Source organism: Oncorhynchus nerka, linkage group LG17 (assembly GCF_034236695.1).
Source record: "Oncorhynchus nerka isolate Pitt River linkage group LG17, Oner_Uvic_2.0, whole genome shotgun sequence".
Classification (NCBI taxonomy): Eukaryota; Metazoa; Chordata; class Actinopteri; order Salmoniformes; family Salmonidae; genus Oncorhynchus; species Oncorhynchus nerka.
In genome coordinates, this window is record NC_088412.1 from 25,712,753 (window position 1) to 25,835,998 (window position 123,246).

General features: G+C 42.2%; 8 protein-coding genes and 1 long non-coding RNA gene across 12 annotated transcripts in view; 2 read left to right on the top strand and 7 right to left on the bottom strand.

Annotated features, from left to right (window-relative positions):
- Window positions 1-9,659, bottom strand: part of LOC115145467 (oxysterol-binding protein-related protein 1-like) — a 12,565-nt gene extending 2,906 nt beyond the window's left edge. Inside the window, exons 1-15 of one of the 2 annotated variants that reach the window (XM_029687000.2) lie at window positions 9,573-9,659; window positions 9,299-9,382; window positions 8,719-8,899; window positions 6,614-6,689; window positions 3,236-3,370; window positions 2,959-3,056; window positions 2,676-2,858; window positions 2,427-2,534; window positions 2,216-2,305; window positions 1,997-2,120; window positions 1,223-1,336; window positions 949-1,072; window positions 752-842; window positions 490-510; window positions 1-159 (exon numbers count right to left, since the gene is read on the bottom strand). The exon at window positions 1-159 is cut by the window's left edge and continues 2,906 nt beyond it. In XM_029687000.2, coding sequence (XP_029542860.1) covers window positions 57-159; window positions 490-510; window positions 752-842; window positions 949-1,072; window positions 1,223-1,336; window positions 1,997-2,120; window positions 2,216-2,305; window positions 2,427-2,534; window positions 2,676-2,858; window positions 2,959-3,056; window positions 3,236-3,370; window positions 6,614-6,689; window positions 8,719-8,783 — 1,332 coding nt within the window. In that variant the 5' untranslated portion in view covers window positions 8,784-8,899; window positions 9,299-9,382; window positions 9,573-9,659 and the 3' untranslated portion in view covers window positions 1-56. The remainder of the gene's footprint in view (window positions 160-489; window positions 511-751; window positions 843-948; window positions 1,073-1,222; window positions 1,337-1,996; window positions 2,121-2,215; window positions 2,306-2,426; window positions 2,535-2,675; window positions 2,859-2,958; window positions 3,057-3,235; window positions 3,371-6,613; window positions 6,690-8,718; window positions 8,900-9,298; window positions 9,383-9,572) is intronic. The other variant, XM_029687002.2, reaches the window with a different exon arrangement.
- Window positions 9,660-32,667: 23,008 nt separating this feature from the next.
- On the bottom strand, window positions 32,668-33,169 carry LOC135561323 (uncharacterized). Its single transcript, XR_010459371.1, has 2 exons — window positions 32,942-33,169; window positions 32,668-32,838 (listed from the first exon to the last, which is right to left on the bottom strand). It is a non-coding gene; the product is annotated as an uncharacterized LOC135561323 (long non-coding RNA).
- Window positions 33,170-36,459: 3,290 nt separating this feature from the next.
- On the bottom strand, window positions 36,460-39,375 carry LOC115145038 (uncharacterized). Its single transcript, XM_029686262.2, has 3 exons — window positions 39,225-39,375; window positions 37,282-38,895; window positions 36,460-37,094 (listed from the first exon to the last, which is right to left on the bottom strand). Exons 1-3 carry the CDS (start codon window positions 39,373-39,375, stop codon window positions 36,460-36,462), a joined length of 2,400 nt encoding a protein of 799 aa, XP_029542122.2.
- An 845-nt stretch (window positions 39,376-40,220) lies between these two features.
- On the bottom strand, window positions 40,221-61,225 carry LOC115144969 (tetratricopeptide repeat protein 39C). Its single transcript, XM_029686153.2, has 14 exons — window positions 60,328-61,225; window positions 58,090-58,138; window positions 56,887-57,015; window positions 56,291-56,405; window positions 55,706-56,066; window positions 45,073-45,241; window positions 44,197-44,290; window positions 43,975-44,082; window positions 43,753-43,862; window positions 43,512-43,635; window positions 43,130-43,227; window positions 42,890-42,994; window positions 42,730-42,768; window positions 40,221-42,607 (listed from the first exon to the last, which is right to left on the bottom strand). Exons 1-14 carry the CDS (start codon window positions 60,468-60,470, stop codon window positions 42,518-42,520), a joined length of 1,734 nt encoding a protein of 577 aa, XP_029542013.1. The 5' UTR covers window positions 60,471-61,225; the 3' UTR covers window positions 40,221-42,517.
- A 249-nt stretch (window positions 61,226-61,474) lies between these two features.
- Window positions 61,475-79,854, bottom strand: lama3 (laminin, alpha 3). Of its 2 annotated transcripts, XM_029686154.2 has the most exons (38): window positions 79,496-79,854; window positions 74,456-74,569; window positions 73,753-73,865; window positions 73,526-73,609; window positions 73,313-73,410; window positions 73,074-73,118; window positions 72,781-72,929; window positions 72,562-72,672; window positions 72,351-72,462; window positions 72,089-72,262; window positions 71,715-71,911; window positions 71,425-71,541; window positions 71,176-71,330; window positions 70,891-71,032; window positions 70,664-70,763; window positions 70,237-70,353; window positions 69,930-70,094; window positions 69,568-69,719; window positions 69,163-69,369; window positions 68,868-69,016; window positions 68,591-68,750; window positions 68,178-68,302; window positions 67,830-67,992; window positions 67,432-67,536; window positions 67,208-67,350; window positions 66,983-67,100; window positions 66,745-66,885; window positions 66,416-66,546; window positions 66,145-66,276; window positions 65,612-65,756; window positions 65,040-65,161; window positions 64,707-64,887; window positions 64,361-64,516; window positions 64,006-64,168; window positions 63,750-63,880; window positions 63,539-63,632; window positions 63,292-63,411; window positions 61,475-63,129 (listed from the first exon to the last, which is right to left on the bottom strand). In XM_029686154.2, the coding sequence occupies exons 1-38, from the start codon at window positions 79,739-79,741 to the stop codon at window positions 62,984-62,986; spliced, it is 5,223 nt and encodes a 1,740-aa protein (XP_029542014.2). In that variant the 5' UTR covers window positions 79,742-79,854; the 3' UTR covers window positions 61,475-62,983. The 2 variants fall into 2 exon arrangements, with proteins under 2 accessions (XP_029542014.2, XP_029542015.2); XM_029686155.2 differs by lacking the exons at window positions 73,753-73,865; window positions 74,456-74,569; window positions 79,496-79,854 and having other exon boundaries at window positions 73,313-73,445.
- A 602-nt stretch (window positions 79,855-80,456) lies between these two features.
- cts12 (cathepsin 12) lies at window positions 80,457-82,984 on the bottom strand. The gene is made up of 8 exons (XM_029686156.2): window positions 82,876-82,984; window positions 82,518-82,669; window positions 82,196-82,318; window positions 81,761-81,925; window positions 81,449-81,670; window positions 81,164-81,332; window positions 80,889-80,994; window positions 80,457-80,755 (listed from the first exon to the last, which is right to left on the bottom strand). The coding sequence occupies exons 1-8, from the start codon at window positions 82,904-82,906 to the stop codon at window positions 80,656-80,658; spliced, it is 1,068 nt and encodes a 355-aa protein (XP_029542016.1). The 5' UTR covers window positions 82,907-82,984; the 3' UTR covers window positions 80,457-80,655.
- A 2,008-nt stretch (window positions 82,985-84,992) lies between these two features.
- Window positions 84,993-90,101, top strand: LOC115144973 (ankyrin repeat domain-containing protein 29-like). Of its 2 annotated transcripts, XM_029686157.2 has the most exons (10): window positions 84,993-85,211; window positions 86,717-86,827; window positions 87,388-87,486; window positions 87,747-87,845; window positions 88,010-88,108; window positions 88,582-88,680; window positions 88,823-88,921; window positions 89,115-89,210; window positions 89,388-89,486; window positions 89,601-90,101. In XM_029686157.2, the coding sequence occupies exons 1-10, from the start codon at window positions 85,200-85,202 to the stop codon at window positions 89,682-89,684; spliced, it is 897 nt and encodes a 298-aa protein (XP_029542017.1). In that variant the 5' UTR covers window positions 84,993-85,199; the 3' UTR covers window positions 89,685-90,101. The 2 variants fall into 2 exon arrangements, with proteins under 2 accessions (XP_029542017.1, XP_029542018.1); XM_029686158.2 differs by lacking the exon at window positions 84,993-85,211 and having other exon boundaries at window positions 86,736-86,886.
- Window positions 90,102-90,819: 718 nt separating this feature from the next.
- LOC115144974 (vacuolar protein sorting-associated protein 4B-like) lies at window positions 90,820-98,349 on the top strand. The gene is made up of 11 exons (XM_029686159.2): window positions 90,820-91,027; window positions 91,409-91,520; window positions 91,876-92,026; window positions 92,193-92,254; window positions 93,527-93,646; window positions 93,781-93,937; window positions 94,106-94,254; window positions 94,496-94,577; window positions 94,777-94,996; window positions 95,179-95,319; window positions 95,416-98,349. The coding sequence occupies exons 1-11, from the start codon at window positions 91,007-91,009 to the stop codon at window positions 95,515-95,517; spliced, it is 1,317 nt and encodes a 438-aa protein (XP_029542019.1). The 5' UTR covers window positions 90,820-91,006; the 3' UTR covers window positions 95,518-98,349.
- A 2,131-nt stretch (window positions 98,350-100,480) lies between these two features.
- Window positions 100,481-107,701, bottom strand: plekhb2 (pleckstrin homology domain containing, family B (evectins) member 2). Its single transcript, XM_029686160.2, has 8 exons — window positions 107,597-107,701; window positions 107,248-107,296; window positions 106,758-106,910; window positions 106,449-106,551; window positions 106,301-106,340; window positions 104,564-104,650; window positions 102,190-102,307; window positions 100,481-101,996 (listed from the first exon to the last, which is right to left on the bottom strand). Exons 2-8 carry the CDS (start codon window positions 107,282-107,284, stop codon window positions 101,851-101,853), a joined length of 684 nt encoding a protein of 227 aa, XP_029542020.1. The 5' UTR covers window positions 107,285-107,296; window positions 107,597-107,701; the 3' UTR covers window positions 100,481-101,850.
- Window positions 107,702-123,246: the final 15,545 nt, after the last annotated feature.

Below are 123,246 nucleotides of genomic sequence, written 5' to 3' on the forward strand. Positions count from 1 at the left end.
ATAAGGAAGTTGACGTGGATAAGAATCAATCTCACTATTCAAGGAATGAATGTCCATCAGTAAATATCAGGTAACAGGGGATAGTTGCGGTTCCAGTACCCAGTGGAGAACAACCAGTCCTGGGAGCCATTGTGGGGATTCTGACCCTGTTGAAACCACCTGGAGACACAGGATGGATAACGTGAGCATGGGCGGGGTTCAGGCTTTCATCCTGTCATTCTATGGATGAGAGTTAGTATCTACATTACATAAAGTACTGCATGCATGAATAAACATTAAGTCTAAAAAGACAATTATGCGTTGGTTATGTGCAATAAATGGACTGTGGGTATGTATGCAATTATTTTTATTTGGGCCACTAACTGAATTTCAGAGATCAGAACTGATCCATGCACAGTATGTATTAGCACCAGTAGATGGCGCTACCACACAACAGTGTGACAGTGGAGAGCACATAAGGCACGCAATAGAAGAGCAAGCAACTAATACCTGGGGCCGAGGGCAGGGTTTCTTCACATCAAAGCAAAGGTGCAAAACAGAGAACAAGACAATGGAAGAGAAAAGTGGGACTTTGCATTATTATAAAGCAGTAAACTAAATAATGACATGGATTAAATGAAGGGATACCTTTTCTTTTTTTTAATATGCTCGCTTTATTTCAAAATATATGGGTGTATTGATATACAATACATAGAGAGTATAACATAACTGAAATTGTCAAAACATAACTGTATTTCTCTCATTGTCTTACTTTGTTTTCAACTCGTCATCAGATTTGGAATGGGTTTTACATGCAGCTCTCTGTTTCTCTTCTAGTCTCTTCTTCTCCTCACTTGCAAGATCTACAGCAAGGAGAAAGCACACAGGGTTTTCACTGATCTATCTTAGATCAACTGTGTGTTCAAGGAAAGTGTTTGCAGATAGGGCACAAGCACTTATGATTCGTACCAATATCTCCGTTCTCCATGGCTCGTATGTCTGGCCTAAGCCTGCAGTCTGTCTTTGGGATGAGCCCATCCATATCTTTATCCAGCTCGTTCAGTTGCATGGCAAACGACGTGAAGCTGTACATCTACAAATACAGGACTGAATATTTAAACACAAAGCTATGAAGAAGATTATGCAAATGATGCTTTATGACCTTGAAGTTTCCGAGCCTCTGCATTTCTATGTGCTTGAGTAAACCATACATCTAAATAGGAGGGTTTCCGATGCGACTAACCTCTGTAGAGTTGACTGGTCTGGGGGCTATCCTCCAAAGGAGATAGCTGCCTGGGATGACCTCGACTGTGTCAGCCTCTGGTAGGGAGATCTCCTCCACTTCCTCACGAGAGCCCTGGACAACAGGACACACAACAAGATCACATGAGAAGTTTCCACAGCCTCAAAGTCAAAATTGGCTACATGGAAAAAATGTAAGGTTAGGGTTAGAAATAAAGTTAGCAATGTGGTTAATGTTAAGGATAGGTTTCAAATCACATTTGGAGAGAGATGGTAGAAATAGGCAGGGTTTATGGTTTTGTGGCTCTGGCGACCCACATGAGGGGAGCACTGCACTGAAGCTCTTCTATCTACAACCGTAAGAGCTGTCATCACAGCAACGGGAACACCCGCAGCCAAAATCAACTGACAATCCCAAAGTCGAGAACTGAAGACAGTATAGAAAAGGTCACCCATCCCACACCTCTGCTAATCAATGAATGAGTCACTATAAATAAGATTGACCTTTTTTGATGTATTATATATATATATATATATATAAATAAATTGTCGTCCTCTTAACCATCCATATATTGTATGCTCGTGGATTTCAATTTGTATTGACTGCTATATGAGTGTAATAAAACACTTGAAATTGAAAATACCACAGGGAAAGTGGCTGGAATTAACACCAGCACATGACATTCTTTGCAGTATAAAACAAGCCTCAGGGATGGAGAACTCAAAGCATGTGTTCACCATGTAAAGGGACTACATGATTTGATGGGGTACATACCGGTTTGCTGCTTTTCTTTTCCACTGTCCCCTTCCCACTTTTCTTATGTGCCTCCAATGCGGCATAATCCACAATGTACATACACTCTGTCCACTTTCCGTAGAGAGAACAGACCTTCTTTTTGCTGTGCCAAACACACACATACTATCAGTTAAAGCACTGCAGACATCACTGACTTCCGTCAATATGGCAATATATTGCTAAATCAAAGCTGCCTACCTTTTGTCCAGAATGTAGCCTTCAACTTTGTGCAATTCCTTGCCAAAAAGGCCACATGGTTTGAAATTCAAACAGCATCTTTCTCCAGTTCTGTGACAAAAACAGAAATACCATCAAATCATTTTCCTTTTCATTTCTTTTAGTCATGCTTCCCCATTCACATATTGCACTTCCTTCTTAGTCAGAGCATGTGACAGTATTTTTGACATACTTGTGGTTGAGCACCTCCACGTTGCCATACTGCTCAATCCACAGCTGCCCCACGATGATGTTGTGGACGCAACATGTAGGGTTTGTCCATGTGTAGGCCTCATTGTACCTGGAAGTACAAATAATAACTCTATAACAACATGTCGTGGGATGTTGGTTTCACACAGGCGACATGAGAAAACATCACACATAACTGTTGTGTTGATTGAATGTGGTATGAAAGTGACAGTGCATGAATGAGTATGCTTACTTGGGAAGCTCCAGTGTGATGATGCCTTTGGGTTCAGCCTCCACGCTCTTGCCCCAGAACTTGAGTTTGGGGTAGATGGAGCCATGGAACACAAAGTCTTTCTTCAGGCCTTCGGCGTGGAACGCACTGACTGGTGGATGGTGGCTCACCTGCTCTGAGATCAACCTGAACCCCAGGTCCTCTCTGTCAGAGAAAAGGGGTGAGCTCAACACTTGTCTTTTACCACATCCAAATCCATCACCAGTGTTAGAGATGATCTCCTCCCTCCCTCCCTCCCTCTTACCTGACCAGTTCGTAGGTCTCTCCCAGTAGCGGGTTGAAGGGTTTCCCAGTTCTCTCCCACTGGGAAGCCACAGCAGAAACAGCAAAAGCTGCCACACACTGCCCATGCAAAACAGAAAAATGACTTGATGTGGAGATTTCTTAGCTCTTTTTTTTCTAAATACAGTATTTGTTATACGTTTCTATGTTTGTCTCTCTCAATTCAAGTGGACAACAAAAAAGAAAAAAAATCAATAATCAAACCCATTTTCCAGATTATTTCTCAAATGTGTGTGTACCTTCATCCTCTCTATGGAGTCAGAGGAGGCGTTGGCCTGGTGGATGAGGTATGTGTGCTCCATGTACTCTGTCAGACGCTGAAGGAAGCTCAGGGGCTCATTAAAAATAACTGGCATGGTAATTTTAGACAGCTCCTAAAATAAAGAGAGAACAAGAGAAGTAATGAATGAGAGAGAAAAGGAGAGAGCACAAGTCAGCTCACAAGTAGTTGTACTATGTGATTCCCATCTATCAACCATTAAATAATCAAGTCTCTAGATTTTACAGGAATGAGCAGTTATTGCATGAGCAGTTCTCATAGGCCCATCATGACAAGCTATAGATTTTTTAAAATGTACATACTATGTATCACATTCACTGTCTTCAAACTCCCTGTCATAGATGAGCCAAGGCGCAGCGTGCATGAAATTCCACATCTTTAATAAAGTGAAACCGTCATAAAAAAACAGGTAAACAGAAACCGAGCGTGACGCAACCGTGGCGCACACAAACACACACAGAAAATAAACAATTACCCACAACATTAGGTGGGAAAAAGGCTGCCTAAGTATGATTCCCAATCAGAGACAACTGCTTCTGATTGGGAACCACACTCGGCCAAAAACAAAAAAATAGAAAACATAGAATGCCCACCCAAATCACACCCTGACCTAACCAAATAGAGAAATAAAACGGCTCTCTAAGGTCAGGGCGTGACACTATGTGTGTGTATGTGTGTGTGTGTGTTAGAATTCACACACAAATCCATCAAGCATCAATTAGTCCATCACTGACATTTAATCGCTTTACAGTACTGGGCCATGGCTAAACATGGAACAGGATTAGTTTGCATACTAGGGCCTTTAGAATGTATTCACGCCCCTTGACTTTTTCCATATTTTGTCACTGGCCTATACACAATACCTCATAATGTCTAAGTAGAATTATGTTTTTAGACATTTTAACAAATGTATTAAAAAAAAGAAAAGTCAATAGGTATTCAACCCCTTTGTTGTGGCAAGCCTAAATTCAGGATTTCAGGAGTAAAAATGTGCTAAACAGGCCTCCCGAGTGGCGCAGTGGTCTAAGGCACTGCATCACAGTGCTTGAGGCGTCACTACAGACCCGGGTTCCATCCCAGGCTGTGTCGCAGCCAGCAAAAACTGGGAGAACCATGAGGTGGCGCACAATTGGCCCAGCGTTGTCCGGGTTAGGGGAGAGTTTGGCCGGCCGGGATGTCCTTGTCCCATCGCGCATAAGCGATTCATTGTGGCGGGTCAACTTCGGTCGCCAGTTGTACGGTGTTTCCGCCGACATGTTGGTGTGGCTGGCGTCTGGGTTAAGCAAGCAGTGTGTCAAGAAGCAGTGCGGCTTGGCAGGGTCGTGTTTCGGAGGACGCATGGCTCTCGACTTTCACCTCTCCCAAGTCCATACAGGAGTTGTGGTGATGGGTCAAGACTGTAACTACCAATTGAATATCACATGAAAGGGGTAAAAAGTTTTAAAAATGGTAAAAACAAGTCACATAGTAAGTTGCATAGACTCACTCTGTGTGCAATAATAGTGTTTAATATGCTAATTGAATGACTACCCCATCTCTGTACCACACACATATTATCTGTAAAATCCCCAGATTCAACCACAAAGTCCAGGGAGTTTTTCCAATGACTCGCAAAGAAGGGCACCTATTGGTAGATTAGTAAAAATAAAATAAAAAGCAAACATTGAATATCCCTTTGAGCATGGTGAAGTTATTAACTACACTTTGGATGGTGTCTCAATACACCCAGTCACTACAAAGATAAAGGCGTCCTTCCTAACTCAGTTGCCAGAGAGGAAGGAAACCACTCAGGGATTTCACCATGAGGCCAATGGTGACTTTAAAACAGTTACAGAGTTTAATGGCTGTGATAGGAGAAAACTGAGGATGGATCAACAACATTGTTGTTACTACACAATACTAACCTAGTTGACAGAGTCAAAAGAAGGAAGCCCTTACAGAATAAAAATATTTAAAAAAAATGCATCCTGTTAGCAACAAGGCACTAAAATAGTACTGCAAAAAAAGTGGCAAAGCAATTCACTTTTAGCCCTGAATACAAAGTAGTATGTTTGGGTATAATCCAAATACAACACATTCCTGAGTACCATTCTCCATATCTTCAAGCATAGTAGCGGCTGCATCGTGTTATGGGTATGCTTGAAATCGTTAAGGACTGGGGAGTTTTTCAGGATAGAAAAAAAACCTGAATGGCACCTAAGCACAGGCAAAATCTACCAAATACTGGGGGATGAATTCGCCTTTCACCAGGACAATAAACTAAAACACAAGGCCAAATCTACACTGGAGTTGCTCACCAAGAAGACAGTAAATGTTCCTGAGAGGCTGAGTCACAGTTTTGACTATGGCAAGACCTGAACATTTTTGTCTAGCAATGATTAACAACCAAAAGCAAATTATGCACAATCCAGGTGTGGAAACCTCTTAGAGACATACCCAGAAAGAGAAACAGCTGTGATTGCTACCAAAGTTGATGCTAACATGCATTGATGGAGAGATGAATACTTGTCTAATCAAGCTATATTAAAAAATACATATATATATTGTTTTTACAAGTATTCAAATTTTTCTTCTACTTTGATATTACAAAGTATTTTGTGTAGATCATTGACATAAACATTTTATGAAATCCATTTGAATCCCACTTTGTAACACCACAAAATGAGGATAAAGTCAAGGGATTTGTCACGTTCTGACCTTAGTTCCTTTGTTTTGTCTTTTGTTTTAGTATGGTCAGGGCGTGAGTTGGGTGGGTTGTCTGTTAGTTTTTCTATGATTTTCTATTTCTGTGTTTGGCCTGGTATGGTTCTCAATCAGAGGCAGCTGTCAATCGTTGTCCCTGATTGAGAACCATATTTAGGTAGCCTGTTTTCGATTGTGTTTTGTGGGTGGTTGTTTTCAGTCTGTGTGTCTACACCAGACATAACTGTTCCGGTTGTTTCTTTGTTGTTTTGTTATTCAGTGTTCAGTTTACTTCATTAAAAAGATGAACACTTACCACGCTGTGCATTGGTCCTCACCTTCTTCCACCACAGACGATCGTTACAGGATGTGAATAATTTGTATAGGCATTGTATATTACCACTCCCTGGCTACTGAACCACATTCTACATCAGGATTATGACATGCTAGATCCTTTATATACATGCTCTAAGCTGTTGCTAAAGAAAAGCTCCAGAGAATTGTATAGATATAGGTTACTTACTGCACAGTACATCAGTATAGGATTGACTGATCTACAGTACAGGCACTATGGCCAGGAAGGTTCCCATTACTCATCATGTTACGGGGTTTGGAGAAGAACAATAGAGCTGAGTGCTTCTGGTTGATAGCTCACCATGCCAATGCATTTCCTCAGGATACTCCAGATGCTGAAGTCATTTCTGGAGAACATGGATGCTGGTAAACTTGTTCTGGAGTGAGGGATATACAGACGCACAAACAGAATCTGGTAAATGCACAAATGACACAAGTATTACGTTGTGCTCTGTGGACTTTGACACTAACATTACCGTACAGTGATCTGCATTTCTTTCGATGAGATGTGCCAGGCATGTAACACATACTTTATATCTAATGCAGGAGTCATATCATATTCAGGCGAATATAGTCTGCTGAGTGCAACAAAAGCCTTCAGTTTAGTTTCAGGCATGTGTAGAGCTGACATATAGTGAAGGCCCAGGTCTACAATCAACACCTCTACACCACTACTGTCCAGGAGCCATCCATGGAACTAGTTGCTCCCTGAGGCCTTCACTTCTTTAAGACAAGAGTAATCTTACCAACAAATGTACGTTGGCACCATGAACACCTACGTATATTTAACACAAATGCTTTGCTCACACAAAGATATGTGAAGAAGATAAAAACCTGTGGGTATACTAGTTTGCACATCCCATTAATCAAATATGCCATTTGATTCCCTTCCTAACTATGCCATTTGATTCCCTGCCTAAATATGCCATTTGATTCCCTTCCTAACTATGCCATTTGATTCCCTTCCTAAATATGCCATTTGATTCCCTTCCTAAATATGCCATTTGATTCCCTTCCTAAATATGCCATTTGATTCCCTTCCTAAATATGCCATTTGATTCCCTTCCTAAATATGCCATTTGATTCCCTTCCTAAATATCCCATTTGATTCCCTTCCTAAATATGACATTTGATTCCCTTCCAAACTATGACATTTGATTCCCTTCCTAACTACCACTGTCAGTCAGTCAGTCAGGTTGGGCTTGACCATTTGGACCACCACAGGTTTTAATGTTTTTAATGTTTTTTCTTTAAGACAGTGAATGAGACAGATTGGAAAAAGCACTAAAATGCATGGCCTTCCCAAAAGCCTGGCCTCCACTTCTACGCCCTGATCAGTGTTCAGCATTCAGATCAGTCAACATAGGGTCCTACTGAGTTCCAGTTATTGCATGACACTGTGACCTCATCAATGTTTAACTGGTTTTACACAGCGCTCAGCCTTCTCAATGAGAGCCTTTCTCCTGCCTGGACCAGCCTAGCTGCCTTGCTAAATTATTCACACACAGACTCTGAAAACACACAACAAATACACCATATGTAGTCTAGGAACACAACAAGAAAACAAACAGTGGGGTAAACAACAAGATCCTGATAGTTAGGAGCTGGAAGATACTCCACCTCTGTATTAAGTTGGTCCTAAGAACCACTCATTTCCAACCCTGGTTTGCCTTTTCCACTGCTCTACTATAGGCTTTTTGTTTACAGAAAGGGTTCTCTCAAACAGAAAGGGGGAGACCAACGTTTATTTGACAAACAACAACAAAAATATGACTTTAAAAGGTACAGGTTACTACCAAAATAAAGAAAAAGTGACAAAGTGTCTTAACAGGGTGTTGCGCCACCATGACCCGCCAGAACAGCTTCAATGCGCCTTGGCATAGATTCTACAAGTATCTGGAACTCTATTAGAGGGATGCAACACCATTCTTCCACAGGAAATTCCATATTTTGGTGCCTTAATTTAAGTGTTCAATTGGGTTGAGATCTGGTGACTGAGACACACACCCTTTAAACCCCCTATGCTCCTTTGAGACCCCTCTTTCAAAGTCCCTGAGATCTCTTCCAGCCATGCTAGCCAAAATACTTTTTATACATGACCCTAAGCATGATGGGATATTTTCATTGCGTAATTAAATCAGTGGAAGTACCTGCTTTCAATGTACTTTGTATACCTCCTTTCTCGTGCTTCCTTTATTTTTTGCAGTCACCTGTAAACTTATTGTGCAAAGAGGCAAAGTGGCTTTTCTTTCCAGGTTTAATCCAAATCTGAAGCTTCTACCTTCTAAAACAGCTGTGTACTGTAAACAGGACCGTTCCCTGTGTGTGCTTGGATGTAGGGTGGATGGGAGAGACACTGGGTGGGTAGGAAGGGGTGTGTCGGGGGGGGCACTTGGCTCAGCTCACCTGTGCCTCACAATCCCATTGGGTCGGGACTCCTCCTCATTGCCATGGTGATTCTCCTGAGACATGCTGGTTGGGCTGCTGCGCTTGCTGCTGAACAGGACAGAGCCTTTCTCCTCGTCCTTGTCAAATGAATGACTGGCCACCGCCTCAAAGAAGCTCAGAGAGTGCTCCGAGTCCGAATCTTGAGATGAAAGGGAGTAAGCAGTCATGTTGTAAAGGCAGGGACTGGATACATGAGTGACAGTGCTATGAATGACTGTGTCGCTATCAACAACTGACACCTTTGCCTGAGCCTCACGAAAGCCCTGATGGGAGAAACCAGATCTGTGGATAGGGTTGTATTTAAAGAGCCCTGAACCAACCTCTGAAGGCTGAAGGAATCAGTCAATCGATCATTGCAAAAATCATCATAACCATTATCATAGGCCATCTTGTGACTAAAAAAGCGTTTTCAAAGTGAAATAGTACTTTGTAGGTATTGCTCAACTCCGACTAAATTGGTGCACACAGTACATTCAAGCAAGCAAGTCATCTTAGCATAACATTGTAAACACCTAGACCAGGGGTAGTCAACTCTTACCCTATGTGGTTTGGAGCCTGCTGGTTGTCTGTTCTACCCGATAATTAATTGCTCACACCTGGTGTGCCAGGTCTAAATCAGTCCCTGATTAGAGGGGAACAATTAAAACAAGCTGTGGGACTGGCTTAGAATTCCAGAGTTGAGTTTATAAAATGCATGAACAGCTATAGGCATCAATAAAATAATCATACTGTCAAACAAGACACCAGTTTTCATCTCAAGCTCTCTCACTTCAATTCCAATCTGATCGTAAATAAAAACAAGCCATACTCACCAGACACAGCATCGTAGAAATCATCATCACTGAGCGCGCTCCGTGGAGAGGAGCCCTTGACAACGGACTGCTCGAGTTCGTGCTGCTCTGTAGCCAGAGTCTGAAGCTCTTCAGACAGGATATTCTTCTTCTCAACCTCCTGCTCCAATTTCAGACTGCGCACCTGAGCCCCAAACACACACACACACGCCACAAAACAACCACACACGTACAGACACACACAAACACAAGTGGGCACACACATGCACACACGCAGTATAATTAATAATCATACAGTATACGTTTGATGGCACTTCATGGCCTACATAGATGATCTATTTATGCTAAATATCAACACTGAAAAGCAAGTTACAGCATACAGTGAGTATAGATATCAGCAGAGATCTCTGTACAGCTGTGAGGATCTGTGTTGTGTCGGTCTGTAGACTATAAGAGCAGCATACTGACTGATCCCCTCTTGTTACTGTGCTCAGATCAGCAGACAGACATCACAGGAACAATACACGTTTAGCTGTAGTGGAGGACAGGTGCCTTAAACCTGCCGTCTCAAATGGCCATCCAGAGACCGATCCTCATGGCGGAGAGGAGATCAGATAACTACAATAGGCAAGGAAATTTCCAAATAGACTACTTGATCTTCTGTAGAAATATAAAAAGATATACAGTACCAGTCAAAAGTTTGGACACCACTACTCATTCAAGGGTTTTTCTTTATTTGGATAATTTTCTAGATTGTAGAATAATAGCAAGACATCAACACTATGAAATAACACATATGGAATCATCTAGTAACCAAAAAAGTGTTAAACAAATCAAAATATATTTTATATTTGAGATTCTTCAAAATAGCTACCCTTTGCCTTGATGACAACTTTGCACACTCCTGGCATTCTCTCAACCAGCTTCACCTGGAATGCTTTTCCAACAGTCTTGAAGGATTTCCCACATGCTGAGCATATCTTGGCTGCTTTTCCTTCATTCTGCGCCCCAAATCATCTCAATTGGGTTGAGGTCGGGTGATTGTGGAGACCAGGTCATCTAATGCAGCACTGCACGAGGCACTCACTCTCCTTCTTGGTCAAATAGCCCTTACACAGCCTGGAGGTGTGTTGGGTAATTGTCCTGTTGAAAAACAAATGATAGTCCCACTAAGCGCAAAGTAGATGGGATAGCGTGTTGTGCAGAATGCTGTGGTAGCCATGATGGTTAAGCGTACCTTGAATTCTAAATAAGTCACTGACAGTGTCACCAGTAAAGCACCCCCACACCATCACACCTCTTCCTCCATGCTTCACGGTGGGAACCACACATTGCGGAAATAATCCGTTCACCTACTCTGCATCTCACAATTTGGACTCATCAGACCAAAGGACAGATTTCCACCGGCCTAATGTCCATTGCTCGTCTTTCTTGGCCCAAGCAAGTCTCTTCTTCTTATTGGTGTCCTTTAGTAGTGGTTTCTTTGCAGCAATTCAACCATGAAGGCCTGATTCACACAGTCTCCTCTGAACAGTTGATGATGAGATGTGTCTGTTACTTGAACTCTGTGAAGCATTTATTTGGGCTGCAATTTCTGAGGCTGGTTACTCTAATGAACTTATCCTCTGCAGCAGAGGTAACTCTGGGTCTTCCTTTCCTGTGGTGGTCCTCATGAGAGCCAGTTTCATCATAGCATTTTATGGTTTTTGCGACTACACTTGAAGAAGCTTTCAAAGTTAGAACTTTTCCGAATTGACTGACCTTCATGACTGTTGTTTCTCTTTGCTTATTTGAGTGGTTCTTGCCATAATATGGACTTGGTCTTTTACCAAATAGGGATATCTTCTATATACCACCCCTACCTTGCCACAACACAACTGATTTGCTCAAACACATTTAGAAGGAAAGAAATTCCACAAATGAACTTTTATCAAGGCACACCTGTTAAGTGGAATTCATTCCAGGTGACTACCTCATGTAGCTGGTTGAGAGAATGCCAAAAGTGTGCAAAGCTGTTTGAATGCCAAAAGTGTGCAAATGGTGGCTACTTTGAAAAATATCAAATATAAAATACATTTTGATTTGTTTAACACGTTTTTGGTTACTACATGATTCCATACATGTTATTTCATAGTTTGATGTCTTCACTATTATTCTGCAATGTAGAAAATAATAAAAATGAAGATAAATCCTGGAATGAGTAGGTGTGTCCAAACATTTGACTGGTACTGTACCTCATAACCACACGCCTTCTCCTTTGCAAAAGCTGCATTTCTTTCATCCATTGAAACACTGTGGCATAGCTAGTACTTCTCTGCATAAAGCCAGATATTTGAACCCAAAAAGTGTATTCATTTTCAACAGACAGGGTTTCTGGTGAGGGCAGCTCATTCACCTTTCTTAAAGATGACGTAAGGTATCATATAGACACACACCCAGATGTCTCTGAGGACTTTGTAGAAAACAAGCGTACATTTCTAGATCTCCACTGAGATCCACTGAAACATTCAGCGTCAATAACTAAAAGCCTGAATGTAATGGAATGTAACTGCTGAACAGTTTTATAACGGGAGATTGAGCCACATCCTATGCAATCTTAGAATATTTATAAATAGCATATTCAACATCATATGATAACCAGGGATCTTATGTTATTATGATCCCTCACTTTGGTGAGGGTTGGTGAGGGTTCACCAGTAAATGGAGACAAAATTCAAGCTGAAGTAATGAAACTACAGATTCATCCAGGAAATCATACTAAATGTCTGTCCAACAGCTATTGTCATCATTAGTCCCTGTAGCACTGTAATAGCATCACCAATTCCCAATCACATGTGAAGTTATACTGAAATGGTAGTATCACCCTTGTCATCGTACTACAACATCTACAACCATAAGATGCAGTAGCAGTAAGACACAGTGAAACAGTCACACTTCGAATCAGGAACCAACTACAATAACACACTCACTTCACAATCACAGAAAAGCTCATTGCACCAGAGCTGCAAATAAACTCACAATAAATCCAGCCTCTTCCATTTGCTTTGCTGGTAAAGAGTTTCTCCCACAGCATAGGCCTGCACAGTGGGACACTGGCATTCGTCTGTGAGCTCACAAAACAGAGCACTAATTGAGGAGCCGGCAGCAACGGCAGCAGTAGTAGAATGGTCCCTCAGGAGACGCTGTGTTATAAACAGCATATGATGGTACTGTAGTAGCACTTATCAATAGTAGTAACATTTGCCTTTCCAGTAGTTTGAATTGGAGTATGACTCTGAGTAATGGCAGATGTAGTTCTACAGAGAATTACTATCAGGCAGTCACTATTGTCACATTGACAAAGTTGTTGTGAAGATGGGGAGAGGTATGTCTGTTATAAAAATATGTCCTGCATTTTTGGCACAAAGATCAACTGTACTAGTTCAGGCTTTGATCTTGTCTTGATGTCCGGTAATATGGTCAGGTGCAGCAAAGGAAGACCAAGCAAAGCTGCAGTTGGCTCAAAACAAAGCACCACACCTTGCCCTTAACTGCACACAGAGAACTAACATCAACAATATGCATGACAGTCTTTCATGGTTGAGGGTTGAGGAGAAATTGACCACTACTCTTGTAGTCTTTTGAAGAAGCATTTGTGTGTTGAAATTGCCTAACCCCTTGTAAAATCTATTTGCATACAGTGTCATACAGACATACATACCCCACCGGACACGCCACCTCACACAAACACAAACAGTTTGCGAATCAAAACATCAGATATAATCTACAGTATGATGTAAATGCATTTGGACACATTAGTATATCAAACTGTGCCTCATTAATAGTTCACGCTCAGGTCCATGTACACTATTGTATGAGAGAGCAGCATCTACCAAGGTCATGACTGCTGGTCAGTTTCATGCTGTACAGTGGCTCAACAACCTCCTCCACTCAAGGGGCAGTTAGCTAACGCTGCTAGGTTGTAGAACCCATCTCAAGTGGAAGAAAGCTAATGCTGCAAGGCTGTAGAGCCCCTCTCAAGGGGAAGCTAGCTAGCACTGCTAGGCTAGAGCCCATCTCAAAGGGAAGCTAGTGTCATGACGATGCCCTGTTGTAATGAGCCCCCATAAATATCTTTCCCCCTTTTCTCTCCACCCTACAGAATCGACTCTTAGAAAGCCTTTTGTTAACATAGAGAGAGAGAGTATGTTAACATCAAAAGGTTGGGGAAAGGTACAACATTTCTGTAATCCAACCAGTTGAAAGTGTCCGTTGGTACTTAAAGAATATGATGTCAGATCAGTTGGTGTCTGGGACATTACATCTGATGATAGGACAACATAAATTGCATCTTGGAAAGTCTGCACATTGTACTTATCAGATTCCCATGGAATTGTTGTGCAATTGAAATGTTTAAATATGAAACTATTTGTGAAAAGAGTAAATGTAATTTTAGCTTCTAACTCAGAGAATTGTTTTCAAATAGTAAACTATGCTCACTCAGTGGACACGTGGCCAAATGAACAGACATTGGTTGAGAACTATGAAACAAGCCCTTCTCTCCCCCACTACAAAAGCCTGTTGACGCAAGTCACCTTTAGTTCCGACGACATGAGGACTGGTGTTAGATATTAACAACCTAACGAAATTAACTTTAATTCCCAACGACATGAGGACTGGTGTCCATACGTTTAAAAAGGCTAATATCAACTACAACCTAACGAAATTAACTTTAATTCCCAACGACATGAGGACTAGTGTCCATACGTTTAAAAAGACTAATATCAACTACAACCTAACGAAATTAACTTTAATTCCCAACAACATGAGGACTGGTGTCGATACATTTAAAAGGGCTTATATCAACTACAACCTAAATGAAATTAACTTTAATTCCCAACAACATGAGGACTGGTGTCCATATGTTTAAAAAGGCTAATTTCAACGCGTAGATGACTATCACCATGCTGGAAGGATGAATTTCTACCAGACCAGACAGAATTCAGTGCGAGCTGATTATGGCAAAATGGTATGAACTTTGAACTCTTATTCACTAAAGAAGAAGTGATACATCCTAGAAGTCGAGTTATCAGCTGCAGCTGTAAACGTACGTGGTCTAGGAAAGGACAGACCATCACCTAATCAGAACGACAGGGTACAACGTATCCGCTCTACAACACTACAACCAGACAGATTCTACAAAGGACAAGGGCAATCTCTGCTGGGCAAACCAGTCTTCCATCTTCGACCCATCTATCGAAGCGCAGCTCAGTGTGAATATATATTTTGCATTTTTCTTTTCCAAATGGGCAGTTATTAGAATGCATAAGATTCTGTATTTACATTAGCATAGCTTTTCAAGGTCCGATAGAGACCCAATCTCCTTTGTACCTCAGTCTTCCCGCTCTTTCATTCAAACCCAACCCCCTTTCTTTGTGTAACCAGCCGTGATATCGGTTTCACCTGCTAGGGACTTTTTCTTTCATGACATGATTAGTAATCGATGTATGATCCATCCTGTGAATATGTAATTCTGCGTGATAATTTAGGTATTTAGTAAATAATTAATTAACCCAATTTTTTATTGCTGATTCAACTTGTTAGCCAGGGTTCATGAAGATAACCAAGAATTTTACAATGTTCAGATAAGACTGATATTAGGTAAAGAATAATTAATGATCGACTGCTATTGATATAAAAGATCTTCAGGTCGTTAAGAGTGGATTCGGGAGATAGCAGCTCTAAATAAACTAATACTTCCATGGTGCCCCGGATTCCTAATGAGTAGTTACTGCCAAATTAATTTAATCAAATAATTAACGTTAGGTCATTGATTTGAAAATAGCATGTCATCTCATTTAACCAATACTAGAGACACAACACTAGCTAGCTTTGTTAGCAAAGATACTGGTAACTAACCCAAGAGATCTCTTCGACGTAATTTCCTTTGGGAGCAAATTAAGCATAGTGGGTAGAACAAGCAAGGAGGAGGGCAGAGCCAAGCACGAGCTAGTGAAATCCTAGTGGCACATTTAAAAAAATGCTATATATATATTTCTGTGTGCAATAACTTAATTCGGCCTTGTACTCCTTCTAAACAGCAGCATTTTTTGAAAGGGTCTAGTCTACAAAACTTAGTGCACTCTTTCCTTAACCGATTCTACAAGAACACAGTGGCCTCCATCATTCTTAAATGGAAGAAGTTTGGAACCACTAAGACTCTTCCTAGAGCTGTCCGCCCGGCAAAACTGAGCAATCGGGGAGAAGGGACTTGGTCAGGGAGGTGACCAAGAACCCGATGGTCATTCTGACAGAGCTCCAGAGTTCCACTGTGGACATGGGAGAACCTTCCAGAACAACAACCCTCTCTGCAGCACTCCACCAATCAGGCCTTTATGGAAAAGTGTCTGAATAGAAGCCCCTCCTCAGTAAAAGGCACGACAACCTGCTTGGAGTTTGCCAAAAGGCACCTAAAGGACTCTCAGACCATGAGTAAAAGATTCTCTGGTCTGATGAAACCAAGATTTTTGGCCTGAATGTCAAGCGTCACGTCTGGAGGAAACTTGGCACCATCCCTACGGTGAAGCATGGTGGTCGCAGCATCATGCTATGGGGATGTTTTTCAACGGCAGGGACTGGGAGACTAGTCAAAATCGAGGGAAGATGAACGGAGCAAAGTACTGAGAGATAAAAACCTGCTCCAGAGCGCTCAGAACCTCAGACTGGGGCGAAGGTTCACCATCCAACATGACAACGACCCTAAGTACACAGCCAAGACAATGCAGGATTGGCTTCGGGACAAGTCTCTGAATATCCTTGAGTGGCCCAGCCAGATTTCAACCTGATCGAACATCTCTGGAAAGACCTGAAAATAGCTGTGTAGCAATGCTCTCCGCCCAACCTGAGAGAGCTTGAAGGGATCTGCAGAGAAGAATGGGAGAAACTCTCCAAATACAGGTGTGCCAAGCTTGTAGAGTCATACCCAATGAGACTCGAGGCTGTAATCGCTGACAAAGGTGCTTCAACAAAGTACTGAGTAAAGGGTCTGAATAGTTCTGTAAATGTAGTATTTCCGTTTTTTATTTTTAATACATTTGCAAAAATGTCCCAAAAACAGTTTTTGCCTCGTCATTATGGGTTATTGTGTGTCGACTGAGGAGGGAAAAACTGTTTAATCCATTTTAGAATAAGGCTGTAATGTAACAAAATGTGGAAAAGGTCGAGGTGTCCGAATACTTTCTGAGTGCACTGTTTTTCTCTTCACTGTATCCTCTTTAATCAGGTGACTTTGTGAATATATGAGTTACTGTTTGTTCGTCTTTACATGCTTGTGTGTTGGAGAGATTTCCCAGCTGATTGTAAACATCACCATAAAAAACACTTCTCACGGCTCCATCCCTGTTCCGTCCCCTTTGTCTCCCATAAACCCTCTGCATTAGGCACAGCCTTGCTCACTATGTGTGTTTGTGTATATCGGTAGTAAAGACTAAGTCTATGGCGAATTTCCACTGAGGATTTTCCCTGGGTTTTAACAAAAAGCCTCAGGCTTCTGTGTTTCCACCGCCACGGCCCGGCTCACTGGGCCATGAACTCGATGGACCTGCTCTGATTTGGGGCCAAGGCAAAGCCGCTGGGACTTTCAGGGTTGCATTTGCATAACACTGGCTAACTGTAAACATGGGTTAATACCTTCTCACTAAGCATCTCTTTTGATTATGCAGAGATTGCTGGTTCTGCTCTTCACAAGTCATCAGTATCAGCCATTGCAATGAAAACTCAATGACCAAAAAATAACACTCGAGCAACATTAACATAATCACTGGAGACAGTCGTGTTGCTGTGGAAAAAAAGGCATCAGTAGACACAGAAGAGAAGTGACAAACCCCATCCTGTCTGGAGAAGAGGCTGAGGCAGTGGTTGAGATTCGAGCAAGTTTCACTGGACAGCTCACACACCTCCCTCATCTTCTGCAGCATCATGAGCGGTAGCTCTGAGGGTACAAACAAGCCCACGGGATATTTTAGCTTTGTTCTGAGAGAACAGTTAAATAGTGTTTGTAACGGTAACATCAAATTTACCACTAAAGCCTTGTGGTCTGAATTCAGACTAAATTCAAGCCACTGTCACACCATCCTAGTCTTCCCCTGGAGATACACTGAGTGTACAAAACATTAGGAACACCTTCCTAATATTGAGTTGTGCACCCCCTTTTCCCCTCGGAACAGCCTCAATTTGTCAGGGCATGGACTCTACAAGGTGTCCAAAGCATTCCACAGGGATGCTGGACCATGTTGACTCCAATGCTTCCCCCATTCAAAGGTGCTTAAATCTTTTGTCTTGCCCATTCGCCCTCTGAATGGCACACAATCCATGTCTCAATTGTCTCAAGGCTTAAACATCCTTCATTAACCTGTTTCCTCCCCTTCTTCTACACTGATTGAAGTGTATTAAACAAGTGACATCAATAAGGGATCATAGCTTTCACCTGTATTAACCTGGTCAGTCTGTCATGGAAAGAGCAGGTATTCCTAATGTTTTGTACACTCAGTGTAGGTCAATCGGGTTTAGGCATGAGCTTCTGTTGTAAGTGCAATATTTTAAAAAGCACAATTACATTTAACATTTATGCTATGAATGAGGGTATTGTACTACACATCTGTAGAAATGGAGTTCCTATGAAAGAAAAGGCTTTACTCTCTGGAAGTCCATCTTCCTTCACCAAGGAGAGGAATGCTCTAACCTCCTGCTCCAGCTTCTGGTGACAAGCTTCAGCTGACTGCCAGGGAGGAGGAGGGAGAGGGAGAAAACATGACCTCCATACATACACTACGGTTCAAAAGTTTGGGGTCACTTAGAAATGTCCTTGTTTTTGAAAGAAAAGCACATTTTTTGTCCATTAAAATAATATCGGGGCCTCCCACTCCTCTTTCTGTTCTGGTTAGGGCCAGTTTGCGCTGTTCTGTGAAGGGATTAGTACACAGCATTGTACGAGATCTTCAGTTTCTTTGCAATTTCTCTCATAGAATAGCCTTAATTTCTCAGAACAAGAATAAACTGACGAGTTTCAGAAGTAAGTTCTTTGTTTCTGGACATTTTGAGCCTGTAATCAAACCCACAAATGCTGATGCTCCAGATACTCAGCTAGTCTGAAGAAGGACAGTTTATTGCTTCTTTAATCAGGACAACAGTTTTCAGCTGTGCTAACATAAATTGCTTTTCTTTCAAAAACAAGGACATTTCTAAGTGACCCCAAACTTTTGAACAGTAGTGTAAGTGAACCATACATTTTAAGGATCTTAAAATTCCCTGTTACATGTAAAAGAATAAGAGAGAATACACAGATCTATTGCAGAAGGAGGACATTCAGGGGGATGGGGAAGGTTGAGTAGAACATTCAGGGGGATGGGGAAGGTTGAGTAGAACATTCAGGGGGATGGGGAAGGTTGAGGAGAACATTCATGGGGATGGGGAAGGTTGAGATGAACATTCAGGGGGATGGGGAAGGTTGAGTAGAACATTCAGGGGGATGGGGAAGGTTGAGGAGAACATTCAGGGGGATGGGGAAGGTTGAGGAGAACATTCATGGGGATGGGGAAGGTTGAGGAGAACATTCAGGGGATGGGGAAGGTTGAGGAGAACATTCAGGGGGATGGGGAAGGTTGAGGAGAACATTCATGGGGATGGGGAAGGTTGAGTAAAACATTCAGGGGGATGGGGAAAGTTGATATTAACATTCAGGGGGATGGGGAAGGTTGAGTAGAACATTCAGGGGGATGGGGAAGGTTGAGGAGAACATTCAGGGGGATGGGGAAGGTTGAGGAGAACATTCAGGTGGATGGGGAAGGTTGAGGAGAGATACCAGATGAAGGTAAAGAGGTTGTCGACTGGTATGTCACCTGTAGTGATTCTGTCAGCTCTCCCACACTCATGACTTCTTCCTCGTCCTCCTCGCTGCCCTGCAACTGAGAGCAGTAGTGTGTGCTGTAGGCAGAGTATTCCTCCATAGCGTCCAGCCACACTCATCTGAGCTGCATGATGTACTGCACTGTACTGTGCTGCTTCATGTTCTGCTCTTAGGCTAATAACTGGGCTCTCACATGACTCATGACAGGAAGCAAATGAGAAGTTATGAGAATAGCGTTGTGTGTGTGTGTGTGTGTGTGTGTGTGTGTGTGTGTGTGTGTGTGTGTGTGTGTGTGTGTGTGTGTGTGTGTGTGTGTGTGTGTGTGTGTGTGTGTGTGTGTGTTTAGAAAGAGAGTGTGTGTAGGTTTGTTCAAATGTAGGCTATGTTTATCAACTGGTTGGTGTTTTTTTAACAGAAAACAGTATGTTTTTGTTTGAACAAAAAAGGATGTTCCTTAGCTTTTGTAAGTATGACAGCCATAAAAAAAACAGAAGCAATGAAAAATATACAACAATACTTCTGAAAAACAAACCACATCTCTAATTTTATTGTTGTCATTCACGGGGTACTCTTTGAAATGATGCACTTGAGGGTGAAAAAGCAGCTGTCTCTGACTTTGATCTGAAAAATAAATAGTAAAACACAATGTGTCCAGTAGAGGCTGCTGAGGGGAGGATGGCTTATAATAATGGCTGGAATTGAGTCAATGGATTGGTATCAACCACACGGAAACCACGTCTTTGATATGTAGGATGGCATTCCATTGACTCCACTCCAGCTATTATTATGAGCCGTCCTCCCCAGCAGCCTCTACTGAATTTGTCGTAATCTACACTACTATTCCAGTAAATACAGCCCCAATGTTCAATCTGATGAGAGAAAAATCATGGCCTACCAAACAGTGGGCTTGGGTTAGAGGCTTACAGCCTTGTCTTTGGACATTGGCAGCTCCAACCTTAGGAGGCAGAGAGAAAGAAACACACTAGGTATAATAATCTAGTGTGGGTCTAGGGCAGGGCTTCTCAAATTATGTTTGTCAATAGGGTTTTGAGAAGGTCCGGTCATACACATTTCCAAGGTGGCAAAGGTCTGGATGGATATTGTCATTTATCGGCGTAGTAAAGAATCCCGACCTCGCAAACCATGTGACCCCAAACTATTCACACCCCTTTCGTTGGCGGAGAGAACATTTAGCAGTTTTACTTTTTCTGCAATTCCACATGTGTTGCCATGTCTTATGTGTGTTTATAGGATACCAGGGTTCTAGGCCCGACTGAGCCCCACCACCCCAAAAAATATAATGCAACATTTATTCAATTTATTCGACTGTATTGACCGCATTCTGGGTCTAGATCTGGCCTGCAGTCGGCCTATTGAGTATGGTGGATCTAGGGTGTCCTTCATTTTAATTTTTTATTTATTTAACCTTTATTTAACAAGACAAGTCAGTTAAGAACAAATTATTCTTTACGATGATGGCCTACCAAAAGGCAAAAGACCTCCTGCGGGGATGGGGGCTGGGATTAAAAATGTCAAAAATTAAATTAAAATAACATAAATATAGGGCTAAACACACATCACGACAAGAGAGACAACACAACACTACATAAAGAGAGACCTAAGACAACAACATAGCAAAGCAGCAACACAAGGCAACACTGCATGGTAGCAACACAACATGACAACAACATTGTAGCAACACAACATGGTAGCAGCACAAAACATGGTACAAACATTGTTGGGCACAGACAACAGCACAAAGGGCAAGAAGGTAGCGACAACAATACATCACGGAAAGCAGCCACAGCTATCAGTAAGAGTGTCCATGATTGAGTCTTTGAATGAAGAGATTGAGATTAAACTGTCCAGTTTGAGTGTTTGTTGCAGCTCGTTCCAGTCGCTAGCTGCAGCGAACTGAAAAGACGAGCGACCCAGGGATGTGTGTGCTTTGGGGACCTTTATCACAATGTGACTGACAGAACAGGTGTTGTATGTGGAGGATGAGGGCTGCAGTAGATATCTCAGAGGCCTAAGAGGGTTTAATAAATAAGCATTAACCTGTGGGTCTTGCGACAGGTATACAGAGATGACCAGTTTACAGAGGAGTATAGTGCAGTGATGTGTCCTATAAGAAGCATTGGTGGCAAATCTGATGGCCGAATGGTGAAGAACATCTAGCTCATGGGTGTCAAACTCTGGCCCGTCGGCCAAATTTGGCCCGCGGGGTAATTATATTTGGCCCGCGAGACAATACCAAATTACTACTAGAGCTGGCCCGCCGGTATTATACAGCGCATTCACCACTAATACTACGAATCCCATAATGCTCTGCTGTTTTCGCGCGCCAATCAGGACAGGACCCAGAGGCTCTCTCCTCTGTGACAGTAGTCATAGCAACATAGACGCTACAACTGTCAGCGAGCTAACCCTTCCCAAAAATGGCGAAAAGAAAGGCAGAAAACAGGAGCTTTCTGGACAAGTGGGAGGCAGAATATCTGTTTACATATGTAAAAGACAAACCTGTTTGTCTTGTTTGTGGAGTCAACGTGGCTGTAAGTAAGGAGTACAACATTAGACGACACTATGAAACGAAACACCATGACAAATACAAGGACCTGGACATGACTCAAAGGAGCCAGAAAGTAGAGGAGATGAAAAGAAGTTTGGTTTCACAACAGAATATGTTTAAAAAAGCCACATCACAAAGCGAGGCTGCTGTAAAGGCTAGTTATATAGTGGCAGCAGAGATCGCAAAATCAGCCCGGCCCTTTAATGAGGGAGAGTTCATGAAAAAGTGCATGATGAAGGTTTGTGACCTCGTATGCCCAAAGAAAAAAACAAGCATTTTCAAACGTGAGCCTGAGCAGGAACACAGTAGCTGATCGCACATGTGATCTTGCCACCAATCTGTATGACCAGCTGATGGAAAAGGGAAAAGATTTTGTTGCGTTCTCCCTCACTGTGGATGAGAGCTGCGACGCATCTGATACTGCTCAGCTGTCAGTCTTCATCCGTGGAGTGGACTCAAATCTGTGTGTTACGGAGGAGCTATTAGGATTCAAATCAATGCATGGCACAACCACAGGAAAGGAAATCTTTGAGGAGGTTTCCAAATGTGTAACTGAAATAAAGCTGCCGTGGGATAAACTCGTTGGATTAACGACAGATGGTGCGCCAGCGATGTGCGGTAAAAAGAGTGGACTGGTGGGCATGGTTCGGGAGAAGATGCGGGAAGAGAACTGTGCAGGTGAGCTAACTGTTTACCACTGCATCATACATCAGGAAGCACTGTGTGCCAAAGCCCTAAAGATGGAACATGTTATGACCACAGTAACACAGGTAGTTAACTTTATAAGAGCCAAAGGTCTAAATCACCGCCAGTTTAAATCTTTTCTGGAGGAGTGTGGTTCGGAATACGCAGACGTGCGGTATCACACAGAGGTGAGATGGCTAAGCAGAGGAAAAGTACTGAACAGATGTTTCGAGCTGCGTGAGGAAATATGTCAATTCCTGGAAACCAAAGGGAAGGATACAGCAGAGCTCCGGGAGCAAAAGTTCCTGTGTGAGCTGGCCTTTCTCTGTGACATCTTGAGCCATCTCGATGCGCTGAACCTGCAGCTTCAGGGGCGGGGGCGCATCATCACAGACATGTACGCTGCAGTGAGGGCCTTCAAAACTAAACTGTGCCTGTGGGAGAATCAGATGCTGCAAGGAAACCCTTGCCATTTTCCCTGCTGCCAATCCATAAAAGCGCAGATCTCTACCGCCGTGTTCCCATGCGCACAGTTTGCTGAAAAACTCAGTGTTCTCGCCACTGAGTTTAGCCGGCGATTTGCCGACTTCGATGCCCAGAAATGCAAGTTTGAACTGCTTAGTAATCCCTTCGCAGTTGATGTGGAAAATGCACCAACCAACATCCAAATGGAGCTGATTGAACTCCAGTGCAACGACACGCTGAAGTCAAAGTATGATGCTGTGGGCGCCGCACAGTTTCCACGGTTCATCCCTGACACAATGCCTCAGCTCCGCACCCAAGCTGCTCAGATGCTCTCCATGTTCGGCAGCACTTATCTATGCGAGCAACTTATCTATGCGAGCAACTGAAGATGACCAAAACAACTCACAGGAGACGTCTGACTGATGAACATCTTCGCTCGATACTGAGGATTTCTTCAGCTTAGAGCTTGAGCCCAGACATCGATGAACTAGCATCCAAGAAGAGATGCCAGGTATCTGGCTTGGGCACATCAGATTAGACCAGTGTGCAATAATTAACGTTTTCTTTATGCACTTTTTCTTGCTACAAGGCATGGGCTTGAATGGTTGATTGATTTATTATCATTTTATTTGTAAAATTATTAGCCAGTGGAAAAAGTTTATTTTGGTATTTAAATCAGAAGGCTGCAAATAGAAAAGAGGCATACAATTTTTATTTAAATTTTATTTATTTAATAAATGAATGCCATTGATGTGTTTTTTCATTTGAAATTCGATTTTGCATGTCTCCACTATTAAATTATATATTGTATGGTAATAAGCGATGCTTGTTCCATATTCAATGTTAAAGCAAAACTTGTTTGGGTCCATATTAAAAGGTTAATTTGTTCAATGTTGGCCCGTGACTTTGTTCAGGTTTTACATTTTGGCCCACTGGGTATTTGAGTTTGACACCCCTGATCTAGCTGCTCGAGAGCACCCTTACCTGCCGATCTATAAATGATATCTCTACTAGGCTAGCCTAGTGGTTAGAGTGTTGGACTAGTAACTGAAAGGTTGCAAGTTCAAATCCCTGAGCTGACAAGGTACAAATCTGTTGTTCTGCCCCCGAACAGGCAGTTAACACACTGTTCCTAGGCTGTCATTGAAAATAATAATTTGCTCTTTACTGACTTGCCTAGTTAAATAAAGGTAAAATAAATACAAATACAAATCTAGCATGAGTAGGATGATGCTCATCTGAATCAGGGTTAGTTTGGCAGCTGGGGTGAAAGAGGAGCGATTACGATAGAGGAAACCAAGTCTAGAGTTAACTTTAGCCTGCAGCTTTTATGTGTGCTGAGGGAAGAACAGTGTACCGTCTAGCCACCCTCCCAAGTACTTGTATGAGGTGACTACCTCAAGCTCTAAACCCTCAGAGGTAGTAATCACACCTGTGGGGAGAGGGGCATTCTTCTTACCAAACCACATGACCTTTGTTTTGGAGGTATTCAGAACAAGGTTAAGGTTAAAGAAAGCTTTTGGACACTAAGAAAGCTTTGTTGTAGAGCATTTAACACAAAATCCAGGGAGGGGCCAGCTGAGTGTAAGACTGTATCATCTGCATATAAATGGATGAGAGAGCTTCCTACTGACTGAGCTATGTTGTTTATGTAAATTGAGAAGAGCGTGGGGCCCAGGATTGAGCCTTGGAGTACTCCCTTGGTGACAGATAGTGGCTGAGACAGCAGACTTTCTGACTTTATACAATGCACTCTTTGAGAGAGGTAGTTAGCAAACCAGGCAAAAGACCCTTCAGAGACACCAATATTCCTTAACCGGCCCACAAGAATTGAATGGTCTACCGTATCAAAAGCTTTGGCCAAGTCAATAAAAATAGCAGCACAACATTGCTTAGAATCAAGGACCATGGTGACATCATTGAGGACCTTTAAGGTTGCAGTGACACATCCATAACCTGAACGTAAACCAGATTGCATACCAGAGAGAATACTATAGACATCAAGAAAGCCAGTCAGTTGATTATTGACAAGTTTTTCCAACACTTTTGATAAGCAGGGCAAAATAGAAATAAGCCTAAAACTGATAGGATCAGCTTGACCTCCACCTTTAAATAAAGGACAAACCATAGCTGCCTTCCAAGCAATGGGAACCCACTTTCTGAAAATTGCCTTCCAGGATCGGCTTAATCTCTGTGTCGTTGGTGCACAAATCAGAGAAAAGGAGTCATCATACAGAACACTACACTAGAACATGGATGTTAAAACAAACAGCATGTAGCTTCTAAGCAACCCGTCTCATACACACCCTGTCATTCATTGATTCTGAGCCGATCTTTACCATTCTTGTTCTTGGTGTTGGATCTAGCACAATTGTTTAGCAGTTTCAGGGCACATAGCTTTTGATCACGTTAGGCAGAACAGTGCAGTAGGGTAATACCCAAGAGATCACAGCAGTCAATGTCTGGAGGCTTTTTCCTGTTAAGTTAAGCTAAAACAAAAGTGACAAATAGAGCATGTTGGGTAAAAATAAAAAATCATGAAGGATAAATGTTTGTAATCATACACTGAGAGAAAAGTTATTCTTTCCAAGTAGGTAAAGTAACAGATATTGTGTGAAACTAAACTTTGCTCACCAGCTGTGACAGGGTCTCCTTCTCTCACTGCCTCCAAAAGCTCTTCTTGTAGTTCTTCTCCATCCTCTCCATCGCTGAATGGATTTATTGGGAAACCTTTCATCTTCACTTTTCAATGCCTAATTAGCTTTGAATTGTAATTGTTTATACATATTCAGATGGGGTTATCTTTCTAAAATGTGTATAGTATGCCAAGTTATTTAGCTACATGTATTTCCCACCATAGCATGGAGAAAGTCAAGAGGAAGCCGTGTGAGTTGGACATGCGTGATGGAGATGACAGGCTACAAAGGCATTATGACGACCAACCAATGTTTAAGGGTACATCAAGCACGATCCAAAACAAACTTTTGGATTGTTTTTATGAAGTGTACAGAGAAGCTATAGCTAAGGAAGTGTCTGAGACTCCTTTTGCGTCTATACAGGCAGACGAGACAACTGACGTCTCCTGTAAATCACAGATGGTAATAGTGCTGTGCTACATGTTACCAGACAACAGTGTGTGTGAGAGGTTTTTGGAGTTTGTAGAGGTGAAGGACAAAACTGGTGTTGGCCTCTCCAACACCATCAAACAAGTCCTAGCGCCACTGAATGTCAAGGAGAAACTGGTTGCACAAACCTATGACGGGGCAGCGGTGATGAGTGGTAATGTACGTGGTGTCCAAAAGCAGAGCCGTCATTGCTGTGTGGGCGGACCATGAGGCACTGGCCCAGTGCATGGAGTACATCTGCACACAGCCTGGATGGGATGAGATCACCATCAGCGAGGCTTGTGACCTTGTCCATGAAACTCAAGGGTCTCACATTTCTATAACTGCCAGAGTTATTTTCCTTTGTCATACCAGAGGTGGATGTTTTGTACAACATAATGCAGAAACAAACCATTTATGCAGCAGGAATCTCCAGAGCAATCAACAACTTCAAGGTGAAAATTCACGAGCAAACTAATGCACTGGCCAAAGGACATTGATGCCACTGAACCAAGTCGGAGAAAACCTAACGCTGCACCCGTAATGAAGGAGGCATGCGACACAATCGCTGCTCATGTGCAAGAAAGGTTTTCTGAAAGTGAACACTTAATTGCAGCAAAGTTGGTGGACAGCTCATTTTCCCCCCATTATGTACATTCCTTTCCGACCCCAGAACTCCAGTGTGCTACCAAGCTAGGGCCTGTGGGCAACCAGGAAAAGGTTGGAGTCATTTAAACTTGTTTTTCAACCACTCTACAAATTTCTTGTTAACAAACTATAGTTTTGGCAAGTCGGTTAGGACATCTACTTTGTGCATGACACCAGTTATTTTAACAACAATTGTTTATAGACAGATTATTTCACTTATAATTCACTGTATCACAATTCCAGTGGGTCAGAAGTTTACATACACTAAGTTGACTGTGCCTTTAAACAGCTTGGAAAATTCCAGAAAATTACGTCATGGCTTTAGAAGCTTCTGATAGGCTTATTGATATCATTTGAGTCAATTGGAGGTGTACCTGTGGATGTATTTCAAGACCTACCTTCCAACTCAGTGCCTATTTGCTTGACATCATGGGAAAATCTAAAGAAATCATCCAAGACCTCAGAAAACAAATTGTAGACCTCCACAAGTCTGGTTCATCCTTGGGAGCAATTTCCAAATGCCTGAAGGTACCATGTTCATCTGTACAAACAATTGTATGCAAGAATAAACACATTGGGACAACGCAGCAACATACCACCCTGCATACCACTGCTGGATTGCTTCTGAAGCTAAGCAGGGTTGGTCCTGGTCAGTTCCTGGATGGGAGACCAGAAGCTGCTGGAAGTGGTGTTGGAGGGCCAGTAGGAGGCACTCTTTCCTCCGGTCTAAAAAAAATATCCTAATACCCCAGGACACTGCCCTGTGTAGGGTGCTGTCTTTCGGATGGGACATTAAATGGGTGTCCTGATTCACTGAGGTCATTAAAGATAGGGGTGTTAACCCTGATGTCCTGGCTAAATTCCCAATCTGGCCCTCAAACCATCATGGTCACCTAATAATCCCCAGTTTACAATTGGCTCATTAATCCCTGTAACTATTCCCAGGTTGTTGCTGCAAATGAGAACGTGTTCTCAGTCAACTTACCTGGTAAAATAATGGATAAATAAAATAAATAAATAAAAATACTGCTCAGGAAGAAGATGTGTTCTGTCTCCTAGAGATGAATGTACTTTGGTGTGAAAAGTGCAAATCAATCCCAGAACAACAGCAAAGGACCTTGTGAAGATGGTGGAGGAAACAGGTACAAAAGTATCTATATCCACAGTAAAACAAGTCCTATATTGACAAAACCTGAAATGCCGCTAAGCAAGGAAGAAGCCACTGCTCAAAAAAGCCAGACTACTGTTTGTAACTGCACATGGGGACAAAGGTTGTACTTTTTGGAGAAATGTCCTCTGGTCTGATGAATCAAAAATAGAACTGTTTGGCCATAATGACCATTGTTGTGTTTGGAGGAAAAAGGGGATTGCTTGCAAGCTGAAGAACACCATCCCAACCGTGAAGCACAGGGGTGGCAGCATCATGTTGTGGGGGTGCTTTGCTGCAGGAGGGACTGCTGGGACTTCTACACCTGCATTGCTTGCTGTTTGGGGTTTTAGGCTGGGTTTCTGTACAGCACTTTGAGATATCAGCTGATGTACGAAGGGCTATATAAATAAATTTGATTTGATTTGATTTGGTGCACTTCACAAAATAGATGGCATTATGAGGAAGGAATATTATATGGATATATTGAAGCAACATCTCAAGACCTCAGTCAGGAAGTTGAAGCTTGGTCGCAAATGGGTCTTCCAAATGGACAATGACCCCAAGCATACTTCCAAAGTTGTGGCAAAATGGCTGTAGGACAACAAAGTCAAGGTATTGGAGTGCCCATCGCAAAGTCCTGACCCCAATCCCATAGAAAATATGTGGGCAGAACTGAAAAAGCGTGTGCGAGCAAGGAAGCCTACGAACCTGACTCAGTTACACCAGCTCTGTCAGGAGAAATGGGCCAAAATTCACCCAACTAATTGTGGGAAGCTTGTGGAAGGCTACCCGAAACGTTTGACCCAAGTTAAACCATTTAAAGGCAATGCTACCAAATACTAATTGAGTGTATGTAAACTTCTGACCCACTGGGAATGTGATGAAATAAATAATAGCTGAAATTAATCATTCTCTCTACTATTATTCTGACATTTCACATTCTTAAAATGAAGTGGGGATCCGTACTGACCTAAGACAGGGAATTTTTACTAGGATCTAGGATTAAATGTCAGGAATTGTGAAAAACTGAGTTTAAATGTATTTGGCTAAGGTGTATGTAAACTTCCGACTTCAACTGTTGGTCTATCTCATTAGTATCTTATACATATTTTTATGATCCAATTAATTGACTTTTATACTTTGTATGTTATAATTAGGTAGGGCGCTTTTCTCCACAAGGAAGGTGGTACGTTACAGACCCAACTACATGATATTATGGTATCCCATCCTCATAACCATGTTTGCCAGTGACAGTCTCTTCCCATTCAAATATTTTTGTTCAACAAAAAGTTCAGTAATAGACCCATGTAAACCCATTTCATATTGCGAGGATTGTTTTGTTTGTGCAATGTTTGTGCGTCTGTATATTGTATATAAAAGTGGATCCTCGTGATTGTATTGTCCTTCCTTTTTAGACCCCATAGGCCTAATTTTTAAATTTTACCTTTATTTTACTAGGCAAGTCAGTTAAGAACAAATTCTTATTTTCAATGACGGCCTAGGAACAGTGCCTGTTCAGGGGCAGAGCGACAGATTTGTACCTTGTCAGCTCGTGGATTTGAACTTGCAACCTTTCGGTTACTAGTCCAACGCTCTAACCCTGCCGCCCCATAATAAAATACTTTGAATGGTAGGCTAACCACTGAATCTGGGTCTCTCTCTCTCTCTCTCTCGGTGGTGACTTAAAGAAGAATAAAGTTAAGGCCTTAACATCTTGCTGAATTTATCTGAATTTCTGTCGCTGTCCATTACGAAATTGCTAAACGAATTGGCCTACCTCATCGCAGCTCGTTTGCTTGCACTTGCTTATACTTGTAAGTGTTAATTATATAAGAACAAATATTGTGAATTTACTGAACACAAATGTAATAATGTTGGTGTATGGTTCAAAAGTCAAAACTCATGTTGACATTATTATTGAAGGAGAATGTGGTTCTTATCCAGTTACACAAATCAACAAGGAGTCAATAGAAACCATATTTATTTAAGCAAGTCAGCCATAAGCTCCACTCTCGGGACTGCTTTATGTAGACCCTAAACACCTTATGTCACAGTTGTAGTGCATTTAATTTAATTGACTGTTCTCAATGTGTGTGATGTGAATGTATATATGAATGGTGATGTCAAAATAACTATTTTCATCCTGGATGGACAATTTATATTATATTCTAGGTTTCGGCACCCAGGGGAGACAATCCTACCACTGAGGAAGAGGTCGTGGGAAATGTTCAGGAGGAGGGACAAGAACCTGAGCATGAGGAGGCTGGACACCCTGGACAGAGGGAGAGCTGAGTGTGCCACCTGTCCGACGATGGACACCTTCTTCGCTTCTTATGAGAAGCACTTGGAGGAGGGAGAAATGCAGACAAATCTATGAATGTGATGAGTCTGGGTTTCGTAGCGATCAGAGCAGGCACAAAGTGCTGGCTCCCCAGTGCGCAAAACACGTGTACCATCAGGCTCCGGGGACCAAGGTGCATATCACAATGCTGGCCTGGTTCAACGCAGCTGGGGAGGACGTCCTCCTTTTTATCATCTACCCCAAGTGTTTCCTTGTGGCCTTGTATGGAAGGTCAAACAGTGGCTACATCGACGGGGACCTGTTCAGGTAGTGGTTTCAGGACTTTATCAAACATGCAGTGAAAGAGCGCCCTCTCCTCCTCTTCGATGGGCACAAGAGCCACATGGACCCAGAAGTGCTCACGGTGGCACTAAGGGAAGGGGTTATACTTATTTGCCTTCCACCACACTGCACCCATGTCCTGGAGCCACTGGACATGGCATACTTTGGCCCTCTAAAGGCTGAGTTCTCCAAGGTAGCTGGACACCTCAGCCATTACAACCATTCCTACATGGTGAACAAATCAGAATTTTCCACTACCTGTACCAGCGCTGCAAGGACATGCTCTATATGGTGGAAGGGTTGTGTGACTTCTTCCCTTTTGAACCTTCAGCCATTGAAGGGTTCCACTAATGCCGTCTCAATCCCTACCGGGTCCCAGCACCGCCTCTCCTGGAACCAGCAGCACTGTGCTGTCCACCTGCCTCTCCTCCCCAGCGACCACATGGGGACCCTCTGCCCCTACTTGTTCCAGCTCCAGCCCTAGAAGAGGACCACATAATATAGGGGGTGGGGGGAGGCTATAGCAAAGGACCTGGGGCCCATCCTTACCGTACTGAAGTTTCGGCCTAGTGTTCCTGCCTCTTGCAACTCAAATACAGCCACCTCCACAAGTAAACACATGTTAAATTATAAAAAAATACTTGTGTTTTATATATATATTTGTTGTGTTTTATATGTTTAACACGTTCTTTTTTCCTCTCTCTTTATATATGTACAGTCCATATCACCAGCCCACAGGTCATGTTTACCTCCTCCAGAATTTCTGCAGCTTCCTCCAGAGGTACTGATGTAAAAAAAAAGTTGAAAGGGGTTTTCATGAAACATGCTCTGTCTAACACTACTTTTTCTCTCAACTGCAGCACAGAAAAGGAAGAGAAAAGCTCCACCGGCCACCTCTGTCACCGCACACATGGCACCACCCTCAGGTACTTCATCATCTGTTTTTTTCTCACTCTTTCAGTTGTATCAATTACTATTGTTGCTGTAGTACTTTAACATTTGCAAACCATCTTAATCAATTACATTTTTTCAAAAGCTGTGCTCGCTGCGGGGAGCTTGATCCATCTGCAAGCTCCCCGCAGGAGTGTGAGTCCGATGTGCCACGGGTGTGCTGTGAATTCTGCCAGCTCCGGTTCCCCTGCAGGTGTGTGCAGTGGGATCCAGAGGTGGTAGTGGAGCCAGATTTTTATTGAGATTTCTGTAGGGGTGGAGGTCGAGATTGAATTGTTTGTTTTCATATTAAATTATTTATTTGTAAAAAAATGTAAAAGTCTAAAATATCATATTTTTATTCAACCCATCTTGTGTGTTTCTAGCTTACTTAACTATTTGTAATTTATGTTTGACAGCATATCACAGTTTTTAAAGCTGCTGATGACTTAATGATTTTATCCCAGTGCCAGAAGTGACAATTGTATAATTTCCCCTTCTGCCAGCCCTCCATGATCAAGCCCAGAGATTATGCCAATGTGTGGGCACACATTGAGTCTCACATATTGAAGGCTGTGCCGCACAGAGGTAAGCACATGTAGCTACAGTAATTGTGTCAACATAAAACAAATAAAATGTGAAAACTGACTTCCCAGTAAGGGGGGAATAATGATGTTACAGATAGTTAGCTACACATAGGCCTACTAGCCAGATAAAGTCCAGCCTACCATTAATGAGACTAGGTCAGCAACTGTCACATGATACCATGATTAATATATGCTAGCCAGGCTATTTGCATCCCTTTCCATGAATTGACAGATTTGGGGTCAAAAACCACTTCCTCAGTTTGACATTTAGGATGACATTTAGGATGTGTTGGTCATCACAACAAACCTCTGTATCTCTGTCCTATACACAGTAATGTCAGTGTATATATATTAGACCCAGAATGGCTTTTTGCCCACGCTGGTGCTGCAGACGGCTATATGGTCAGCTATTACAGGACTATTTGTCACGTTCTTTCAAAATCGAAACCAGAAGCAGACCAGGACAAGGAGAGTAGGAAGAAGGTGAGTATTTATTTACAAGTGAATGTGAATGGGTAGATATATCCAGGTGGCGTAGCGGGCAGCGGTGGTGAGTTGATGGGAGTAAATAGGTGGATCCAATGGGGTAGCGGAATCCTCCGACGACCAGGCGGGAATGGGGTATAAATGATCCGGGTGAGTAACTGAAGACAGAACAAACGGAGGTAAGTTTAACGCAAGCAATACGTAAAAAAACAACTAACCTAATTCTATCCAACTTGAGGCTGACACTATGGCACAACATACTGTTAATGGCTAACGATCAGGCAGGGAATGGATGTCAGGTCCGGGCTTATGAAGAGGAGAGATGATGATCAGGACCAGGTGAGCAGATAGCTGATGGGATACAGGTGCGGGTAATCAGAACTCCCAACTGGCTACATTGCCCGGCAACCAGACAGGGTGCGTTCCAGGACGCCGGAAAAAACACTCCAGGACAGAACACAGGCAAAAACAGACTCAGGAAACGGGATTCGTGACACTATTAAAGGCCCAGTGCACTACTTTTGTGCATTTTTTAAAGTGTATTCTGACTTTTCAGAGGGTGATGCAGCATCCTCAGCACCCCTACTTCCCATGTCTATGGGTAGATCTGTTCTATGTGTGCTATTTCTATGGTTCCCGTTCATTTTTCCTTTACTTTCAGTTTTGAACATCAGCTTCAAACAGCTGAAAATGCCATTATTGTTGGTTACGAAATAAGTATTTCACAGCTCATACAATGATTCTCTACACTATACTTTATTGTTTTGTCAAGTAAACTGTGTCACATATACTCCCTCTCTGGCCTCTAGGTTACCAGGCTACTGATTATTACGCACACCTGTCACCATCATTTACATTTACATTTACATTTAAGTCATTTAGCAGACGCTCTTATCCAGAGCGACTTACAAATTGGTGCGTTCACCTTAAGACATCCAGTGGAACAGCCACTTTACAATAGTGCATCTAAATCTTTTAATGGGGGGGGTGAGAAGGATTACTTTATCCTATCCTAGGTATTCCTGAAAGAGGTGGGGTTTCAGGTGTCTCCGGAAGGTGGTGATTGACTCCGCTGTCCTGGCGTCGTGAGGGAGTTTGTTCCACCATTGGGGGGCCAGAGCAGCGAACAGTTTTGACTGGGCTGCGCGGGAACTGTACTTCCTCAGTGGTAGGGAGGCGAGCAGGCCAGAGGTGGATGAACGCAGTGCCCTTGTTTGGGTGTAGGGCCTGATCAGAGCCTGGAGGTACTGAGGTGCCGTTCCCCTCACAGCTCCGTAGGCAAGCACCATGGTCTTGTAGCGGATGCGAGCTTCAACTGGAAGCCAGTGGAGACTTCACTGAGTTTCACTGAAGTCATCACACGCACCAGCGCTTCATGACACTCACCTGGACTCCATCACCTCCTTGATTACCTTCCCTATACCTGTCACTCCCCTTGGGTCTTTCCTTTGGTGTTATTGACTCTGTTCCATGTCAGTGGGTTGTTCTTGTTCTGTTTATTTATTAACCACTTGCATCCTGACTCAGTGCACATCGTTACAGAAAAACACCTCACCAAAGGGAAGCATCAGGGAGTTTTTTTGTATTGGTGACGTTCTGCTGCCGGCGCAACTGAAGATATCTCAGACGGCTCATCAGGCTACCCGGTACCTCTGTGTCAAGACTTGGTTGGCGGGTCAATCATCTGTTGCCAACTCTACCGAGGATACTGTTAGGGTTCGTTCCTTTTGTCCTTGTCTATCATTGGTGAAATTAGCATTATGACAATATATTTAATTAAATCATTCAAAAACCTCTAATGCAATTGCAGACAGAAGTAGACAATCAGGGTCATAGCACGCATGTTTCTGAGTAAGTTCTGCATCAAACAAAAAGTCTCCAGTTTTGTTACACCCTTAGTCTATCCTGGTGATGTCACTACCTACCCTACGTCATTACCTTTTTACTCCTGAGACCAAAACCCTGTATAAACAATGGCTTTTAGTGTTATCTTAAACTTAGCAGTAAACATCCACTCCCCAAAGCTGATTTATTGTGGAATGTTTTTACTAGTCTTATCTCTACTCTCCTACAGAGTTCCTTCACAGTCACATTCTCAGAGGGGCCTTTTATAAGAAAGAGAGAGATCCCAGGGATTGTCTCTTTTGTAGGCATCCTGTGGCTGGAGCATCGCATCGGGGAGAGGTTACTGTGTCATGTATACTCCCTCTCCGGCCTCTAGGTTACCAGGCTGCTGACTATTATGCACACCTGTCACACGCACCAGCGCTGCATGACACTCACCTGGACTCCATCACCTTCTTGATTACCTTCCCTATATCGGTCACTCCACTTGGTTCTTTCCTCAGGTGTTATTGACTCTGTTCCATGTCAGTGTGGTGTTCTTGGTTTATGTTCTGTTGATTTATTAAACACTCACTCCCTTTACTTAATTCCCGACTCAGCGCATTCGTTACAAACTGAAATTAAGCTAACTATTGGAACTTTAGCAACCAGGAAATGGCAGAGCAATTTCTGCATAGTGCATCTTTAAGTAGATGTAAACCAATGCATGATGCCAAAGATTATGAATATACTGACAAGATACATCTCTCTGCCCTAACAATGGGAGTCATTGTCCACAAAGCAGCACAGCGGGCTGTCTTGCTCCTGCCTATCCATTCTTTGTATTGGTGGAAACATCTATTGTAATCATCTTTTGAATATTCGATGAGGGTTGTTGACGTCAACCGACTGTATTCAATGGAGAGACGCTATGCTAGTCTCACAACATGAATACGCTTAGCGATCTCAACAACTCAGATATAGTGTTTTTTAAATCAAAGTTGCAGGGATGTCACGTGTCCTGCTTATATCAGTACACCCGTAAGAACTTAAGCATTACAAAACGTCTATTAGATCAAATAAACCTCACATAGCAAATAAGCCATACATTTTTTGGGTTACCAAATTCAACACTCATTGACCTCCATGCAAAAACTCCTTGCTTGGAGGGCGAAACAACGCCACCTGCTGGAGGGAGACAGATTCTCCGCCAAATTGGATCTCCCTTTTTCTTCCTCTCTGATAATGCTCACCCCACGCAGCGTTGCAGTCACACTTGCAGCTCATTTTGGGTTTCAGTTACGAGGTGAAAACACCTGCTGCCACTAAAATCCAGAGTCCAATTCCTGAAGGGGAGATATGAAAAACGGCCTTCACCCAGATATTTAACTTCTACTGTTTGTCTCATCATAGATTTAGTGAACAAAATCAAACTACCTAGCTAAATGATCTAGCTGGGCTTTCATTACCCTTGTTTTAGTAAATAAAATCCAAAGGGATTGCCAAGGGAATCTTTTTCAGTTGGCTACAATAATTCTTAACATTGTAGCTTGGTAAAGGTAGTTTATATTTTATCTATTTTACCAGGAACATTGAGGTTTATTTCAAAATTGCATTTAAATGAATAGGCCTACAGAAAATATATTTGAATTCTAGTTCTGGTGATTCAATTCTAGTTCTTCTCATTCTACTAGTTCAATGGGTGCAACTGTAGATCATGACATCACAACTCAGAATATTTCATAAGATAGCTATGTTTATTGCAGAATGTTGAAGGTGTTCAGTATGTTTTCAGGAACAAATTAAATAAGTTGTTCATTCCTGGCGATGTGCTGTCATTAACCTGGAATTTAGAGAAGAATGAGCAGAATAAATGAGAGAGAAAATGAAAATCTGAACAAAATGTCACACTTATTCCAAGACACATTCTAACAAATGACAGAGAAATCAAAATTTTATATACCAGAATAATTCTGCTCATTTGGATGTTCACCCATTGGCATATTACTGGGCTCTCTGCAGTGTTCTGTTGTCCCTTGCTGGTGGCCTGCATGGGCCCTCACATTGAAGGTGGATGACATTGCATTTCCAGTTTCACTGTGGGGACCATACATGTGGACAGAATCATAGGCAAAACCCTGGGGCTGCATGGATGATGGAGTAGGGCAAAGATAAGAGGCAACACCGTGAGTTGGGCTGTTGATCAGTGCATAGTGTGGAAGGACCACATCAGGGGCAGCCTGGCAGCAGCGATGGTCTGAGGGTTTAACTGGCATGTAGGCACCACTCATGGGGCAGAGGGTTTGAAACAAGTTGGCACCACACATACGTATGTGATGGGAGCTGAACCGGGGCCCAAAGTCCTGGTGCATTGGCAAGTTGGCCTGGTCAGGGAGGTAGCCTTGCTCTTGCCCACAGCCAATCACAGTCCTAGATCCTCCTGGGCAAGCCACAGCTGTTGGCATCCCGGCCATAAACTCAGGGCGTGCCAGGTGGCAAGGTCTCCAGCTGCTACCACATGCTCCAGGTCTAACATACTGGCACTCTGGCATGGCCGCAGTAGGCGCTGTGTTACATGGCCTTTGTGAATCTACAGGGATGATAATAAGAGGAGATGTGTTAGGAGGGTTAATGTCACACAATATTAATTTTAACTTAAAGAAAATAAATAACAACATGAAGTGATGAACTACAATTGATACATTAGGGTCGGTATGATATAAAAAAAAAAGAGCATTCTATATTATCCTTTCACAGCTATCTGCTAATCAACTGACCTGCTTCTCTGGACCAGCTGTGAATGAACTGGGGTTGTTGTTGTTGAACATACATCTGTGTCACTCCCATAATGCTTTGGGAGACCAATGGAATCATATATGGTGTTCTTCTGCTCTCCTCATTCACATGAAACGCTAGTGCATTCTGACCAGTGCACTGATGCATGTGGGCAACTGGGGCCTGGGTGAGTGGCAATGAAGGGGGTCTCGTTTCCTCCTGGGCCAAAAATGGGGGATTAAGCAGAGTGGCTGTTGTTTCCTGTGGAGCTGGTACAGATGGGTTTGGTAAACTGGGTGGCACAATAGGAGGGTACATTGATCGGAGGGTCTCTATTTCCTCTGCCTTGGAGGTCTTTGTTTCCTCTGGTTGTGAGATGGCTGGGCACATCACACTGGGGACTGTAATGGCTTGTGACTTTGAGATAGATGGTGGGCTAAGCAATGGGAGTGCTCCACTTTCTTGAGCAATGGAAATCGTCGGGAGCACCAAACAGAGTGCATTAGCCTCCTGTCCAGCTGAAATCGGAGGATACACTAAACTAGAAGCACTTATTTCTTCTGCTGCTGAAACACCTGGTGGCATGAAGGTGGGTGGGCCCATAACATTGAAGCCTGTCATCTCATCTGACACCTTGGGTAAAATACCAAATTTCAACCCATTCATTTGATCCACTATCATTTCATTCATGTAGGGGTTGTAGGCATTTGCATCAGGTAATGCTTTATTTACGTCCATGTGCTTGTAGAAAGAATTGTCTCCAGGTAAAAGTGGATTCCAACCAAGTTGGGTTAAGACAGCCTTATTTCCACCACCAAAAAGCGGAGGGTCCTCAGTTACCACTAAGGGCGTGACCAATTTGGTGGCTGGCTGATCTTTGACCATTTGTGATGGGGCTATAGGCGGGGTCAAACAGGGTGTGCAGTCAGACTGGGCGTTGCCCGGTGCACCAGTGGCAGCACCACCAGCTGCTGCTCGAGCATTCCTCATTTTCTTACTGACTGATGAGTCTCTCTGAAACACTATGGTCTCTGGGACATTGTCTGACTGCACCACAATCATGTACTCACAGGGCACAGAAGGTGTCCTGATCAGAACAGCATTGGATATGAGATCGATCTCACTCAGTGGGACCCTCTCGAAGAGAGCTGACTCGGTTCGCCGGGTCCGGTCTGAAGCAGCAGAGTTGATGTCACAGTCAGCCGTCATGCAGTCGGTGCTGGATTTCCTGCGGAAGACGACTACATCATCGGTCTGCTCTGCTGAGATGGGGTGAGGGGACACGTTAGAGATACCTGTCTGCAGAAGGCTCTGAAGGCCATTGTCATTGAGGTATTGGCTTGCTAGGGAAGTTACTTCTGAAGCTTCAATTGAGTCTGATAGAACAGGCCATGTTGAGACGGTGTACAGAATGTCCTGGCTGTGGATCCAGGGCTGCTCAGCACCCTGCTCCTCCACTCCTGGAATACTGGGAAGGGTTGGGAAAATCCCGACTGGAGGGTGAACTCCACATGGTTGGACATATGGACCACCAGAAGAGGCTGCTGTGGCACTTTCATTCTGAACTGCCAGTGGAGCAATCACAGTTCCAATGCCATGACTTGGTAACTTAGGCACTATAAAATTAAAACAAATATGATTGACTTGTCAGGTGTTCAATTGTAATTTCTTAAAAAGCCTGATTTGTAACAGAAACATGAATGAATGTATTTATTACAGTACTCTTCAGGTAAATGTTTTGGTGCCTGGGCATGGCCTTATCATTATGGACTATTATCTAGTTAAGCCTACCTTTAGTTGTATTGAATTCTCTCACGAGGGCTTTGATAGCAAGAGTTGGATTTTCTGTACACAGCATAGCAAGAAAAGATGTTACTTCAGTTTTCGCAACAGATTTCATCCTATGTTGAAAAAAACGAATGCTATTCTCCACAAACATGTATACCTGTCCTGAAGCGCAAGAGCTCAGCAAAGTACAACTGAGCAAACTGTGAGATGTAATCTGGCCGCCTTTTCACTACCGCCCGACTGAGGCCTTCCAAAAGCGTCCTCAAACCCGGAGGCACGTTGACTTTGGCGGGATAGCTGTAGGACATCTCGGCTTCAATGGAGCATCACCTCATAGAGAGAATTCTCCTGATGGGAAATACTATATCAATTAAATCAATCAAATGCATCTGCCTATATTAACGTATATAAAGAACCCGTCAGCTTCAGATACTTTTTATGTAGGTTGACTGTGTTTAAACTTTTGTCTGAAAAGTAAATGAACTTACTCTGCGAAGAAACTGTCCTCTTTTCAATTCCCGTATTACAAACGCAAAACAATATGATGTCAAATTACTTTACCAATAGAGGTAACAATGTAATAAAACGGCAAAACGAATTTCGAAATAAGCAGTTCGTCATAATAACGGGCGTGGTCCACATTGGAAAGGCATTATTATGCGTCAGCTTTAGATCACAATGCATGGCATCTGAACGTGCCTCCCGCCTCCTCCATATGGTGGCCAACTAATCAAAGAAAGTACTTTTTTCTTCATATGGGCATAAATTAAACCACAAGACCGATGTTATCGGCATTACAATATACTGAACTAAAATATAAACGCAATATGCAACAATTTCAAACATTTTACTGAGTTACAGTTCATAATATAATAAATTCATTAGGCCCTAATCTATGGATTCCACATGGCTGGACAGGCAGGGGTGCAGCCATGGGTAGGTCTGGGAGGGCATAGGCCCACCCACTGGAGAGCCAGGCCCAGCCAATCAGAAATGTTTTTTTTACCCACAAAAAGGCTTTATTACAGACAGAAATACTCCTCCGAAAATATCTGGGATTTTTTATTTCAGCTCATGAAACCTGGGACCAACACTTTACATGTTGCATTCATATTTTTGTTCAGTGTAGAAACAGCTAATTTGAAATGCTGGATTAATTGACAGTCCTTTATTGAACAGTTTGTAGATCTCTTTAGACACCACACAGGACCACCCTGTTACAATTGAACTATCTCCACGTCATCCTCTACAACCCCACAACAAAGTGGATAGAGCACATTTCTAAGACAGAAATGTCCCATTTTTTTTGTTGGTATACATATAATGACATTTAACTCATATCATTACATGTCATTATAAGATACTTTGCTCTTACAGCTGTGGACTTACTTTATACCAGCACTTTATGGCCACTCAGTAGTCAACACTTTTACATCACACCAAATCTTACACCCCTTTACACAATCACAGGAGAAGATGGGAGGTCACTGACGGACTTCAGTGTAGATGTAAAAAAAAAGTGTTCATACCCATCCTTGAACATGAAAAAAAAGAGTCCCACTTTAAATGAAACACAGCATATTGAAGCTTTCACAAGCCATTTTACCCTAAGGCCTATCTATGTAGATTCTTCAGAACTCTTTCATGAGAATATGCCATTTTATATGAAGGGTGGAATAGAGTTATTCTTAATTTAGCACGCACAAGATGTAAAGACTGTTTATATCATCCTTCATGTAGTATGAATTAAATACCGTTTAAATCACCCTTCACATGATTGGGGAGTCCCATTGGGCGGCACACAATTGGCCCGGGGATTGGCCGTCATTGTAAATAAGAATTTGTTCTTAACTTACTTGCCTAGTTAAATAAAGGTAAAATAACTAAATGAATGTAATGTGAATTAAATACCGTTTTAAATCAAACTTCATGTAGTATGAATTAAAAACCATTTATATCACCCTTCATGTAGTATGAATTTGCTAATGAAAGATTTGTGCTATGTAGTGCTTGCACAAGTAGTTAAGCATTTGTTATTCATTTGAAGTGGGACAGCTAATCACACTTCCATTGTAAAATGAGCACTCTTCTTGCTTGCTTTTTATTGCTTAGAGACCATACCTCAGAGTGATTATAAAAACAGTGATACAATACCCTGCACTTTCAATTTAGTTTGTGACTGTCTTGAATGTTTCACTCATCATCAGTGTGGCCTGATAGAAAAGCCCGATCAAACTAAAATGACAGAATATTAAGCTTTAATGTCCAGTTTGTACAGTAACCTAAAACCTACCATGATTATTACAATGCCTGTAGTTAATAAGGACCTTGTTGGATTTTTGTTAAAAACCAGAGTAAATATTAATATAAATGTGTTCTGTTGTCATCCAAAGTATCTCAGGAAGAAAATGTTCCGATTCATAGTACACAGCTGTAGAAAAGGATCTTTCAGGTCCTTGGGTCACTAATAATACCCCTGCCATTGCATGCATAGTGTGCAGATCAATGCCCACTGCTTGTAAACTAAAATAAATCATCTATAACATTGTTTGGATATTGCATTGTGCAAAAATGTTACAAAACAAGTATGCTAAAATGTGAATGTCAGAATGTAAAAGCAATTTCATAATATTCAGAATTCAAAGTACCTGACACTAATATTACAAGGTTTCACTGCATGGCATAGTACACTCTTTATGGCACGCTGCGTAATACAATACTACAAGGTAGCAGGCCACTAAGTACTTGTCCCATCATTTAGGGGGTTGTTGTCACCATAAAACTTCACTAATACTTTCTCATTGCAGAAAAAATGATCTATGTTTGTTGGCATCATGACAAGCAAAGTAGGGCCATTTAATCTAGGACACATTTCTGAAAAACCAGAGGCGATAATGGTATGGATATTGGTCAATAAGAGGGTACTACAACAGCGACAACTAATACAATCAAGAACCTTTGTCTTGCCTTGTCACATGAGGCAAACACAAACAATTGGCAAATAACCATTTGATCACGATTATGGGTTGTAATCGAACATCTCTTGTACATGTCTTCCCAAGAACATGACAAGAACACAAAAGACAAGTTTACTTACTGTTTAACTGTACTGTTACTACCTGTAGTCAAGAAAACCTGACAATGAGAATAAGGTGTGCCTCTTCAAGAAGTATCCTATGTACCATTACGTATGGTCCAAAGAATGGAAGGAAGGTTTGCAGGGCTAAAACCCTCCACTAGATTAAGAAGAAAATGCTATTGACTATGAAATTGTTGGTTTATTGTATTTGGATGTGTAAAACATCGAACAGAAAAAGGGGGGGAAACTATTTTGTCTGATGAGTCATACTGTGGTTTTGAATAGAAAATAGCCATGCTTCCTATATCATCAAGTGCACAGCTGGAGACGGAGTCGTTGCCTCATCATTATTCGTCCAGTGGTGGGCGGGGTCATTGGGGTACCACTTCCTTCAGCGTGGCCATGGCTGAGTGGATGCGCACGTGAAGTCTGTTCTCAAAGTCATAGCCTGCATAATCCTCCTGAGAGGCAGAGCACAGAACAAATGATGACTTCACAATCAGAATGGACTGTGTTACGTAGTCATTTCAAACCCAAGCGGAAAACCCTAACCATTCATATACATGTCATCTGATAACTGTACCTTTGCCTGAAGCAGAAATGCTCTCCCTTTTCCCACCGTCTGGATAGAAACACAATGCACAAAAAAATCTCATTAGTCCATCGAGATAAATCCTTTAATACAATTTTGGACACAGACACCCAGATACACACACAGATTGTCTGAGTTGAGATATTCTCACCTCTGGCTGGGCAAGCAGGACACATCCGAGCTCATAGCAGGAGTATGGCTGCACATAAGAGTTGGTTTGTCGACCAAACTCATCTCTGGCAGCCAGCTGGAACGACTAGATGGGAGGAGAAAGACCAAAGGAAAATCTAATGATATAATTGACCACAAATACATAGTGAGTTACATAATTAATTGTACCTGCATAAGATAATGTAATCACAGTACAATAATGTGCTCGGGAACAAATGACCTGGATGGCATCTTTATTATTTCCATGACATTTGTGGATGGAACCGAGAAGGAGGTTTTTCAGACCTCTGCACGATGCGTCATCCACACTCTGTAACACTGAAAAGAGAGGAGACAACGGACTCTATTTGACCTGTATTGTGGAAGTTCAGCACAATCGGAAATCCCCTTTACATTTCTATCGCTCAATCTGAAAGCGATATTCAGCGATACAGACTGAACAAAGCCCAATTTCTCAAAGACAGAAATTGTGAAATACTTCACAACATTGGTCAGAAATGTTCAAATACTTCACAACATTTAGTACAGTGGTTTGCACCCCATTGTGTCAAAGGAAACTCCTTGACTTGGAGATCCCCCTCTGATAAAGGTCCAGCCCTTACACTGATTCATGAGCTGCAGTTTGGAGGAGGAGCAGTTGGGCAGAGCCTTCCACAGGTACAGCACCTCTATGACCCCCAGAATGCATAGCTCTCTGGTGGGAGACATCTTCCTCAGTCTCTCTGCCTGCAGTAGGACGGGGGCAGAGAGGCCATGGTAGAGAAAGGGAGAGGGTTCATGGTTATTAGTTTCACAAAGAGTAGATAAAGATATGGTAAACACATCTGGGTGAAAATGACCCACCCGCTTGAGGGCAAACTGCTCAATCTGGTTGTTCTTCCTCTTGAACAGTTTCTGGACATCTTTGAAGACATCCTTGGCACCATCTAAGTCCCCTGCAGCTCCCTGACATACTTTACAGGGAGTGGGGGGGGGGGGGGGTTAGAGTGTGAGATCATTTTGGGAAGATGATGAAGACGATGAGAATCAATGGTCCACACGTTCCTGGGGCAGTGGCTCTCTCACCTCCAGTCAGGTAGGCATAGTAACACTGTGACCATCGGGACTCATTCTTCAGCCTCTCAAATGACCTAAACGCATCCTCAAAGTTCATCTCGATCATACTGCACCAGCCTGAAGTCAAGACAAGACAAATGGATACATTCTGAATGAACTGAATGTACATGATGAGTGTCTGCATGTGTGGGTGCTCATTTGAAAGTAAGCATGAATGTCAGGGAAACATACCAATTTCATAGAGACACACGTGCTGGATCTCTCTTTGGTCTGATGCCAGCTCTAGTGCATCATGGAAGGACACCAGAGCACTGTTAATTTGGCACTGGAGATAGATGGGATAGAGATAGCATATCACTTTACACAATTACGAGCTACTAGGGTCCTATAAAATCCGCATCGAGGAGAATGCGGATGGAATCACGGAATCCAGACAATCCAGACATGCATTGAACTTAGTAGGGAATCAACTAAATGTATTGAACATTTATTAAATTTGCCCAGGTTTATCATAACAAAGAGAATGCAACTTTCTAAATAGGCAAAGAGAATTCCCCGTCTGTGTATGTGCAGTGCGCGCCACTTTGTGCAGCCATTAGCGATGATGCTAATGAAAAGTATTTTGGTAGATGGAAAGGCTTTCCTGAAATCTACAAAGTACCTGTCAGAATTATATCATGATTATCTGTATAAATCCAGTGGATACTTGTTTTGAAAACTCTACCAAACAACATTCTCTTGCAAGGTGAGTGCTGGAATTAAAGGGGCAACTATCTACATATCTATAAAAAAATATTTAAAAAAATTCAAGACCTCAAAAGTAGTCTCCTGATGTGGTTGCATTGTTGTGGACTTAGAAAATCAAATGTAGCTGTTTTCTGTTTAAAAAAAGTGTGATATTGAGAGTGAAAACCAGGGGAAAATTGAAATCCGGAAAAACAAAACAGAGAAATTAAATTTGGGAAAAAGCTAAATGTAATTAGGCAAATAATCTAATGGATTTTATAGAGCCCTAAGCTACTAAGACCTACAACAACTTACTGTATTGTACAACGCTAAGCGGCAACAGACTGTTATTTCACAGTCAGATGACCCCATCATGCTCACCTCTAATCTCTGAACCCGTCCTTTAAAGAACATGAAGAGGGAGGAATTGGGGTAGACCACAGCCTTCCTCTGGAGAATGGCCTTGGCCTCCTCCAGGCCTGCCTGAGTGTCAGAACCATCCAGAGCAAAGAAAGGCAGCACTACTGTGTGGTACCACAGGAGGGCCAATCTGGGCAGAGGAAAGAGGAAGCAATCAGGTTTATTTGTGAGACAATTCTAGATGTTTTTATTAAATATCGATTACTGTACATTCAAGTTTGCTAGATAGTTAATGTGAAACATTGACTTTCTTGACAAAAAAAAGCGTTGTAAAGATGGCATATAGAACAAAATTGCACCCCACTCCAGTAATTTGGTAAAACACCATCTCAATTTCATAAATAGCCAATGGTAGTTTCTGTCTCCGTTTCTGTTATGTCTTTTGTCTAATGCAGCTGTTTTACTAGGATCATTTATTCTAAGTCCACAGGGCCTTTTTTCACCACTCTAATAAGCACGTGATTACCGCTATTCTTAGGTCTACCTACTTCTTACGTCACGAGTATTCACCATTCAACTGCCACTGACAGCATGTAATTGTACTTAATGTTTCCTCAATTCTCTATGACATCAAATATTCCCATTTGACATATTTTACTAACTAACACCTGTCCCTGGTTGCATGTATTATACAATGAATAAATACCCTATGATTATAATATGTCATTATGATACTACAGATATTACAGAACAGATGGCCATGTATGAGACAACAGGAACAAGCACTGTGCCAAGAGCTGGGGAAGAGATGAGCTGGAACACGTCAGCAGAAGCTGATCATGCAGAATAACACAACACGTCACCCCCAATCAAATCAACATCAAGACCTGTGCTCTGCTTTTCTATCAAACGATGACATCATATCTACGTATAGCAGCTCACTCAAGCAGTAAAAAGAACTGACAGTGACCTGAACATTATGAACTGTTGGGAACTGACTTTTAAACTTGAAATATCCTTATGCATGGCACCGATGCAGAGAGGGGAACTCTCTCTGAGGAGACTCAGTATTGGAGAAAGAGTTAAGTATCAGTGCTTGTGTGAATGTCTTTTGTCTTATACAGTTGGGTGAATAAACTTGGTTTAAACTTGACTAATCGTCTGTGAGTTTTACTAGGTTCATTTAGAACCTAACAGAACATAATCCCTTTCCTTCTCTCATTACTTGAAAGTCATTCCCTTCAGTTATGAGTAAGGCCTCGATTCAATCCGTAGCACTTCAGTTCAGCAACAGAGGTGTATTGGCTGTTCAGACGTGTAGGAGGAGACTCAGTATAGGAGAAAGGGTTAAATATCAGTGCTTGTGTGAATATGTCTTTTGTCTAATGCAGCTGTTTTACTAGGTTCATTTCGAACCTAACAGTTGGCACTGCGAGTTCAGCACGATTTATAGTCAAAGCAGAGAATCCAGATCAGTGGAGCAGGAGCTGGCAACAAGGTCGGCACAGTTCCTACACCTTGGGGAGATGACAATTGTGGGCTGAAAAATGATAGGATACGGACCTAGAAAGTCTGAGTTTATTCAGTCGGCCCATTGTGTAACGACCAGTTATAAATATATGTTGTAGGGTAGGTTCCGTTAAACTTATAAAAAACAATCAATCTTCATATAATCACTAGTTAAGTACACATGGTTGATGGTATTACTAGGTTCACTAGCTTGTCCTGCGTTGCATATAATCAATGCGGTGCCTGTTAATTTATCATCGAATCACAGCCTACTTCGCCAAACAGGGGATGATTTAACAAAAGTGCACTCGCGAAAAAAACACAATCGTTGCACGAATGTACCTAACCATAAACATCAATGCCTTTCATAAAATCATAACACTGAAGTATATTTTTTAAACCTGCATATTTTGTTAAAAGAAATTCATGTTAGCAGGCAATATTAACCAGGGAAATCGTGTCACTTCTCTTGCGTTCATTGCACGCAGAGTCAGGGTATATGCAACAGTTTGGTCTGCCTGGCTCGTTACGAACTAATTTGCCAGAATTTTACATAATTATGACATAACATTGAACGTTGTGCAATGTAACAGCAATATTTAGACTTAGGGTTGCCACCCGTTCGATGAAATACGGAACGGTTCCGTATTTCACTGAAAGAATAAACGTTTTTGTTTTCGAAATTATAGTTTCTGGATTTGACCATATTAATGACCAAAGGCTCGTATTTCTGTGTTTATTATATTATACTTAAGTCTATGATTTGATAGAGCAGTCTGACTGAGTGGTGGGAGGCAGCAGCAGGCTCGTAAGCATTCATTCAAACTTTACTGCGTTTGCCAGCAGCTCTTAGCAATGCTTGAATCACAGCGCTGTTTATGACTTCAACCCTATCAATTCCTGAGATTAGGCTGGCAATACTAAAGTGCCTATTAGAACATCCAATAGTCAAAGGTATATGAAATACAAATGGTATAGAGAGAAATAGTTGATGCATCATAATTCCTATAATAACTACAACCTAAAACTTCTTAACTGGGAATATTGAAAAACCAGGAATATTGAACCACCAGCTTTCATATGTTCTGAGCAAGGAACTTAAATGTTAGCTTTTTTACATGACACATATTGCACTTTTACTTTCTTCTCCAACACTGTGTTTTTTGATTTTTTAAACCAAATTGAGCATGTTTCATTATTTATTTGAGACTAAATATATTTTATTTATGTATTATATTAAGTTAAAGGAAGTGTTCATTGTTCATTCAGTATTGTTGTAATTGTCATTATTACAAATATATATTTATATACAAAAATGGGCCGATTAATCGGTATCGCCTTTTTTTGGTCCTCCAATAATCGGTATCGGCGTTGAAAAATCATAGTCGGTCGACCTCTAATTGAGATACCAATCTGTCATTACCATGCCACTCGCGACAGTTATTACCGGTAATATGTGGTCCCGGTTATAAATGTACATTCTAACCGTGATGATGTGTGCCAGGTTGAGAAGCTTGAATTCAAGTGATAGACTCAAAGTACAGCACTAAGGACTGTCATTTAACATTTTGGTTGGATAATTTATCAAATGTTTTAACTATGAATCGGATAAAGCGAGAGAGCGCTACTCTCAAACTGTGAGGGGTGGGTGCACTGCTCGAATGTATAGGGTCTAGGGAAGGTTTTCTCTCTAGAAACCGTATCTTTAAGTGTCCTCAGAGAGGGAGGTTATTAGAGAACTCACTGGATAACAGCTTGACTCAACCATGAAAGAGTTTTTGTTTAACAATGTCATCATAATCCTAATGTTAAAGCATATCAATACATGTGGATTGCTGGATGATACGGTACAATTAAATGCATACAAGGCTCATAGTCTGTGTCTTGCGTTAACACCCAAGGATGAAAATGAAGGAGACGGGCATGGAGACCAGCATCACATGGGCATAGACGGGCATGGAGACTAGCATCACATGGGCATAGACGGGCATGGAGACCAGCATCACATGGGCATAGACGGGCATGGAGACTAGCATCACATGGGCATAGACGGGCATGGAGACCAGCATCACATGGGCATAGACGGGCATGGAGACCAGCATCACATGGGCATACATGGGCATAGACGGGCATGGAGACTAGCATCACATGGGCATAGACGGGCATGGAGACTAGCATCACATGGGCATAGACGGGCATGGAGACTAGCATCACATGGGCATAGACGGGCATGGAGACTAGCATCACATGGGCATAGACGGGCATGGAGACTAGCATCCCATGTGCATAGACGGGCATAGACGGGCATGGAGACTAGCTCCCATGTGCATAGACGGGCATAGACGGGCATGGAGACTAGCATCCCATGTGCATAGACGGGCATAGACGGGCATGGAGACTAGCATCCCATGGGCATAGAACGGAAAGGATGGACTGTTCTTTCCCCAGTCTTAGTCACATCAAGGGTGGTGTGAAATTATTAAACATGTATTTTCTCTCTTCCCTGTTCAAGTCAATATGTTTTTAGGTGTCGTGGGATATAAGAGTGATCATTGTTCCAGATGAGGAATTGGTGGAAATGGAAAATTGATTTGAAAATGTTTTAGTATGGTTATAAATATAGTAGTGACTAATGTGTTATGGGCTAGATGGAATGATTTATGTTCAAATGTATTTGTAGCAGGAGGCAAGGTACATATGAGGCCTGTGTTTGAGACAGAATGTTTACATAAATGTGTGAGCAGAAGGCAATGTGACTGGGGGAGATCTGTGGGGGCTCATAAATTAAGGTCGGGGTGATAGTCTCTGGGGATGACACCACTCTATGTATATTGCTACAGGAGATAGCTCGTAGGAGAGGGAAACAGCTAACTGTGCACAATATAAAGACTATTATGATGTTAAATTGAACATTACACATACCCAGATCATGGTGAGAGTAGCAGAGATGGTGTTGGCATTTCAGACATTATTGTCAACTTTCAAGAAACCTGTGACTCAGAGTTTTGTTAGGTTGGATACTCTTTTAAAGTCATTAATCTCTTCCCCATTTCTAAACGCCAGCAAACACTTGACATATCTCCCAGAAGATTGTGACCAATCTAACCTGAGCACAAGAGAGTATTATCCACAGGTACAGACTGTAGCAGAATACAGAAGGTCATTGGGGATGTTGGTGGCTAGGGGACCGGATATGAGTTGGGAAACAGGTAGAAAGTATCTGAAAGGGTCTGTCCTAGATCTATCAGTGAACCACGACAATAGAAGAGCAGGATACAGATTCCAGGCAGTAGCTATTCTCACAGCAATCGCTGTAGGGACAGTAAGTGAAGGAGGCTATATTAACAGCATGGAATTGGGAATATGGAGCAAATTGGGGATTTTGTCATGGGCAGTGTTAGTAGTAGCAGGGGTTACTTTAGTAGCATTGTTGGGACATCGTTTTCTGAGGGCCTTGATGTTGCTGAATTACCTCAAGAAGAGGTAAAGTCGGCCTCCCGGGTGGCGCAGTGGTTAAGGGCGCTGTACTGCAGCGCCAGCTGTGCCATCAGAGTCCCTGGGTTCGCGCCCAGGCTCTGTCGTAACCGACCGGGAGGTCCGTGGGGCGACACACAATTGGCCTAGCGTCGCCTGGGTTAGGAAGGGCTTGGTCGGTAGGGGTGTCCTTGTCTCATCGCGCACCAGCGACTCCTGTGGCGGGCTGGGCGCAGTGTGCGCTAGCCAAGGTGGCCAGGTGCACGGTGTTTCCTCCGGCGCATAGGTGCGGCTGGCTTCCGGGTTGGATGCGCACTGTGTTAAGAAGCAGTGCGGCTTGGCTTGGTTGGGTTGTGTATCGGAGGACACATGACTTTCAACCTTCGTCTCTCCCGAGCCTGTACGGGAGTTGTAGCGATGAGACAAGATAGTAGCTACTACAACAATTGGATACCATGAAATTGAAAAAAAAAAAAAAAAGAAGAGGTAAAGTTGATTAAGGCCACTGCACGTATATATCGGGTGGCTATGGAGGAAGAAGAAGGGGAGCAAAGTGAGAATGACATGGCTTGGGAACACCTCTTGAGAGCCCGTGGTCTGAGGGGGAAGACTGGGTGAAAGCATGAAGAGTTTTTTTTAGGGCTTTCATTTTTGTGGAACCCAGCAGAAAAGTATCCTGAAGGCAAATTCAGGCAAAGAGAGAGTGGGAATTGTCATGTTCTCAAACGTTGCTATATATAATTATGCATAGTTTCACACATGATTAATACTGTTATGTTTTGTGTTTGTTTTTGCTTTTCAAGTCTTGTGCTATCACTCTCTTAGGAACCAGAAGTTGAAATGGAGAAAGTCAAAATCTACAGCTAAAATGGAAGAAGCCAAAAGCTCCAGCTGTCATTCGGTTGTCTGACAAGAAATGGGAATAGGAGTGTGCAGAGTGTGATTATAGAAGAGAGGCCATAAGTCTTGAATTTGTAAACATAATAATCAACTGTGAATGTTAATCATGTTTTATTTTTTTGTTAATGTTTTATTATCATTGTTTGTAAGTAAGTAATTTCCTAGTTGACATAATGAGGCGGCAGCGTAGCCTAGTGGTTAGAGCGTTGGACTAGTAACTGGAAGGTTGCAAGTTCAAACCCCCGAGCTGACAAGGTACAAATCTGTCGTTCTGCCCCTGAACAGGCAGTTAACCCACTGTTCCTAGGCCGTCATTGAAAATAAGAATTTGTTCTTAACTGACTTGCCTAGTTAAATAATTTAAAAATGATGAACTGTGTGGAGTTAATGTTCAACAGGGGGAACTAACTTGAAAATATGAAATATCCTTATTCATGGCACCGATGATGTTTACATTCTACCAGTTATTGTCAGACATTAGGGATCCTATGGGAGGAGAAGTGACACAGGCTGGTACGGTACGAGTCAACATGACAGACGTGAGTTGGGGAGGAGTGAATAATTTGGGGCCGAAGTGAGGTCAGATGAAGTGAGGAAGAACTAATCTTCTGGTTAGCAACAGAGGTGTATTGGCTGTTCAGATGTGTAGGAGGAGACTCAGTATAGGAGAAAGAGTTAAGTATCAGTGCTTGTGTGAATATGTCTTTTGTCTAATGCAGCTGGGTGAATAAACTTGGTTTAAACTTTACTAATCGTCTGTGAGTTTTACTAGGTTCATTTTGAACCTAACAGAACATAATCCCTTTCCTTCTCTCATTACTTGAAAGTCATTCCCTTCAGTTATGAGTAAGGGCTCGATTCAAACCGTAGCACTTCAGTTCAGCGTTATAACGTGATTGAAATGTAAAGGTAATTTCCGATTGAGCTGAAGCATACAGTGCCTTGCGAAAGTATTCGGCCCCCTTGAACTTTGCGACCTTTTGCCACATTTCAGGCTTCAAACATAAAGATATAAAACTGTATTTTTTTGTGAAGAATCAACAACAAGTGGAACACAATCATGAAGTGGAACGACATTTATTGGATATTTCAAACTTTTTTAACAAATCAAAAACTGAAAAATTGGGCGTGCAAAATTATTCAGCCCCTTTACTTTCAGTGCAGCAAACTCTCTCCAGAAGTTCAGTGAGGATCTCTGAATGATCCAATGTTGACCTAAATGACTAATGATGATAAATACAATCCACCTGTGTGTAATCAAGTCTCCGTATAAATGCACCTGCACTGTGATAGTCTCAGAGGTCCGTTAAAAGAGCAGAGAGCATCATGAAGAACAAGGAACACACCAGGCAGGTCCGAGATACTGTTGTGAAGAAGTTTAAAGCCGGATTTGGATACAAAAAGATTTCCCAAGCTTTAAACATCCCAAGGAGCACTGTGCAAGCGATAATATTGAAATGGAAGGAGTATCAGACCACTGCAAATCTACCAAGACCTGGCCGTCCCTCTAAACTTTCAGCTCATACAAGGAGAAGACTGATCAGAGATGCAGCCAAGAGGCCCATGATCACTCTGGATGAACTGCAGAGATCTACAGCTGAGGTGGGAGACTCTGTCCATAGGACAACAATCAGTTGTATATTGCACAAATCTGGCCTTTATGGAAGAGTGGCAAGAAGAAAGCCATTTCTTAAAGATATCCATAAAAAGTGTTGTTTAAAGTTTGCCACAAGCCACCTGGGAGACACACCAAACATGTGGAAGAAGGTGCTCTGGTCAGATGAAACCAAAATTGAAGTTTTTGGCAACAATGCAAAACGTTATGTTTGGCGTAAAAGCAACACAGCTCATCACCCTGAACACCCTATCCCCACTGTCAAACATGGTGGTGGCAGCATCATGGTTTGGGCCTGCTTTTCTTCAGCAGGGACAGGGAAGATGGTTAAAATTGATGGGAAGATGGATGGAGCCAAATACAGGACCATTCTGGAAGAAAACCTGATGGAGTCTGCAAAAGACCTGAGACTGGGACGGAGATTTGTCTTCCAACAAGACAATGATCCAAAACATAAAGCAAAATCTACAATGGAATGGTTCAAAAATAAACATATCCAGGTGTTAGAATGGCCAAGTCAAAGTCCAGACCTGAATCCAATCGAGAATCTGTGGAAAGAACTGAAAACTGCTGTTCACAAATGCTCTCCATCCAACCTCACTGAGCTCGAGCTGTTTTGCAAGGAGGAATGGGAAAACATTTCAGTTTCTCGATGTGCAAAACTGATAGAGACATACCCCAAGCGACTTACAGCTGTAATCGCAGCAAAAGGTGGCGCTACAAAGTATTAATTTAAGGGGGCTGAATCATTTGGCACGCCCAATTTTTCAGTTTTTGATTTGTTTAAAAAGTTTGAAATATCCAATAAATGTTGTTCCACTTCATGATTGTGTCCCACTTGTTGTTGATTCTTCACAAAAAAATACAGTTTTATATCTTTATGTTTGAAGCCTGAAATGTGGCAAAAGGTCGCAAAGTTCAAGGGGGCCGAATACTTTCTCAAGGCACTGTATATGAGAGTACCAGCTGTTCTGGATGACTGTGTGATAACACTTTCGATAGCCGATGTGAGTAAGACCTTACAACAGGTCAACATTCACAAATCCGCAGGGCCAGACAGATTACCAGGATGTGTACTCAAAGCATGGGCGGACCAACTGGCGAGTGTCTTCATTGACATTTTCAACCTCTTTCTGATGAGTCTGTAATACCTACATGTTTCAAGCGAACCATCATAGTCCCTTTGCCCAAGGAACCAAAGGTAACCTGCATAAATGATTACTGCCCGTAGCAGTCACGTCGGTAGCCATGAAGTGCTTTGAAAGGCTGGTCATGACTCACATCAACAGTATCAACAGTATCATCCTGGATACCCTAGCCCCACTCCAATTAGTTTACCACCCCAACAGATCCACAGATGACACAATCTCAAATCGCACTCCACACGTCCCTTTCCCACCTGGACAAAAGGAACACCTATGTGAGAATGCTGTTCATTGACTACAGCTCAGCGTTCAACACCATAGTGCCCACAAAGCTCATCACTAAGCTAAGGACCCTGGGACTAAACACCTCACTCTGCAACTGGATCCTGACTGGCCATCCCCTGGTGGTAAGGGTAGGCAACAACACGTCTGCCACGCTGGTACTCAACAAGGGGGCCCCTCAGGGGTGCGTGCTCAGTCCCCTCCTGTACTCCCTGTTCACCCATGACTGTGTGGCCAAATATTACTCCAACGCCATCATTAAGTTTGTTGATGACACAACAATGGTAGGCCTGATTACCGACAACAATGAGACAGCCTATAGGGAGGAGGTCAGAAACCTGGCTGTGTGTTGCCAGAACAACTACCTCTCCTTCAATGTGAGCAAGACAAAGGAGCTGATTGTGGACTACAGGAAAAGGTGGGCCGAACAGGCCCACATCAACATCAACAGGGCTGTAATGGAGCAGTTCGAGAGTTTCAAGTTCCTTGGTGTCCACATCACCAACGAACTATCATGGTCCAAACACACCAAGACAGTCGTGAAGAGGGCACGACAAAACTTTTCCCCCTCAGGAGACTGAAAAGATTTGGCACATGCCCCCAGATCCTCAAATAGTTCTACAGCTGCACCATCGAGAGCATCCTGACCGGTTGCATCACCGCCCGGTATGGCAACTGCTCGGAATCTGACCATAATGCGCTACAGAGGGTAGTGCGTACGGCCCAGTACATCACTGGGGCCAAACTTCCTGCCATCCAGGACCTATATAATAGTAGGTGTCAGAGGAAAGCCCCCCAAAATTGTCAGAGACTCCAGTCACCCAGGTCATAGACGCACGGCAAGCGGTACCGGAGTGCCAAGTCTAATACCAAAATGCTCCTTAACAGCTTCTACCCCCAATCCATAAGTCTGCTGAACAATTAATCAAATGGCCAGAGGACTATTTACATTGACACTCCCCCTCCATTTGTTTTGTACATTGCTTCTACTCACTGTTTAATTATCTATGCATAGTCACTTCACCCCTACCTACCCCCACCTCTATGTGCAAATGACCTCAACTAACCTGTAGCCCTGCACACTGACTCGGTACCGGTACCCCCTGTATATAGCCTCCACACTGACTCGGTACCGGTACCCCCTGTATATAGACTCACTCCACACTGACTCGGTACTGGTACCCCCTGTATATAGACTCACTCCACACTGACTCGGTACCGGTACCCCCTGTATATAGCCTCCACACTGACTCGGTACCGGTACCCCCTGTATATAGACTCCACACTGACTCGGTACCGGTACCCCCTGTATATAGCCTCCACACTGACTCGGTACCGGTACCCCCTGTATATAGCCTCCACACTGACTCGGTACCGGTACCCCCTGTATATAGCCTCCACACTGACTCATTATTGTTATGTTATTCTGTTACTTTTTATTATTTCTTACTTTAGTTTATTTGGTAAATATTTTCTTAACTCTTCTTGAACTGCACTGTTGGTAAAGGGCTTGTAAGTATGCATTTCACGGTAAGGTCTACACTCGTTGTATTCGGCGCATGTGACAAATAAAGTTTGATTTGGGAATATTGCCTTTAAATGTCAATCGCACTACAAAGCAGATCTTCAGCGCTACGGATTGAATCGAACCCTAAGTCTCTCTCTAGCTCTCCCTCTGTCTTTCCTTGTACTTCAGCCCTCTAAGAAGTGATTTAATACTCATACTCACGTAGCTAGCGGGGCCTTCATGTCCTTACTCTCACTGGCATACATGAGGGAGGACAGACCCTGGAGACGGTCGCCAGGGAAACCCAGCAGGTTGATGATCTTGAGCAGGTGTGGTGGTACCATGGAGATGCAGAGATGGAAGAGGCCGTAGCCGAAGCTGACGGAGCCCTTGAGTCGGTCCAGGGCCTCTGCAGTCACAGCACCCTCCACTGGGGTGTTGTGGTTGGCCTGGTCTGAGGATAGATCCTCCTCATGGGAGGAACAGCGCCTCACGCAGGTCTCCTGCAGCTGACTGATGTCACTGTGGCACTTATTGTACATCTTCCAGGCCTTACGGAGGATCCAGCCTCCTTTGATGTATGCTGTTGAGGAGAAGATACTGTAAGAGTCAATCCAGTCAAATCCAGTTAACTCTCATGATTCCTATTTTACTTGCAAAACTTCCCAAAATTAGTAGACTGGAAATAATCATATTACATATAATTAAATAGAAAATGTATGAAAACAATACATACTGCATTGCCATCAAGCAAGCTACAGTACATCAGTAAGTGAATGATTGTGGATTCAACAAATGATACATTACATGAGAGCTCCTGCTTGATGAAGGAGAGCACAGCGAGGTAGACCTGGCAGTCGGCCACAATGATCTGTCGCTGCAGGCGGTCCACAACCACGACCCCTGACCTCTGGGACTCCAACTGACAGACAGAAACACACAGTAGTCTGGTAATTCTCTGATCAACACTCAGCTAAACCATCAGCCATTCCAGCTATGTAATGAAGAATCCCCGTGTTGATCATAAACAGGTCTCCATTCTATTGCTTCGTTACTAATTACATTGAGTGTGGGATTGACGTGATCTCATAGTTGCCAATATCATTAAGCTCAATATAGAAGATCTTGACTTTGATTATTGATACTGATACAGCTGGAAACAATGTGATGGTGTATAACCAGCAGAAATCAAGACAGAATTATGCATGTTACATGACCAATCCCACTGGGCACGTCCCAATGTCTATTTCACATTGGTTCAATGTATTTTCCTTGAAATAACGTGGAAACAGCGTTGATTCAACCAGTGTGTGCCCAGTGGAATGTCGGGATATCCTAAACATAAATGCTCCATGTAAACAAAAGCTCTCTGCCTGTCTGTCTGTAATCAGTCACCCACTCACACTCTTCTTGATCTTGTTCCTGATTGTCTCTATGACGCCAACGTTGTCACTCTCACACAGCTTCTCTGTGGTCCTCAGGTCGTCACACGCCGTCTGCATCTTCTCCTCCTCAAAGGTCATCATGGCATTCTGCAACATCACACACACACACAACAACAACAACAAACCCATTGGAGCTTTTCAGCTAACGCTGGCACAAAGAAAACACTCATGCAAGTAATTAAAGAAATAAGTACCTGATTTTAATTTTGATTTCATTGGGGTGTATTGTGAACAAATGTGCGGTAATCGGATTGAAGGAGGGTTATAACACAGGGGTTACGCAATGGTATCACAAAGCAGGCTCAGGACAAAGAGCTCTTTCTAGGCCATAGCACACGTTGAAACACTGTGACAACCAGAATATATTGTGTGTATCTGTGTGTTACGTTTGAGACCCACACTCTGGCTTGGTCAAGAATCTCTTTGTTCAGTTGCCTTTTATCAAACTGTCAGTCAAAGACATGCAATGTATGCCCTCATCCTTATATAAATATGTAAGTTTTAATTTCAGATGAATTGAATGCTTTTTCAGTGTGAGGCCCTCTATGCATCAGTGGCCTGTTTGTGTTGTCATTGACCCATCCCCACACACTATCCTTCCAAGCGTTTTTTATTGCATGGGAGAGCAGAGGAGGATGACATTATCTCTCGCTTCATGGTGCTCCAACTCTGACATGAGGGGCAGTGACGGGGTCTGTTTCGTGACCATGCTGCAGAAAATCTCTGCCCCCCCCCCCAGGGAGACAAACACATCACTGCAGCAGAGAGATAGCGAGAATATCCACAGCAAAATGCGTTTGATAAGCTGAAGATGCATCCATTATGGTAATGTATAAATGAGGGGAAATGGACAATAGTGGTCACGACGATGTAATCCATTACACAAATTGGGTCACGTCAAGTCCTGACACCTCATCTAACTTACGCAGTGCATTGTATGGTTTATGATGGTGTAACGTTGCACACTAATATTGTTAGGATGAGTAATTACATTTGCCCTGTCTCTCATAGCTTGCATGCTTGTAGTGATGTCATGAGAGAGAATGTCAGTAGAGGCAGGATGTGAACCACCACCAGGGAAGTAAGCTAGAGGTTATTGCAACCAAGGGGTCATGACAAAACACCTGTCCTGCAGTCAAGATGCAGTCTCAGGAAACTCACCAGGAAGCTGACAAAACTGGCCCCAAAGCTCATCAGTGGACTGTGAGTCCTGAAGAGAAAGGACAACATATAGTTATTTTATTTAACCTTTATTTAACCAGGTAGGCTAATTTACAACTGCGACCTGGCCAAGATAAACCAAAGCAGTGCAACACAAACAACAACACATAGTTACACATGGAATAAACATACATACAGTCAATAATACAATAGAAAAAGTCTATATACAGTGTGTGCAAATGAGGTAGGATAACAGAGGTAAGGCAATAAATAGGCCATAGTGGCAAAATAATTACAATATAACAATTAAACACTGGAGTGATAGATGTGCAGAAGATGAGTGTACAAGTAGAGATACTTGGGTGCAAAGGAGCAAAATAAATAAAATAGATAACAGTATGGGGATGAGGTAGTTGGATGGGCTAATTACAGATGGGCTATGTACAGGTGCAGTGATCTGTGAGCTGCTCTGACAGCTGGTGCTTAAAGTGAGGGAGATATGAGTCTCCAGCTTCAGTGATTTTTACAGTACGTTCCAGTCATTGGCAGCAGAGAATTGGAAGGCGGTCGAAGGAGGAATTGGCTTTGGGGGTGACCAGTGAAATATACCTGCTGGAGTGCGTGCTATGGGTGGGTACTGCTATGGAAGGGAGCGATAGACACAGAAGCTGCATTTAGACAGGCAGCCCAATTCTGAAAATTATTTGATGTGAAAAGATCTGTTGAACAATTAGTGTGTGGGGGGGGGGGGGAATCTGAATTTGGCTGTGTAAACGCAGCCAGAGAGACACTTACTTCTGCCTCATACCGAACATAATTCAAGAAAGCAGAGAAAAGATAACCAGTGCACTTGAGTATCGACTAGGTAAAGGTTATGTTACTAATGATAACTAACTAAAGGTAACGATATCATAACTGATTATCAATAATCATTACTGAAATTGTTATAACAATAACCATGCACATCTTCCCCAATACTAAGAACCAGATCTGTTTCACACAGTGCTATACTGAGGGACATTCAGTCCGTTCCTCTGTCTCAGCATCATCAGCGACTCATGGAGGGAGAAAGGCTTGATTAACCAGAAAGCTAAAATTAGCACAGTAAATGTCAGTTTCTCCCGTTGGCACAAACAGAGCTGGATTGCAGTGAGTGCAGTGTACTACCCTTCCATTTCTCAGTCACCATTACCCATTCAACTGTTGTTTGGAATGTCAGGGCCAGGCTGGAGTGCAGAGATGACTATTTCATTTCCTGTTTGGGGTTAGGCTATGAATGGGGATAGTTTCAAGAGACAAGGATAGATTTACATTTAGACACAAATGTAGACTTTCATTATGTTAAACCAAGTCAGTAGCATTCATCTGCAGATTTAAGATGAAATAGCGGGTAAAGCAAATCATACATAATCACAGCCACAGGTGCAAACATCATTTAAAGGACAATTATGCCTAACCATGGTCATACCCTGTTTTGGTACCAGTGAGTTCTGCCAAAGAGAACAATAATGGCTTTGTGTTGGACTTGGACAGTGTGTTTGGGGAATTACTGATGGCCACTCAGACTATAATGCTGTAATGGTACCAAAGCCTTGTATAGGCCTAGAATATAAATCGCCTGTAAGGCTCTGAAGGATACCGTCTCTAAGGAAATATGCTGAGCTCTGATGTTTTATCAATATGTCTGTCCAACCTTCAATTTGCCAGGGGTTAAATTTGTAGAAACAACCATGCAAATCCGTAATAATGCCTCAGGGTGATCGTGCATCTGTCATGATTGCATAGGTAAAGAAATGTGATGCAGCTATACCTACATGCTGTAGGATCAGTGATCACCTCAAGTTGGGAGGGTTAATACAAGTATTTGAACAGGGCCTTGAAAACAGGTTGGTGCAGTTAGTCTGATGTTTGAGCACACAAAGGCACACCCTTCAAATTAATCACCTGTGTAATTCAAATAATTATGTAGCCTAATACAGGGTTTCCCAAACTCGGTCCTGGGTGCAAGTTTAGTTTTTTTCCCTAGGACTACTCAGCTGATTCAGATAACTAAAGCTTGATGGTGAGTTGGTTATTTGAATGAGCGTTGTAGCTAGCGCTAGAGCAAAAAACAAAACGGGGGGGCGAGTTTGGAAAAGTCTGGCCTAATAGGCCTGCTGTGGGCAATGAGATCTGATGACCAAATATTACTATAGGCTACATTTTATGAAATTATGAAAAGCAGGAAAAGTATCTCACCTGTATTTTCTGAAAAGCTCGTCGCTCTCCTTGAATCCGTTGTTGAGAAGCATGTTGATACCTTGAAGAGCGAGCTCAGCGTCGTCTATGTGCTCAGCTTTCTCCTCTACCTGCTGCTGCTTGGACTGCTCTGGGCCCGCCATTGTTTATGCCTATCGTCTGCTGAATATAATGAATCAATTCAACACAGGCCAAAATGTGGTGTCAAAAGTATTATTCCCCGTAGACTATCCCACATTGGTTATTGATGATGGGACTGCGCCGACATATCCTTGCAAATGAGGTAAGAGACGCGTCTTTTCGGGCAAAATTCTGAAGCTGTAACACCGGTAAATGACTAATCGGCGCGCATCCAAGGTTCGTCCAAATGCAGCAAAGGCACTATTTACATGCCATTTCTGTGAATAAAATTAGGTGTACATTCATCCAGACGTTGTGCTGTCTTGTCTGCCGCACGCGAAGGTCGTCGTCAGTCGAAAAAATGGTTGTCGTCATAACGTAGGCTATTGCTTTGGGCTAGGTATGTATAGGCTCTGGGAGGTTCCAAAGATGAAACCTGCTGTGGCAAATCAGCATCCTGCCATTGCACCGTCTGCTAGCCCCTGCCTGCGACTGCTTCCCATTTCCTCTCATCAGTACCTTTCCCAAATATGTCCTGCTCTGCCTCCAGAGTCCAGTCCTCAGAGCAGATTTGACGACAGCAACAACCTTTCACCTCACAGCCAGCCAATAAGCGGGCACTTGACTGCGAGCTTCAGAACAACAGCAGTGCACTGTCACATTAGAGCAGACGCCTACAAACCTCATCGCTGAAAGGAAAAAAATAATATTTAGCAAGAAGGCATGCAGCTTGCAAAAACTAGGAAAGATATCCCCAGCATAATGTGCAAACGTGCATTACTTCAGTTTATTTCAACTCCCAGATTTGAGTTTAGAATAAGTTTAGAAGAAATATATATATATATATATGGGAAAGGTGGGAAAGGTGGATATATATATATATATATATATATATATATTATGTATCCACCTTTCCCACAAGAATTGCAAGCACAGGCTGGTGCCGGTGTGATGTGCAGTGAGGTATGTGACAAGGGTGTATACCCAACTAGGAGAATAATAAACAAACTGAAAGGGATCCAGTATATTGAAGCATTTCGTCATGTTTTATATGATGTGCAAGATGTAGATACAGACAGAGTGGAGAGAGAGAGTGTGCGTAAGAGAGAGAGAGAGAGAGAGAGAGTGCGTAAGAGAGAGAGAGAGAGAGAGAGAGAGAGTGTGCGTAAGAGAGAGAGAGAGACATGGCTCTCAAGAGAAGACAGGCTATGTGCTCACTGCCCACAAAATGAGGTGGAAACTGAGCTGCACTTCCTAACCTCCTGCCCAATGTATGACCATATTAGAGAGACATATTTCCCCCAGATTACACAGATCCACAAAGAATTCGAAAACAAATCCAATTTTGAAAAACTCCCATATATTTTGGGTGAAATTCCACAGTGTGCCATCACAGCAGCAATATTTGTGACCTGTTGCCACGAGAAAAGGGCAACCAGTGAAGAACAAACACCATTGTAAATACAACCCATATTTATGCTTATTCATTTTATCTTGTGTCCTTTAACTATTTGTACATTGTATATATATATATAATATGACATTTGTAATGTCTTTACTGTTTTGAAACTTCTGTATGTGTAATGTTTACTGTTAATTTTTGTTGTTTTTCACTTTATATATTCACTTTGTATGTTGTCTACCTCACTTGCTTTGGCAATGTTAACACATGTTTCCCATGCCAATAAAGCCCTTGAATTGAATTGAATTGAGAGAGAGGGGATGTTGTATGGACTCTGCAGTCCATGGTTACAGTATGAGCTATAAGCCCATACATGCATTAGACACACATTTTTGCACCCTGCATGAATAAAGGATGTGTGCCAGTAGACTGTAGCAGTCAGCCTGGGAGGAGAGCCTAGAACCCCATAATAACACCTTCTCACTCCTAGTCTTAATGATGACTACATGGCATGCCAATGGGAGTTTAGTCCAATCATAATATTGGGAAAATTGTTCAGGCGTTAAGTTTGGTATTCCTTTTATTGGATTTGACAAGCATTTGGTTAAACCTGAACTTTTAGTGTATTGAAACGGATTGTGCAATTGCAATTTAATATTTACAGCACAGCCCACTGGACACAAAAATACATTCATGTCTATTCCACATTGGTAATTTAATTGAAATGAAAACTGTAGACTGATCAACGTGAGACATGTTTTTTGAAATAATATCAATTATATTTTAGCCTCACTGGGGGTAACATTTGTGTGCCAGCTCATCTTGAGAGGTATTTCTTCCTGTTAATTCATAGAATACATCAAAGTCACTGTCACTGTCATTTAAAAGGTGTGAATGTTCAATTCATGAAACACTTTGAAAACATTTCCTTAAACCCCAAGTGTGAATTACCTTGCAAAGCCAACACAGTAATAAGAGCACTGCAGTGCCCTCCAGTGGTATAATTTGCACATGAAGAGGTGAGTGTCTATCTATTAAACATATTTGCAGCCATTTACCACCGAGTCATAGACAGATAACTCAGTGGTTCAGCGAATTAGGTAATCTGGGGCAACACTCATTGATTTCATCCCCTTAGTCTGCTGGGCATTCATTGACGTTCACAGGGCCGACCACACTGGAGGCTGTCTTAAAAACAACAGGCTTTTTATTGACCTTTATGTTCCGCAAGCAGCCAACAAATGAAGAAGAGACTGGCACTCCTTTATGCTTTGAGGTGCCTGTATAGGGGGGAAAGCATAAAAGTCATATTGATGTGTTTATAGAACTGTCAGAAGCTGTTCATTAAGGTTTGACATGCTCTACCAATTTTAGGAAAGTGTTTTAATTCAGAGAGGATATTTTAATGCGATGCAATGGGTAGTGTTGCTGAATGAATTTACCGGACATGCCACCAATGTAGAGGGAATCCTTAGTCATTGTGTAGGAGGAGTGGGAAGGCCCGACCGTACGCTGAGACTCTGAGTCCACGTTCAGTTGGACTACATTGTTCTGTTTGGACACTGAGGAATACAGTAGATGGACTGGCTATTAGAAGATCCTTCCAAGTCCTTGTAAAAAATATGCTGGTTTAAATGTATCTCTACTGTATGAGGATGAATCAATGGTTGATGTGAGAGGGATATGTACCTGCAATAACATGGAATGTGCCATCACACAGGTTTTGTTGAGGTGTCACAGATGCACTGTAGTCACCTAACCCATCATTCACATGGACCTCCACCTGAGATTCAGAGCAAAAATTATATTCCAAACTTTTCCACACATTTCAATATACTTCAGGCTTACACAGTATCCAACTCCACAGTCCCATATACATGTTGATGAGGTTTAAAAGAACCTTGTTTTTCCTCATGAAGACACTTAGGCTGTTCCTATGACGACCCCTGGCATGGAAGAGGAGACCTGTAGTGTTCCGTGGGCGAGCCTCAAAGGTCAGCTCAAAACGGGAGCCCACAGTAAAGAACTTATCTAAAACACAAAGTATCTTTGTCAGAGTTACTGGATGAATGAGATGATTAGTTAAAGCAATATTGCTCACAACTAAGACACCACAATTGTAGTATTTTTTGCTAATGACTATAAAAAGTCCACACCTAAGACCACATGCCCTGTGCCAGCAAAGTATGCCCCAGTCTCTGTTGCCCCATCAAAGCAGGGCGGGGCCCCATGATTGGCGGCTGGTTCACCAACCAGAACATTGTACACTTTGAAATGGCGTATACAGCCAGTCACACTCTTCTTGGGAAGAGAGCCACCCTGAGAGAGATACAGATGGACGTCATTTTAAAACCAAGGACACATTTTCCAGGATGTAAATATAGATGTCATAGTAAATATGGTAATTATGCCCCAGATACAAACCTACAGGAGAATCACAATCACACCCTCACATTGGGTTGTGTCTGGTTTGTTTAGACGCCATTACAGTCTGTGTGTCTGCTTGCTTACCTGAGCCCAAGAGGTTTTGGAGGCAGGGTCACTGCCCAGATAGACTGGGTTCTGCAGGGCTAAGTAGGAACCCTCCTCTGCAGGTAGAATACCATCAGGCACACGGAAACCATCCACGACCAGGTGGAAAGTGTTCTTCTCCACACTGACCATTACCTGCACACAGACAGGCCATGCAGGCGCTTATCAACTACTCTACACTTATAAATCTCTCAGCTGTGGCTGTGAGGTACAGTGTACATTTTGCACTATTTAGAATGACCTGAAACTAACAATGATTATTATGACTTAATTTAATGATCCTAATATTGAGACCTGATATCTCAACAGTTATTAGACAGCTTACTGTATGCCATCTTCCATCGTTGCTCTTTTTCTTATTGTGGATGACTCTGTCCTTCCCCAATGAGAGTTTGATCTTGCCGTTGGTCATGTACAGAGAGACTTGGGAGATGTCCCCGTTCCCTGAGACATGGAGCAACAGCCCCTCAGGTGACCTGGTTCGGATCTCCAGGGAGAAGTGAGGCCTAGCAAGAGGAACAAGCAAGCCACAGATTTAGAATTGGATTGTCTGTTTTCATGGGTCTTATAACGGTTAAATAATAGAAAAATAAATCTGCAGAGAATGTTTTTTTTTAATGGAATCTGGATACGAGGACCAACATTTGACCTACTGTACCTGAAATTAAGTTCTTCAGGTGCGATGATGTAACTGAGCCAACTAGCAGCCCCAGTTAGCTGGTAGGCCTGGGGGTCAGACACTTTGGGCAGTCTGCACTCAGTATGCACAGCACCAGATCTCTTCAGCCAGATAGAGGGGGGTGGGGGAGAGGATACACATTAGTAATGTACCAATACAGTAATACTTTACATTAAGTTTCTCTATTCTTGTGTAGTTACTTTGTAATTATTGTATTATACAATTGTATTACATAGTAATACGATGACAAAATGACCAGCACTGACATGAATAATAAAGGACCAGTTCACTGCAGCATTACAAGCCTGTAAAATATTTCAGAGAAAATTTGATTTTGATAATTTTGATAATTTGAAGTTATCTCTTGGCTATTTTAGACGTTTGTGCTGGAAGACCAAACCAAAGTTACACCCCTGTCGTTTGAGTGAGAACCTAAAACTTTACAGGAAAATGAAAAGAGCCAACATATCCCATACTGCACACTTTTACCATGAATAGCCTGATGGTTAACATACGCTTGAATCAACTTTGGGAAGTATTCCCATACTCACTGGTTTGGGTTTCTTGGGCCTCTCTTGAAGGCCTGCTGGCTCCCATATGGCCTGAGGAGGGGGCTGTAGTCTGCATCTCCCCAGGATCACATCTCCCTTCTGGGTGAACGAGCTGAAGTCAGCAGGAATAAAGATTTCTTCAGGCCTGTGTCAGAGCACAAACAGATACAATCACAAAAAGCACATCATCAGTTATTTTTACTTTCCACAACTGACTTAATTAATTAGAGAAAACACTGTAGCTAATAATAATTTAAACACATTTTTAAATTTTAGTCGTTTAGCAGACGCTCTTATTCAGAGTGACTTACAGTCTGTGCATTGATCTTAACCTGGCTAGATGAGACAACCACATATCTCAGTCGTAGTAAGTATATTTTCCTCAAATTGTCACAAATTGGAATGACCACAATGTTGAATCATAATATCACCTCATAGAAGTTGAGTTTAAAAAAAAAAAATTACCGTTATAACTATAGTGTGACAATAGTGTGACTATAGTGTGACTATAGTGTTGCATTTTTGAATCAGACCTCCTGATATGAAGGTTAGCCAGGCAGCCCGTGAAGGTCTCTCCTCCCAACACAACCTGATGTTCATTGGGCTTGTCTTGGGGGGAGGATTGATGTTGGCCCAAATCACCGTTATCAACCCTCAACTCCAATCTGAGGAAATCACAGCGCTTTTGTTATGTCTGTCTGTGGGTGTGTGGAACAAACCAACAATAACATTGTAGAGTTTATTTCAATTTCAGATGAGAAACATCTCTGCACAGCTTGACCAATGAAAATAAAAATGCCTTACCGTGTGCCATTCCTTAATGCAGTCAAGTAGTGCCATCTTCCATCGTTGTATGTCTTGGTAGACTTCAAGGCATTTTCATCAAAGTTAAACATCACATAGCCATCAACCAATGAGAGCTGGTATCCATGACGCTGATCGATAAAGAAATGGTGTGATGATATTCTTTACAAAAAGTATATAATTCTGAAACAAAACTGTTAAATTCATTTTGATAACTAATTTTGATCCTTTTACTAGTGTTTGAGGTTAAAATATGACACACAGAGAGCAGCCTTTGAATGAGGCTCTCTGTGAGAGACTCTTTAACCATTATTGAATAGTGGACTGACCTCTTCGCTGGTCTTGAGAAGAACACCTTTATTCTCCATGGTCCTGAACCCCAACGAAACCATGGCCACAGGGGTGGTCCAGAAATCCTGTGGGTCCACTGAGAGGGAGCCACCAGGGTGGAAAGTAGCCTCACGAACACCCTGAAAAGAAAATACATTGTACATGAAAATTGTAGAACTAGAACATCTTCCACATTGTGCAGTCTGAAATGTATTTACAAAATGAGAGACGGTTTACCAAAAGCGAGGTTGGGCATCCAACACTGACACCAATTGTCGTGTTAAACTCAATCTCCTTAGATTGTAAAATCACATTATCTATACATCCTCTGAATGGTGGGCTTGTGACATTATCTCTGAAAGAAAAGACATGACATGGATAATTGTATAATTGACATTCCAGGAAAATGCATGTATCCCTTGCAAGAGATTATGACAGAAAGCCTATTTACAGAGTTTGTACCTTTCTCTTATTGATGCTGGTAGACCCCCAATGTAGAATCTTTTGAAACCTTCCATGATGTTGTCTATTTTGACAATCTCAGTTTGTACTCCAGCCACATGTACTTTAAATGTTGTATCCATGACTATTACAAAGTGTTCATCCTAAGAGAGAAAGCAGAACTTTAAAAAAAAGTTTATGCAGATAAAACTCAACCGTACAGTATGTCGATGACACTATCTTACATTGAGTGAAACCTTTCTAGTACTCTTGGCATTGAGGACTTGGGTGCCTTGTCTTCCCTGCAGCACAACATAACCTCTCTCCACAGTAACACTAGTGTACGAATCCTGTGAAATACAACAAACAAGTGAATGAAGCAACATATTTATGAAGACATTGCTCTACACACACCAACCATAAAATCCCAATAAGGACTGCATTTATTCATGTCCAACTGCAATACATTGATGTTCCTGTATCTTCTTGATGAAATTGTAAGCTTGATTGATTACACGACTTACAATGTAAACCAGATAGTTCATTCATTTGAATGTACTAATTATTCAATCGTTTCCGTGTGTGATTCTGAATTCATATTTTTAACTGATATCAGATATATGAATGGACAAAATATACATACCTCATTTCCTTTATAAAACAGTAAAGCATTCTCCACCTGGCTGTTTGTGTGGAACTTGAGCACTCCTCTTTTCGGGGTTTCAATTTCTTTAATGTCCGTAACCAAACCGTAACCAGTGCCGTCAAAATAATAAGGCACTGTTAACTGTAGACTATCACGAACCCTGAAAGAAGGAAGGAATTGCATGGTACATTCTGACACTGAAGCAAAAAGATGTTTTTTCATGTATGGTCATGGTACAGAGAACAAGCTAAATTAGAACATGTGGACAGCATTCACCATTCCGTACAGTATGGCATCTTTTATAGATCTATAATCAAGGTGATGGTCCCTTTTGTTGGTTCTTACTTTATATATGACTGTTTGTCTACGTTGATGGCATTCTTGAAGTTGTACAGACTAAAGAATTGATCATTGATAGTAGACAGTTTGATGGCTCCACAGTATTTGGGGTAGCGCAGCTCCACTGGAGGCTAATGAGAGAAGGGCATAATGAAATAAAACAATACTTGAATAGGGAGAATAAGACTGGTCTGGTCCCGCTGATGTCTACAGGGTACTTCTGTATTCAACCATCAACAATGAGCATGATGCAGAAGCACCGTGCTTCTACACCTGCATTGCTTGCTGTTTGGGGTTTTAGTCTGGGTTTCTGTACAGCACTTTGAGATATCAGCTGATGTACGAAGGGCTGTATAAATACATTTGATTTGATTTGATTTGAACACCCGGGAGGCAAAGGGATAGAGGAATGTAATTACAGTGAAGGCATCAGGATAACCGCCTACGTAGAAGACCACACTGTTGGTGTCCAGGTTGAGGAGGCCAACTGTCGTGTTGGGCCGGTTACTCTCCTTAGACACTTTGACAGACTGTGATGGGAACCTGTGTGTGAGACTGAGCTCAGCATCTTGGTAAACTCTAGAGAAATAGGAGACAAACACAGTGGGGATGACAAGGGAGCTGTCTCCATCATGGGCAGACTGTCCCATGTCATCAAGTTAGTATCAAATCCAGAAAAATTCCTCAGAGGTGTACCTGTTAAAGACGACCTTGTCAAAAACAGTGGAGTTCACTTTGGTTCTAGTTATGTGGTCGGTGTTCAACTCATGTATGACTCCACCCAGCTTGTATACACAGCGGAGAGTGTTATTCTTTACAGCCATTCCAATGAAGTCTTTGGATGACTGGAACGGGGGGAAACAAGCCATCAAAAAAATACTGAACATCTCCGATACAAAATGTATCAAAATAATTAGGGAATCAATTGAAATTCCAAGATTAACGCTCTAGGATATTATGACTACACTATTTACTCAAATGTCCCACTTACGTCCATGTTGCCGAGATAGAGCACAAAGAGGTTTCTGTCATCCTGTGTGTTCTGTCTGCGCCTACGGCTGCGGTCCCCTCTAGTGGGCTTGGTCTCCTGGCGGTTGAGAAGAAGTTCAGCAGCTGTAAACGCCTTCAAATCCTCAACATTGGTGGGGGGGCGGAGCTCAATGTAACCCTTCCCATTGAAGGTCATGCTGACAGAGAGCTGGGGAGACACACCAAGAGAGGAATAATGGACATTCAATATGACAGAGACAGACAGATACAGCCAGTCTAAAAGACCTAAGAAAAATAGTGTAATGGTTGGAGTGATCACGTTTGGTCAAGAAAGGACAAAGGTCAACAGGAAAACGATCAAAATAGAATGAATAATCTAGAGTATTTAGGTTAGATGTGGTGTCACCCTTTTGACAATGTCTCTGGCCTCCTCTATCACATCCTTGATTCTCCTGATGCTGTCTGTCATACTGACACTAGGGAGAGCCTGGGAGCACAGGTTTTGCACCCTGCTGAGGTTGTCTTCCAAAGTAGGCCATGTCTCGTTCAATTTCTTCACTGTACCAGTCAGGAGAGAAAGAAAAACAGCTCCAATCGACTACTTTCTTTTCACTTTCCCTTTGTATCATTAATTCAAATTCAATTCAAGAATCTAAAGTTGGATTTGAATTTAAAGAGTAGAGGCAGAATTTAGATTAGAATTAGAGGAAGGGTCATTTCAATACCATGACAGGATAAATGTACTGTGTGTCTGACATGAGTACTTACATTCATCGTCAGCCTCATCGAGCACACTGCCGATGTTTGAACTGACATTAGGAAGCCTTATATGTCCCCAGCTGATATTATTTAGTCTGTCTGTTACGTCATTGACTGTGTTATTGGCAGCGTTGACAGTTGCTTTGGCAGAGTCTATGAGCTTCCCAATGTCATCTGAAAACACAAACAAATAGTGTACGTGAATAACATAAGTATGGTCACGTTGTGGCACAGAATGTGTAAACTGTCATTCTCATCGATTCCATGGCGTCGTTATTAAAACACAAGCATAATCTTTCATCTTGTAAACACAAACCTCTTTGAATCTCTTTAAGATTCTCTGTAACTGCAAGAGCATCTTTTCTCAGCGTCTCTCTTTTGTTCTTGGTCTGACCAACACGTTGCTTGTGGTTGTCAACTTTGGCTGAGGTCTCTGTGTGTAAAAAAATAAACGTTGGGGATAAGTGGTAATATATGATAAGATAATATCAGAAGGAGGTATCAGAAGGAGACAGCGGAATGTGTTTTATCGAGGGCATACAGTATACTGCAGTGTGTTTTGGCCTCCAACAAAATCGTTAACAAGTTCAAAGTGCATAGCTTTCTTCAACATCATACAACAAAGCCTTTGGCTCATATAATGTCCTGGAAGGATTGAGAAGGGGTCAACAACATGATACATTCTTGTTTCTATTGTAGCTTTAGTGTCGTTAGAAAAGCTAATATTGGGATGATTACTACACCTCTGAGGTTCTTCTCAGCATTCATGGCCTCCGTCAGTAAGCTACTTGCATTATGCTTTAGTTCCTCAGACCTGTTGGTCAGACCTTGCTCCTCCACATCCTGAAACATATACAAGTTACTGGAGATATGTGAAATACTTATTGATTGTATGTTAACTGAATGTTCAATGTTGTTGTGAATTTGAAGTTAACGGTGGCTGGGGCATCCAGACCAGTATAATAATCACCTTCAGAGCTTTGTCGGATGCCTCTTTGGATTGGTTGGCCGCCATCTCTGCCTCTTCAATGGCTTTTATGATGCTTCTGTAGGCTCCGATGCTTTCTGAAGCATGCTGCAGGTCAGAGCTGTTGGTGGCATTATGCACTGCCCTGCAATAACAAGGAATACAGTGCTCACAGTGGCCCATACTAGCCCATAAAGACACGAACACACAAAGGTCTCAACATAGGACACGTCTGTGGGGTATAAAGAAGTAGGCCCCCAACCTAATGACCTTACTCAGTCAACCTACATTTGTAGTTCCATTGCCAGTCTGTTTAGTTCCTCTGCATGCTCCTCTGCCATGATGACAATGCCCTCCTTCTGTTTTGCTTTAGCGATATCATTTAGCCTCTTGGTTAGATTGGGCTTGGCTCCGTCTATCTCGGCTGCAAGGTGCTCGTATTCCTGAAAGATTTAAATTATATTTTGAATGCCTCCTTCACAACAAGAGAGATAGGAATTTACACTGGAAACGATTTCGAATTCATCTGCTTCATACCTTTTTCATCTCCTTCATCATTTCCAAAAGGCCTGTGATATTCTTCAGTTTATCTTTGGTCATATTCATTTCAGGAAGGACTGAATCACGTTTCCTCTCCAGCTCACCTCTAAGTTGCTAGAAAATATACATATAGAGAGAAAACAGTGATTACCCCTTGTCAAACACAGAAACTTGAGACATGATTTGGTATTTGTCATGTTCAGAAAAAGGAGAGAACATTTTTTTTGTATTGTATCTGAGATCTACAACATATTTCACAGATTTTACACTTCAGTGTTTGACATTACCGTCAGGATTCTTAGGAAGTCAGTACTGTTGAAGTTGAGGCTCCGTGTCATGTTAACCATATTGTCTGCTTCTGCCACAGCCACGGCCAGATCACTCAACGCAGAGACCGATGTCATCAGGGACTCTGCCGTCTCATTGGCTACAGCCTGGTTGTCGTCTAATGGAGCTGCCATATTGTTCTTGATGAAGTCCAAGACTGAGAGAGACACATGCATTACACTTTGCATTGTGAATCATATCTATCATACACAGTGAGTCAAGAATTTGTGTCACATTGATAATGTATCAAATTTATTATTCAATAGTGTGATCATTTAAGTGCTGCCCTGTACTGTAAGTGACTATAGACTAAGCCAAGAGCCCCCTGTCTCACGTTTGTGAGCATCCTCTTGCTCCCTGGCAGCCTTCTCTGTCTGGTTACTGCAGCCAAGCTGTCTCATCTCCTTCACCATGCGCTGCACCACCTTCATCATCCTGGCTACCTCCTCCACTCCCACATTGATGTTGGTTACACTAGAATTAGCCTCACTCAGCTGTCGAAGGAGATCTGAGAGGGAAAAAAGACAGGTGGGGATTATCATGACATTGACGTATCATTATATTATCATTTTGAAACACTCTCAATAACAGTATACCTTCTATATTCATTAGAAGATCTTGAGCTTCAGGGATAAAATCCTCGGCTCTCTGTTTGGTTTGGATCACTTTCACCAAGACATTGTCAGCACCTGAGAGAGAGTAACTTGCCTAGAGAGAATAAGATCACACAAGTAAAAAGGATATAGTTTTTCTGTAAAATAACGGATTACATCTGACATCTGATTATGGATAGCAGGCCTCAGGCACCTTGTCTTCCAGTAGGCTTATGTCCTGATCCAGACTCATAACTTCTGCTTCCAGAAGATTGACCTTTGGACCCTGAGCATCCACAGTAGTGCTGTACCTTCCAACCAGAGCCTGCAAGAGTATACCAGAGGGGAGTGATCATCTTGTTAAATGGTGTACATTATACACCATTTGGTGTTCAAATATATAGAGCGCCTCAGTAAGACCGTGTTAAATTACCTTTGTTTCATTAATGGCACCTTCCAGCTGGTTAATGTTGGCAGGCGAGCTGTTGGAACCAATGCCCTGAAGCTGCTGCCTTAGCAATTCCAGCCCATCATCCATATTTTCCAAATCATTCAGTAAGGCCTGAGTACAGCTGTCACACTCTGACCACAAAGAGAGGAAGAGCAGATTGTTTAGTTAGGTCTAATAGGATGAGAGGAAATACAATATGAATCATGCTGGCAACAACAGACAATAAATAGCTCACTATACTATTGAGAATGTGTATTACTGTGTGCTTCACAAACCTATGCATTGGTCATCTGTGCCGGGATCATCAGGCTTCTTACACTCTAGAGACAGAAGACACAGTGAGCAACAGTTATACCAAATCTACAATAAGACAAACTATTATCAGCATGACATTTCTTGCAGGCATTTCTTCAATCTATAGCCTATAGCTTTATCGTTATATAGGAGGCATCCTGTTTTAATTCATAGATAATTTTCTCTATTCTTGTACAGCTGAAGTGGGTCCTGAGCTTACTTCCAGTCAGATAGTCACAGGTACTGGTAGCATCACAGTGGCATCGCTGGCACCTGCCTCCATATATCATTGGGTTACCATAGTAATCAGTGGCACACCTGCCAGATTGGAGGAGGAAGAGGAGAGGAAAGTTCTAGACTTTTGTTATAAATATATTTACGGTAAGATGACGTTGACATTTTTATATGTACTGTAAAAATCACATAAACACACCTCTCACATCTGGTTCCAGTGTAGCCAGGTTTGCACAAACATTCGATTTCATTTGCACCAATATCCAGACATGCTACTGCAAAACTACACAAAGAGAAAAAAATGCTTTTGAGTACCAAATGGTAATTATATGTTTCATCCAATAGTTTATCTGGGGAACGTAAAACCAAGTGTGCTCACATAGCTACTTGTACATTAACAGAATGTATGGACATATAGAAACTGACTTGTTGGCTCTGAAGGGACATGGACACCCACGGCAGGTCTTTTGGGCAGCATTGCCGTAGTAACCTTCCTTGCAGCGCTCACATCGATCCCCATCAGTATTGTACTGACAGTTCTGGAAAATAAAGTGTCCTCTCTGTTTATGACTGAAGCAGGCTCGTGGAATGTTGGGGTTATGATTCATGATGTTGTAGCACAGTACTGAGAGTTAGTCAAGTCTGGCATAAAAACTCATCTGTGGATATGACTTATATCCATCTGGATCAGCATGGGTTAGAAAAAGTGCATATGTTTACCTAATTGGTGAGTCAGGAGAAACCTATCCTGCTATGTGTGTGTGCGTACGTCCCTCACTGGGTACAGACATCATTTCAAGGTCTAGTTTTGATTTACATTTAGTTGAGTTGTCAACTAACGTGAATTCAGTGTGATAACAACAAAAAAATTCACCATGTCATTAGATTTAGGTTAAAAGGTGGGTGGAAAATAAAGACGAATTTCCTTTACGTTGATTGCTTTTTGAAAATCCAATCCGTTTTCGACGTTGATTCAACATCATCACATTTCATTTTGTTGTTGAAATTGCGTGGGAAAAAAGGTTGATTTAACCAGTTTCTGCCCAGTGGGACCAATCAAGGCTGCTGAGGGTGCTGCGGCACCCCTGATAAATCACTTTTTTATAGACACAGAGAGAGAGAAACCCACCAGACATCTCCCTGTTTGCTCGTCACATTCATTAGACAGGCTGTTACAGCTGCAGGGTACACACTGGCCCCTAGGAGGCCCTGTCCTCTCTCTGTAGTATCCAGGGCCACACCTCTGTATGGAGGGGAAAAGTCAGGTTAGGTAAGGCAGCCTTTTGAATGCAAAAGTGTCTTATCAAAGAAGTTCAAATAGAAAATATAGATCAGTTTTGTTCAATAATAACAGTACTATAGTGCTACGTGTTTCGGCCCATCCTGGACTTGTTATTTGGCACATTCTTCAAGTGAAGAAGGCTTGGACTGGCAGGAAAAAAATAAAAAAAGAAAGAAAGGTGAAACAAGACCCTAGTCAGGAGGACATACACTGTTTATCTGCTATCTTGCTATCCATAATAATTCATTAAATGTAAATATGGACCTGCAAAGCAACCCATTTTGTGTAAGTCGCTCATACACATTAAGTGTTCTAAATCAAGATGTGGTATATTCTACCACTAAATCAACACATGAGCAAAGAACAATGGGGAACATTTGAGGACACACGACCTGGGTTCAAGTACTATTTAATATATTTCAATTTCTTTTCAATTCATTTTTGGATAACCTGTATTTGAAAAAACAAGTAGTTGAATATTGGAATGCGTTTGGAAATACACTTGGAATGTATTTGGAAATACTCAAATACACAGACTCAAATACATACACTTAACTCAGGTATTTGAAAATAGTATTTGAAATAAGTATTTGAAAATACTTTCGAATGCGATTTGGTCTACTATTTGTTTTGCTTTCAAATAACCATTCAAATACTCAAATAAAAGTATTATTTTGGGATGTGTATTTGAACATGGTCAAATACACAGAAAAAAGTGTTTACAGTGCCGTGAAAAAAGTATTCACACTCCTTGACTTTTTCCACATTTTGCTGAGTTTAAAATGTATTAAACTGAGATTTTTTGTCATTGGCCTACACACTGTTGGAAACTGACAAATTGACTTAAACACGTTTTAGTATGTTTATAACTATATAAGTGGCCTAGTGATCAATGTGTTATCGGTTTGATGGAATGATCTATGTGCAATGGTATTTGGCCAGAGGGAAAGTAAACAGGGGGCCTGTCCATAAGGATGGGATAGGAGACACATGCTAGAGCTGATAGATCATAAATTACTGTCCTGTAACACTGTCTTATATCTTAATATGTTTTCTATCATTATATTTTATCAATATTTTTTATATCATTATATTATCTTAGTATGAATTGATGGCTAATTTCATAGAATAGAAAGAAGTGTTGGCTCTTTGTATGAGAACAGCAATTATGTAGTGGACTGACTCCCTAACCTCAAGGCCTCTCCTGACCGATAAGAAGAACGGTGAGCTCCGGGGAGGAGTACTAGGCTTCTGGAGTGATAACACCACCTGCCCAGCAACATCCTAGACACAGAAGGGGGGTCTGTTTGGGAAGGAGGTTATAAATATATGTGCTTGAGACTTCATATGTTGTCTTTGCAGCTGTATGCTTTCTTCTGAGTCTTAGAACGTACCCCATAATGTCAAAGTCAAATTATGTTTAATGTTTTATTTTTTACAAATGAATAAGAAATGTAATGCTGAAATGTCTTGAGTCAATAAGTATTCAAATGAGCTTAACAAGTAGAATAATAAGTTGCATGGACTCACTCTGTTTGCAGTAATAGTTTTTAACATGATTTTTTAAATACTAGCTCATCTCTGTACCCCACACATACAATTATCTGTAAGGTCCTTCAGTCGAGCAGTGAATTTCAAACACAGATTCAAGCACAAAGACCAGGGAGGTTTTCAAATGCCTCGCAAAGAAGGGTACCTATTGGTAGATATGTAAAAAATAAAATAATAAAATAATAAAAAAGCAGACATTGAATATCCCTTTGAGCATGGTGAAGTTATTAATTTCACTTTGGATTGTGTATCAATTACACCCAGTCACTACAAAGATACAGGCGTCCTTCATAACTCAGTTGCCAGAAGGAAACTGCTCAGGGATTTCACCATGAGGCCAATGGCGGCTTTAAAACAGTTACAGAATTGAATGGCTCTGAGAAAACTGAGGATGGCTCAACAACATTGTAGGTACTCCACAATACAAACCTAATTGACAGAGTGAAAGCCTGTACAGAATTCAAATATTCCAAAACTTGCAACAAGGCACTAAAGTAATACTGCAAAGAAATGTGGTAAAGCAATTAACTTTTTGACCTGAATAAAACGTTTTATTGTAACGTCTGCATCCAACTCACACTCTCAAACACGTAGATCCCCTGAACAAAGCTCACTTTCCAGCCCACTTTCAAGCTCACACTCTCAAACACATAGAGCCCCTAAACGCAGCTCACTCTCCAGATCCCAATGACCTGAATTCTGAACACCTGTTCACACACCTCTATGTCATTATCACACGCTATTTAGTTCAGTTCTTTGCACCCCATCATTGCGAGGTGTTGTTTGTTTTGTGACACACTTCTATTCGGAGCGCTGGTTTTCCTGTAATTTACTCTTCCCTTGTATGATAGTTTTTGCCTGTCTCACTAATGAAGCATTTAGCCTATTCCCTGCCTGTACTTCAGCCTATTTGATTTTCTGTTACCAACCTATTGCCTGATCTCCCGGACGACATTACTAGCCTTTTCCCTGCCTGTACTGTTGCCTTTTTGGATCCCCTGTGTATGACCTTCTGCCTGTCACTGGACCCAGCTACCTGCCTCCTGCTGTGGTCCTTTACAATAAACACCTGCTGTGCCCTGCGCTTGAAACCAGCTCTCTGTCTCCCATTGTGTTCATTACAGTTATGTTTGGGGCAAATCAAATCCAACACATTACTGCGTGCCACTCCCAATATTTTCAAGCATAGTGGTGGCTGCATCATGTTATGGGTATGCTTGTAATTGGTTAAGGACTGGAGAGTTTCTCAGGATAAAAAAAGAAATAGAGCTAAGCACAGGCAAAATCCTGGAGAAAAACCTGGTTCAGTCTGCCTTCTACCAGACACTGGAAGATTAATTCACCTTTCAGCAGGACAATAACCTAAAACACAAGGCCAAATCTACACTGGAGATTGAATGCTCCTGGGTAGCCGAATTACAGTTTTATACTTAAATCTGCTGGAAAATCTATGGCAAGACCTGAAAATGGTTGTCTAGCAATGATCAACAACCAATTTCACAGAGCTTGAACAATTTTGAAAAGAATAATGAGCAAATCTTGCACAATCCAGGGTTGGAAATCTCTTAGAGGCATACCCAGAAAGACAGACAGCTGTAATGTCTGCCAAAGGTGTTTCTAACATGTAATGGATGAATACTTATCTAATCAAGATATATTAATGTTTTATTTTTCATATAATTTTTTTTGAATGTTAAAATGTTTCTTCCACTGTGACATTACAGAGCACTTTGTGTACATTGTTGACATAAAATGACAATTAAATCCATTTTAATCCCACTTTGTAACTAAACAAAATGTGGAAAAAGTCAAGGGGGGTGAATACTTCCTGAAGGCACTGTAAATAACAAATACTCAAATACAGCTTCCGTGTCTAGACCAGCCTATTATCACCAGACAGAATGTGATTGATATTATATTGTAGGATAATGTAATATTGTGAACAGTATGGATATTTTAAATGCATTATAGTATTGTACTGTGCTGTGATTGAGTGAATGTACACTACCGTTGAAAACTTTGGGGTCACTTAGAAATGTTCTCGTTTTTGAAAGAAAAGCTCATTTTTTGTCCGTTAAAATAACATAAAATTGATCAGTAATACAGTATAGACATTGTTAATGTTGTAAATGACTATTGTAGCTGGAAACGGACAATTTCTTAAATGGAATATCTACATAGGCGTACAGAGGAACATTATCAGCAACCATCACTCCTGTGTTCCAATTGCACATTGTGTTAGCTAATCCAAGTTAATAATTTTATAAGGCACATTTATCATTAGAAAACCCTTTTGCAATTATGTTAGCATAGCTGAAAACTGTTGTTCTAATTAAAGAAGCAATAAAACTGGCCTTCTTTAGACTAGTTGAGTATCTGGAGCATCAGCATTTGTGGGTTCGATTACAGGCTCAAAATGGCCAGAAACAAAGACCTTTCTTCTGAAACCTGTCAGTCTATTCTTGTTCTGAGAAATGAAGGCTATTCTATGCGAGAAATTGCCAAGAAACTGAAGATCTTGTACAACTCTGTGTACTACTCCCTTCACAGAAGAGTGCAAACTAGCTCTAACCAGAATGGAAAGAGGAGTGGGAGACCCCGGTGCACAACTGAGAAAGAGGACAAGTACATTAGAGTGTCTAGGTTGAGAAACAGACACCTCACAAGTCCTCAACTGGCAGCTTCATTAAATAGTACCCGCAAAACACCAGTCTCAACGTCAACAGTGAAGAGGCGACTCTGGGATGCTGTGTCTGTGCTCTTTTGCCCATCTTAATCTTTTCTTTTTATTGGCCAGTCTGAGATATGGCTTTTTCATTGCAACTTTTTCTTTGCAACTCTGCCTAGATGGCCAGCATCCATCCGCCTGTTGACATTGAGACTAGTGTTTTGACCCCAAACTTTTGAGCGGTAGTGTATGTTTGGATATTTCATAATGATTATATTCCAAAGTACGGTACTGCTATAACCCTGTGATAAGAACCTATGACAGTCTTGTGTGAGAAAACCCAATGAAGTTCATATCATAACTGCATTAAAAAAAATATTCAAATAGACATGTATTTGAACCCAGATCTGAAGGACGCGCCACCTGAAGACTGAAGTATAAAAGTGCTGTCGTCTGGACCTTTTGCTCCCTTTTGAGAGGAATCAATAAATATTTTTAGATTTTTGAAGTCACTCTCCCTTTGTCTGTGTACCCTGTGATCTGTGTGCATTACATTAATACATTTTTCGATTTTTGTTGTTCGACACAAACTTAAACCTCCATTAGTAGTTGAAAATAGCAGCAAATTGGCTTATTTTGCAAAGCTCTATTATTTAGCCCTGCATTACCTGGGTGATGGCTCCAGCTGACTGGTTGTTGAATGAGGTGTCACAGTACTTCCTAGGGATCCTGGGGTGCCCTTTGTGCCAAGGATCCTTACCACTCTGGTGGTTCTGAGACAGATAGTCATACCTACAGTTTGGATGTCTCTGTGGTGCTCTCTGGCCATCTGTGCAGGTGCCAAATAAAGCACACCACAACAATAATCCCCATACTCCTCCAAACCAGGAAACAGTTCCTTGTGTCATTTTCATACGTCTGCAGGACAGCAAAACTATCTGCCTCACTGTTGAGGAGCTTGGCTGTGGGAACTATGAGAGCTAAATACCTAGGAGCTCCTCCCTCTGTAAGCCCAGGGCCAGATAGAATGTCCCTATAAAGACAGACTGGTATACATGAAGGAAGTCTGAGCATATCAGTGTGTTTAGTTTGGTGTGAACATGTTGAGGTTCAAAGATCACCTGGGTACCACTCCCTTTTCTTCAAATGTGTTTGTGGAACAGTAAGTTGGCATGGCATACATAGTATTTGTACTCTGTACCATAGGTCACGTTTAACAATAAAACTATAAAAGGTGTAAACCTATGAACCGGGTGAACTGGATAACAGTATAATACAAGGAACTCAAAGACAATCTACAGTCTAGTGTTGCATACACACTGATTATGGTCCCAATCCTACGTGGGAACATCAAGACTGTTAGACATTCTGGCAGATTGAAAGGACTTTCTCAAGATGCCTCGGTGTGCAAGGAAATACCTTCAAATTCAACACAAGCCGACAGATACCTTGATGCCTCGCTGTGCAAGGAAATACTTTCAAATTCATCACAAGCCGTCAGATACCTTGATGCAAAATATCTAGTGCTATGTCCAGTCCTGAATTCAACCCAAAACGTTCAAAGGAACATCAAATTCTAGACCAGCCTGACACAGTCGGTCGAAATCTAAAAACAATCGCAGTCAAATGTCAATTCAATTGAACTTTATTCTCTATCCCAGTGCAATACAGGCATAGCATTGCTCAGAGTAATACAGTATAGAAGACAGAATACTTGATACCATCACCCCCACAAATAAACCAAATCAATACTTTTTATTAACCTCTGACAACCTATCCAATACCAAGATGATATGTTCTGTCTCTGACACTTTATCACTTATGTGGTTCATAAAATAGGATACAGAGCGTAGCTTGCGATGCCACAAGCGTTACTGCCATTCCGGATCATTCGCATGTAGCCACCCTCTCCCCATGCAGTACCCCAGCTGGGAAGAAAAGGAAAACATGCATACATTTATGTACAACAAATGTCTTACATATATGTATATGAAAAAGTAACCAAATTATTTTATTTTGTTAGAATGTAAACCATGTTACTCCCACCAGTGATTCACCCACCTGTTTTTGATTATCCAATAGTCTTGCCCCCCTTCAGAGCCATAGCCAACCAGCAGCACCGCATGACTGAGGTTGTTGGGGTTACAGCTTGGCTCCTCATATATTCCTGTTAGACCAATAATAGCCCTGGTTACAATGAGGCAAACTCAGACAGGGCAAATGCATTTTTAAAAACAGAATAAAAAACCTTTATCAAAGTGAATATATACAGTCATGGGAAACAAAACACTACATTTAGCTGTCCACCACTGTCAAAGAATTCGGTGAAGGCCAACCTGAACTGTAGAACATGAAGCTTGGGTGATCTGCATCCACAGCGATGGTGATTGGGCCAATGGTTGCCACAGCGTCAGCCAGGGCCTGCTCATCTCCAGAGGGTATGAACCTGTAATCAGTGATGCTGGCAACTGACTGAACGCTGTCGTAGAAACAGGGTTGGGTGTCCTAGAAATACAGAAATGTGTTTTATCCTCAGCCATTGTACTTCTTAAATCATGTTGCTATTAACATTATGTAACATTGGTGTGCATGGTCAGGGATGTCCCCAGTCAGACTCTTACCACTGATGTGTAGGGGTAGGTGTCTGTGGACTGAAGCCCATTCTGAACCACATAATTATAGGCATTAGCCATCCAGGCCCCACTGCAGCCATATGTGCCGTAGGGCTTGGAGCAGTCCACAAGGTTCTGCTCACTCAAGGACACCAGTTGACCTGTCCTCTTGAACATTTGTCCCTCGATGGCACCCGTAGTGCTAAAGGCCCAGCAGGAGCCACAATAGCCCTGTGAAATCAATAGACAGCATGAATTTAAAATCACTTCCTACTTTGCACTGAAATTCTACTTACAGCATTTTTTAAAGCAAAGCCTCACCTGGTCTTTGACCTCAGTGACATAGCCCATGGCTCTGTAGTCAATGGTAACAGACCCTAACTTCTGAGCACTGGCACGGAGCTTTCGAGCTGATGCATTCTTCCCTCTTTTCTTTATTTTGCTATTTATCATGGCACCTTGCAAACGCTTGTATTCGTGCCTTGTCTACGCATTGGAGAGAGAGAAATTCCAAAGTGATTTAGTATGAAATGTATGAAGGAATCAATGAATAATGGGAAAATACTGTTTCAATACACGGCAATAAGAACAATCTCTCATAATGTATACAAATGAACAGAAGTTAGAACTTAAAAGGGAATGTTGCAGCTCTCAGTGAAAATTGCTCAAAGTGGACCATTATAAGTAATTCACAGAAGTACCTTGGACTATAACATCCTGTACTAAAGAGAAGTGAAGATGATGATGGTCACTTACCAGGTCCCCATATTTATTCATGGCCATGGTGAACATCTTTGTCCCTCTGAGAAAACTGTTATTATTTTCATCAATCACTCTCATGTTGTCGTCCCATATGGCCTTCCTCTCAATGTCATCCCGCTTCAGGAAAGAACAGAATGAACAAACAAATAAAGTAGTTGATTATTGTTAAGGTGTGTGTCTGGGAGGGAGGGAATGACTTCCTAAATATTTACAATACATATTCATGTAGGCAGATTACTAGCCTACAGTAACTATTGGGATGTGTTTTTTTTATACAGTATGTGTGTATGAGTATGTGTATAAAATAACATCTAACCTTCTCGTCGTAGGAAACACCGTTGCTCCTCTTCCATGTTTGCCACTCTGATGGCTCTTGCACCTCCTCGTCTGAGTCTGACGCCACGTGGAGAGGATCAGACAGGAGGAGAGAGAGCAGCACAGCTCTACCCATGAGGCTGGCCCATTGGACTGGAAGGATGGATGATCAGAGTAAAGTGTTTCACCAAATGTATTGTGTTCTGTTGTAAATTACTTTGCTGCAATTTATACCATATTAGATAGAGAATTATATGGAAACACTATAAATGCTCTGCAATTCTGAATGTCATGTTATTAAAACAATGCAATCATGATAAGAAATTAGGCTAAATGAATGTCAATAACCTGGGACTCACCTGATGGAAAGTTGGGCTGTCTTGTCTTCATGTTCTGAGACTAACTCTACACTCTGACCATGACTGGTCATCACCCTCTCTTTTATTGCCTGTGATGGAGGGTGTGCTCCCCTTGGGCCTGTCTGAAACCCCATCACCAACACACAAGAGGGAGGTGGCAACAGGGGACAGAAACCCTCTTATTAGACAATGTCAGGCCACCGAGTGTAAACACAGCATGTCACTATTCAAAGTAGCCCATATCGTTGTTTTGGCACTCATCACAAAAACAGCTTAGCAGTGCCAAGAAAATATGATAGCCTACTCTATATACAGCTCATCTCTAAAAACCTACCAATTACAAGCTTACAACTAAATAGTAATCAAAACAACTTCTCCTTACACAGGCTACCTGTAATTATGCACCCTGATATTTAAGTGTTACACTCTTAGAAAAAAGGGTTCCAAAAGGGTTCCTTGGCTGTTCCCATTGGAGAACCCTTTTCGATTCCAGGTATAACCATTTTTGGTTCTATGCGCTACCTACAGGTTATGGAAAATGTGCTCTTTTAGTATTTCTCCAGTAGGTATCCTGGAGGAGAACACCTCCAATTCTATGTCAAAGATAATAAAACAAAACCACTATAGGAAATAATAAAGTAATGTCCGCAAAAACACAACAGTAAATACTACAGTATACTATAGACGCAAAAACACTACAGTAAATACTACAGTATACTATAGACGCAAAAACACTACAGTAAATACTACAGTATACAACAATCTGCAAAAAACACTACATTAATTACTATAGCATATACTATAGTTTTGTTTTACTACAGTATTTATACTATAGTTAACTGTGAATACAACAGTATACTACAGTAAATACTGCAGGGAATACTATAGTAAAGTCAGCAAAAACACTACATTGAATACTATAGTATTTATACCAGTCATGGTTCTTCTCCAGTCCCAAATTTTGGCACAAAGTAATAATACCTTTGAAACAGCTGCTCAACATCCAAGAATACAGGGTAGCCTGTGTCACAACACAGACACTACCTTCCGGAGACACCTGAAACCCCACCTCTTTAAGGAATACCTAGGATAGGATAAAGTAATCCTTCTCACCCCCCTTAAAAGACCTAGATGCACTATTGTAAAGTGGCTGTTCCACTGGATGTCATAAGGTGAAAGCACCAATTTGTAAGTCGCTCTGGATAAGAGCGTCTGCTAAATGACTTAAATGTAAAATGTAATGTAAATGTAGATCTACTGTAAGATCCGAGTAGGGGAGAGCCAAAGGGGTAAATTGAGCCACCATTGTTTTTAGGAAACCATACACACAATTAACAATTTGACCGCATACTTAGGAAGAGGTCTTCATTTGTGAAAGAAGAAATCATATGGGAAAAGTGTTAAGCAAGTTAGGTCCAAAAAACGGATTTTCACCAAGTCAAATGAATTTGTTAGAGATATCATTATGCTTGCATCTAAACCAAAGTAGAAAGATCCTTTTAAGATTGTTCTATACATCAGTTGGGGTCTCAATACGCTTCAGAATGAGGTCCTAAACCTAAATAAATATAACCACAGCTGTGTGGGCTAATACAGTGGTATAGTGGTGCCTGGAGAAATGGGTGTACTCTACTTCTGCCAACAAAAAAAAAAACATCCAAACAGCTCCACAGCAATGTCTCCACATCAGGAGACATTTTTTGGTCTGGGAAAAATCCCCCCAAAATGTGGAGGGTGTAGTTGCCCTTTTATTCAGAACGTTACCTGGGGTAGATTGTTCTCCCCATACCCAGGATAAGTTGTGACAAAAATATGTCGATATCTTTGTTAGAAAAAAATACAATATTTCCCTCGACAGAGTGATGCTGAATGTCTAAAATGCCTCAATTTCCCTCACTATACCCCAATACAGTTGTATGGCCGACTTTCTGGAGTTTAGGGGCATTAGGAGCAAGGACTGGCTTATGTGTAACAAAACAAAACAGATATAAAATAACAGCCTATTTTTCCTCGGGATAAATAAACTACTACCTCCAAAATGAAACTGTAACAGAATCGAACTCGTTTCATTTGGTTGAACAAACGACTCCAAGAAATCGAATCAGACATAGCTGCAGCGGTCGTGACTCGTGCGCCTGTCTGCGTGTGGCTGGAGCGGCACTGCAGAGGATTTGCTGCGTGTTTTTTTCCAACAGCGCGCCGACACCCTTGGAGCAGTCAGTGTGGCAAAACGAATTACAGCCGTTATTACAGTTAAACCCATCGGGACGTTAGCAACAACAACCCATACGCAAGAAATATGAGTCACGAATGAGGTCCACAGGATGTCGTTCAAGGTAATCTCAACGTTCTCCTGCTTTTCTGCATATGTAGCTGAGTTGAGTCAACTCCACTATATATAGATATCCATATGACAGGGAATGAAGAGAGAGTAGCCTAATATAATCTACTCATTACGAATGCTTACTTTCTTTGCGTACATGGTGTCTAATCTGTGCTGTTATGAATAGGCCTATGGTGAGTTATGCGCACGTAATAAATGAATACATCGCAGGGGCTTTGCGGGCAATAATAACATCGTAATGGAAATTAGATATGCTGCTTTACCTTCGTGGTCATGGTCTTCCCGGACATATGCCGCGTTCAAAACAACTGGTAACTCGGAAATAAACAAGCTCCGACTGGAAAAAATCGATTTGAATGGTCATCCAACTCGAAATTCCAATTCGAGTTCTCGGGCCACTTTCTAGAGCTCAGACTTTCCGACCTGAAGATCACTGACATCATGATTTGACCTGCATTTTTCCAAGTTTCCAGTTGTTCTGGCTAACATTAGCCACCTAACGTTAGCCAACGTTAGCAACAACACATTGGAATTCGTAACATATCATACGTTTTGGGAATTCATAACATATTGTACGTTTTTGCAATTCATAACATATTGTAGGTTTTTGAGAATTCATAACATATACGAAATATAATTTATCATAAGAAATGGATGATGGACATCCACAAATTAATACATACCATACGAGACTTGTCTCTGATAAAATATATATATATAACCTTCATTTAACTGGGTTAGTCAGTTAAGAACAAATTCTTATTTACAACCACGGACGAGAGTGGGTTAACTGCCTTGTTCAGGGGCAGAATGACAGATTTATACATTGTCAGCTCAGGGATTCGATCCAGCAACTTTTCGGGAACTGGCCCAACGTTCTAACCACTAAGCTACCTGTCACATACAGAATAATGAGGCCAAGTGGCAGCGACATGACAGTTTAATCTTAGCTAGGCTAGGGTTTAAGGTTAAAGGGTTAATTAAGGTTAGGGGAAGGGTTAGCTAACATGCCAATTAGTTGCAAAGTAGCTAAGAAAGTAGTATGTAGTTGAACATTTGCTAAAAATGATATGGTGACGAAATTCAAACACAACTTTTGGGTTGCTAGATGTTTGCGTTTTCTCTTGTCTGTGTTAAACATACCCAGATTCATTTGGACCTACATAAGTGGGTGGGAGCTACACACAACCAGACCAGAGACCATATAACCACACCATACCCAATGCAAGAGCATAATCAACGTGTGTGTGTGTGTGCAAAGAGCCTCTGTCCATATTGATTCTCATATTGATTGTGAACAGGAAGAGCCTGAATGCAACTCATTTTAAATGTTTTTCGCTATAACCCCCATTGTCTGACCAATACCAGCAAATACATTACTTGCCCAATTTTGACACCTGTGATGATACTGTAGATAGTGTCTTTTAGTCTGGTTACAGGTCTGTTATCTGACACTTGTGTCTGTTCGATGTTGTATCATGTGTGTTTGTCCTACAGAAGGAGACGCCCCTGGCTAATGCTGTGTTTTGGGCAGCTCGAAAGGGGAACTTGGCCCTGCTTCAGTTACTGCTCAACAGTGGCCGTGTAGATGCCGACTGCAGAGACAGTGTACGGACGCTGCATGCCCTGGCGGCTCAGCTGCACGCTTTACCCATAAACCACCTGTGGTAGGAGAGAAAGAGAGAGCTACAACTCTTCTCTGTGTGTGTGTGAGTGTGTGTGAGTGTGTGTGTGTGTGTGTATGTGTGGATGTGTGAGTGTGTGGATGTGTGCAGGTGTATGTATGTCTCAATAATGTGTTGTAGGTCTGCTCATGTTCAGGTGCTTGCAGTTTCCATGTGTGTCACATCTAACTGTTAATTGTTGTGTGCTATTTGAAATGTAATGCTATGTCAAGTCTCTGCTGATAAGTTGAAGTATGTTTCAGCAACTTTCTTTAGAGATTAGGGAATGTGAATGATTGGGTGGAGCATCAGACAAGGGGTGGTGCTTTGTAGGGCTGTGTGTGCAATTATGTTGTCTGGAGCAGAATCAAAACACAAAACAAAACAAAAACAAAAAAATCTATACCTCCAGGTTTCTTTCATGTGCAGTTTGAATGACATGTAAGACAATGATCTGACTGAACTGAGGTGTTGATTGATTGTGATCCCTCGATCTCTTTCCAGTTTCGCACCACAGCCCTGATGGTGGCGTCCTACAATGGCCACAGTGACTGTGCCAGGGAGCTGATCATGCAGGGAGCTGACATTAACCTGCAGAGAGAGGTAAGGTATACTCCCACTTTAGTACACCTTGGTGTCATTAGAAGAAATACCTTGGTTTTAGTGCTGCTCCTTGATAAACTGCAACCATCTGCTTTTCCGTAGTACAGCGTCTGAAATTAGCGTTGCATTATTGATGTTGCTTTGAGACTAATGTGGTTAAAGTAGAAACAATAAGCAGTAAAGATGTTTGAAGCGTTGAGAAAATGTGTATGTCCTTTTTTAAGGTCTTTCTGACATTGAATGCATGTTTCCACCCTCAGACAGGCTCCACTGCCCTCTTCTTCGCTTCCCAGCAGGGACACAATGAAGTAGTAAAGCTCCTCTTTGAATTTGGTGCCTCAACTGAATTCCAGACAAAGGTATGCCGTGTCACCTACATAGAGAGAGAGAGAACATCACAGGGAGGCAGACAAGATATGCTGACGGCAGTGATCCAGTGTTGGATGTCTACTGTGTATAGTCATATTCTATGTGCCAGTCACTGCGGGATATGTTGCTAATTTGTGTTCTCATGATTTGGCAGGACGGTGGCACAGCCCTCTCTGCAGCCTGTCAGTATGGCCACTCTAAGGTGGTAGACACTCTTTTGAAGAATGGAGCCAATGTTCATGACCAGCTGCATGTGAGCATCCCTAACACCTATCTCATCTCACTATGTCTGTCCTTTTCCCACACTCCTGCAGAGCCTCACAGTGTCCAATGCTGTATTCCACAACACACCAAAATCCCACTGGAAGACCCTCTCAGGTTACCGCTGAGTCAGACATGAGATGTATTTTGTTTGATGCAACACAGAGAAGGGATTGGATTACTCAGTGTAACTATGTTACATGTTTGTATGAAAACAATACAGTATGGCTTACATTCATTTCGACAGAGTGATTCTCTGCTCACTACTAGTTATGATATTGGTGATTGACAATAGTGTTTTTTGCATCATTAAAACATCAGCCTCTTTCTCTCCTTTCTATAAGATCCAGTGTACCCACAACAGTGCCATTATATGTGTTACTATTCATGAACAAGCCATACATTGCATAACTTTGTCATGCAGTTGCTGTGCTGTTGTGACATGTTTCTAATATCATGTTTCAGGATGGTGCCACCCCACTCTTCCTTGCTTCCCAGGAGGGTCATGTGACTGTCATACGTCAACTGCTGTCATCTGGAGCCAAAGTTAACCACCCTAGGGAGGTGAGGCCACTCCCCCAAACAATAATAGAGGACTTCAATAGAGGGACTGACTTCTTCATCTCTCTTCTCACCCTCTTCCTCCTTGTATTTTGTCTCCATTTTCTTTCTCTCACCCCCCTCCCTCACCATCCCTCCTCCCCAGGATGGCACAGCCCCCCTGTGGATGGCAGCCCAGATGGGACACAGTGAAGTAGTGAAGGTTTTACTTCTGCGTGGTGCAGATCGGGATGCTGACAGAAAAGTATGTTGTCCTTTAGCAACCCAGTGGGTACACAGTGGGTACACAGTGGGTTGACAAAGACAAGATGATTGTCTTCCATCAATATATTCAATCAAGTCATTTATTGAAATGCATTTCTTTGTGTTAGGCATAGTATATATTTAATGGGCAATTAAAATATCAATGTCTCATGTTTCTTTTGATCTAATTGAAGGACGGGTCAACTGCATTATTCAAGGCAGCTTTCAAAGGACACAACAGTGTCATTGAGGAGCTCCTCAAGTTTTCCCCTTCAATGGGCCTTCTCAAGGTAAGATATCTAGGCAGTGATGCTTTCTCTTTGCCGTCTCCTGTCTCTGGCCATGACCCAGAGGAGTAGTTTTTATTCAGAAGTATGTTGTGAAACATTGTATTGTAAAACATTCTCAGTGTTTTAGTGATAAGAACCAGCCGTTAGTTAAGTGGCTTCACCATTCCATTTCTCCAGAATGGTTCCACAGTCCTCCACGCTGCTGTCATGGGTGGCAATCATAAAAGTGTAAACCTTCTGCTCGGGGCCAATGCAGACCCCACACTACCCAACAAGGTAAATCACTGCAGTGTGTACAGGGGAGAAGAAGCAAAGCAGAGGAGAAGGATGCATTTTAGGACGTTGCTCTGGTTGATTATTTTTTCATGACTGGTTTTGTTTTCTTTGCAGAACAATGAACTGCCAGCAGATCTTACAAAGAGTGATCGCATCCTGAGTGCTCTGCGACCACAAATCTTAAATGGAAGTAGTTGATGACAATCCTAGTTCCCACCTTAGACCATGGTTGTTTTATGGAGAGAAATGCACTGAGGGCTCCGAACAACAGAGAACAAACAAACAGGATTCAGTCACACTACAATACTTATATGGTGCTTGCTTTCAATTGCAGCTTCAGAAAATAAAATACAATACAATGCTATTTGGAGTAAATGTAACTGGACATATCAATATGTAGCCTACTACCAAAATGCATCTGTTTGTGGCTAGAGTTATTTTGCCATGTACATCCTTTTGTTTGAGGTGTTGTTCTAACTTTGCTGTATAGTTTTAGTTTCTAAAATATTGTATCCTGGTGCTGTGATATTTCTAAATATTTTGCATTTTTTTATTTCTGCAATTTTAGTAAATGCAATACTGTACATTGGGTTAAATAAAATATGAATGTGGAAGAAAAAACATTTCTCCTGTGACCAAGTCAATAACATGTGCTATAATAACAAGTCACTAGAGGTCAGTGTACTTACCGTTGGTACCAATGATCTATATAAACTCTGGATATTTAGATGCTGGGTTTGGCGATTGAGAGACTTTGAAGCCACCGGTCGGCCATATTGGCACTCTCCAGTAGGAGTAGTCCTCCATAGCAATGAATGGAATTCTACGGTATTTCAATTTAATGTTTCAAGGACAAAATGACATGTATTTAAGCATTTTTTGTTGTAGTGGGGACAGTAACATTAGTCATCTCAAAAAATTATACAACCAATGTTTTTAGATATTTTAAATGTTTATGTTTAGCTCACATAATATAAGTTAAAAGTATGCATTAAGGTATCTGTAATATAGTAAATGTGGCGGAAACGAATGTAGACGTTAATTAATGCATTTATATAGCTTCCCCCGAGAAATTACCACAGTGGGGAGTGCCAAGATGGAGGCACGGTGGCTTCAACACAGCGCTCTTTAATAGTCATCTAGTGTATATATAAATCAGCAAGAAACTGAATCCATGCAAATGTGTCTGATGCTCTTTGTCTGACCTCATTTATCGCATATGCAATGCACATAGATTTTAAGAATAGGCTGTGAAATTGACCGCAGTAAATTGACAAGGATAGGTCAGAAAAAGCTCTTGTCTCTTTTTGTGTTGATGTCACGTGTAGACCATAGGCGGAAGTGACACTCGACATCTTGATGCGGAAGAGATTCCGAAGAATTAAAGAACTGTCACCAAAATGACAACAAAACACTAACCAGAGCTAATAACGTCGTATTATATCTATTGCACGTTGATTTACTGAGACGAGTGAAATTCTACGGTGGGTTATTTTTACCATCGTACGTAACCAGCACCCATGGCTAATAACAATTTACAGGTGAGTGAATCTCCAGCCAGATACAAAATAAATAAGTTAGCTAACTACTGTAGCTAACACAGGATTGTACGGTTAGTCTACTGTGGGTTCATATGGCGTTATTATACGTTTGTCTAGTTAATGTCTCTCTTGACCCAAAGTATTTAATGAATTCGCATCAACTAAGTGTGTATGATTTCTGATTTTCCATTTACAAATGCCATTTTGACATACCTTTGTGACATCTTGCGGAACAAGATCATAGCGTCATGCTAATGCCCTACCCTCTCTTGTTATGGTTCTTCTTTAACATAGCCCCGCAAGATCATGACGTCACGCTAATGCTCTCGACCCTCTGTTGTTATGGTTCTTCTTTAACATAGCCCATGCATTGTGTTACAGAAAGCAATAGATCTTGCAAGCAAGGCTGCAGAAGAGGATAAGGCTAAAAACTACGAGGAAGCTCTCCGGTTGTACCAGCATTCCATTCAATACTTCCTTCATGTTGTTAAATGTGAGTTGTCTCTAATCTCAGTTCAACTTCCTGTTACTTCTTTTTTCAAGTTCTTAATTTGCATTTATACTGCAAACACAGAACATCTACATAGGCTACTTTGTTTTTCTGTTCCCTTTACTGATTTACTGATATATGTGTGACTGACATGATTATGAACTGTGCACCTTTGACCTCAGAGTTTGGAATTAACTTTAAATGACCCCATTAGGAGCTATGGATCAACATGAAGAATTTGTTCAGGAAACAACTTTAACCGTTTTGTTTCACTTTCACATTGAATGACCAACGTGTGAAGATTACCCAGCCTTGGACATAATGTGATGCCAACCTGTTACATTTCCTCTCCCTGCAGATGAGGCCCAGGGAGACAAGGCCAAGCAGAGCATCAGGGCAAAGTGTGCAGAGTACCTGGACCGAGCAGAGAAGCTGAAGGAATACTTGAAGAAGAAGGATAAGGCCCCTCCAGCCAAGCCTGTCAAGGAGTCTGGCTCTGATGACAAAGGGTGAGTGAGCATAAGACATCCTGAGATGTGTTATAATCCTTACCAATCCTTCATTCTGATCTGATTCTTGGTTCTTTTGAACTGTGTTTATACTTTTTATGTGGCATAAAGGTGGGCCTCCTTATCAGTACAGTGATCTCAAACGACAATGTTTTTTCTTTTGCAGGAATGACAGTGATGAAGGTGAAGGTGACCCAGAGAAAAAGAAGTTTAAAAATCAACTCTCAGGTGAGTTATATCATCAGCTACTTCACTTTTCAGCATTTTTAGTGTGGCTCATATAAAGCTTTGATGCAGTCTTGTGAGACTGAATCTGTATTTGATTTGAATGATAAAAAGCGATATTTGCTGTCAGGGGTGTGAACGTTTAAACTAAATTGGGATCGTTAACGTTTACAAAAATCCTAAACCGAAAAAATTATGTTCACAGTGCAGTTATCACAAAACTACCACTAACAGGTCCCGATAATCATCATAAAGGGAAAAATAGAAATTAAACGAATACTTAACCCAACAATGCTGTAAAGTTAGTAGGAGGAGAAATGCTTCTTTCAAATTATTTCCCACAGATATAAAGGGCTCCACACATCATCATTGTTAACAGTTGGAAAAAATTTCGGAGAGTGAGACAGTGAAGTGACAGCAGCGAAGCCCTTTATGGCAATACTTTAAGAAGTTAAATGAGAAGGTGGTGAATTGAGTTAGTGCAGAGGCAGAACAGGAGCAATGCTAAAACATCTGAAAGGGAGACACCATGACCGTGAGCCCCAACCCATTGCTGGCAACAGCGCAGGCCCCCAACAACAGACATTAAACAGGCTCTTCACACGAAAGAAGTGCGATAAGGGATGGAGTGAGAAAATCACAGCGCTGATTACAGAAATCATTGCAGCTGATATGCAGCCATGGTTCAGGGTAGAGAATGCCGGCTTCAATGTCCTAATGGCATATCTAGAACCAGACTACAAGAGTGTACAAATTGTACAGTGAAATTGTAAAAAAAAAAAAAATTGTACATAAATTGTACAATGATGGCTCTTTAATTACAACGGTCGAGATCTCAAACACCATACGTGGTGTTAACAACAGATTGTTGGATTTCTATGAACACGCTGTCGTACATCACCGCAACGAGCCATCACATTGATGAGAAGTGGGACATGAAGCCCCATGTACTAACCACTTAGGACATGGAGGAGAGGCACACCCCAGAGAACCTAAAGATGGCATTAACTACCTTCGTTGCTGAGTGTGTGGGGGACAGCAGTAAGGTGAGCGCCATTTGGTAGCCATGACTGCGGTAGTTTGAACTGCATTGCCACCTAGCGGTCAGACGCAGGACCATGTCTGCATTGTGAATTCGCATGTCTTTTTTTGTGTGTATTTTTCTCTCTCAGTTGAAGCAGAAAAAAATGTCACTTTAAACGTTAAGAACATTTTAACATTTGTTACATCCCCATTTGCCGTACTACATTTCACCGACTTCTATCTATGTTACAGGGGCCATCGTCATGGAAAAGCCAAACATCAAGTGGAATGATGTAGCTGGGCTTGAGGGTGCAAAGGAGGCCCTTAAAGAAGCTGTCATCTTGCCCATCAAATTCCCTCACCTCTTCACCGGTATGAATAATGGAATTCAAGAAACACATAACATTCTAGATATTAACAGATGTATTGTGACTTGCAACAGTGCATCTGACGAGTAAATCGTTTTCAATAAAGAATACCTAAGTATATTTGTCTTTGGTGTCCAGGAAAGCGAACTCCATGGAGAGGGATCCTGCTGTTTGGCCCTCCTGGTACAGGGAAGTCTTATCTGGCCAAGGCTGTGGCCACAGAAGCCAACAACTCTACCTTCTTCTCTATCTCCTCCTCTGACCTGGTGTCCAAGTGGCTGGGGGAGAGTGAAAAGTGAGTGATGGGGCAAGGAGGGTTGGCAGGTTGCTATGCAATCAAATCAATATACTATTTGAAAGGATATTTCTCATTCATCCCTATCTCTCTCCTTCTCCTCTGTATTCTTCTCCCACACTGTCCTTTGGTCTCATATTCACTCTCCACAACTCTTTCTATCTTCAGGTTGGTGAAGAACCTGTTCAGCCTGGCCAGGGAGAACAGGCCCTCCATCATCTTCATCGACGAGATAGACTCTCTGTGTGGCTCCAGGAGTGAGAACGAGAGTGAAGCAGCCCGCCGCATCAAGACTGAGTTCCTGGTCCAGATGCAGGGTGAGAGAGCCAGCCACTGGGCTGACAGACTGTGCAGTTACACAAGCCTGTCCTCAGATCCTGATTACCTTGTACCTTGAGTATTGACACAACTGCTTTGGCCACTATGTCGTTTGGCACTGAACCTTTTTGTTGGTACGGTGTCACCAGAACAACTAAACAACCATTTTTTTTGCCAGATTTGAGCTTTCCTTTTGACTGAATCAGCTGTATATTTAAATAATTCTCTCTCTTCTCTGAGGTGTTGGAAATGATAATGAGGGAGTCCTGGTTCTAGGAGCCACAAACATCCCCTGGACACTGGACTCTGCTATTAGGAGAAGGTCAGTGCATATTTATCCTCTGATGATCTCAAGTCCTTTATCTTATTGCAAAGATGTATTATTCACCATTCTGGGACCAAGTGACTCTTATTAAACAGATGGTTAAACATTAGAGATAAATAATGGGATGACCCTTGCTGTATCTCCATATAAACATTCCCATATCAGATATCACAACTGTCGTGTTTCTGTGCCTCAGGTTTGAGAAGCGGATCTATATCCCTCTGCCTGAGGGGCAAGCCCGCTCCTTCATGTTCAAGCTGCATCTGGGCTCCACCCCCAATGAGCTCACTGAATCAGACTATGTGACGCTGGGTAAGAAGACGGAAGGCTACTCTGGAGCAGACATCAGCGTCATCGTGAGGGACGCCCTCATGCAGCCAGTCAGGAAGGTGCAGTCGGCCACTCACTTCAAACGGGTATGTGACATTCAAACAGGGACAGGGCTCACCTTGGTGCAGTGAATCTTAATTCATTTAATTTTCCTCATCTGATAGTTGTAAAGGAAGCATTGAGTCATATGAATACTCTGTCAATGAAACATCAGTTATCACAAATCCATGTACCATTTTTGCCCATGCGTTCTTCTTCATACACCCAGGTCCAAGGGTCATCATGGAACCATCCCAACCTCGTGGTAGACGATCTCCTGACCCCATGCTCACCAGGAGATCCAGACGCCATAGAGATGACCTGGATGGATGTTAATGGGGAGAAACTCATGGAGCCCATTGTTTGCATGGTGAGAAGAACCCCAAAAACATAGATATTTTAGATTTTGAACATGATGGGAGCAAGTATGTGATGCTGACTGACCATTGTGATGTGCTGTTCACAGGCTGATATGCTGAGGTCACTGCACAACACCAAGCCAACTGTGAACGAGCAGGACTTGGACAAACTCAAGAAGTTCACAGAGGACTTTGGTCAGGAAGGCTAATACTCAACCAAATAATGTGAACACAACTTTCCTTTCTCATATCCTTTTTCTTCACTGGTTCTCAGGCCTGCATTTGCTACTCTACTTTCTCTCCACAAGTAGCAAAGGGGCTTCATGTTTCATGTATGTTAATTTGTTGACTTCCTTTGTTAGTTGCCAATACATACCCATAATAGTGTACCCATAGTATGCAACTTTTCTTTTTACAAAGATAGATTGGTTGAAGATGGTGATGGTCTCAAATAATATGGATTCATGAAAAGTATTTATAATTTATGCTTTAAAACACTAAAGTGTCTGTTTTGGCCTTGATGGCATCAAACAAGCAATGCATGCTATTGTGCATTACAATAACTCCTCCAAAAGTCATTTACTGCTTGAAGTGCATCTATGGTTTGACAAGATAGATGAGGATTGCCTGTTTTGTTGTACTGTAATGTGTTTGGACATTGTTTACCGATGTTTTTTTCTTTGTATTCATTTTTCTTACCAAGAAGGGCTACATCTGTAATTTTGACTGCGTTGATGGAGCAGCACTCATTGAAGAGGACCATATCATGATTAACTACCAGCAACTTTAATGATTACAATTTTCTTCCATCAGTTTTTATGTAGAGTATTTTCATATTGTTTTTCTGTATGCTGTTTTTGAAAGAAGATGTTAGACTGAGTGCCTTGCTGGTCAAAAGAAAGTAAAAGTACTTTGGAATGGGTTGGTGGGGCTATGTTATAGTGTAATAAAACCCAATGATTATTGATCTTCAAGGGAAATCAGTAATAGAGTGAGCAATAATCCTTTGTAAAGTGTTTTTGACCCCTTAAATTGTACTTCCCACATCTTTGCAGACTTCAAATGTTTTGTACAAGTTGTGCCTTGAAGAAGAATCAATGTGCAGTGCATTCGGAAAGTATTCAGACCACTTGATTTTGTTAGCCTTATTCTAAAATTGATCAAATATTTTTTTTCTCATCAATCTACACACAATATTCCATAATGACAAAGTGAAAACTGTTTTTTAGAAATTTTTGCAAATGTATTACAAATAAAAAACAGATACCTTATTTACATAAGTATTCAGACCCTTTGCTATGAGACTCGAAATTGAGCTCAGGTGCATCCTGTTTCCATTAATCATCCTTGAGATGTTTTTACAACTTGATTGGAGTCCACCTGTGGTAAAGTCAATTGATTGGACATGATTTTGAAAGGCACATTTTGAAAAGGCACCTGTTGACAGTGTATGTCAGCAAAAACCAATCCATGAGGTCAAAGGATTAGTCCGTAGAGCTCCGAGACAGGATTGTGTCGAGGCACACATCTGGGCAAGGGTACCAAAAAATGTCTGCAGCATTGAAGGTCCCCAAAAACACAGTGGCCTGCATCATTCTTAAATAGAAGAAGTTTGGAACCACCAAGACTCTTCCTAGAGCTGGCCACCTGGCCCAACTGAGCAATCGGGGGAGAAGGGTCTTGGTCAGGGAGGTGACCAACTACACGAAAGTCACTCTGACAGAGCTCCAGAGTTCCTCTGTGGAGATGGGAGAACCAGAAGGACAACCATCTCTGCAGCACTCCACCAATCAGGCCTTTATGGTAGAGTGACCAGATGGAAGCCACTCCTTAGTAAAAGCCACATGACAGACTGCTTGGAGTTTGCCAAATGGCACCTAAAAACTCTCAGAACAATATAAACAAGATTGAACACTTTGGCCTGAATGCCAAGCATCACGTCTGGAGGAAACATGGCACCATCCCTACAGTGAAGCATGGTGATGGCAGCATCATGCTGTGGGGATGTTTTTCAGTGGCAGGGACTGGGAGACTAGTCAGGATAGAGGGAAAGATGAACGGAGCAAAGTACAGAGGGATCCTTGATGAAAACATGCTCCAGAGTGCTTAGGACCTCAGACTGGGGCAAAGGTTCACCTTCCAACAGGACAACGACCCTAAGCACAGAGCCAAGACAACGCAGCAGTGGATTCGGGACAAGTCTCTGAATGTCCTTGAGTGGCCCAGCCAGAGCCCAGACTTGAACCCAATTGAACATCTTTGGAGAGACCTGAAAATAGCTGTGCCGCGACGCTCAACATCCAACCTGATAGAACTTGAGAGGATCTGCAGAGAAGAATGAGAGAAACTCTCCAAATACAGATGCGCCAAGCTTGTAGCATCGTACCCAAGAAGACTCGAGGCTGTAATCGCTGCCAAAGGTGCTTCAAACAAAGTAATGAGTAAAGGATCTGAATACTTATGTAAATTAGATATTTTCATTTTTTATTTTTAATACATTTGCAAACATTTCTAAAAAACTTTTTTCTTTGTCATTGTGGGGTATTGTGTGTAGATTGAAAAAGTCAAGGGGTCTGAATACTTTCCAATTGCACCGTATATCCTCTCACTTTCCACTATAGCCAATGAAACTTCAGATACCCTATTAAAAAAAGATGCATATTCAGATAGTTCCTTACTTGGTAATGATTATATTCAGCTGTGTTTCTAAATCTTCAGACTTTTCTTTTATAGAAAAAAATGTATAAACCTCAATGTACAGTAGTAGTATTTTATTTTCTCATTTGAGCAGTTTACATATTGTCTGGTCACTGGGGTGAGGTGAATAGCATTGAACAATGCTAAGAAGGGAGGAGTTTGTCTTCATAAAATAAGAACGAACGATCATTATGTATTCTTTTGGCAATACTGTTAACATGTATGACTGTGGGTTTTCCTATAATTATGTATTCAAGATTATTTTCTGGGATTTTCCAGAGTTATCCAGTTTGTTGTGTTCTGATCTTGAACATATATGTACATAAAACTATTACTTACTGAAATGACTGATGTTTGGTTTTACTTTACTTATCTTTGGATGTATGTATATTTATATATATACACTACCGGTCAAAAGTTTTAGAACACCTACTCATTCAAGGGTTTTTCTTTATTTGACTATTTTCTACATTGTAGAATAATAGTGAAGACATCAACACTATGAAATAACACACATGGAATCATGTAGTAACCAAAAAAGTGATAAACAAATCAAAATATATTTTAGATTCTTCAAAGTAACCACCTTTGGCTTTGATGACAGCTTTGCACACTCTTGGCATTCTCTCAACCAACTTCATGAGGAATGCTTTTCCAATAGTCTTTAAGGAGTTCCCACATATGCTGAGCACTTGTTGGCTGCTTTTCCTTCACAATGCGGTCCAACTCATCCCAAACCATCTCAATTGGGTTGAGGTCATCTGATGCAGTACTCCATCACTCTCCTTGGTCAGAGAGCCCTTACACAGCCTGGAGGTGTGTTTGGGGTCATTGTCCTGTTGAAAAACAAATGACAGTCCCACTTAGCGCAAACCAGTTAGGATAGCCTATCGCTGCAGAATGATGTCGTAGCCATGCTGATTAAGTGTGCCTTGAATTCTAAATAAATCACAGTGTCACCAGTAAAGCACCCCCACACATCATACCTCCTCCATGCTTCACAGTGGGAATCACACATGCGGAGATCATATTCGTTCACCTACTCTGCGTCTCACAAAGACACGGTGGTTGGAACCAAAAATATCAAATTTGGACTAATCAGACCAAAGGACAGATTTCCACCGGTCAAATGTCCATTGCTTGTGTTTCTTGGCCCAAGCAAATCTCTTATTTGTGTACTTTAGTAGTGGTTTCTTTGCAGCAATTCGACCATGAAGGCCTGATTCACGCAGTCTCCTCTGAACAGTTGATGTTGAGATGTGTCTGTTACTTGACCTCTGAAACATTTATTTTGGCTACAATCTGAGGTGCAGTTAACTCTAATGAACTTATCCTCTGCAGCAGAGGTAACTCTGGGTCTTCCTTTCCTGTGATGGTCCTCATGAGAGCCAGTTTCATCATAGCGCTTGATGGTTTTTGTGACTGCACTTGAAGAAACTTTCAAAGTTCTTGAAATTTTCTGGATTGACTGACTGTCATGCCTTAAAGTAATGATGAACTGTTGTTTCTCTTTGCTTATTTGAGCTGTTCCTGCCATAATATGAACTTGGTCTTTTGCCAAATAGGGCTGTATTCTATATACCACCCCAACCTTGTCACAACACAACCGATTGGTTCAAATGCATTAAGTAAAGAAATTCCACAAATTAACATTTAACAAGGCACACCTGTTACTTGAAACGCATTCCAGGTGAATACCTCATTAAGCTGGTTGAGAGAATGCCAAGTGTGCAAACCTGTCATCAAGGCAAAGGGTGGCTACTTTGAAGAATATCAAATATAAAATATATTTTCGTTGGTTTAACACTTTTTGGTTACTACATGATTCCATGTGTTATTTCATAGTTTTGATGTCTTCAGTATTATTATACAATGTAGAAAATAGTAAAAATAAGGAATAACCCTTGATTGAGTAGGTGTGTCCAAACTTTTGACTGGTACTGTATATATTTCCAACTGCAATTATAAACTGACATATAGCTTATCATTCACAAGAAACTGGGATGTGAACACAATGCATAGGAGAGTAATATTGTGATACTAACAGTGGTGTGAAATATAGGGAACGGTGTTAAGAGACAAGTGTTTTGTCCCCAGACCCAACACACACAGCACTGTCATGTCAAATGTGTAAATCATCTATAGAATGTGCGTGTAGTCTACATTTCATACTAACTAAGCACTATTATTTATTTGCTCTCGACTGTCATATCAAAGTTGATTGTTTTTCAAACACCATGGCTGCGTTTACACAGGCAGCCCAATTCTGATATTTAGTTTCAGTAATTGGTATTTTTACCAATCAGATCTGATGTGATTGGTCAAATGACCAGTCAAAAGACGAATTACTGGAAAAGAGATCAGAATTGGGCTGTCTGTGTAAACACAGCCCGTGTGACATCAAGCAGCTTGCCTTGAGCCAAGGTGGAACTCAGAAGTTGCTAGGATTTACATAGTTTCAAAAGTGAATTAATGTGAATTTAATGATCATTTAATACATAATGGTTAAAATGTCATACATCACTGAAGAGCAATAAACAATGCATTAATTCTGCATAACAAAGCATGTTTCCCATTTGAAATTTAAGGTATGATTTTTACTTAATTTGTTAGCAAATAAATATCCTATATCATAAATTACTGTATCCAACTTTCATGTCAAAAGAGGAAACATAACCTAGTATTCCAAATGTCTATACAAGGTGGCATAACTTTGAATGAAATGTAAGACTTTGACATTGAATATAAAAGGTTAATAGGTGAGAAACCAGTCTCTATGATGTGTTCAGTGATAAAAAAAAACGAGGCCACTCAATTATTTAACTAGTAACTTACCCACTTAACCAAAGAGCACAATGTAATTAGTCAAATATACCATTAATATCAGTAACAGGAAAAAGTTAAATATTTAAAAAAATCATTTTGGGAGTGTGATTAAAGTCAAAACAATTAAAATGTCAAGGAGTATCTTTCAGTTCTCTGTTGTAGCAGCGATTAAACTTAAGATGAACCTGATGACGCTTGTGCATACCCTAACAAACACATGCATCTCCTGAAAATCCATTCAAACGTGAGATAAAATACAGGTTTAACAGCTGACAATAGTAATAGGAAAACAAAATAAGGACTGTAGTAAAGAAGAAAACAAATCCCATGTTCACTTCCCCTTAACAAATTATATCTAATATCCTACCATGTTATTAAAGGAATGACAATAACGAAGTAACAACATATGAAGGTGAGTAAAATGACAAAGATGAAGTAGAAAACCCTCACAAAAGCACATTGGATGTAAGACAGGTTTTAGGTGAAGAATCAGGATGCACAACCCTCAAAAGGAACAAAGAAATGTAGCCTACACTCAGGCAGGTGCCACTATACTCTTTTCCACATTCTTATTGACCACTCTACTACATGGGACATCAGAACACTTGAGATTTGCTAGACCTGAAAAGATATTAAATATATATCTCTCTCAAAACCTTTCCTTCAAATGTGCATTATAATATCCAATTATCATTTGCGTTTATTCAAAAGTACATTCGTGTTTCAAACAAAAGGACAGCCAGTACAAACAAAAGAGGCAAGCTGCATAATGGCTACTGTGCCTAATAGAAAGTGCTAGAGCATTAATACATCAAAAGTTTTGGTAAGGACACAAATGGAGTAATTTACTGGCACATCACAATCATGCGTCATAGGTGAACAAAGCCCAACCATCACATACATTTAACTCCTCCATCGCTGTCACATGGCTAGAGATGAAGTTGCAGTGCTACCAACATGTGGGAACGGTGTGTGTCAGTTGGGGGTGGGTATCGTTGTAAGCTGTTCCTATGAAGACACTAGAAGACAGAGAAGAGAGAGCCAAGAGCCAATCCAGTCGCAGCTCCAGCGAGCATGCCGAGAGCCACGTCTCCTCCATCGTCACGTTGACGCTCGTGAACAATAACCTGATTCATCCCTTGGGGATTCCTCATAGGATATGCTCCTACAAATCACGGTGGGAAACATTAACTGTAGTTAGAATGGTGAAAAAAAAGCTATATTGCAAAATAGTAACTGAAAGATTACATCCATTAAAAGAACAAAGGAACATTTAATTAAATGTGATTATCAACGTAACTTCGACATTCCTTCGGGAGCACGCAAACTAAAAAAGTGTGAATACACCCTATGCGTACCTTGGTACTGATAGGGGTATGCAACAGCATAGGGCTGCCCATCAGCTGAGTAAATGATCTGTGTGCCATGGACAGGAGGAGCTGGGGCATACCCTCCATAAGCATCCGGAACATAAACCTGTTGGAAAGGCAGATATCACTTGTGTCACTATTGGGGAGACTACCACTACTGCCCTGGTATCAAGAGAACTGATGCAAGCCATATACATTTATCCAAAACCACAATATATAGCATAAACACCATGTTACAGTGCCCTCAGAAAGTTTTCACACCACTTTACTTTTCTCCATATTTTGTTGCGTTACAGCTTGAAGGTAAAATTGATTACATGTAGATTTGTTGTCACGGGCCAACACACAATATCCCATAATGTCAAAGTGGATTTATGTTTTTTTAAATATATTAATTACATGTGAAAAACTGAAATGTCTCGAGTCAATAAATATTCAACCCCTTTGTTATGGAAATTTGCTTAACAAGTCGCATAATAAGTTGCATGGACTCACTGTGTGCAATAATAGTGTTCAACATGATTTTTTAATGACTACCTCATCTCTGTACACAACACATACAGATTATTGTAAGGTCCTTCGGTCAAGCAGTGAATTTCAAACAGATTCAACCACAAAGACCAGGGACGTTTTCCAATGTCTCACAAAGGGCACCTATTGGTGTGAAAAAAATAGTACATTTAATTTATTTTTATTTTTTTAAAGGCAGACATTGAATAACCCTTTGATAGTAAAGTTCTTAATTACACTTTGGATGTTGTCTCAATACACCCAGTCACTACAAAGATACAGGCGTCCATCCTAACTTAGTTGCCGGAGAGGAAGAAAACCGCTTAGGAATTTCACCATGAGGCCAATGGTGATTTAAAAGAAGTTAGTTTAATGGCTGTGATTGGAGAAAACTGAAGATGGAACAACAACATTATAGTTACTCCACAATACTAACCTAACTGACAGAGTGAAAAGAAGGAAACCTGCACCGGGGGTGTCCTCGGATGGGGCCACAGTGTCTCCTGACCCCTCCTGTCTCAGCCTCCAGTATTTATGCTGCAGTAGTGCGTGTCTCGGGGGGCTAGGGTCAGTTTGTTATATCTGGAGTACTTCTCCTGTCCTATTCGGTGTCCTGTGTGAATTTAAGTGTGCTCTCTCTAATTCTCTCTCTCGGAGGACCTGAGCCCTAGGACCATGCCTCAGGACTACCTGACATGATGACTCCTTGCTGTCCCCAGTCCACCTGCCCGTGCTGCTGCTCCAGTTTCAACTGTTCTGCCTTATTATTATTGGACCATGCTGGTCATTTATGAACATTTGAACATCTTGGCCATGTTCTGTTATAATCTCCACCCAGCACAGCCAGAAGAGGACTGGCCACCCCACATAGCCTGGTTCCTCTCTAGGTTTTGGCCTTTCTAGGGAGCTTTTCCTAGCCACCGTGCTTCTACACCTGCATAGCTTGCTTTTTGGGGTATTAGGCTGGGTTTCTGTACAGCACTGAGATATCAGCTGATGTACAAAGGGCTATATAAATAAATTTGATTTGATGTTTGCAACAAGGCACTAACTAAAGTAATACTGCAAATAAATGTGGCAAAGCAATTAGCTATTTGTCCTGAATACAAAGTGTTATGTTTGAGGCAAATCCAATACATTACTGAGTACCACTCTATATTTTCAAGCATAGTGTTGGCTGCGTCATGTTATGGGTATGCATGTAATTGTTAAGGACTGGGGAGGTTTTTGTTAGGATTTTGAAAAAAAGAAAAGAAATAGAACTAAGCACAAGCAAAATCCTGGAGAAAAATCTGGTTCAGTCTGCCTTCTACCAGACACAGAGATTAATTCACCTTTCAGCAAGACAATACCCTAAAACACATGGCCAAATCTTTACCGGACTTGCATACAAAGAAGGCAGTCAATGTTCCTGAGTGGCCGAGTTACAGTTGGATTTAAATCTACTAGAAAATCTATGGCAAGACCTGAAAATCGTTGTCTAGCAACCAATTTGGTAGAGCTTGAATTTTTTCAAGAATAAATGGGCAAATGATGCACAATCCAGGTGTGGAAACCTCAGACTTACCCAGAAAGACTCACGGCTATAATCGCCGCCAAAGGTGATTCTACAAAGTATTGACTTGGGTGTGAATACTTATGAGATATTTCTGTATTTTATTTTCAATAAGTGTGCAAAAATGTCTAAAAACCAACTGTTCACTCTCATTAAGGGGTATTGCATGTAGATTGAAATCAGGCTGTAACAACAAAATGTGGAGTAAGTAAAGCGGTAGACTGTAAAGCGGTAGCACTAGACTGCTCAAAGCATATTTAGAAAAGTAAAGTCGAGGCAGCAGGTTCACATACATACCGGAGGTGGAGGACCATATTCAGAATATGGAGGAGGGGCAGAAGCAACAATTTGCTGTGCAAAGCCAATCTGAGGAGGAGCGACCACCTAAAAATATAGAGATACACACACAATACCAGTCAAAAGGTTTCCACACACCTACTCAAAAATAAATATCAGAATTGGGCTGCCTGTGTAAACGCAGCCATGGTGTTTGAAAAACAATCAACTTTGTTTGATATGACAGTCGAGAGCAAATCAATAATAGTGCTTAGTTAGTATGAAATGTAGACTACACGCACATTCTATAGATTATTTACACATTTGACACGACAGTGCTGTGTGTGTTGGGTCTGGGAACAAACCGCTTGTCTCTTAACACAATTCCCTATATTTCACACCACTGTTAGTATTACAATATTACTCTCCTATGCATTGTGTTCACATCCCAGTTTCTTGTGAATAATAAGCTATATGTCAGTTTATAATTGCAGTTGGATATATATACACAGTACCAGTCAAAAGTTTGGACACACCTACTCATTCAAGGGTTTTTCTTTATTTTTACTATTTTCTACATTGTAGAATAATAGTGAAAACATCGAAACTGTGAAATAACACATATGGAATCATGTAGTTTTTGCTTGTTCTTATCTGTAATTATATATATTTTTAAACTGCATTGTTGGTTAGGGGCTTTTAAGTAATCATTTCACCTGTTGTAGTTGCCGCATGTGACTGATAAAATTTGATTTAGTAACCAAAAAAAAGTGTTAAATCAAAATATATTTTAGATTTTAGATTCTTCAAAGTAGCCACCCTTTGCCTTGATGGCAGCTTTGCACTCTTGACATTCTCTCAACCAGCTTCACCTGGAATGCTTTTCCAGCAGTCTTTAATGAGTTCCCACATATGCTGAGCACTCTTCTTATTGGTGTCCTTTAGTAGTGGTTTCTTTGCAGTAATTCAACCATGAAGGCCTGATTCACACAGTCTCCTCTGAACAGTTGATGTTGAGATGTGTCTGTTACTTGAACTCTGTGAAGCATTTATTTGGGCTGCAATCTGAAGTGCTGTCAACTCTAATGAAATTATGCTCTACAGCAGAGGTAAATATGGGTCTTCCTTTCCTGTGGCGGTCCTCATGAGAGCCAGTTTCATCATAGCTCTTTGTGGTTTTTGCGACTGCACTTTCAAAGTTCTTGAAATTTTCCTGATTGACTGACTTTCATGTCTCACAAGTAATGATGGACTGTCGATTATCTTTGCTTATTTGAGCTGTTCTTGTCATAATATGGACATGGTCTTTTACCAAATAGGGCAATCTTCTGTATACCACCCCTACCTTGTCACAACTGATTGGCTTAAGCACATTAAGGAAAGAAATTCCACAAATTAACAAGGCACACCTGTTAATTGAAATACATTCCAGGTGACAACCTCATGAAGCTGGTTGAGAGAATGCCAAGAGTGAAAACCTGTCAAGGTTTGGCTACTTTGAAGAATATCAAATATAAGATATTTTGATTGGTTTAACATTTTTTTGGTTACTACATTATTCCATATGTTACTTCATAGTTTTGATGTCGTCACTACTATTCCACAACATAGAAAATAGTAAAAATAAAGAAAAACCCTGGAATGTGTAGGTGTGTCCAAACTTTTGACTGGTACTGTATATTAAGACCTGAGCTATAATACTGTCCATAAGTAGACTAGGATATGCAGACAGGTCTTTGCAGACCAGCAGAAACTCACAGAGCTGATTCTGGCATCCTGGAGAGCCATGGTCCATGCCCTGAAACAACGATGGGAAAACAAGAATAAACATGAGTTTTCAGCAGGCTAACCCATATACACACACAACTAATCAGTCATATTAATTACAATGGGAAAGATGTCTTACAGTGCATCATCTGCACTGTCGCCACAAATGCTGATAACCCGTCCATCTCTGCAGACTATCTGGAGCAGGGCATCTCGACTTCTGCCCTCTGGAGGGTTTAGATCTGTGGACAGTGAAAAGGTGGATGGGACTGTTGGTTGATGGGTTGGTGTGGATACATTTTAGTCATTAAGTAGACGCTCTTATGCAGGGCGACTTACAGTTAGAGCATTCATCTTAAGATTGCTGGGGGGGGTAGTTCACATTTGATCCTATTGTGAGTTGAGAGGATTGGATAGAAAAGTATAGCAGATGTAAGTAGTCAAGTACCTTGACATGCAGTTGCACTGCGAATGTTAATGCAGTCCACTCTCATGTGGATCTCATCCTCCATATCTCGCCGATGCTGGTCATCATAGAAAACCAGCCGCCCATCAGACCACAGATCAAACCAGTTCCTCTTCCACCGCCGCAGAATAGTGCCTGTATCATTTAATTATATTTTATTTAATTACTCTTAGCACTTTGTGCAAACCCAGGTCTAAGCCCCAAAAAGCCCATGGTGCTATTGAAAAGCTACATGACGAAATTCTGTGAAGTGTCAGGAAAAAAAGAAAAAGAAAACATTTCTGCAACGAAAACAAGCACTTCTATTGAACATGTTCAGAAAACAGGGAGGAACCTACATGAATCTGTCCAATAGAAACGCTAGTTTTCGTTGCAAAACGTTTGGAGTAATGATTACACTCCAGGTTTGTGACAGACTTGTGTACTGCACTAGTGACAGTGTACAGCTAACGTTAGCTACAGCTCCACTCACTCTGCCGATGGAGGAAGCCACTTTTCACAATCGACATCGTTAGGTTACTCTGAAAATAAACAATTATAAACAACAACAAAAATGCTTACTGGATATAGCGAAATCTATTTAACTATCTACAAGGTCATTTTCATATCTAATAGCTAGTTTAGCTAAACCATCGTAACACTCACTGCCTACACTAGTGCCTGGTATGCTAACTAACGTTAGCTGGGGAACGTTAGCTGACCGAATCTATTTACGTTGGCATTTGACACTTTGGTAAACTATGTTTTGAAGCTTATTCAGACAATATTGCTGTCGATTATAATATGACTAGCTACACATGCCATATCTGTAATTAAATTACCTCTTGTGGAACGTCCTTTTCAAAGCCCTGAGAGGACAAAAGTTAACTGTCTTGTTTTGAATGACATCATCAATATCAGCTGACTGGTCCTTAATTAGAATGCTGGGAATTGAAGCCACGATAAACAATCATATTATTCGTTCGCTGTAATGTTACAATAAGTCGTTATTGTCTTTACTTTTAAAATATAAAGGAGCCAAACCCTAAAGTTCTCCAATCATAAGGACATGTTCAAATCTGTATCTTTTGAGACAAAGAAAATCTAGGATGTCATGAATTATGAATATCTGTAGTTAATGTTCAGCTGATGAATGCTTTGTTCATAACCAAGTGGGGAAGGTGGTATTTACCACATATGACAGGGAAAAATCCACTTAAATGTCCCTCCAACTCTTAATTACTAGTGGGAAAATCATCAATAGGTGACGTTGCGTGCTTGTGCGAAATGGGAAACTGGGCAGTCGGAAATCCGACATGATTGTGTTCAAGTGTTTTTGAGGTTGAAACAATTCTTACATCAGTAAGATTTTAGCTTGATAAGTTAGCCAACATTGCTAATAATATAGTTAGCTAGCTTGCTTAACTACATGCTCCGGAACTTCGGTGACTACTTAGTATTTTTTTAAACTCCCGCTTTGGGATGGATGTGTAAATGTGTAGTTCATACATGCAGAATTCCTGTTTTAACACAATTAGCCAAATCCTAGTTTGAAAGCGACTGCTTTTCTGGAAGCTGTGCCCTGCCATTTCCCCAACACGTGAGCCAGCCCCGAGCAATTTGAGTTCTAGGCAATGAGCTTCAGCCCCTCACCATTTGAGTAACAGCTAGCAAGATTCACACACAGCAGAGCGAGAGAGCAATGACTTGGTGCACATAAACTCAGCAAAAAAAAGAAATGTCTTTCACTGCGTATATTTTCAGCAAACATAACTTGTGTAAATATTTGTATGAACATAACAATATTCAACAACTGAGATATAAACTGAAAAAGTTCCACAGACATGTGACCAACAGAAATTGAATAATGTGTCCCTGAAAAAAAGGGGGGATGGGGTCAAATTCAAAAGTAACAGTTAGTATCTGGTGTGGCCACCAGCTGCATTAAGTACTGCAGTGCATCTCCTCCTCATGGACTGCACCAGATGTTCCAGTTCTTGATGTGAGATGTTACCCCACTCTTCCAACAAGGCACCTGCAAGTTCCCGGACATTTCTGGGGGGGAATGGCCCTAGCCCTCACCCTCCGATCCAATAGGTTCACCCTCCGATCCAATAGGTTCCAGACGTGCTCAATGGGATTGAGATCCGGGCTCTTTGCTGGCCATGGCAGAACACTGACATTCCGGTCTTGCAGGAAATCACGCACAGAACAAGCAGTATGGCTTCTGGCATTGTCATGCTGGCGGGTCATGTCAGGATGAGCCTGCAGGAAAGGTACCACATGAGGGAGGTGGATTTCTTCCCTGTAACACACAGCATTGAGATTACCTGCTATGACAACAAGCTCAGTTCGATGATGCTGTGACACAGAGGCCCCAGACCTTGATGGACCCTCCACCTCGATCCCGCTCCAGAGTGCAGGCCTCGGTGTAATGCTCATTCCTTCGACGATAAACACGAATCCAACCATCACCCCTGGTGAGACAAAACCACGACTCGTCAGTGAAGAGCACTTTTTGCCAGTCCGGTCTGGTCCAGCGACGGTGGGTTTGTGCCCATAGGCGACGTTGTTGCCGGTGATGTCTGGTGAGGACCTGCCTTACAACAGGCCTACAAGTCCTCAGTCCAGCCTCTCTCAGCCTATTGCGGATAGTCTCAGCACAGATGGCAGGATTGTACGTTCCTGGTGTAACTCGGGCAGTTGTTGTTGCCATCCTGGACCTGTCCCGCAGGTGTGATGTTCGGATGTAACGATCCTGTGCAGGTGTTGTTACACGTGGTCTGCCACTGCGAGGATGATCAGCTGTCCATCCTGTCTCCCTGTAGCGCTGTCTTAAGCATCTCACAGTACGGACATTGCAATTTATTTCCCTGGCCACATCTGCAGTCCTCATGCCTCCTTGCAGCATGCCGAAGGCACGTTCAAGCAGATGAGCAGTGACCCTGGGCATCTTTCTTTTGGTGTTTTTCAGAGTCAGTAGAAAGCCTCTTTAGTGTCCTAAGGTTTCATAACTGTGACCTTAATTGCCTACTGTCTGTAAGCTGTTAGTGTCTTAATGACCGTTCCACAGGTTCATGTTCATTAATTGTGTATGGTTCATTGAACAAGCATGGGAAACAGTGTTTAAATCCTTTACAATGAAGATCTGTTAAGTTATTTGGATTTTTACAAATTATATTTGAAAAACAGGGTCCTGAAAAAGGGACGTTTCTTTTTTTCCTGATTTTGTGTGATGTAGCAAGGTTTGGAACCAAAGTTATTTTCCAACCGTTTAGTTCTGAACAAAACCATTATTTATTTATTTTATTCCGACCAGCAAAATAAAGTTCTGAAGTGGTTTATATTGTTTTCGTTCATTTTTTTTTAAACCTCTGAAATATTTTAATAATTAAAAAAAAGATTTAACTCGACATTGAATTACTTTACCAATCAGTGCAGCTAGAACAGTTTGCTGTGGAGTGGGTAATCGATTTAATTTGCATAGATAAGTAATTAAGAGCCAATTCTATTTCGCTGTAACAGAATGTAACAGTCTTTAATTAATTGTAATAAAAGACAAACACTATGCTGACAGTCACGTAGAGCGCTAGATGCAACTGAAATTGAGGGTGAGGATAGAGGAAGCTCGACTTGAAGTGTTGGGCATCTTGTTATGACATGCATTACCAGAAATAGGCCCACAGAATTATACTTACGGAGGATCGGCTTTTATGAAGGAACTTTGAATGTCTTTGAATTTCCTAGTTGGGCTAACAAGCATGTTGTGTGCAGAGCAGCACTATAATTACAAACACGTCTTACCTTTTTGTAGTTAATAAATCTGATGTGAAACTTGATAACTATAATATTCCTTAACTAGCATTGAAAAAGTAAATCCATTCTTCTCTAATTAAACATCTCTCCCTAATTTCGGAATTACACTTGTAACGTATGCTTCAGATGGGAGGTGCAGGTAGCCTATACATCAGGGATTGTAACATGTTCAAGGAACAGAACAGAAAACAACTATTTTTTTAGAGGAACAGAACCGAGAACGAAAGTGATCTATACGAACCGGTTAAAAACCTGCCAGCTGAAATCAGTGTTGCCAACTCCTCAGTAAGGAAAGTAGCTGAATGACGTCATCGCCTAATTTGCATAATTGGCCATGTGCTCGTAATTGTGATGGACGCTGTAGGAGAGAGGAATAACTTTGTGGGAGAGACAAAAACTGAGTAAAAAACACCCTAAATATGTTTAGAACTACAAATGAACTTTCTTCTGTCGATTCTTTTTTAAAATGTCATAATTCCAACCCTCCTCCTTTGGGCTTACCTCCGCTGTACCCGCACCCCACCATACCCCTGTCTGCACATTATGCCCTGAATATATTCTACCATGCCCAGAAATCTGCTCCTTTTATTCTTTGTCCCCAACGCTCTAGGCGACCAGTTTTGATAGCCTTTAGCCGCACCCTCATACTACTCTTCCTCTGTTCCGCGGGTGATGTGGAGGTAAACTCAGGCCCTGCGTGTCCCCAGGCACCCTCATTTGTTGACTTCTGTGATCGAAAAAGCCTTGGTTTCATGCATGTCAACATCAGAAGCCTCCTCCCTAAGTTTGTTTTACTCACTGCTTTAGCACACTCTGCTAACCCTGATGTCCTTGCCGTGTCTGAATCCTGGCTCAGGAAGACCACCAAAAATTCTGAGATTTCCATACCCAACTATAACATTTTCCGTCAAGATAGAACTGCCAAAGGGGGAGGAGTTGCAGTCTACTGCAGAGATAGCCTGCAAAGTAATGTCATACAGTTCGAACTACTAATTTTAAAAATGACTCTCTCCAGAAATAAGTCTCTCACTGTTGCCGCCTGGTACCGACCCCCCTCAGCTCCCAGCTGATATGTTTAACACCCCGGCAGTCCGACAATCTAAGCTAGATGCCCTCAATCTCACACAAATCATCAAGGAACCCACCAGGTACAACCCTAAATCTTTAAACAAGGGCACCCTCATAGACGTCATCCTGACCAACTGGCCCTCCAAATACACCCCTGCTGTCTTCATCCAGGATCTCAGCGATCACTGCCTCATTGCCTGTATCCGCTATGGATCCGCAGTCAAACGACCACCCCTCATCACTGTCAAACGCTCCCTAAAACACTTCTGCGAGCAGGCCTTTCTAATCGACCTGGCCCGGTATCCTGGAAGGATATTGACCTCATCCCGTCAGTTGAGGATGCCTGGTTATTCTTTAAAAGTAACTTCCTCATCATTTTAGATAAGCATACTCTGTTCAAAAAATGCAGAACTAAAAACAGATATAACCCTTGGTTCACTCCAGACCTGACTGCCCTCGACCAGCACAAAAACATCCTGTGGCGGACTGCAATAGCATCGAATAGTCCCAGCGATATGCAACTGTTCAGGGAAGTCAGGAACCAATACACGCAGTCAGTCAGGAAAGCAAAGGCCAGCTTCTTCAGGCAGAAATTTGCATCCTGTAGCTCTAACTCCAAAAAGTTCTGGGACACTGTAAAGTCCATGGAGAACAAGAGCACCTCCTCCCAGCTGCCCACTGCACTGAGGCTAGGTAACACGGTCACCACCGATAAATCCATGATTATCGAAGCACTTCTCAACGGCTGGCCATGCCTTCCTCCTGGCTACCCCAACCTCGGCCAACAGCCCCCACCCCCGCAGCTACTCGCCCAAGCCTCTCCAGGTTCTCCTTGACCCAAATCCAGATAGCAGATGTTCTGAAAGAGCTGCAAAACCTGGACCCGTACAAATCAACTAGGCTTGACAATCTGGACCCTCTATTTCTGAAACTATCCGCCGCCATTGTCGCAACCCCTATTACCAGCCTGTTCAACCTCTCTTTCATATCGTCTGAGATCCCCAAGGATTGGAAAGCTGCCGCAGTCATCCCCCTCTTCAAAGGGGGAGACACCCTGGACCCAAACTGTTACAGACCTATATCCATCCTGCCCTGCCTATCTAAGGTCTTCGAAAGCCAAGTCAACAAACAGGTCACTGACCATCTCGAATCCCACCGTACCTTCTCCGCTGTGCAATCTGGTTTCCGAGCCGGTCACGGGTGCACCTCAGCCACGCTCAAGGTACTAAACGATATCATAACCGCCATCGATAAAAGACAGTACTGTGCAGCCGTCTTCATCGACCTTGCCAAGGCTTTCGACTCTGTCAATCACCATATTCTTATCGGCAGACTCAGTAGCCTCAGTTTTTCTAATGACTGCCTTGCCTGGTTCACCAACTACTTTGCAGACAGAGTTCAGTGTGTCAAATCGGAGGGCATGCTGTCCGGTCCTCTGGCAGTCTCTATGGGGGTGCCACAGGGTTCACAATTCTCGGGCCGACTCTTTTCTCTGTATATATCAATGATGTTGCTCTTGCTGCGGGCGATTCCCTGATCCACCTCTACGCAGACGACACCATTCTGTATACTTCCGGCCCGTCCTTGGACACTGTGCTATCTAACCTCCAAACGAGCTTCAACGCCATACAACACTCCTTCCGTGGCCTCCAACTGCTTTCAAATGCGAGTAAAACTAGTGCATGCTCTTCAACCGATTGCTGCCAGCACCCTCCCGCCCGACTAGCATCACTACTCTGGACGGTTCTGACCTAGAATATGTGGACAACTACAAACACCTAGGTGTCTGGTTAGACTGTAAACTCTCCTTCCAGACTCACATTAAACATCTCCAATCCAAAATGAAATCTAGAATCGGCTTCCTATTTTGGAACAAAGCCTCCTTCAGTCATGACCTTCGTAAAACTGACTATCCTACCGATCCTTGACTTTGGCGATGTCATTTACAAAATAGCCCCCAACACTCTACTCCATTCGTTTTATCACCAAAGCCACATATACTACCCACCACTGCGAACTGTATGCTCTCGTTGGCTGGCCCTCACTACATATCCGTCGCCAAACCCACTGGCTCCAGGTCATCTATAAGTCTTTGCTAGGTAAAGCCCCACCTTCTCTCAGCTTACTGGTCACCACAGCAACACCCACCCGTAGCACCCGCTCCAGCACGTGTATATTGCACTGGTCATCCCCAAAGCAAACACTTCCTTTGGCCGCCTTTCCTTCCAGTTCTCTGCTGCCAATGACTGGAACGAATTGCAAAAATCTCTGAAGCTGGAGTCTTATATCTCCCTCTCGAACTTTAAGCATCAACTGTCTGAGCAGTTTACCGATCACTGTACATGTACACAGCCAATCTGTGAATAGCACACCGACTACCTCATCCCCATATTATTACTTACCCTCTTGCACCCCAGTATCTCTACTTGAACATCATCTGCACATCTATCACTCCAGTATTAATGCTAAATCGTAATTATTTTTGCCTCTAGTGCCTGTTTATTGCCTACCTCCCTACTCTTCAGCATTTGCACTCGCTGTACATAGATTTGTCTTTTTTTTTATTTTCTTTTGTGTTATTGACTGTATGTTTGTTTATGTGTAACTCTTTGTTGTTTTTGTTGCTTTGCTTTATCTTGGCCAGGTCGCAGTTGTAAATGAGAACTTGTTCTCATCTGGCCTACCTGGTTAAATAAAGGTGAAATAAAATAACAAGAAGATGCCCAGTGCTTCATGCCCAGTGCTCTCCTCACTCGCATGTCGCACTCTACACTACACTTGTCTGTGCAATGCATGTACATAGTTTGCCCGCTCGATAGCAAGCTGCTCTATCCATTGGTGAAGTAATTTTAATGTTGAGTTAAATGTCAAAAAACAATTTGAGGTTTGAAAAGGATAGCTGGCAGGCAGATGCTGGAATATGTTTTTGGGTGACAGAATGAGGGCTTTGCACATGTGCTTTATACAATTTTTGTGGGACAAGGAATAAATGCCCAGAACATAAAATAACATGATTAACCGGTTCCCATGCTTATGAATAACCATTCTGTTCCGGAACAGTACAGATCGTTTTCGTTTCTGGTTCTGTTCCACAAATAATTGAGTTATTTTCTTGTTTTCAGTTCTGTTCCTTGAGTAACCGGTTCCAACCATTGCAGGCAATTTTCGGGGATCACTTTTGGCTCCGTGAGTGCTACTTTTGTAAGGAAGTGCTATTTCTTATGCAGGTGACCAGCCTACTGCTATTACATTGCTATAACTGAGACAACGTATTTTCACAGTAAAACATGTTAGGTCCCATACAGGATAGCTCCCACACCCACACACACAGCACACACACATTACACACACTAACTGCCGAGGACACACAGATAAGACATACACCCACACATTGGGAGGAAGAGACAGCCTTGACTGAGGACAGCGCACACACCTAATCTCCTTTTTTAGCTGAACATTGTGTGACCAAGAACAGGCACGACGAGATTCTATGATGACGGATGGTCCAACTGAGCCAATGCCGGAAGACTACACCCCAGCCTGAACCAATCCGAAGACCCAATCTTCTAGAATCAACCTACTTTCTGTTCTGTATATAATGCATGTGCAAACTGTTAGCGGGGCTTCTTTTCTGCTGGTTCCTCATGAGCTAACAGAAGGGCCCGTAATTACGCTGTACCAGATATCTTTACTCATAATTAAACTGTCGCTTGTCATACAATTTACCACTTTGTCTGAATCGATCCTTGACCGACTCACCCTTCTACATATCCCATTATCAACAGAATCTTGGTAGCAGAGGATGGTTTACTAACGATCCAGTCGAAGTGAGTTGATTTGGGTGTGAGAGGGCGAGTTGGTGAAAGGACGATTCACGGAGGACGGGTGAAGACTTTCGGGGGAGGACAACAATTCTGCTCAACTCGGGAAACTGATCTCAAGGTGCACCATAAACAAGGTAAGCAAAACCTGTTAAATCAAACTTTGCATATTGTCGTATAGTCTGTCCAAATTTTGATCAGTATTACCGAGTGAGTATGAATTCTTGTATAAATTTATAATCTATTGACAAGTTGAAGAACAGTGAAGTGAACATATGTGGTATCAAACCGGCGACGGCCGAGGTGATAGAGATCATTGATGAGAGATCAGTAAGGGAATAAATTAAATTTTGTTCATTAAACCTGGCGCCGAGGGGATAAATTGTAATTTTGTCCCGTGACCCGGTAGAGGCCAGTCTGATAGAGATCAATTGATGAGAGATCACTCTAGGTCTGATAGAGTTTGATAGAGATAAGTGTGATAGAGATCAGTAAGGGAATAAATTAAATTTTATTCATTAAACCTGGCGCCGAGGGGAGAAATTGTAATATTGTCCCGCGACCCGGTAGAGGCCAGTCTGATAGAGGTCCACTGATAGAGGTCGGACATATGTAATCTTAAATCTGGTAGAGGTCAGCTGACAGAGGTCAGGAAAAACACATGTATTTGCAACTGTTTCCATTAAAATTGTAATGTTGTTGTAACCGTTTCCATTAAAATTGTTGGTAGTTAGTTGGAGAGAGACAGAGCTCTATAGGGGATAATTGATTGGGAAATTTCAAAACTTCTATGTTGTATGTATCTGTAACTTCTATGTTGAATGTATAACCAGGAATGAAATGCCTGATGTATAATTGAACAAATATTTGGATAAAATATTCAATATTGGTGATAGTAGGCTGAATATTTGAATAGATCCATTGGTTGCGCGCTCCATAATGCTATACAAACCCATGCGTTTTTTCTCAACCTGAATATACGAAGGAGAAGCTCTGAGATAAGGCAGAATACGAACAATAGTATCTCCAACTATACATCGTTGATATTAACTAGCGACGGGCTAAGTATATACAGATAGTCTCTGAAAATTCAGATTAAAAAATCTGATTAAATTCGAATTAAATTAAATTGAAATCCGATTAAAACAAGTTCACAATGGCGACCCCAAAAACTCTTAAGCTGAAATTGAATGATTTCCTAGACAAAAAAATGGAAAATAGATCAGGGGGAAAGGAACAATGGAAGTCTATAAAGAAAGTTTGGGAGGGATTGAAGTTAAGATGGACACAAGCGGGTTATCTAGGAGGGGGGCCGCCAACAGGGGCCCAGTTGAAAACAATGGAATGTGGATTGAGAGAGACGTTGCAGGAGGCCAGAGACAAGGAAGTAGAAAGAAACAAGAGCCATGTATTCAAGAACCAAGGGACCAAACAAAGAGAAAGAGCAGAAGCGGAACTAAAAATAGGAACTTGGGCCATCGAAGAGGCACACAGAGCACAACTGAATAAGAAACCAGAAATGATGGGGGTAGTCGCTCCCACAGAGGGGGAAGATGAGCTGACGGACCTCCCCCAGGAGATGTCGCCGCCTCCCTCTTCTCAATCACCCTCTGCTCCGCCAGCGCCTGGGCCCTTGACGACACGACCTCTCTACCCGGACCTATCCACTCTGCCTCCACCTTACACTGATGCAGTGAAAAGGGCCGGGGCCACGTCAACCCAGGCCCCGGTGCTCATATTGAAGGGAGGAGTTATCAAGACGGATGGTTTGGTTAGAGGGGGCCACCTGGAGTGTGAAGTACTAACTCCTGGGCCACAGGGGCACTCTACACCGGGGGATCATGCCCCTCGATCTTTGCGAGAACAGCTTCTCCCCAGCAGCCACTCAGGGAACCCATTCCTAGAGGGAACATGGGACAACAGAAGTAGCCTGAAGTCAGAACAGAGGGGGACCTCCACCTCCTGCACACCCAATGTATCCAAGGAATATAGAGGGGGTCCAAGGAGTGATCTCCGAAGCGAATACTTCACCAATGCCAACCAACCGGAAGAACACGGAGAGGAGGAGGAGTCAGGAGAGGAAACAGAGGAAGACGTTTCCCTCACGTCTGTAGATGTATGGGAGGCAACAAACCGACTAGGAATCCTGGAAGAAATTGCTGAAAGGACGGGTGACGCAGTCCTGCTAGAAGGGATTTTTAAGGGAAGATCAACCCCAGTTCCAGTGGCACGAAGGCAGTCGGAGCGCATCATGGAAAGACTGAGGAAAGAAAAGGAAGAAGAAAAGAAAAGAAGACATACACTGTATGCCCAAATGCCACTCAGGATGGACGACGCAACAAACCGCGAACAATATGTTGCCTGGAAAATGCAAGACTTGACGACCCTGATGGACCAGCTTCCAAGTTTACATGGGGGGGCCTCAGCCTGGCTGCTTCAGCTTCAGTCACTTACTTCCGGGGTCCGGCTGGCACTGGGGGATATGAAGGCCTTACTGGCTAGATCAACCGATCACACGACCATGAATGTCCTGGTGAACGCAGCGGGGCTGGCAACATATGGAGGAGCAACAGGTCCTGAAACATACAGGCAGCCACTGTGGGACGAGTTGAGGAGGGCATATCCCACCGAGAGGAATTATGCAACACTCACCTCTTTCACTATGGAAGCAGGGGAGCAGGCAGCTCAATACCTGGACAGGGCCAAGACCACATGGAGATCAGTCCACACTGAACCTCATGACCAGACTGGAACCACTCTCAGTATGTGGAAGGAGATGGTGGTGAATGGAACGCCAACAGAGGTGAAAGGCAAGCTTAGGGCCACCGTGGGACTGATGGCCATGCCTACTGGTCAATTCAACTCCCATATCCACCATCACATCACTCAATACAACAAAGACAAGGGCACGGCCGAATCACAAGTTCAATCGCTGCAACTCCAGTTGCTCAAACTACAATTGAATGAGGCCCAAAAGACTGCAAAACCAAAAAAGCAGATGGTGGCGGAAGAATCCACAGATATAGCTAAGATTGTAACTCAAACCATGAACCAAATGTTGGTGGCAGCCCCAGCACCACCACCCCCTGCCCAGGCATCGGTCGTGTACGCCGCTCCGCCTAATTTCCCGCCAACTACTTATCCTACACCAGGAGCCAACTACGGGTATGGGGGCCATGCCCATCCGGGTTTTTCCACCCCCCCTGGTCAGCAATGGGGAGGACCGCCACCAGCGAGGAGAGGCCCCACTCATTGCTTCAACTGCAACCAAGAAGGACATTACGCGAGAGAATGCCCCATGCCCCCCTCACAGCAGCGCCTGTCATATTTGGCTAATAGGGGGAGGAGAGGTGGACAAAGGGGAAGAGGGGGCGCAAGATACTCTGCGCCTGCTCAGGGATACCAACAGCCTACAATCATCCTGTGCCTCCTACCGGCCCCACCTTCCAGGGGATGTCCGAGGGATACCCCCCGTGGGAATGAAGCTGCCCACCACCACCAGTCGGGTTAGATGGCCAACAGTTCCCTGTCCACACGGAACCAACTATCACATGCGAGGTACAAGGGGTAACCCACAGGTTCCTTGTGGATACTGGATGCACATATTCCGCCATCAAATCTCATCAACCCCTCTCTTCAGACAAGGTAAAGGTGGTGGGGGTTTCAGGAAATCCTGAAGATCAATACAAAACCGCTCCACTATTGTTCCAGTGGGGCCCATCCATTTTGAAACACCAATTCTTATATTGTCCAAATTGCCCTATCAACCTGCTAGGATGAGACCTGCTCTGTAAGTTAGGATGTGCAATCTACCTAACAGATTCAGGAGTGGAGGTCTCACTCGCTCCACCACCAAGGGCCCGAATCCTGATGCTCCCAATCCTGCCCGTACCTGTTCCATCTACCACACAAGAGGTTTACTGGCTCAGGTGCCTCCCATCCGGACCTGGAACTCCTGCCATCCAATTTCAATTTCACCAATGGAGGAAGCTGATATACTCTTTTCATCCCTATAAGACACCGCAGGCAGAGTTGCACTGCACCCTCAACGTCACTGACGACGTAGACACACCCTACACTCAAGACTGGGATGACAACATGATGCATCTCACCCCAACCATTCGGTGCCTCACCATCGTATGCGGCCCTGAGGGGGTGGCAGCCCCAGTTATACTCCCACACCACATCAAACCTTGGTATCAACTGGGACCCGACTCTGCTCCACACGTGACCCTTGCAGTAGGGAATGGACATGAGGCCAGGAGTTTGGGTCCAATGATAAAAAGAGCCTCAAAACTCACTTGGGAAACGACTCCTACGACTCCTACACCTGGCCTGGCAACTTCCGGCGCCGACTGAGATGGCCGCCTCGCTTTGCGTTCCTAGGAAACTATGCAGTTTTTTGTTTTTTTACGTGTTATTTCTTACATTAGTACCCCAGGTCATCTTAGGTTTCATTACATACAGTCGAGAAGAACTACTGAATATAAGATCAGCGCCAACTCACCATCAGTACGACCAAGAATATGTTTTCCGCGACGCGGATCCGGTGTTCTGCCTTACAAACAGGACAACGGAATGGATCGCATGCAGCGACCCAAGGAAACGACTCCGAAAAAGAGGGAAACGAGGCGGTGTTCTGGTCAGACTCCGAAAAAGGGCACATCGCGCACCACTCCCCAGCATTCTTCTTGCCAATGTCCAGTCTCTTGACAACAAGGTTGACGAAATCCGAGCAAGGGTAGCATTCCAGAGGGACATCAGAGACTGCAACGTTCTCTGCTTCACAGAAACATGGCTTACTGGGAAGACGCTATCCGATGCGGTGCAGCCAACGGGTTTCTCCACGCATCGCGCCGACAGAAACAAACATCTTTCTGGTAAGAAGAGTGGCGGGGGCGTATGCCTCATGACTAACGAGACATGATGTGATGAAGGAAACATACAGGATCTCAAATCCTTCTGTTCACCTGATTTAGAATTCCTCACAATCAAATGTAGACCGCATTATCTTCCAAGAGAATTCTCCTCGATTATAATCACAGCCGTATATATCCCCCCCCAAGCAGATACATCGATGGCTCTGAACGAACTTTATTTAACTCTTTGCAAACTGGAAACCATTTATCCGGAGGCTGCATTCATTGTAGCTGGGGATTTTAACAAAGCTAATCTGAAAACAAGACTCCCTAAATTTTACCAGCATATCGATTGCGCAACCAGGGGTGGTAAAACCTTGGATCATTGTTACTCTAACTTCCGCGACGCATATAAGGCCCTGCCCCGCCCCCTTTCGGAAAAGCTGACCACGACTCCATTTTGCTGATCCCTGCCTACAGGCAGAAACTAAAACAAGAGGCTCCCCGCTGAGGTCTGTCCAACGCTGGTCAGACCAAGCTGACTCCACACTCCAAGACTGCTTCCATCACGTGGACTGGGACATGTTTCGTATTGCGTCAGATGGAAATATTGACGAATACGCTGATTCGGTGTGCGAGTTCATTAGAACGTGCGTCGAAGATGTCGTTCCCATAGCAACGATAAAAACATTCCCAAACCAGAAACCGTGGATTGATGGCAGCATTCGCGTGAAACTGAAAGCGCGAACCACTGCTTTTAATCAGGGCAAGGTGTCTGGTAATATGTCCGAATATAAACAATGCAGCTATTCCCTCCGCAAGGCTATTAAACAAGCTAAGCGTCAGTACAGAGACAAAGTGGAATCTCAATTCAATGGCTCAGACACAAGAGGCATGTGGCAGGGTCTACAGTCAATCACGGACTACAAGAAGAAACCCAGCCCAGTCACGGACCAGGATGTCTTGCTCCCAGGCAGACTAGATAACTTTTTTTCCCGCTTTGAGGACAATACAGTGCCACTGACACGGCCTGCAACGAAAACATGCGGTCTCTCCTTCACTGCAGCCGAGGTGAGTAAGACATTTAAACGTGTTAACCCTCGCAAGGCTGCAGGCCCAGACAGCATCCCCAGCCGCGCCCTCAGAGCATGCGCATATTCAATCAATCCCTATACCAGTCTGCTGTTCCCACATGCTTCAAGAGGGCCACCATTGTTCCTGTTCTCAAGAAGCTAAGGTAACTGAGCTAAACGACTACCGCCCCGTAGCACTCACTTCCGTCATCATGAAGTGCTTTGAGAGACTAGTCAAGGACCATATCACCTCCACCCTACCTGACACCCTAGACCCACTCCAATTTGCTTACCGCCCAAATAGGTCCACAGACGATGCAATCTCAACCACTGCACACTGCCCTAACCCACCTGGACAAGAGGAATACCTATGTGAGAATGCTGTTCATCGACTACAGCTCGGCATTCAACACCATAGTACCCTCCAAGCTCGTCATCAAGCTCGAGACCCTGGGTCTCGACCCCGCCCTGTGCAACTGGGTACTGGACTTCCTGACGGGCCGCCCCCAGGTGGTGAGGGTAGGCAACAACATCTCCTCCCCGCTGATCCTCAACACGGGGCCCCACAAGGGTGCGTTCTGAGCCCTCTCCTGTACTCCCTGTTCACCCACGACTGCGTGGCAACTCAATCATCAAGTTTGCGGACGACACAACAGTGGTAGGCTTGATTACCAACAACGACGAGACGGCCTACAGGGAGGAGGTGAGGGCCCTCGGAGTGTGGTGTCAGGAAAATAACCTCACACTCAACGTCAACAAAACCAAGGAGATGATTGTGGACTTCAGGAAACAGCAGAGGGAACACCCCTATCCACATCGATGGATCAGTAGTGGAGAGGGTAGCAAGTTTTAAGTTCCTCGGCATACACATCACAGACAAACTGAATTGGTCCACTCACACAGACAGCGTCGTGAAGAAGGCGCAGCAGCGCCTCTTCAACCTCAGGAGGCTGAAGAAATTCGGCTTGTCACCAAAAGCACTCACAAACTTCTACAGATGCACAATCGAGAGCATCCTGGCGGGCTGTATCACCGCCTGGTACGGCAACTGCTCCGCCCTCAACCGTAAGGCTCTCAGAGGGTAGTGAGGTCTGCACAACGCATCACCGGGGGCAAACTACCTGCCCTCCAGGACACCTACACCACCCGATGTTACAGGAAGGCCATAAAGATCATCAAGGACATCAACCACCCGAACCACTGCCTGTTCACCCTGCTATCATCCAGAAGGCGAGGTCAGTACAGGTGCATCAAAGCTGGGACCGAGAGACTGAAAAACAGCTTCTATCTCAAGGCCATCAGACTGTTAAACAGCCACCACTAACATTGAGTGGCTGCTGCCAACACACTGTCATTGACACTGACCCAACTCCAGCCACTTTAATAATGGGAATTGATGGGAAATGATGTAAATATATCACTAGCCACTTTAAACAATGCTACCTTTATATAATGTTACTTACCCTACATTATTCATCTCATATGCATATGTATATATCTGTACTCTAGATCATCGACTGCATTCTTATGTCACTAGCCACTTTAACTATGCCACTTTGTTTACTTTGTCTACATACTCATCTCATATGTATATACTGTACTCGATACCATCTACTGTATGCTGCTCTGTACCATCACTCATTCATATATCCTTATGTACATATTCCTTATCCCCTTACACTGTGTATAAGACAGTAGTTTTGGAATTGTTAGTTAGATTACTTGTTGGTTATCACTGCATTGTCGGAACTAGAAGCACAAGCATTTCGCTACACTCGCATTAACATCTGCTAACCATGTGTATGTGACAAAATAAAATTTGATTTGATTTTTTTGATTTAAAAGCAACCACTGA

Bases quoted from the DNA above. Each gene is read 5' to 3' on its own strand.
- LOC115145038 (XM_029686262.2), bottom strand. From the start codon at position 39,375: ATGTCCTACAGCTATCCCGCCAAAGTCAACGTGCCTCCGGGTTTGAGG. The intron at 38,896-39,224 runs GTATACATGTTT...TTAATTTTATAG, and splicing joins GCTCTTGCGCTTCAGGACAG to TGCCTAAGTTACCAAGTCAT. The intron at 37,095-37,281 runs GTCAGTTGATTA...TCATCCCTGTAG, and splicing joins CAGCTGGTCCAGAGAAGCAG to ATTCACAAAGGCCATGTAAC.
- LOC115144969 (XM_029686153.2), bottom strand. From the start codon at position 60,470: ATGGCGGGCCCAGAGCAGTCCAAGCAGCAGCAGGTAGAGGAGAAAGCT. The intron at 43,863-43,974 runs GTGAGAGAGCCA...CTCCCTGTAAAG, and splicing joins CTATGCCTACCTGACTGGAG to TATGTCAGGGAGCTGCAGGG. The intron at 42,608-42,729 runs GTACAGTTATCA...TCTGCCTCTCAG, and splicing joins CATTTCTGCTTCAGGCAAAG to GAGGATTATGCAGGCTATGA.
- lama3 (XM_029686154.2), bottom strand. From the start codon at position 79,741: ATGAAAATGACACAAGGAACTGTTTCCTGGTTTGGAGGAGTATGGGGA. The intron at 73,610-73,752 runs GTCAGTTTCTAT...CTCTTTGTGTAG, and splicing joins TGTCCCTTCAGAGCCAACAA to TTTTGCAGTAGCATGTCTGG. The intron at 72,930-73,073 runs GTTTGTGAAGCA...CTTTGTGGTCAG, and splicing joins CACAGATGACCAATGCATAG to AGTGTGACAGCTGTACTCAG.
- cts12 (XM_029686156.2), bottom strand. From the start codon at position 82,906: ATGAAGACAAGACAGCCCAACTTTCCATCAG. The intron at 81,926-82,195 runs GTAAGTGACCAT...TCCAATGCGTAG, and splicing joins TGAATAAATATGGGGACCTG to ACAAGGCACGAATACAAGCG. The intron at 81,671-81,760 runs GTGAGGCTTTGC...TTGATTTCACAG, and splicing joins TCACTGAGGTCAAAGACCAG to GGCTATTGTGGCTCCTGCTG.
- LOC115144973 (XM_029686157.2), top strand. The intron at 87,487-87,746 runs GTAAGGTATACT...TTCCACCCTCAG, and splicing joins ACATTAACCTGCAGAGAGAG to ACAGGCTCCACTGCCCTCTT. The intron at 89,211-89,387 runs GTAAGATATCTA...CCATTTCTCCAG, and splicing joins CTTCAATGGGCCTTCTCAAG to AATGGTTCCACAGTCCTCCA.
- LOC115144974 (XM_029686159.2), top strand. From the start codon at position 91,007: ATGGCTAATAACAATTTACAG. The intron at 92,255-93,526 runs GTGAGTTATATC...TCTATGTTACAG, and splicing joins GTTTAAAAATCAACTCTCAG to GGGCCATCGTCATGGAAAAG. The intron at 93,938-94,105 runs GTGAGTGATGGG...TTCTATCTTCAG, and splicing joins TGGCTGGGGGAGAGTGAAAA to GTTGGTGAAGAACCTGTTCA.
- plekhb2 (XM_029686160.2), bottom strand. From the start codon at position 107,284: ATGTCGATTGTGAAAAGTGGCTTCCTCCATCGGCAGA. The intron at 104,651-106,300 runs GTGAGTTTCTGC...CTATATTTTTAG, and splicing joins AGGATGCCAGAATCAGCTCT to GTGGTCGCTCCTCCTCAGAT. The intron at 101,997-102,189 runs GTACGCATAGGG...CGTGATTTGTAG, and splicing joins ATACCCCTATCAGTACCAAG to GAGCATATCCTATGAGGAAT.